The 144,179-nt window shown below is 42.9% G+C and overlaps 3 protein-coding genes across 3 annotated transcripts; 2 read left to right on the forward strand and 1 right to left on the reverse strand.

The window, feature by feature from the left end:
• The first annotated feature begins 633 nt into the window (after nt 1-633).
• On the forward strand, nt 634-82,310 carry mtor (mechanistic target of rapamycin kinase). Its single transcript, XM_070911039.1, has 58 exons — nt 634-765; nt 1,224-1,366; nt 1,629-1,737; nt 1,887-2,119; nt 2,993-3,193; nt 3,322-3,456; nt 3,536-3,811; nt 4,520-4,628; nt 4,938-5,121; nt 5,428-5,556; nt 5,708-5,952; nt 7,367-7,576; nt 7,818-8,023; nt 8,428-8,550; nt 9,159-9,242; nt 10,125-10,217; nt 10,658-10,792; nt 11,837-11,966; nt 16,270-16,520; nt 16,676-16,762; nt 18,347-18,514; nt 22,907-23,019; nt 23,343-23,505; nt 23,985-24,077; nt 24,495-24,641; nt 25,225-25,367; nt 25,665-25,827; nt 27,242-27,387; nt 46,275-46,350; nt 48,856-48,995; nt 54,473-54,573; nt 55,180-55,295; nt 58,084-58,161; nt 58,777-58,884; nt 61,687-61,812; nt 62,595-62,726; nt 64,930-65,045; nt 68,256-68,373; nt 68,927-69,124; nt 69,622-69,722; nt 69,906-70,002; nt 70,265-70,363; nt 70,496-70,618; nt 70,839-71,021; nt 71,410-71,544; nt 73,108-73,282; nt 74,762-74,897; nt 75,040-75,187; nt 77,158-77,280; nt 77,809-77,891; nt 77,999-78,071; nt 78,158-78,232; nt 79,220-79,355; nt 80,333-80,398; nt 80,497-80,577; nt 80,797-80,877; nt 81,360-81,465; nt 81,748-82,310. The coding sequence occupies exons 2-58, from the start codon at nt 1,238-1,240 to the stop codon at nt 81,761-81,763; spliced, it is 7,551 nt and encodes a 2,516-aa protein (XP_070767140.1). The 5' UTR covers nt 634-765; nt 1,224-1,237; the 3' UTR covers nt 81,764-82,310.
• Nucleotides 30,994-33,759, reverse strand: angptl7 (angiopoietin-like 7). Its single transcript, XM_070911121.1, has 5 exons — nt 33,399-33,759; nt 32,039-32,139; nt 31,736-31,930; nt 31,269-31,464; nt 30,994-31,163 (listed from the first exon to the last, which is right to left on the reverse strand). The coding sequence occupies exons 1-5, from the start codon at nt 33,757-33,759 to the stop codon at nt 30,994-30,996; spliced, it is 1,023 nt and encodes a 340-aa protein (XP_070767222.1).
• Nucleotides 82,311-118,501: 36,191 nt separating the features above from the next.
• Nucleotides 118,502-143,785, forward strand: tafa5l (TAFA chemokine like family member 5, like). The gene is made up of 5 exons (XM_070909727.1): nt 118,502-118,598; nt 130,642-130,791; nt 142,309-142,436; nt 142,484-142,574; nt 143,724-143,785. Exons 1-5 carry the CDS (start codon nt 118,502-118,504, stop codon nt 143,783-143,785), a joined length of 528 nt encoding a protein of 175 aa, XP_070765828.1.
• The last annotated feature ends 394 nt before the right edge of the window (nt 143,786-144,179 follow it).

Genomic DNA, 144,179 nt, shown 5'->3' on the forward strand with positions numbered 1-144,179 from the left:
TACATGGTATGGTAGTTTATTTAATATGCAACATAATGACGACAAAATTAAAATTATGAAGGTTTTAAAACTAGATGACGTAATAAAACAGGACCCACTTATGCCCCTTATCGTGCCAGTTGTTATAGTGCTATAATAGTACATATACGTTATACACATAACAACATTTAGATTTAATGAGCAGAAACCAGTTATCACATGGTAGGCCTTGGCTTCGAGGGTCCCCGGAGCTCTGGCACCCTGGGGCAAATTGCCAAATGTTCCATCCAGACCTGATTGTAGACCCTTTTCACTTCTTAGCCATGTCAGCAACATTGGAATGGAGTGCAGCTATCTTTAATGCTAACACCTGTGCTCTACATAAAATGTCCAGTCTGTCTGCAGGGAAAAGGTTCTATTAGCAATGGCACTTTTTAATTAAAGTAAAGTAAAACGTATGGAAGTGGAAATGTTGTTCTTGCATCCCTCTCTGGGATGTAAAGGGGGAAAGTACACATTCTTACAAACACAAATGTTAAAAAGTGTCTCAAACGAGGACATCTGCGCTGCATGCGCACACCTCTGCGCACACGGCTGCGCAGGCTGCTCAGCGCAACTCAACGCTTGTGAAGTCTGCTGAATGTACCCTGCTGGAGACGGTCCAACTCAACATAGCGACACCGTAGCTAGCTAACATTACCCTATGCTAGCCAGGCAGTCGTACGATGAGAGATACTCTGCAAGAGACGAATAGCAATTAAGTGGCCGACACATTAAGAAAAACACGTAAGTGATACAAAGCGACTTTGTTATCTTGCTAACGGTTTGCTACATTAACTAGATAGCTTAACGATAGCACTGACCTAGCTAACGTTAGCTAAACAAAATCAGCATGATACGCTCATGAGGCTCTGTATTAGTCTGTGCCTGCCCTATACTACATGGACGTGTCAGTTGTGTATTAGTGGCGTAGAGGAGGCTATCTCTCCAGCTTACTGTAATGTCTTTGTCTGGCACGTTGCTATTTAGCAAGGTTGACAATTTGTTTCACTGGCTAACCAGACACGTTAGCTAGCTATAATGTCAACTACAACAACATTGACGTGTGTAAACAACTCGAGACAACTATTACTTATTTTCAAGTACTGTATTTATACTTGTTATTCCTTCTCTTTGTTTCATTTGTTTTGATAACCCGGAACTTCTTAGTTGTATGCATGCCAATTTTGTCTGTCTACTTGCAGATAAGGCCATCCAAATGGTGATCATGTCAGGCACAGCCACTGTGCTGCAACAGTTTGTCAGTGGGCTGAAGAGTCGAAATGAAGACACCAGAGCAAAATCTGCCAAAGACCTGCAGCACTATGTGACTACAGAGCTCCGAGAGGTAACGGCTAAAATAAAATGGGTGTAATAGAAATATATGAATACACTGTATGGATTGATCAGTTGTTTACACTCTTTGAGGAGTGGATATGAATCCACACTTCAGTTTAGTTATGGATATTACTTAGCACGTGCAGGGATCATAAGAAGTGTTTTCCCTTCCCAGAGACTCTTTAGGCACCTTTTTTTTTTTTTTTTTTGCTGTTAACAATTTTTGCTTTTCCTACCTGGTTGTTGTTATACTGGTTTTATGTCTTCCACAGTTAAGCCAAGATGAAGCCACTACGTTCTATGATGAGTTGAACCACCACATATTTGAGCTGGTGTCCAGCTCTGATGTGAATGAGAAGAAAGGAGGGATTCTCGCCATTGGTAAGCCTTAATCAAGTCAAGTCAGTTTTTTTTATATACCCCAATATCACAAATCACAATTTGCCTCAGGAGGCTTTACAGTCTGTACAGCATACAACACCCTCTATGTGTGAAACAGTCCATAACTGTTACTCAATCATTTATTCCAGTGAGTCTGATCGGAGTCGAAGGAGGCAATGCCACCCGGATCAGCCGCTTTGCCAACTACCTGCGCAACTTGCTTCCATCCAGCGACCCAGTGGTGATGGAGATGGCCTCTAAAGCCATGGGCCACCTGTCTATGGCAGGGGACACCTTTACTGCAGAGTATGTTGAGTTTGAGGTGAAGAGAGCCCTGGAGTGGCTGGGAGCAGACAGAAATGAAGGCAGACGCCATGCTGCAGTAAGTGACTAGCTGACAGCTGGGACTGGTGTTTGTTGTTGAAACATTATGTGTTGTGGAGATGAGGGCAAAGGACACTTTGACTGAGGTTTTTCTTTTTTTGCTTCATGAAGCAGCACTAGGTACATTCCTCTCTGGTCTAGCTGGACAGTGTTGAATTTTGCTAGTAAAGGAAAATGCCAGTGTGTTTTGGGGTATGGCACTATAACCACTCAACTTGGTTTTTGTTTCTGTCAAAATACAAACCTAGCTTAAAATGACTGCTGTCCCACCTTACACACTCACTGCAGATATAATACACAGATATTGATGTGCTTGAGAGTTGCTGAATAGTAGGTATAAGTGATTAGTAAAAGTTTCTGTGACGCACCTGCCCTCTGGCCTTGTTTATCTTATCTTATCTCCTCTGATACACCGAGGAGTCTGTTATGAAAACATTAAACACTGAAAATAATAGAAAACAGAAAATAGAAACACTAATCATCAAATTAAATGTATGCTTTTTTTGTGATGAATTTTTTAGCCTGGGCAATATGTGGAATTAGTTTTCAGATGACACTAGAGGATCTGGCTCCCTCTATAGGAAAGTGATCTGTGATATTTTTGCGGACAGCTATCCATGACTCTGTGCAGAAGGAAGCAGGAAGAATGAAAACCATTGAGGCCACCAAAATAATTGGCATGAATGCTATTATGAACCTTTTAAAGTTTTGATTTGTCTGTTCGAGTTTGATTGTTTGATTTCCTGACAACAAGTGTACAAGTGTAATTTTATACACGTATATATACACACATATATATTTGCACTGTAAAGAATTGACCCAAGAAAGGCAATTAATGACCAGCCATAAAACGATTTTCTGTCTTTTCCAGGTGTTGGTGTTGAGGGAGCTGGCTGTGAGCGCACCCACCTTCTTCTTTCAGCAAGTGCAGCCCTTCTTTGACAACATCTTTTACGCAGTATGGGACCCCAAGCAGGCAATTCGAGAAGGTGCTGTATCTGCACTGCGAGCCTGTCTCATCCTCACCACACAGAGGGAAACCAAGGAAATGCAGAAACCACAGTGGTACAAAGTAAGACATTCTACTGTATCGTGGCAAATCACATTTTTTGTTCTTAAAGACGCATCTTTCCTCAGTACATTTAATATTTGCCAGGGGAAAACCTATGTCTGTGTAATAGGCCACATTTTCTGTCACAGCAAACCTTTGAGGAGGCAGAGAAAGGCTTCGATGAGACTTTGGCCAAAGAGAAAGGGATGAATCGTGACGACAGGGTCCACGGTGCTCTTCTGATCCTGAATGAGCTGGTTCGCATCAGCAGCATGGAGGGAGAGGTAAGGGCTGAATTCACTGTGGTAACACTCTCACATCCACAAGCAAAACATTCCTCTCACTGTCTTGTCTCTATGGCAGCGCATGCGTGAGGAGATGGAAGAGATCACGCAGCAGCAGCTGGTCCATGATAAGTACTGCAAGGAGCTGATGGGATTTGGAACCAAGCCCCGCCACATCACGCCCTTCACTAGTTTCCAGTCGGTGCAGCCACAGCAGTCCAATGCCCTCCTGGGCCTTCTGGGCTACAGCACGCCGCAGGGCTTCCTCACCTTCGGAGCCGCGCCGGTACCTGCCAAGAGCTCGCTGGTGGAGAGTCGATACTGCCGTGAGCTGATGGAGGAGCGATTCGACCAGGTAGATTTTACAAGAACATTGTTAAACTGTATGTACATAATGTGTATTCACTTTTATTTATTTATCAAAAACATGATTATGAATGAATGGACATCAAACTCTGCAGCTCTACGCATTTACTTGCGCCTCAGCTTAGTGTTTTTGTTTTGTGGCTCGCACACAGATTGTATGTATGTGCTATCTCAATGGAAAAAAAAGTGTACCCCAGGGTGGTAGAATCTTTTTACCACTCTGCTCCAGCCACTCATCTCCACCTTGTGTCACTAGCTTGTGTTTCACTAAGGTTCAGACAAATTGAGTTTCAGTTTTCAGGGCTAGGGCAAGTTGGTTTTGGGTGTAGCCCTGCAATCAGTTATGCTCTTGAAATGTAGTGTTCAGTTTTTGTTTGGACTGCCAGAGAGATGTTTATTGAGCTATAGTGTGTTTTAGATCATAGTATATTGTGTTTTACATTGGAATGCATCACATTATAAAGTATTAGTGTTATTTTGGGGATGATATGATTGTTTATCAATATCTGACTGCTTCAAGCGTAGTTAAGCTGTTGAAACTCACTCTCTGGCCCTTGCTTTAGTCTTGGAACCAGCACTCTGTTTTGGTCTTAGATTACCTACTTCATGCAAATATGATCTATGAGTGTGAAAAAACATCAGAGGACCAGTGCTGTTTTCATAGTTGACACAAGCGTTGATTATGTGCTTTGTCCAGGTGTGTCGGTGGGTGCTGAAATACAAGACCAGTAAAAACCCTCTGATCCAGATGACCATCCTCAACCTGCTTCCACGCCTGGCTGCCTTCCAGCCACATATCTTTACAGGTGGGACCAGTTAATGTTTGAATATAAACCAGGGTCCTGTTGAATCCATCTTTCATACCGTAACATGCACCAATGCATTCTTTCCCAGCACTATATCACTGGGCTTTTTGGTTGTTATGAACAAGAAATGTAAAGAGATCATGACCAGTACTTGTTGGTCTCTTCTCTTCTGTATTCAGTGGGCTTTGTTGTAATAAAGTGCTTGTAGTTTCTCCCAGTCAGTTGATTTATGTGTTTGAGCCTATACAAAGCCCTACAGTACATCTGAGTTCAACCATTTGCTCTGTGGTTGATCTATCCACTGTGCAGACCAGTACCTGTCAGACACAATGGGCTACCTGTTGGGCTGTCTGAAGAAGGAGAAGGAGAGGACTGCAGCTTTCCAGGCTCTGGGACTGCTGGTAGTGGCTGTCAGGGCGGAAATCCAGCCATACCTTTCGAAGGTCCTTGAAATAATCAAGGCTGCCCTGCCACCCAAGGACTTTGCACACAAGTCAGTAAATAAAAACATGAAAATGTAGTTTGTAGTCTCTGTATACCGTAAATTATATTTGTTCATGTTCAGATATATCTTGTCTCATTATGTTCTAATATTGTTGCTTCACATATTTTAAGAATCATTCTAGTTTTGTAGTTTTTGGTAGTCCTATATTGGATGAGACTCTTCTCATTCTCCAAAGGCTAGTTTAAGTTTGACTCTATTAATAGAAAAATGAAATCTAAATCTAGTCTAAAAGTTATATATTGGGTTGTATCTCCTCTGTGGTAGACTGTTTAAAAACAACAATTTTGTGTGCAGGAGGCAGAAGACCATGCAGGTGGATGCCACAGTGTTCACCTGTATCAGCATGCTCTCCAGAGCCATGGGTCCCAGCATCCAACCAGACATCAAGGAGCTGCTGGAGCCTATGCTGGCTGTGGGCCTCAGGTGGGACAGAATGGCTTCACCTCTATGCTAAATAATTCAGCTAGCAAGGTTTTAGCATGGCCTGGATTGGATTTTGGGGCTGGGTTTGCAGAAGTAGCAGGGTTTAAATCCAGACTTTGATAAACACATCCATTGTGTCCTGTTTATCTAGTCCTGCACTGACGGCGGTGCTGTATGACCTGAGCCGTCAAATCCCCCAGTTGAAGAAGGACATCCAGGACGGTCTGTTGAAGATGCTTTCCCTGGTATTGATGCACAAGCCGCTGCGTCACCCCGGCATGCCCAAAGGCCTGGCTCACCAGCTGGCCTCGCCAAGCCTCACAAACATCCCCGAGGCCAGTGACGTAGGCAGCATCACACTGGCCCTACGCACACTGGGAAGCTTTGAATTTGAAGGCAAGAACCTTGCACACGACACAGCTTTAAACCAGGACTATCATATATTATTTTTAAGTTTACTTCTTAAGAAACAAAGGGAAACACAGAATGAAAAACACGCACAGACTCCCAGTTCTGTTCTAATGCACCAAACTCCATTGATCTTTAATTTGGTTCTGTCAGTAGAGACAAATTATGACTTTAAAGTGTGGGTAGTACACCCCTAAAAAAAAATCATAAAGCATGAAAATAAATAACTGATGTCTCGGTGCCTGCACACTGCACATTCAGTAAAATTGGAAAAAATGTAGTAGTTTTCAGTTGAAAGCATAAACCATCAGGTATAAGATTGGAGCCATAAGAGGCGGGGGGGGGGGGGGCATGTGGTCTGTAAGACATGATTAAGTGAACTGCAGAAATGGCTCGAGCGTTTGTGTTGATGGGTGTGTCCAGCTGTTATCTGGACTGGACCCATAGAGCTTTAGACCACATACCACTGAATCAAAATACTAGATAGTTCTAAACACTTTTTTTTGAACTAATTTCCCTTTCAAGTTGAGTTACTGCCTTATGTTTTTAGGTGAGGATTGTTGAAGTTTTAGCTAAAGGAAACTGAAGCAAATGCGTAAACAGAATCTCGGATGCACAAGGTTAATATTTTATATGTAATATATTTACAAGGCAAGGAGTTTGGCATTGCAAATTGGAAAAACTTGAAACTGAATAAAATAGCAAAATGTGTTAAAATAATCCATGTTTTACTCTGCAAATGTATTTGGCTCCTCTGAGCCATACTAATTACACAACTCTATGTATTTTCAAAGTAAATAGTATATTTTAAAAGCTACTTTTACATTTAAGGGCTACTGAGACTCTTGCACAGAACACAAACAAGATTTGGGTTTATTACAAGTGTTGTTGAATGTGAATCGTGATAAGCTGCTTCGATGCTTTGACGAGGACGTTTTGAAGGGAAATTCAGTTCAGGTTAGGATGAAAATAAGTTGTCTTGCTTTATATATCCTGCTCTATGGTGTATGGAGGAGCCAGTCCTCCTGTAGTGGAGAGGGGGGAAAGTTTGCCTTTCAGGGCAAAAACAAGTTGGGCTCACACTGCACAACTGAAAAGGCGTTGTTATGGGTAATGGAATATGTCTGGCGCTTCTTTTGGCGGCCAACTCGCACCACCACCAGACGCCTTCAGAGTTTAGTTTTGTAATCTCAAACCGTTTGAAATAAGCCAATAAGTCTGTTAAAAGAGGAAAGGCTCCTCAAGCTAATGGTGTGTTCACAAAAGAAAAAAAAAAAATGCAAAAAAACACCTAACATGCTCTGTGATTATCCGTATTACTGCCTTACAGCTATCTAAAAAGTAGTTGTCATGCCAAATCTCCCAGTTCAGGGATAATTCTAACTCTTTGCTCTTTCACCAGGACACTCCCTCACCCAGTTTGTGCGCCACTGTGCTGACCACTTCCTGAACAGTGAACACAAGGAAATCCGGATGGAGGCAGCTCGGACCTGCTCACGCCTCCTTACCCCCTCCATCCACCTGATCAGCGGCCATGTTGTCAGCCAGACCGCCGTGCAGGTTGTTGCAGATGTGCTCAGCAAGCTTCTAGTTGTTGGCATCACTGACCCAGGTAACACATAACAGAATAAAACAGGGGGAGGAAAGGGGTAGTAGTGGATTTATTGAGTATTGTTTTTTTTAAATTGATGATAATGTATGAAAGTCTCTGAACGTGCTCAGCTCAATTTGCAAGAATCAGCATTTGATTATAAGGAATGTTGCATTTGAATTCCACAGCTGTAATGACCCATGAGGATAATGGTAATAAGAGTCAACATGTCTGACTTTTTCTTGTCCCTGTTCTCCTGCAGATCCAGACATTCGATACTGTGTGCTGGCATCTCTTGATGAGCGTTTTGACGCTCACCTCGCCCAGGCTGAGAACCTGCAGGCGCTGTTTGTTGCACTGAACGATGAGGTGTTTGAGATCCGAGAGCTGGCCATCTGCACAATCGGACGCCTCAGCAGCATGAACCCCGCCTTTGTCATGCCCTTCCTACGCAAGATGCTGATCCAGGTAGGAGAGGCACAACAGAGTAGTTGAAATCATAAAACCATTCTGTCCTTTTTTTTTTTTTTGATTAATTGATTAACATTGTTTCCACTTTGATTATCCCTGTTCCTATCCCTGAGTATGTTAAATGAAAATACAATATTTAGATTTTTACCATGATGCAAATGTATGAAGACCACTTGTTGTCTGTTGTTTCAGTTGGATACCTTTAGAGGGCAGCAAAAGCCATGTTATTATGCACAGCTTAAAAATTCAATGTATTCCTCTATAAGGCCTAGTAAAGTTTTTATTAAGACCCTGCTCCCATAACACCATTATGTACACTATGAATTAACCACATTAAGATTTATTCCAGATAGAGAAGAGTGGGTGCATTTTACCTCACTCTGTTTTTAATTTTGTTTCAGATCTTAACAGAGTTGGAGCACAGTGGTGTCGGCAGGAACAAAGAGCAGAGTGCCCGCATGCTTGGTCACCTAGTCTCCAACGCCCCCCGCCTCATACGGCCATATATGGAGCCCATCCTCAAGGTACAACTCTTGCTATTTCTCCATTGTGAAGGCGTATGATTGTGTGAATGTAAACCAGGCTGTTATTTGAGAGGAGCATGTGTACTTGCTCTGAATACGTAAAACGCTTAAAGGGGAACTCCACTGATTTTACTCATCGGTCAAGTCTGTTTACAGGTCTTGGAGTACTACTGCGTATGTGAAAAAAGTTGGATAAAGCCTTTTGTTGCTTCAGAGGGAGCTGTGCATAATCTTATAAATTGCCTCAAGTAATGTCACTTGAGTCCGCGTCGGGTTGGACTGAAGACTGCAAGTTTGAAAAATGAAAAATAGCTTCGGGTGTGGTGTTAGAAAGAAGTTACCAGCCCTCTATAGCCCGCTCGTCATCTCTTCTTGAGGCTACATTAGCTGCTAGCATAACACACCCGCATCTTCGACTGAACTATTGCCAGTTGTGTTGCATTGTGGGTAATGTAGGTGCCAGGTTTTGACGAAGAAGTGATCTTCTGGTTCATTACAATCTAATTTCCTGAAACTCTTCAAAGAATGTTTTTTTTTTTATTATGAAATTTAAGGGGAGCACTGGGGTTCAGTGGGTTAAGTGACCTCATTATCTTTTACTTCTGCAGGCTCTCATCCTGAAGCTGAAAGACCCAGACCCCAACCCTGGAGTGGTTATTAGTGTCCTTGCAACCATTGGGGAGTTGGCTCAGGTAAGGTTGAATTTAATGTTTCAGTTCCTTGAAGTTTTATGAGGACAGTATAAGCCTGTGTATCATATTGATTCTCTAGTTGCTGCTGATTGAAACACAATAAATCTGAGTAGAATCGTTTGCCGTGTGTGCATTATTACATTTTTTGAGTCTCTCACTTTGATAGTTTTAATGCCAGCAATCTGAGCTTGTCCCTTTCTGAGGCGGAAAGTACAGGGTAGAGCCCCCACCATGGATGTGTGCCTTGCTCCACCTTGTCCAGGTGGTTCGATGGTCCCCACAGAGGAGTCAGGAAAGCACAGTTAAAGGCAGGCAAACTCGGCAGGTCAGGCAGAGTGCAGGAGATGCTCAGGTACACCAAGTGTTCATGGTCAGAGCCCAGCTGCCCAGGAGCCAGCACAGGAAGACACAAGAAAATGTAGGGGATACAGATGAGGGCCATTAATTGCCATGTCAACTCGCATGCTTTGTAATAGGAAATGTATACAAGCTTAAAGCCCCTGTGTGTAGAATTAGGTAAATATCTGATTGTAGCAAGTCATAGTGTTAGTATCAAAAAAGACACTGTAGTAAATGTTGCAGCAAAGCGCCCCCCCCCCATCCTAGCGAATCCGACCCAGGGACACAGAGTTGAATGGACTGAAAGCAACACATAGCACCAGCACAAATTTTCACAAACAAACAAAAGCTTGCCATCAGAATAGTTTGACAAATGCTTTATCAAATTTCTCAACATAAGACGGGATCACTAGTCATTTTAATGTAAAAAGTAATCATTCAATCCCTTTTAGATTTTAGAAGATCTTAGTGACCACTAATTGTTATGTTATGATTATGAGATTTCCTCAGTTTTGATTGGTTTTCCTGTGTCTACCCTGTCAGGTGAGTGGCCTGGAGATGAGGAAGTGGATGGACGAGCTTTTTCCAATCATTATGGACATGCTGCAGGACTCCTCTTCATTGGCCAAACGACAGGTATGTAAAAAGAATGAGTATCTGCTTCATCTGGTTCTAATTTTTTTTTCATTCTCTACTCTATCTGTCAGCACTACAAGTTCTGAAGAAAACATATTTCTTGGGCACAGTAAATACATGTCTACTTTAGTAAACATAACAATAGAGGTACTTTCTGGAAACGTTTAAAGTCATTCAGAAAGCATTTTGAGAGCATTGTGCTTCTCTTTTTTCCTGTTGGGATTGTGTGCCAGGAGTTAACATAGGCAGGGATCATTCAAAAGTATTAACCAATGGCTTATCAATAAGAGACTGAGAAGTCGTTAGAATTGATGTCAGGGACAGGAAAACAGGATTAATGGTTGGAATTTTTATTTACACCTGTTCTTACAGAATAACAAACAATAACAACACAACAAACCCGAAATAAAGTAACTTTTGTGGCATTGACTTCCCACCAGGTGGCACTGTGGACTCTGGGCCAGCAGGTGGCAAGTACAGGTTATGTGGTGGAGCCCTACCGCAAGTACCCCTCCCTTCTGGAGGTGCTGCTCAACTTCCTCAAGACGGAACAAAACCAGGGCATCAGGAGAGAGGTATGCAGGGGTGCCTCCATCTTGGCTCCTAATCCTTCGTTTTCCCCACAGTTTTCTTTGTAGCAATGTGAACCCAACTCTGTCATTCAGTGACTCATTGTGAGGCCAGAGAACCTACCTGTCAACATATACTAAACAAATGAAGGTATGTTTAGATGTATTGACTTTGACTGGTGAGTTATAATCACACGGATACATACAATGTGAGGCTATGCACATTTTCCATCGTTACATGGAACTTTTTCCCCAAGTCTTGAGCTGTGATGTAAGTGATAATTGTTTCTTCCCTCGCCTATTACATTACGTGGGTCTCAGAGAGTGCATTGTCACTGTGTATGGTGTGTGGCGCATGGACATTGGCTCTGGCACCTCTCGCCCTGGGATCCACTATCTAAAACATTTGAAATCCTGTTGGGCTAATTATCCAATGGTAGTTGTTCCTAGTTTAGGTTAAATATGTACTCTGTGCCATAACCTCCACACTCCTTCGTTGAGTGTTCGGTACCATATATTGATTTTGGGTAGAGTGTCACAACCAATTTTAGTAGCTTACTTTTGTGTCATTTTTTTATTAAAGGAATATCCCACCAATAATCTAGTTGGCCTGAAAGATGGCTCTGCTTAACTCCTTTGAAGGACAGCAGCTGTGGCCAGCTTGGATTCATAGTTTAAGTCACAGAAAGAAAGTATCATAACATCCATAGAGGCTTCTTAAACCACTCATGCAATATACTCCACATCTCTGTTGTTTATGCACATTTTCATTATGTTCCAAAGAGTCCTCACTTTGCCAATAAGTGGCTAAATAAGCTCCTTCAATAGAGCTTCTGAGCTAGAAGGAGGCGATAACGACTTTGTAACTGTTTTGAAAAAATTTAATGCACAGACCATGATCTTAGAAATATTTCTAAACGTTGTTAGTCAAACAAAAGTCAAGTCCAAAAGTCTTGATGAAGATTTCTCTACTGTTAGACTTCCAGTGGAGGGCAAACATAATTCAGTGGAAGATTGCTAACTATGTGTGTGCTGTGTGTCTCCCAACAGGCTATCCGTGTACTGGGTCTTCTCGGAGCTCTGGACCCCTACAAGCACAAGGTGAACATTGGCATGATTGACCAGTCACGAGACGCCTCCGCCGTCAGTCTCTCTGAGTCCAAGTCCAGTCAGGACTCAGGTAGGCCTGCGATCACTATTACGAATCAGTTTTGGGAACATTTTTGGTATTTGATGTTATACTTTTTCACCGAGAGTCAGAATGTGCATTGGCTTAACTTTTTATTTGTGTTCTTCAAAGTTACGGCAGTATTACATTCTCAGTGCAACAGCTGGAAAGTCTCTAAATCAACAAGAGCCTCTTTTAAATCGCACCATGGGTCTATCCATTGGGGACATTGGGGTTGTTGCTGTTATTTTAGTGTGTCTGATTGAGCCTGATGGGGATAGTATTGTATGGCGTGTCTATTTAAAGGACTTGGTGATATTGTGGCCTTGGACTTCTTACAATCATCATAATGGAATTTGTGATGATTCGTAAGTCAGCCAGACTTTAAGGGACAAGTAAAGTACAAGGCAGAGGTTATATAAGTTGTATAATATAATATAATATAATATAATAATAATAATAATAATAATAATATAGTAGAAAAGATGTTTCCACTAAGGCATGGAGGATATAATGTGTTAGCCCGTCTGACACCCTTTCAGCTCTCCCAAACCACCAATTGAGTTGATCAGATGTTAAGAACATATATAGGATGTCTCTACATAGGTACAAACAATCAGATCCAACCAGGAAGTGCACAAATCTAGCAGCAGGCCGTCTAGACAGTAACATACTTCTCAAAGATGGACTGTGAGGTAACTTATTGGAACAAACAACCAGTTTTAAAGGTCACAAAACTTATGAAGTGGCCGTTTGTGTTATAGAAGATGTATGTAAATGTAATTCAGAAAAGGCATCGGAGATGTAAAACAAGGCATTTGCAGTTGGTCATAATTTTTCTTTATCAGTTCTTCTGCAACGTTTGGATTGATAAAATGCCAGCTAAAAATTGGATTGCATCCATTTTTGTCATACTCATGAATAATTTAGTGATGTGAAACCGCTGGTGTGAATAGGAAAAAGGGTCATAGATTATACACTTGATTAAGCAGCTGTTCATAGTGATATGAGACGCTTCACTGAATTGAACAAAATTTAATGTGGAAAATCAAAGTGAGACACTAAACCATTTGTGCAGGTGTGATCTTTACACATGGTTTCATGTTTAAACATGAATGCACACGCAGAATTGTCTCCGTTAGTTACAAGTAAGTGCTGAGGAAAGAGCTGGGACAAAAACACCATTGCAATCTCGCAGCCCTTATCTTTCTCCTCTCCTGCTGCGCTGAGTTTCACCCACTAGAGTAAGACACTGATGGCTGATTTTGCCTTACCAGTAGTGGGGTAAAAACTGCAGAGTTTATCCTGAGAATGTAACGTATAGATTCATCCTCAGTTGACTGCGATTAAGCACAGAAACTCTCACGATAATTCAGGAGGTTTTGACATTCCTTATAATGGATGGAAAGTTTTGACCTGATGGTGAAAGACCACGCTGTCACTTAAAGGCCGGCATCCTCTGGAGATCTTGAAAATTCATAACAATGACTAAAACGTCTCATCTGTCTTTCGTCGTGTGCATTGTGTATGGAGAATGCAGGTCTCCACTTGTCTGATCCAGTCATGTGTCTCAGAATGTGACCTTGGACAGTATGATAATAGTTTTACCAGATTGTTCTCCAACTAAATAGACTGTGACCAGAATTGGAGTCTGTATATCTGTTGGCAGATTTGTCAGGGTCAGCGTCTGGAGCACGAGAAATATTTTCACAGCATGTATTTCTTATGTGGGAGGTCATTGGCTAGTGCCCATCTCCTCACCTGACGTCAAACAAGACCAATCGCGTCACTACAGAACGTCAGGGCCATAAAACTGATGAAATGGTGCGTATTCCGTCTTAGTAAGTTGTTGTATTTACATCTGTTATAATGGCTCGGAAACGCTTCCGACGACTTTTCACTACACAGCTGAAGCCTGAATTACTACAGTACTGCTGCCTCACTTAGCGACCCCGATGCCTGTTTGTGGGCTGTAAAGATACAGATGTGTAGCCATCTATCATCGTCATTAATCTAGACTTGGTGAAGGCCGGAATGATAAAAGATCCAACAGCAAAGCTTGCGAGCTCTGTGCCAATCTGTTATGTCTACAGTCAGTTTTAAGGGAGACAACTGGAGCAGCTGAAACTGTACTCCTGCAGAAGGCCAGTGAAATGCTGAATACCAGACATCTGTATTCTCAGATGCCTTGTAAAATTCTATAGCTCTGCATAGATAACTGGACAGACTGACCTCATTTGCATTGCCTGTCACAAAACAAGATCAATAAAACTACTTATTTAAAAAAAAAGAAAAAAAAAAGCATTGTAAATGTTTCAAAGACGCTTTTGCTTGGATTATGTGAAGAAATATAAAAAAGTGTGCTCTCTAATTCTGGGCATGACTGCCGAAACCCTCATGTGGCTCCTCAGATTCTCCTTGACTTGAAGGTGATTCTGAAATGGCTTATTGCAGATGGCAGCAATCACATGAATATCCTAAATTACAGGGTAAAAGTGAGAATTACTGGTCCTGTTTAGAAAAAAAAAGAAAGGGGCTGCATTTCTGTGGGTGTGTTGCTTAAATTACTCATGGGAAGATGAAATACGATCCAGGAAGGCTGGTTTGAGTTGTACACGTCCATGACTTTGAAGGTTTATCAGACACCAGAATGCTCCACAGCTTTTTAAAATACTAAAATAAACGGACAGGATTTTTACAGCTCTGTCATCTCCTCTTCCCTTTTTGATGATTGCAAGGCAAACAGTGTTACTCTCCATGTTCTGCTCATCAGAAATGTGAGCTTGCCCGTATTTGATTGGCCAAGGCGATGCAAATGACGTTGTATAGTGTCGTGTCAAACGTCGACCCAGCTTCAACACTTTTAGCTGGATGACCTGCGTCAGGTTCCCCACTGTGCCAATGCAGCGGTCTCATTTAAAGCAACATTATGCAAAAATTGGTGTTTTATGTGACTTGGTGCCCCTACAGTTTTCGGAGTGCAATTCACCCTCATGGACAGCTGTGCACGTGCATTTGTTGACAAGCTGAAGGATTTGGATTTGGTGGGCTGACTTGGTTTATGATCAAAAACTAGCGAGTCGACAACTTTGCTAACGCAGCTAAACATCAAGCAAATGCAACAACACAAGACAAACAAAAACCAGCTAATTTTACTTACTAGTCCAGCAGCAAGAAGGCCAGTTCGGCATCTGTCTTGCAGCCTTTTGCATTTGCGAACGACTACAAGCCAGTCCGAGATTTACTCTTTCCCAGCCTCTTGCTCGGTCACTCTCTTTTTCTCTTGCCGTGCTAATCTGAACTCAGCCTTCGTCCTGCATTTAAAGTAAATTTTGTGTAACGTAGAACATGTTTGACCATGCATTCCTCTGTTACCTTATTTGTAGTGTTAATGCATATGCTGTGCTTAGTGCAATTAGATTTGTACTCAGGCACGTGTCTGACCAAAACTTATATAACCATGTGCACCCATATCGTCAGGCATTACCTCATAATGCCAAAACAAGAATGAAAATAGCCCAAAAGAGAAACAGCATTGTTTATGTTGGCAAACAAAGTTATTTTTACACAGTGGTTCTTGGGGTTTCAACAAGACTAAACACACAGGGAATAGTCATCAACTACTGTAATCAAGCTTCATCTCATAAAAAAAAGAAAGAAAAATCCTGATTTTTTTTTTTTTGTCCAATGCTTTAATACAGGTCGGGGCCAGAACTGACAAGCTGCCAGCAGCAACAAGCCAACAATATCAGCTCTCCTCTCCCATCAGTCTATTATTGTTGTCAAACTTTACAACCAGTCCCAGAAGCACTTTCAGCTGTATTTAATGTGAAGGAGGGGGTGTTTTAGATGGTGAGGGGGTGTCTGGGATGTCATGAATCACCGTTGATATACTCAAACTTTTTAAGAATTATTGCCTGCCTAATTGTTTTTGAGTGTCATGACTGCATAGCCTTCTGTCCTACATAGTCACAAGGGTTGGGCTGATGAAGTTATAGTTGGAATTGGATTTATAGTCGTAAAAAAAACTCCAATACTCATGATGTTATGATCACATTTGGAAAAGTCAGAAGTAGTTTATATAGACAACTTTTATTCTTAAGACTCGAGCTGAAAGTGTTCTTTTACTGTCTGACTAAAGAAAAGGCTTGGTTGCTGCTGACCGACGCCAGTGGCGTTTCCTGTGCTGTAATTACCAACATTACAGTATCTTACATTCCTGTGTTTTAAAGTTTTTATTTAAAAGGTAAACACAGTGCATGCAGTGGCACCATACAAATGTAATATAAAGCCCTCTTTTTTCTCTTCCTTACAGCTGACTACAGCACCAGTGAGATGTTGGTGAACATGGGCAACCTGCCCCTGGATGAGTTTTACCCTGCTGTGGCAATTGTCACTCTGATGCGCATCCTGAGAGACCCTTCTCTCTCTAACCACCATACTATGGTGGTCCAGGCCGTCACCTTCATCTTTAAGTCTCTGGGCCTCAAGTGTGTCCAATTCCTGCCTCAGGTCATGCCCACGTTCCTCAATGTCATCCGTGTCTGTGATGCCAGTATCCGAGAGGTAGGTATCCACAGAATAGGAAGAGGAAAGAGGCTGTCTGGTTGATTTGTTGTGTGTTGACCTCTAGCTGATAATGTCACCAATGTCAATAATTTGTTATTCTCAAAACAGGTCTCTTACTCTTTTTTCCCGTCCGTGCTCTTTTTGTTCTCCAGTTCCTCTTCCAGCAGATGGGAATGGTGGTGTGCTTTGTGAAGATCCACATCCGCCCCTACATGGACGACATCTTCACCCTCATCAGAGTGAGTAACTGTGTCAGTAGTTACTCTCACATGAGTCAGGCAAACAGCTGCAAACTCTTAATTGTGCTTAGTTGTGCTCTCCACTTTCCTCATTAGGAGTAATGTGTTCAGGGCCCCTGGATGAAGTCTGGCCCCATGTCACACAGCAGAAACACATCATATGTGGCGTGGTACTTGACTAACAAGTTTAATGCTGCGAGACCGGGAGAATGAGAAAATCATGTTATTTGTATTTGAATAATATTCTTTTTACCCTCCTCTTTAGTTTGTCTCATTGATTAGAATGACTTTCTAATGGCAGCACAGCTCTGAAACTAGTGAGGAGTCCGGACATTCACCCTTATCACATGATGTGGAACAACTGCTAAAGCCATAGCCCTTGCACTTGCACAAACACACTTGTCTAGCACATAATCATATACCAAGGCACAAAATATCATATGACTGTCCTGTATCGGAATCTTGGTAACACTGTTACCGACACTGTTGCAATGACGGTAACTCCTCCTGGAGAAAAGTAATTGAGAGAACTGAACCACTGCGCCTCAAGTCCCTCTGAGTTAATAAATGGCGAGTGAAACAAAGAATCTATTCATTTTTGCTTCAGCTCAGCTCCTGCATCCAGATGAGGGGGCTGGAATAGCCATTCAGGATGTACACTCACTTGCTCTCTAGTCAGCTGCCACAGGCAGGGAAAGCAGGAAGTTGGGGGCTGCTTGAGACCTCTGGTCACTGACAAAACACCTCCGCCAGATCTCACAGCTGAAGTCCATTGACTGATTGACGTATTGCGTGACTCCAAGTCTTGCACCTTAACTCCAATTACTATTATCTCTAATGAACACAGTGGCCATGCCTAGATTTTCCAAAATGGTGTCATGTGCCACACAGAGACGCGATGTCAGTCCCAGTTGACAGGAAATTGTCTCCATTCCTCGCCATCTAGTATCGTGATGCTCCAGCTCTGCCTCTGTCATGTGAAAGCTTTGTATTTCCAGAGGGAGATCTATCCAAATATCTCTCTCACACTCAGCTTATTGGTGGAAACACATTTTGACCCAGTTCCTCAGACCCACACAAATCCTCAGCCCTATACAAGAGCATGGTGGATGAGGTAGTGCTTTGTATTAAGTGCTTTGGATGTACCCTTTGAATACTGTAAAAATTTATATTCATAAATTGGACTTGCATTAATGTAGGTCACTCTTATTTAGGACAAACGTATAACTTGCCACAACAGTCACATCTGTCCGTTAGCTTAGGTATTATTAGTTTTGTGCATTTTTTTTAGCTCACACTGTACATCTTGGGATCATTTTGCCCAATGGATTCTCTTCAACCTGTTAACATTATTTAACTGTTGTTGTTTAGTAAGGTGGTAAACTCCTCATAATCTGAAATTCTGCTGTGTACATTTGCCTTTATAGTGTTGCGGTCCTTTTTAGAGCCGTATAGTAGCAGAATGTGTTTTGCTTGTGTGCTATACAAAGCAAGGACAGTATTCCTCAGTTTATGAGTTTTTGAAGAAATACTCCATATGATGTTATACTAATTCATGCCAACATATTGTGTTCTGTCCTGTAGGAGTACTGGACGCCAAACAACCCCATGCAGAACACCATCATCCTTCTGATCGAGCAGATTGTGGTGGCACTGGGCGGAGAGTTCAAGCTCTACCTGCCTCAGCTTATCCCACACATGTTGCGTGTCTTCATGCACGACAACAGCACCGGGCGCAGTGTTACCATCAAGGTGAGTGCAACGTGATGCAGTTCAGATGATAAAATCACCAATCCTGCTGTGCGATTATAGGCCTACACTTGGCTAAAGTAGTGTAATCTCATTATTTTCCATGTATTCAAAGTGTACACCGAAGGCTGTTGAAACTTGCTGAAGAGAGAGCTGCTGAGCAAAAGCTGTCGTCACTCCCAAATTGATTCACACGGCTTTTACTGCACAAAATGTTACCAGATAACAACTAATTCTAAGCTATTATTATTTTCCAATGCTGCTAAATGTTTGTTTAGCAGTAAAACTGTGTTCGTAAGATGAGCCTTGACCTGTGAACACATGAAAGTTTAACATGTCAGAATTACAGATGAGGTTAAGTTATGATAATGAGCTTTGCTGAAATGTATAAAATTATTGGAAATGATGAACAAAAACAAATAAATCAAACAATACAGATTTGACAAATTGAGAGGTTACAGAAATGAATCCAGTAAGGCTGTAAATGAAATTGTGGTCACAGAGCTGGAACAGCTTTCAGAACCCTCCGCAGAGGCTTAACAAATAAAAAAGTATTGCTTGGAAGCAGGTTAATGCTGCCATGAGTGCTTACTCAGCAGAGTGCAGAGAAGTCACTGAAATAAAAAAGAAATTGAGTCATTTGAAAATACTAGCAATAAAAACAGACCAAACTTGCCTGCTGTGTCCCGGTGCATAGGCAGTATCATCAGAGAGACCTCAGTGCGTATACTTTTTAATGACACACTCCCTGCATGTTGCATCATGTTCCAAGTCCCCGAACAATCCAACGTTTTCCATTTCGTCACTGTCAATTTCTTAGTGTTGGCTTTTACATAATTTAACTGGTGGTAGTTCTTTTCTTTTTTTTAATTCAAATGTTTATTTATTTTGCAGCAGTGCAGCATATCATATACCTTAACGTAAAATAAAATCATGGACACGAAAGATGTACGGTCATGAATTAACATATCTACATTCTATTGTTAAGTTCAGTTTAACATGCAACCAAAATGTATCCCATGCGTCTGTGGTTTTGCCCCACTATTAATTCCTCCCTGACATCTAGGGTTCTTCTAATTTGCAGTATAAGTATAAGCCTTTGTTATATTAGGTTTTGTTGCCATGTCAGAGTGGGGGACAGAGTGGAACCCGACCTCAAACCTCATTTCTAACTCTCGCTTTCCAATTGACATGGATGGTGATTATGATGATAATGAATATAATGCTCTGAGAGAACCAATTGTGGCCTATATTATAAATAAGAACAGAGGCTGTCAGTGTCTTGTCATGTCATATCAATTCTTCCTCTATTTGGTGGATCATATTTTTGATATACAGCTGTCCTTGTTGACCACAAAGTGCTGGATGAAGTACAAAATTAATAAATCCCACACTTTGCCTAGAAAAAGAGTGGATGTTCCACATGTCCCATGTGTACATCAGTACATCAGATGGCAGCAGGCTTTTGACTCCTGAGGAAGAGGTTTGAGAACTATTGATGTAGAACAGGTAAACAGCCCGATGAATCACAGAAGTCAGATGAAGGTAAAAAGGTCTTAATCCTGTTCTTCTGAGCGTGTCCCCGTATGAACACAACCACTGTCATGTCAACAAGACTGCTAGCTAGCGAACATAGATATAAACAATGCTTGATTCTAAAATATGCACAAAACCATTTTTTTGTGAGGAAGGAAACTCATCACACGTGTTAGGCCTCAAGGATACACACAATGTGAATTTAAACATAATATTTTTTTTGTTTTGTTTGCAAGAAAACATGACACAGTCAGACCAAAATTCACTTGCTGTTCACTTCTATGTGGATTTCTAAATTCAATCTGATTGAACTTTGACACAAAATTGTTAAGACTCTCCAATGTTCATTTAGTTTGAGAGATGAGATGGATTTGAACTCTCGTTCAGGAAATATTGCTTGATTATATTCTTGTTTTGTAACTGAAGTAACAGAGAAGATGCGATGGTGTTGGACAGTGGCTGAGGTTAATGACTAATGAATGTAAAATTTTTGATGAAAACGCTGTATAAGTAACACATTTTCTTGCTCCAACAGTTTATATTTATAGCCTGACCGAATTTCTGCTGGCGGATTTCAGTCTAACCCTGCCAAAAGAATTCTCCAAGCAGTAGCTGCTTGTAGTTGTTATCTACAGTCGGGCCGAGTATGCTGAGTCCTGACTAAAATATGGATAATTAAACGCGAAATATGCGCTATATAGTTTCACACAGAAATATAAGGTAGCTGTAATAGAGAACAGTTAGAAGTTTAGTGCCCATAATTAATAATGGCAGTGAAACCATAATACGCATGTCCCAGTATAGCATGACCCTGAGTAATGTGTTATGTAACTGATTATCTTTTGTTTCGGTCACATTTGACCACTCAGCTTACGTAGACATTTGACAGCTGTACTGATTCATGGAGAAAAAGTGACATGTTGTGTGTCATGAATCTGGTGGAGAAAGCGTACTAACTAGATTGAAAAGATCATATGTCTGATTTGCCAAGAGGAGTGTGTGTTTGAAATATACTCCCATCACTCCACACTCTTTCGGAAAGCAAAGGAGCTCAGCCCACAGTTGACTTATTGGGGTGCTGTTTTCTGTTCGCGGTTTCCGTCGATATCCATCAAGACCATTCAGGTCTAAGACATTCACTTGTAATACAGCAGTTCAAAGACGGCATAGACCTGTAGCTAACACACTCTCCTGTTTCAGCAGCGGCTGCCAGTAGTTGTCGGGGTTTTCCCTCAAACCCTAAATCATGGTTTGGGCACAGACCACAAAGACAGAATCATAAGCTGCACGGCCATCTAGCGCTCTCTCCTCTGGTGCTGTTTTGTCTCAGAGTCTGCGGTATTCGATAACCCAGCAGCCCACAGTCTGGATAGTCTTTAACTCAGGCCCGGGTCTGGAGCCTAATCTTTAGCACAGGATGGGGGAACTGGGAATCGGGTTACCCTGTAGTCCAATAGGAGAAGAAAAGAATAACATACTTCCATCATTTCAAGGAGCTGTTCTGTCCAGCCACCGGCGCACACACGCACACTTGTACACCTCCACCTCGGCTTCCTGCCGTCTCGTCATGCGCAATTTAGACATGGGGTGGAGGTGTGGGGAAAGAGTAGAAGTGGTCATGGAGTGTGTAGGGGGCTGGGCTGGTGTTTGTTGGCTGCAACATACGTCGTCCTTTAAGACCACAAGCTATCTATGCACACTGCATGACGTGACTATTAGACCAAACTACAGAAACCTTTCTCAAAAAACAACCACACAGCTAATGTTCCATTTTTATTTAAGATGTGTTGTGGACTGCTGGCTGGCTGGAAGCTGCACTCATAACACAGAGTGAGCCCGGCAGCCGTAGTGATATGTTTATGAACTTTTAGACGGTTGTGTCATGACAACTTCGAAGCGCCTGTGACACATTCAGGTTAGGTGTCGACTTATTAGACATTGAAACAAGGCGATATATGAATAGCAGTTGATAGATGTGTCTGTCTCTATAACAATGAAATCATTGATTTATGAACCATTAACCTCAAGGGTAGACGGTAAAGAATGTCTTTATGCAGAACTGGTGCTTACCATAGATACCATGACCAAATCAGATGACAAATCAGGGACATCGTGGTCACATGTACGTCTTACAGTAAAGTATATGACTGGTGGCCTGCCAGCATGCCCCATGTTGCCTGTTTCTGTGTGGTGTTGAAATATGCCATATTTGTAGCTGTACGGCCATCATCTGGCTCTTGGGCCATGACAAATATGGGAGACACACCATTTCAAAGATTAAACAAAGTAATTTATTTAACAAAAGTAACTGAAATGGAAGCATAACAAAATATCACAAAGCATGGGATGTGTACATCAGTAGTGTTGGGTGTGCGTGAGAGAATTGTGTGTGAATGTAGCAAGATGCATGAAATAAACACCATGGAGAAACTACGGCTGCCACAACCAGAGAGAGAGAGAGAGAGACACTAGATTTTATAGGCTGGTAACACAAGGCCCAGGTCTCACCAGAAGGCACTGATGACCATAACATCCAACAAATAACTAGCAGGCATGGTAACACACAGACACTGCTGAATAACAGCAGGGGGTGTCACATGTACTTTGCATTGTATTTTATGGTCTGTGTGCTGTGAAGTGACATACAAATAACATATTCACTCATTCATCCACTTATAGCGACGTAGAATTTTCCTGGAAGGCTAGCATGTGTGCCAGTATCTGAAATAAAACACCATCCGGCTTTTCTTTAAGGACTCCTGAAAAAGACCATTTAGCCATAACAAGCTCGTTAAAATGAACTGCTCGTGTTAAGTGTTGTGGTATGTGGGACTGAGGAGTGTGTGCTCTCCTTTGCAGCTGCTCAACGCCATCCAGTTGTTTGGTGCCAACCTAGACGACTACCTGCACTTGCTGCTGCCTCCCATTGTCAAGCTGTTTGACGCCCCAGATGTGCCCCTGCAGGCCCGCAAGTCAGTACTACACATGGCGGTCCCTGTCCCCATGTAGTCGTAGTTTGGGATCTAGTGAGAAGTTAAAATCCATTCTCACTGGACTCCGCCGTGGATGTTATTGATTTAACTTTGCTGTATTATCTCCTAAATCAGATGTTAATTGTTGATTCACTGGCTACTATTTACACTGGTAGAATTCTTTCCATTTTATGTGCACTTTCTTTGATAGAGAAGAATGTAGCAGGCAAACACTTTGGAGCAGGCCTTGTCTCTCTTTCGTACCAATATCTAAGTGAAGCTGAGTGTTTTGTGTTGATCTGTTTTTTCTCTGTGTGGCTTAGGGTTGCCTTGGAGACACTGGACCGGCTGACAGAGTCCCTGGACTTCACCGACTACGCTTCACGCATTATTCACCCGATTGTTCGGACACTTGACAGTACGCCCGAGCTGCGCTCCACCTCCATGGACACCCTGTCCTCACTAGTGTTCCAGTTGGGCAAGAAGGTAGCTATAACTGTCTACGGGGCTCTCTTTAGATGTAGCTATTATCCAGAAGACTAATTCTAGCCTCCCCACTGCTGGCTTCACATGAACAGCATTTCAGTAACCCCCACCCCCAAGTCTTTATTACTTCCTGCCAGACTACTGATGTCATTGACCATTTGGCAGCAGGGGGTGGTGTTTACGAGAGTGGATGAGGTCACGTTTACCCCTCCCTCTTCTCCCGAGCTTTCCCCTCCCTTATCCCTCGACCCTCCCCATGGTTTTCAGGCCTAACCTCAGAACCACCAGCCCACGTGCAGCCACGTCTGGTAGCAAACGTGCAAGGGAAGCTTTTGATCTGAGACTCACGGTGGTTAGATACAAGTGCAAGATGAAAGTTATTTGGCTTGTGGCGAGGGGAAAGAGGTAGCAAGACTAAACCTCATAAAACACACATGCACCCTTTTATTTACTCTCCTTCCCTTCCCTCTTATTTTCAGTACCAGATCTTCATCCCCATGGTGAACAAAGTGATGCTGAAGCACAGGATCAACCACCAGCGTTATGACATACTCATATGTCGCATTGTTAAGGTAAGTCTCTCCCCCCCCCCCGCCCAATATATCCAGGTTTTCTCAAAAACATATTAAACCAATTGATAGTACGCACCTATTCAACATGTCTCCTGAATTCATGAGCATATTCTCATTGTTCTTCTTGCCCAGTCAGGCCCAAACATTATGGACCTCACAACACAGAGTAACTGCACATGGTCAAGCCCTCAATTACATAATTATAAAAAAACTAAACGTTTTATGTACACTGCAGCATAAGCAAGTCATTACCACATTCTGTTTATCATTATTGCACGTCTCTGAGTCTGAGTCTGTGTGTGGGCTGTGTGTGTGTGTGTGTGTGTGTGTGTGTGTGTGTGTGTGTGTGTGTGTGTGTGTGTGTGTGCATGTGTGTGTGGCCTGTGTGTGTTTGTGTGTGTTTTGTGGCCATAATAGGGCTATACTCTGGCAGAGGAGGAAGAGAACCCTCTAATCTTCCAACATCGCCAGCTTCGTGGTAACCACGGTGATGCTCTGGTCAGTGGGCCAGTGGAGGCGGGGCCTATGAAGAAGCTTCATGTCAGCACTACTGCGCTTCAGAAGGTCAGAAGGGATAATTGACATTTTTGACTTTTAAAACTGGCTTCTGATTTATACTCCCATACTGAAAGGTAACACACACACAAGGCTTGTGTACAAGCCCACAGTTTACTTGTGGTGATGACATGCGGACAAACAGACCGGTGATAAGTTAATGGAAAAACCTGAACAAATGAGCGGAGGAACACAATGGACGCAGATGCTTCCGTGCAGGGCACAAGGGCTCATTGAATGGTCCGAAGAGTATGAAAATGATGTGAATCATGTGCTATGGCCTCCAAAGTCACTAGATCTATACTCAATTGACTACCCATTGCAGATTGATGCCTGGACTGAGTCGTTACACAGAGCTCTCCACATCCATCATCAAAACAGTAAATGAGGCAATCTTTTGGAAGAATGCTGTTCCCGTCTTTGTAACAGTTGATGACCGGTAGCAAAAAGTTAATGTGTGTAGCTCAGCCACATCGTCCCACACACATTACCTGTGTCACTCAGGTCTGGAGAAGCTGTGTTGCTCCCACGTAGTTCTGTGTAGTAGACGTCACAGGGACTTTTCAGGTGGATGATTTCTGTCTATTCACAGGCTTGGGGTGCTGCCAGGAAGGTGTCCAAAGATGACTGGCTGGAGTGGCTGAGGCGCTTGAGTGTTGTCCTGCTCAAGGAGTCATCCTCCCCAGCCCTGCGATCGTGCTGGTCACTGGCCCAAACCTACATCCCTCTCGCCAGGTACACCACTTCTGTTTCTTTCTACTCCATCTATTTCTCCTTTTCTATTTTTTTGTCTCAGTTCTTTTATGCTCCACATTCATAAACCAACAGCTAAAAACATTCACATATTTGCCCATTTTAAGAGTTCTTACTGAAAAATACTATAAATGCTCAGTGATCCTTTTTACTAGCTGTAGAATAACCTTGCTGCTGACTGATTTGCTGGTCTCCTAAATTCAGTTCAAGCCTGCTTTTGCAAAATACACACTTTGTATCTTTAATTTAATGTGTAAATGCTGTTTCTGTGGTCGACAGGGACCTGTTCAACGCAGCCTTTCTGTCTTGTTGGTCTGAGCTGAGTGAGGACCAGCAGGATGAGCTCATCCGCAGCATTGAGTTAGCTCTCACCTCCCAGGACATCGCTGAGGTCACACAGACCCTGCTCAACCTGGCAGAGTTCATGGAGCACAGTGACAAGGTTAGCATTGAACTGCAGCAGAACTGCAGCACTACGATACATTTGAGACTGAGGGACATGCACACGTCATGTTTTATTTGGGTGCTTGCAGGTCCGTATCTTAAGTTGCATTTCCTAAATTCAAGTCCTTCTAAATACAAGGTTTTGGTATTAGGTAGTGCATTTAATTTTTCCTGACGGAATATAATCTCATAAAGCTACAAAGTTTTGATATTATTCATTACTACCAATGACTCAACTATAACTTGTGAGCTTTTTATACACACTGTCCAGTGTCTTTGTGGAACAAAAAGTACATACCCATATAATCTGCATGACATTACATGCACTACATGATGTCGAAATACCATTTAAAAAGAGGTACATTTACTTACATTGGTCTCTAGTTGGCAAAGCAGCAACATTCAATCCTCATCTGTTTTAATGTTGTCTTTGTGGAAACAATGACGATGGTTCGCTTGGCTCAGTCAACTGTATGTCTTCCTTTGTCGTCAGTGTATCTTCAGGTGTGCATGAAAGCATTCAGTGTTTTGAATTTATGCATCTGCCAGAAAGGTCAAATGGTGAACCAGATGCAAAGCAGAGTTTTTGACAGCGAATACCTACACCTACACATGCACCTACATCGAGGCGCTCACTAAATCTATCCATGCAAAAACAAAAGAAACCAGCCAAGTCTCCCAATTTGGCCTCACATCACCAATGCCACAGTTCACAACACTTGCCATGAGCAACTGTGATGTGAGCACAGTGCAAGTGGTTTTCAGTGCAATTGAAACAGCATAGTAAGATGTGTTTAAATGGATGTTCTGTTGTCGGTTTGAAGTTTGTCCAAACTGCAATATATTATACCTAAGGGAATAAGAGAGCTGATCAGAAAACATTCTGGCTGCTATCACTGTGATAAAAAAATGAACAGGAACCTGGGAGATAACACTTAAAACCACAGCAATACTGGCCCTTTCTCTCTAGTCCACGGTTTGACCACACATGTTGAGCTAATCAGTAACGATACTGTTACGTTTAGGGCAGAGACCGTCATGGTCGGGTCATAATATAGCAGGGTTACCCCCCTGCTGTAAAGCTGCAGTAGAAACACATATAAAGTGTCCCATTCCAAGCCAGTGGAAAGAAGGGCATAAGAAGGCTACCAGACGTCCTATTGCACATTAACTCAATTTCAAAGATGCGTTTTGAATGCTACATTAAACAACGTTATTCCTGTCATTAACAGTAATTGAGTTACAGTGTACATTAAATACAGTCAGTGAGACAGAATAATAAGTTCTTTTGATGGTGCAAACCCGACTAATTGCTGATAGAGGACACTAGGGGTCACAGACAGCTGTTCTTTCCAGTTTCATTTTATTTAGGAAAGAACTGGTAATTGTATGCACTTTGTTTCCTTTTCCAGGGCCCTCTGCCCCTCAGAGATGATAATGGCATTGTGCTGCTCGGCGAAAGAGCTGCCAAGTGTCGTGCCTACGCCAAGGCTCTGCATTACAAAGAGCTGGAGTTTCAGAAAGGTCCCTCTCCTCTCATCCTGGAGTCTCTTATCAGGTAGGGGATCTGAAAACGTCAGAAACAAATTGTTTTTTGAAATGAAAAACAACCACGGCTTATATAATCTGTGAGAAGGTGAACTCCGTCTTTCTTAATCACAGTATTGGACTGAAAGCAGCAAGCACACATTTTTCTTTACATGAATGGGGCAAATAAGAAATGACTTTATTTAATCGTTCACTTAACTTATTGTTTGATTGTGCAAGTTCTCCTTTGGTCCAAGTAACAATAACAGTTTTTTAATTTAAATTGTTGTAGCAGAGTCAAAGGAATATGAAGCTACATACATGGCTGTATGTAGCTTCTTCAGAGTTAGGACTTGATTATGACAAATCATTTATTGGTAACTTTGAGATCATAACATAATTCAGTTTCAGTGGAAGGTGAGTAATTGCATATTTCTTATCCCTTCCTGTTGGTGTAGATTCATCCTCGTCACAAAAACTAGGTTTGACAGGTGCCTCTGTGATTCACAGTTATTGCATTAGAAGTTATTGCTGAAAGACAAACAGACTATTCTCTCAAAGTCAATTTTTAATCAAATAGATACACAAAGAAATGATATTACACATATCCTCCTTTCCCATAACCCCTTGATATCTTCTGTCATCTTTTCCATTCTCTTTTTTCATCCTCCTTTATTTCTTTGCCTTTGGCATGGCACGGAGAAATCTGTTTTCCAGGCATCTAATTGGACGCTTGCCTCCTTTTCATCTATGAGTGTCTGGACTAGTGTTTCTCAGGGGCCTGTTTTCAATTTCTCAGGAGCCTTGATGATGATGAATGATGGGAGCCGGCACTCTGGTGTTTTCAATATCCCCATCTGGTTCTCACCTCTCCAGGATTTCCCATAAAAGATCTAGAGGCTGGTGTGCAAAAAGCACTACATAAACCTGGCTTTACTGAGTCATCGTCGTATTTAAAAACAAACAAACAAACAAAAAATATCTGATGCACACTTTTTGATGACAAGGAGGCATTGTCAATGCTATTCTAGTACCTGATGAGTTATGGTGTTTGTAGATGCATTTGCGATTATTTCAGGAATTGTTCTTCGTATTCTCTCATATGGCTCTTCAGTTAACATTTAGGGTATTCAATCTGAATAAGTGACATACTCATAATAGTACAAATGTGTAGGTTGTAATTTGTAACTGGTATGAATAATGTCTGAGGGATTATAAGAAAATCATGTATTTTCAGGCCCCATAGCTTTGGATAGAGCCAGGAAATTGGTAACATTTTCCGCATTATTCCCAACAACAGAGGAACACTGTTAATTGAGCATTCCTGTGGTGTTATTGGGACATCGTGTAGTGATTTCAATTGGACTTGGACTGGTCATTTGTTTCTGTTTTATTAAATCTTGTTGAATTTGACAGTATTTGGTAGAATGTAATGATGGGAGTGAAAGCTGTGTGATAGGTAGGCCTATTATGAAGGTCTGTAAAAGTGAAGTGCTCCTTCATTCACAGAGTAAATATGAATTTAGTGGTTCCATCACCACTGTAGCGACTGGAGCCGGGCATAGTTGCATCTGGACCATGTGTTAATAAAAAGTGTGCAGCCATAATGTTCCCGGGCACCATGGAAATGCTTGGAAATGGAATTTTGAATAAAGTTTAGTATGTTCAGATGTATAGAGGGCTGCAACCTGTTAAGCAAAATCTCATCTTATGCTAGCCATCCAGAGTGGCTTTTGTGCATTATTTTATTTTACTTCTTAACTGCTCAATATACATGTGTGTATATATACACATATATATATATATATACATATGTATATGCACAATACATTTTACTGTATTAGGCGATATAATGGGAGATATATATATATTCCATTATATTGTTTTATATTGTTTTAAACAATATAATGGAATTCAGTTCAACAACATCACAAAATGTAGCCAAAGTTAAATCCACAACTCTCACACAGTCCCAAGAAAATTTAAACCATATAAACTTCCAAAAGGTATTTATTGCAGAGCTGTTGTAGTGGATTGCATTACACTTTACTATTAACACAGGGTCAGGATGCTTAGGATTCTCGTTTTACATAAAATCTGCATCAAGGTGAAAATTAGGTGAACATAAGATACTGTAATCACAAGGGCCAATGTATAAATGCACACTATAAATACAATGCTTTTGCTCAGGCTGAACTAACTTTCCTTACCATAGTTTCCATGTTTCTTTGGGTTTGATACCTGCTGAAGAAGCCCAGAGGTCAAGTCACATTGACCTTTACACATTATCTTCATCAGATAATAACTAATAACTCCTTTTCCTTTTGCAGCATGTGGGTTTCCTAAATGAAGCATGCTAGTCAATAGAACACAGTTCTAATGGATACATAAAGGTCTATTGTAACTGACTCCTTCGAGTCCATCAATCACGGTTCAAGGTCTGCTTGTGGTGACATAATTTTAAACCTGAGAATAGAGAGACCCCTGGGTGTCTGTCACCATCCAAAGGTCTTTTTTTAAGTGCCCTTTATTCCAATGTCGTCATTTCCTCTAAAGGGAAGGGATACATGTCCAGCTTTAATTAGATGTTTACCCTGACTGAATGTGTCACCTTGTAAAGAGGATCCGACTAAGCCTACCACTGAGCCTGTATAGGCAGTGCTCCCTGTCTGTAGGTATTTGAACGTCTAAGGAATTCTTTGTTGGTTCAAAACGTAGCAAAATGGTGTCATTGTTTTCAAGGCAGTAAACCTAGTGGCATTAAGCTCAGAATAGAGTGTGGGTGTGTGTGGTCTCCATTCCTGCATTTGGCTTAGGTGCCGTGGGATCTTTGGCCAGAATGTCAGGAGATGACCCAGGAGTCAGAGGTTGGTGGCTTAAGGCAAATATGTTGCCATTATTGGACATGAATGGACACAAGACCTTGATTTGCTTTTAGACCTTCAGTGAGTTGTCACATTTCAACTGTGCTGTTTAGCCGGTGAAGTGAAGAGAATAATGTAGAATCAGTTAGAGACGTGTTATGCACCTTGTTTCTTTTAAAAAATATGTTTATTTTCTATCACACAAAACAACATAATTACAGAGCTGTACACATTTTACAAATGACACATTTCCATAAACAATGGTTATGGTTTTACAATAAAATGCAGCGTAATTTATAGAAAATACCTTCGGTGGTTGGTCCCATTCCAGCAACTCACAAAGATCCTTTTTAATTAGTTAGCAGTCCTTGATGATTTATACCTGAACCAGACCAGTCTGGACTGATTCTTTCTACTACCCATATACCCAATGGCTTGTGTTAGCTAAAAATACATCCTAGTGCTTTCAAGACAAATGAGAGAAAGAATCAAAATGCAGTAACCCATATCGGAGAGTGGTAAAAGAGCATCTATCAAAGCTTTTAAAAAATAAAATATTTTACTGATAAATACACAAAATGAACTACAATTTACAATCAAACACGGCAAAAACATTACACATTCATCCGACTGAAATTTAACCAGACCATCACAAATAACATTTTCATTCCTTGTGCAGTCAAGGGAAAGCCACAATTTGGTTGAACAGGTATTAGTGAGATCTGTCAGCATTCATGCGTATGATCTTGATCCAGGACACGCAGCTGAAGCAGTTACGGTTGAAAACCCACTGGCCGGACCTTCATCTCCACTTTCTTGAGGGAGTAGTTGGACCCGTGCCAGCCGTACCAAGTGATCCCATCTGAGTGCTTTGTGTGCTCATCGTAGCGGTAAAAAACGCCATTCAAGTTTGAGTCAGTGCAGCAGTTGTACCAGTAAGCACCTGGAAGGGAGTGAGGGAAGAGAATTAGACTTAAATATGTTTATGTAACATCTACTGTAAATGACAACATGGATCGTCTTGAGTGGATTTGCTCCCACAATTTACCTTTGCGCCGGAAAGCACAGTCATCAAGACATTTGTCATTGTCCTTGTCAATGGTGCTGAAGTTGGTGTTGTTGTGGTAGCGCAGGGAGTCTCCAGCGTTCCCACTGTAGTTGGCAATTAAGAGCTTGTAGCTGTTGAGCTCATTACCCACAGTGAAAAAGCCATACTCAGCATAGCGCGTCTTTCCTTCCCAGTCCTGCATTGGACAACACACATACCATGATTTAGAGAGGAACAGTCATAGAACCTGAGAATGTTGGCTCTTGTGATCTGCCTAACGTCTTAAATTTAAAGTTAGTTTGATTTATTAATAATTTTCTTATGCTCAGTACCCGTAGGAATAAATTGGTTCTGTGTTTATGCCCTCTTACTTTTGGCTATGAAATAGTTTAAGCATGGTTTATGTATTCTTGCTCTTTAGTGTCTCAGCCTAAGCTTAAATGAGTGCCATGTTTCCCAACACGTACCTCCATCTCAATCCTGAGCATACTGGGCTGCCTTGTTAGACGGAAGATGTGTTCATTGCCGAGCCAGAAGTCTCCACGGATGGATCCAAATCCAGTTTTGTAGTGCTTCCAGTCACGATTGAATGATGTCAGGCCGACCTTGCGCCTTTGGATCACAGTCCAACCACCTCCATTTGTGTCCATATCGCAAAAGACCTGAAAGTATTCAGTAGTAGTACCAAAATGTAATATAAGGCAGTGAGAAGAGGGGGGGTGAAGTACACAATGACGACATGCTATACACAAGACTCAAGTATAACTTACATTCAGCTCAGGTGTACCCAGAAACTCATCTTTAGGCAGTTTGTACTCGCCAGAGATCTTGTAGTTCTTGCTGTAGAGGGATGCGCAGTCATATATGGCATCTGGAAAAAAATAATCTCTTCGGTTATACCAAAACCATATGCAGTTTCATGAGTTTTTAAAAATGTGAATGTCATAAATTCTAACAGCTTTATGGATATGGAGTGATTGAACAGACCTTTACCCCCACCAAAAGCAAAATAGATCAAAAAAGAAAAGGGGGAATATACACAGCGTGGCTCAGATTTTTACATGGTTCCCCTCTTTTTCTCCTGTCACAGTATGGTGATGCCATTAAAAGGGCTATGAGATCACAATAGAGCAGTGAGCCCGATACTTTAAAAAGTCTGTGTAAAAGAAAAAAGAAATGGAAAGCTTGCACTTCGTCTAATCTTTGCACCCCTTCCTGTTCTGCGCTCCTGTCTCTAATTCACTCAAGTTTTAAAAAGGCCTCTGTGTTCCCTTTGCCAGCGACATAAATGTGGCCCTGTCGGACCACACAGTTAAGGTATTGAAATAATAAACCACGTCATGCCTGGTTAACCTCTCTGTAGCAGCCAATGCTGATTAGTGGTGTGTTAAAGTTGAGATGAATGTCGGAGATGTTTTGGCTTTGATGGAGCTCTTTATTGACAGCCCTGCAGATGGAACTCTACAGCTCCAAATTAATGTTTTTGACTGCTGTCTGGCAGGTCAGATACCTGTACCTGCGCTGTAATCTATCTCACAACCAATTTACAGCAGTTGCCTGAGACCCATGGAGCCATCGCCAAGGATGATTATAGTTTTTCACAGCTAAAATAAATATATAGTGTCGTGTGTTCAAAATAGTTATTTGAGGACTGTTTTGGAAAATGTAGGTACCCACAATCCAGTGAAATGATGGCTTGTGATTTTCTCAGCTTGTAATTTACTAGGTTATCTTATCAATTCAAAATTGAGTACTCTTCCCAATGAAAAAGCCCTTGTGATGTACTGAAACTGAACTTCAGCAGAAACTCAGCAGTTTTTCATTCAAAACAAAATTGGGGCTGAAAAGGTTGGTAGACAAAAAGGGTACAATCTAAAATCCATGTTAACACCAGTAGTGTAAATTTGGCAGCAACTGCTCAATAGGCTAAAGATAGAAAGAGGCAGGAAGCTCAAATATGCTCTTGAGTCTATTTCGTTTATGCAAATTGCTTTCACATTAAATTTAGCAAAAATAATTATTGAGCCAAAACTTATTCATTCCTGCATTTCTTTTAGATGTTATGACACCCACCAACGGCACACAAAACTTTGGCCAGTATGTCATTTAATTCATTTAGTTGATGCTCACCTGATGAAGTCTGAGTAGCAGACTGTAGGGTTTGTAGCTGCATGATCTCCACACGGTTGTTGATCTCTGAGTACTTGCTCTCTGCCTCTGTGACCCGGGCTTCTTGCTGCCGGTTCTGCTTGTCCAGCTCCATTATTTGCCGCACAACCTTCATCAAGTCTGTCTCCTGCTTGCGGTTCAGCTCCTCAAGGAGACTGGTCAGATTGGCCACCTGGACCTTGAGAGAGCGCACCTCATCGCAGCACTGAGCCTTGACGGGCTTTGGCGGTGCCAGTCTCTTCCTGGGATTCTGGGCCCATGTCTCTGCCAACAGGAGCAGTGTGACCCCTAAGGCCACTATGCTCAAATTAACTTTTGCCATTTTCTATACAAAAGCTCTAGATTTTCACACAGTCGGGTGTTTTTGATTGCAGTCTGTCCCTGTAGTAGGTCTTTGCTGGAAATATGAAACGGACCAAAGCTTTGGCTGACCAGTTGAGTTGGAGCTCCTCTTTGACCAACGGCTCACCCAGGCTATGTCTTATTTCCTCAGTGAAGCCCTCCTCTGCCTGAACATCTTAAATATTTTGCATGTGGGTCCTCCCCCTCTCTCCCGGTGCACACCACTCACTGTGCTGACCCTCTCCAACCCTCTGGGTGGAGGACCTTTCCCATACCTCCTCCCCCTTCCCTCCCCCCCCTCCACCTCTCCCCTCATCTTACTTTCACTCATTCCATAGAGGTTTTGCCCACGTTTCTCCACTTTTTGTCAGGTGTTGAAGGTTTCTGGGCAGTAATGTTTTTTTGATTTTTTTACCTCTGCCTGGAAGAGCAACATAAGGAGCTGAGGAAACAAAACAAAGGCTACTGTCTGAACCCGTTGCACTTCCAGTTACGTGCCACTTGTTACAGTGTGTATTTCATTTAAAATGATTTAGCTACACAGAAACATTGTTAAAACATGTGAATACTTGTGTTAGGCTTTAAAGCATTTGTATGTAATTTCCTTCCATGTCTTCACTTAAATTGCCCTGTTAATGACAGATTTTACTATATCCTTGGGGCCGACCATTTCTTCAGAAAATTCGGTCTCCACATGCCAAGAGATGTGTGAAGTCACTAAGTACTCTTAATTGTAGGTTAAGCGTTCTATTGATGCTACCCTTTTTGGCAGATGTTGAAGCAGTCGTGTTTTCCACAGAGCCTTTCAGCGTCAAATTTCAAAAGGGTGTTGATACAAGGAGAAAGGCTTAGTGAAACCTTCAGGATAAAATTAGACCAAAATACAGTTAGCATTAAGCGGAAAGAATTTGTTCAGTAGAAGGCAGGCAAAGTCTGAATATGCTGTGTACATGTGTTAAGGCTTAACATTTTGCCATCACACATGCCCTGCGTGTTTTTAAAGTAGCTAAAATGGTTTACTGTTACCCACGAGAGAACCACAGAGCAACAAAATGAAATGATATTCATGTGGCTTTCATGAATAGCAGAAGGAATCGGCTGCTTGTATTTTCTCTTCTGTGTTAAAGCACAGACAACGCTGACATGTGTTTCCATGTTGTGTTACCGCTGCAAATTGTACAATTTGAAAGTATATAGAAACACAATGTAAGCATTGGAAAGCACAGGAAGAACTATAATATACTCATTAATATTCCAGTTTCTTTTTTCGAGGGGATTCTATCAGAGCTGAAAAGATTAGTCAATTAACAGAAAATGAATCAATGATAGTTTTTTAACCTTCAGTTTGTTCTGGGAACCTTTACTGAGAAATTGCCAGTTCACTGAAAAAAAAACGTAGAAGATCCAAAATGAATCACTAGAATCCATCTAGCGGTAAATACTGCTGCTTTTAGTTTTTGTTGTGTGTATATATACAGTGCTTATCGAGTTCAAGACTCATACAGTGTCATACGGTGTGTTTTTGGGGACACGTGGGTGAATGCAGACACATACATGCATTGTAAACAAGCTGACCCGTGCTGACCCATTGAAATAGTCCCCAAACGGTGGGTTTGACTTGGGTCACTGTGTTTGTCTGAATTGGGTATAAAGGAGCTCTGTACAATGGTTAGTAGCAGGTTACATGGACTAATTCACTCAATGATTTTTGTATAACTGCTCAATGCTTTGTAGGGGAAACACTGTTGGAGTTGCAGCCACATTTCTAACAACTACTATTGTAGAAGAGACAAAGCAGCTTTGTTACAGGGAAGGTGGTGACCTTGTAATGTTTGCGGGTGTTTTGATCTACCATTTACAAGCTGCTGCAGAATGTGGTATGTTTGTGTGGCTTCATGACAATATTTGCAAAATTCTTTCTTTTGGGTCGTCTTCTCTTTTAAAATTTTGAACATGCCAATCACTGGCTGGGGGTGAAAATAATACTTTTGCAATGTCAGACATCAGAGAGGCTTTCTTGAATCTCCCTTCTGTGGAATTTCTATCTCACCCAAACTTCACAGAGGAGCTGCCAGCCCTGCCAACTTAGAGAGGATGCCTTTGGAGATTAGGGCAAAGGGATTGTTATGGGTTTTTTGGGGGGTGTTGGGGTATTCCTTGGGCATTAAGGCAGCAAATAATGCATGACTTCTCTGATACTCAGCTATGTGTGATCATTGCCGTGCAAAATAGATGAAGTGCCATGATGAAGTGCCAGTGAAAGCTGTAAATACAGGGAGTTGGGCATAACAGTGCTTACTGAGACATGGCGGAACCAGGACATTCCTTTCAGTTTTTACTTGAACTTTATGGGTTTTCCCTTCTCCACATGGACAAGAATGAACTCTCTGGTAAATGCAGCGAGGCTTTGGCACGTTCAAAGATGAAAAAAAAAAATGTTGACAATACACAGTGAATTACAGTAGATGTATTAAACCATAACATTGAAGCATCCTGTTTACGTTCTATATATTTGCCTTAAAGATAGCCAGAGTTTCTGACCACTTGTTGTGCTGTGGAGCAATGTTTTTATGAGTGGGTCCGGATCTCGAGTATGTGCACATGGATCATGCGATACACATTCCTGCTGGGACTAAAACAAAAAATAGTAGTGTGAATATTTCAGCCTCAGCTACACACATTTTGACTGTTGACCACTGATTGTTCTCTTTAACTGCTTTTAATCTGCCTCGTGCAATTCCCCCAACTTTATGAAAGTGCAGTACTAAATCACTGGAGTAACCCTTTAAACACTATTTGCAATTTGAGGCACATGATAATTCCCAAACATTTGTCCATATTTATGCCATATAAATATATACTACTGCATAATATCATGGGTGCATTGACTTGCAAATCCTGAATCAGTAATATAATTCGGTTCTATGAATTCATGTAACCCATGGAAGCACAAAGCTGAGGGGCAGATAGGTTTGACGGAATATCACAACTCTGTAGTGAAAAATAAAATGTGACACTTTTACCCTCGTCTGCCACCTTACTAATAATAATAATCACCTTGCATCATCAGGGAGGCCTTGTTCTTTTGAAAACCTCAGGCTTTCTGTCCCTCCTGTCAAATATTTGGCAGGCATCCCTCACTTTTCCTCACTTTTCCTCACTTGGTCAGGCAAACAAATAAGGAAACAGTTTAGATTGTTCTGCTCTGCATCATCTTTGTGACATGTGAACTGCGGTTTGGAGCACATATAAAAGTATGACTCGGACTCCTCAATTTCCAAAATATTACATAATTATGAAGTGGTCTGTTGTTGCTTTGATGTGTCACAGTGTAAAAGTGAAATGTTGAGATGTTTATAGCTCTTCCTCTTCCTGGGCAAAATGCTCCCTGAATGTGCTTTGCAATTTCCCCTTTATTCATTGCGTGTTTTTGCTATTGTTGACATGTGCTTTTAGTTTCCTGGATTTTTTTTTTTTTTTTTTAGCTGATGCATATGAGAGTAATAAGCCATTTGTCGTCCTTACAAAAACATAATAGGCAGTCTTCATGTTCATGCTGCAGAGTTTTAATTGCCAGACAAATTCTTAACACTGATTAGATGCTAAACATGATCCTCCTCATCCTTCCCCCATTTTTCAGCCCCCTCACTGGTCTTTTTATTTAAAAGAATCTGAATGTGTGCTCTATTTTTATCATTTTCTGTTTCTACAGTTGGCAGATGTTTCTAACTGTTAGATAATGTAATGTTTGATGGTGAGTAGTGCCTTTTGACCTCCCTGTAAATCTTAATCTTAGTCATTGATGTGCGTCAGTCTCTCTTTTGGAAAAATGTGGATAATTTGCCTTCCTGGATTTTCTCATTGCCCTAACTGCTGTGAGTCACATCTCACTCTCCAGCAATGCATCCCAGCGGCATCACTTTCCTCTGGCCCTGGACTCTGTCATTCAGTGCTAGTACAGGAAAGTCCAGCTGGATGCTGTTTTATACGTTTAGCATCACGCTGTTTTTCCTTTCAAAACAGCTTCTTTAAACACCGTTTACCCTCTAACCATGTCTCACCACGCTCTGTGTGAAGAATGCATGGCTCCTCCAGCAACGTTAGAGGTATTCACTCAACTTTAACTAAAGCCCCCTTCTTTATATGACTTCCTCGGGAAGCCACATTTCATTGAACAGATTTTTTCCTTTGCTCTTTAAGACAAGTTTGACACCCTGCTGTGCTAATTGCAGCAGTCATCTATCTTTGATAAGTGCAAGCTGACAAAACGAAGTGTTCGTAGTCAGAATATGCTCACAGATGGCTTTTGTATCCCTAAATACACTGGGAAAACGTTTAATAATCAAACAGTGACCACTGGGGCCAAGCTGTCAGCAGAGCACTCATGGGTTCAATTACAGGAAAGGCTGGAGGTAAAAGCAGGAACCAGCAGATTCCAGGGCTTCTATCTCAAAACTTTGAATTACATAATCTTTATTAACAGTAACCTCTCCCACCTGTTCACACTGAAGATCCTCAGTTTGAATTGTACACATTTTGGTATCAGTTTGGCTTATTTTAAGGCATTATATTTCCTTGAGGTGCTTACACAAGATTCATTAATATATATATGTTATTAGATTAACATGACATATCAGAGCTAAAGGTAACATTTCCCTTTTTTCATCTTGGATTATCATAAAAGCAATATGGTTTTGATTGTTCTTTGAAGTTGAAATAATATAACACAGACCTTTGGCATCTAAATGAGCCAATAGATATGTAAAGTAGTGTTGATATTGACTGTAGGACAGCGATTTTCTATTGTCAAGACAAGGTCCTACATCACTGCTCATTATTTACTGCACAGCCCATTTACCATATCAATCCTAAGTACAAGCCAGTATTGCAAAGCAAATTGCAAAGGACGCAATGGATTCACTTACTGACTATTATGTAGTTTGAACTGAAGTAGAAGACAACTTAAGTACCATTTTGTTTTTTAATGTAAGAAAACAACCAGGTTTGCTGGATTTATTTCACATTATAAAATAGATACTTGTGGTCCACAGCTCTGCAGTTATTTACTCACAGTCTAGCTTAATTGTTAGAAAAGTTTGAAAATAGACAGGAATAGAAATGACATGTCGGACGATGCCTCTAAGCTTTTGTAAAGATTTTACCTTAATTTTAGACACCCAAGACAAGCAGCGAGTTACCGTGGACGTACATATCAACATAATACAATGGATAATAATCATGCAACTCAGTTAAACCTGGTCACGTATAGGGGTAAAATAAACTCTTCCATATTTTCCAAAATAAAATAACATTATGCACCGGGGCATCCTCCAGTTCTGAGAGTGGCAGACTTCATGCCTTGGCAGACCATCAAGTGGTCTGGTGGCTGAAGCTGGTGATGACTACCAGGTGGCCTCTGTTGTTGTACAGCGGATGCGGGCCGTCTGCTCACCACTCTACAAACCAGTAGCTGGGACAAACGGTACTGAGGGGAAGACGGGGGATTAGCCACTATCCCTTAATAATAGTTCCCCCTTCGTTGTGTAAGCACAGTTGGCCATGTGGCACAGCTTCAGAGAGACATTCGTGACACTGGGATGTAAAAACAGTTGTGTCACGGGACATAAAACAAAAACCACTTGTGTCAACATTTAGGGATTCCATTGCTTTTTGCCAATCATTAAGTGTTTTTAGCTTAATGAGAGTTCAGGCATTTAAGTGGGCCTTATCATAAAGTCAGTGCAAAAATTCAAAAACTGTCACTTTGTCATAAAGCTGTATTGGCTTTAACTACTTCTGTATCTATCTCCATACATTTAGAATGAATTACTCAATGAATTTGAATACAGCGTTTAACCAATATAAGTATAAAAGATACCATGAATAGAAATCCTTTTGTCTCTTTAAGCAATAGCTGGCGTTTTGCTGCTTTGTGACTCAGGGGTAATCCTTTTGTTTAAATGAGACAACTGCATCCAGTGTTTGTTTCCGTTGTTTAGGGAAAAAAATCAAGTATAGCATGAGTCAATTTAAGTTGAACAAAGCAAAATAAATGAATCAAAGAACTGGCATCTTTCATTGGAAATATTTAATGGATAATTTTGCTGAAAACGTAGTCAAAATGTAGCCCGCAGAAACTCAAGTCTTTCCAAAAGCATTGTATACAGATCTCTTTGTCCACATAGCAACAGCAGCATTCCAATGGGGTAACGGTCAGGATTTTTTTTCTTGGGCCACCGGAGACGCTTTGTTCTGTTGGCCTCTTGACCTGAAGGTGAGGAACCCAGGAGACACATTCTGCAGTGTTGTCCCAATGTGGTGATACTGCGGTGTAAACATGGGTTGAATGGTTTCTCCGGCTGATGTCTCAATGGCCCCCTAACACGCCCAACTTACTTGAGGAAAAAGAAAAACAGAAACATGTTGTGTAGAATTATGCAATGGAGAATGGACCCTGTTTTCTTTATGTATCCCATTTCAACAGGGGCCATTTTGTTCATTTGACATTATTTGCAATAGCCCTTTTCACAATGCCACATTCCAAAGTACTAAGCTTTATGATAAGCTTCACTGAGAGAGCTGATTTTGGTCATTTCGTAGAAATTGTCAAGTCAAGGGATACTAAGTGTTTCCCCATGCTGCGGCATCTGCTGTGTGACGAAACAACTACCTTTTTGTCTTCATGTTTTTAGAGAAATGAGAGACAAAGGGCTAGTGAGATGGTGTCAGAGATGAGTTCAACCCTCCTTTAGCCGCAAACATCCCAGGACAATATGGAAGGGAGTGGGTGACTGAGGTAACCACTTCCTATGCCTCCATGCTTATCTCATGCAGTGATGCATGTGATGCTGCTGTATCTTAAGAGGCCAAGATCTGTATTCGATAATGACAACATGTCGCTCATTATCTCCATAGAAGATGTGCACATGCCAGGCTTAAAGATTTATATTGTCGTCACGTATTACAAGTTCAAGATCTGGGTCATTTTAAATGGTGTTGACTGACACTGTTCAGATATGGTATTGTTTGTTAAAATATTATCTGAATGAAGGAGAGAGCGTCAGTTTTGTCACAACATTTATCAAAGTATTGTGTCTCTGGCCTTCAAACGGTTTGAGATAATTCCGTTGTTTGGCTTTTAAAGTCATGTCTATTCACTTTTAGACTCTTAAAGCAAGCAGGCATATTATTTAGATAGCTCATTTGTACAAACATGTGTACGCTGGCTGGATATTTGAATAAGCTTTTGTCTCTTTCTACTTCATTTCATTTATTTAATTTTTATTATTACATTTTTTTTCTTACATTTTGATGCCTTATGTAAAGCATTGTTGTTTGTCTCTGTTTGTAAGGGGTTATACAAATAAACCCACCTTGCCTTGCCATTCATCTCCTGATTCACATGTCGACAGTCAGTAGTACAGTATAATTTTCTTTCAAAGCTCAGTCATGCTGCTGAAAAAAATATCCAGCTGACAAAATAGGAATGTTTTTGGGCCATTAATGTCAATCATTTTCTAATTGCCCATGACTGATGCTTGAATGGTTGTTTCAGTACAACTTTTTCTGGACAGAGAAGGAAAACAAAGCTAGTCCATGCTACATTGGTCACTGTGATACAATAAACAAAAGAGGATAATTTGACCCTTCAAAAGAAGAGTTTTAGGAAAAAGAAAAATGGGTACTAGGGCCACCTGAATATTTTTAATTTTTTTTGGAAGACCATCAATCTGTCAGTGCTTTCACGAGCTGCTGTTATTTAATGTAAGGCCTAATCAGTTAAACATTGCAGGTGTTGCTTTAGTTCCATCACTTCATAAGCAGTGTTGCTTAAACATTTTACAGAAGTTTGCGTTCTTGAATTCTAAGAAGATGTCTCCACCTCAAAGAAAGCAGCAATTACTCAAATCTTTGCCATTTTGGGATTTGCCATTTGCAGGATTAAAGTGTTTCAGTTTTTTCCCTTTCTTTATACCTACTGTTTTTATGTGTTTAGGTTTTTGAGGATTTACTTTTCACAATGTGCCACCTGTTAGGCAGAATACAATAATTGTTGTGTTGTTTGAGGGGGGCTCCATCACAGACTCTATGCAGTCCTACTGCTTGACATATCTTCTCGTAAGCATGAGGTCATCTTGGTTGGAATGTTTATTTCCTTTGAATTACTCAAAATTGCCTTCTCATGCCCTGTTGTCTTGGGAAACGTTAGTTTCAGAGGCAATGGTGGGTTGAAGCAGTGTAGTGAGTGTTTTAACTCCACCCGTTTCTCATCTGTAGTCTTCTAGGACAAGGTCGGTGTAATGGAAAGAACTCCCCCAAGGTGCTAGATAGTTGGGTTCATTCTGCTTGGAAATATTGTTGATTGCATTTTGGCTTCCCCACAAATGAACAGCTCTTTAGGCACAAAGGCCAGAGAAGTGTCAGGCAGCTAGTGTCACTTTTCCACTTTTACTGTAGCGGAGCAAATGTAAGGCTCAGTGGTATGAAAGATCTGCTACTGTAAAGGACCAGCTAAGCAGTTGCTGTTTTGCTCCGTACCCAACTCCACTAGTGGATCAGCTTCAACTCCAAGCTTCCTTCATGGCTATTTCAACTTTGTCATATTTAACCTCCACGTATGGTTAAACTCTAGTACATGTTTTTTTGTGCGTTCCTTGACTCGCACCTAACTGAGAGACCTGCAGGAGAGGCGTCGGTACACCATCACCTGAGTGATGAATCAATGAACTTCCGTTGTAGGCCTATAGATAACCTTTGCCAATATTCTATAAGATGTTTTTAAGAAATATCCAAACTTAAAAATATGTTTACAGCATTAGAAGTAAAACAAAAACCACAGTGAATCCATTCAATAGACCTTGATCCAGCCTTTCCTTGAATAGTGTTTAGATAGCCATTCCCATTTTGTTATTATGTTCCACATTAAGGAATGGCGTCAGCACTTGGCAAACAAAGGGCCCAAAAATCAGTAAGAATCAAGTAGGTATCTTCCTAATTAGATTAGATTAGCTCCAGTAGTGAGGCCCGATTTTTCCACTTTGTGAGATTTACATACATCTTACCCTTTGTGGGGGGAAATATCTGCAATTTCCTCAGAGATCATGCTCTCTCCTCTCAAGCCACTTTAGAATAGCTGAGATGGGGTTTGTGGATTATTTTATTAGTGTGGATTGGATTTTCTTTCTGCAGTTTAACATTTTAAAAGAAAATATAAATTTCTACTCCCTCTTAGCGCTTTCTCACTCAAGGTAAATGTATTTTATTAATCTAAATCTAATATTATACATGGTAGTTTAGAATTTGCAGTGTGATAAATCATTTGTGTTACACTCTTGTGACACGTGAACAGGCAGTGATTTGTTTCTTTTTATGTGTTGAAAATGTAACAGCTTGCCTCTACCTAGGCCCCAGCTTAAAAACTCAATCAACATTTCTGATTTAAAATATTTCATAAATATATGGCACTGCCAATATTTTGATAGTTAAAGGCCAAATACAAGGTATGAGTCTTTTTAAGGTGATTGTTTTTCTTTCCCGTCAGGTCAGACATATTTGAATAGCAATGGTGCAGTGGTCTGTTTTTGTAATAGAAGGGGCAATAAAAATTCCCAGTCATGAAGTAACCTGAAAGACAAAACTGTTCGTTCTGTATTTAGCCAAGAATATTGCCAAATGTAGGTGTAGAGTTTGCATTTTTCCTGTAAAATATGTTACTTAATTCACTCTCAGGCTGGTTTGTTTACATTATATAGGTTACAGACTGGCCTTGTGCATTTGAAAAGTGGTATCAAGGACCTTCCCATCTGAACTTCTGTGGAAAAGAACCGCATGTTAACCTCATTCAGGATTTACAATTAAAGCTCAAAGAAATCTGATTCAGGATACACAGCACATTGCCTAAATTTCACGGCAAGATGTAATAAATCATGATGGTTTTACGGTTGATAGAACTTAAGCTCAAGCTCTCTTCAGTGACTTGTCCATGTCTCATAGAAGCAAATCAGAGAAAGGTTCCAGTTAGGAAGTGAGACTTGTGGCCCTGCACAAGAGAGAGGCTTGACAGTGGTTTCAAGAAGTTTTCTGCTTGCTAATAGTTTGATGGAGTTTTTACTTCGGGAGAACGTGAGACTTGTCATCTGGATGTGTTTAGACTGTGCGCGCTTGGAGCTGGCAGCCAGATGGCTTCAGCTGAGGGACAATGAAATCTCCAGGGTCTGCAGGAGAGAAAGCCCTTATTCTGATTTGTCTCCTCAGATGAAACCACATCTGGGCAGCTTTAGCATACCTCTGCAGCTTGTCTGCGGTGAGACATTGAGGCCTTGCAGCTCTTTGTTCATTTGGTGCTTGTAAGTTGATTATTTGACAACAAGTAGTAAATTATAGGTCCAATTTAATTTACCGAGTATATACAACATATCCGTGTGATATCGTCATTGTTAGTCGGAGTATTGGATGGTAGTTGTGAAGACTGTGGGATAGTTATTTAATTGCTTACTGAAACAGTGCATGGCCCTCCATCAAGCCCCAAGAGAGTCACAGACAAATGCTTATTTACTAAAATGAGCTCACTTTTTCATGTTATGCAATCGCATTCTGTCTAGTTTGATTTCCTTCAGGTCCCTAAGTCTTGCACCCTCCATCATCTGTTTACACCAGCATCTTTTGAAAAACCACTTCAAATGTTGGAGTGCGTCGAGGGACAGTATTCATTGTCACGCAAAATCAAAACACATGAAGGATATCTTGCTTCACTGTTTGGTTTAGTTTGTGATGGATCTTAGAATTTGTATATCAATTCTGAAGGTCCTGTTAGATCCTGTTTCCTTTTAAGAAGGCTTCAGCACTTCAGCACCCCTGCAACCTTTGAAAGGATAAGCAGGTATAGCTGATGGATAGGTGGATGGATGGATGCATATTCATTCCCTGTAGTATACACATACAATGTTCTCTCACTTTTTAAAAATGGCTCAGTCAGTCAATCAATACTCTGAATTTGGGTAATGGAATCAGTGTCAGGAGAGAATAAAGGCTACATTAAACACGTAACGCATGCGGAGCGGCTGCTGCAACTCTAACCACTAAGTGGTGCGTATGCGCCAAGGAGGTGAAAATAGGTCAGTCTTGTATTTATATTTTTAAGCAAAATTAATATTTATAAGTAGCCCTACTGTAGATCCGCTACTTTGTATCAAACAGGGCTTTCACTTTGGGGTCATGATCGCCCTATCTGCATTTATTTTGCCAGTACCAGCTGGCGGTTGCTTAGTAACTTTATCCCTTACATAGCCTACTGTAGTCTGCAGGCTAACTAAGTTAATATCTAGCCAGAAGTTTCACAGCGCTGTACTGGTTCCAAAAACTGAAGACACAATCCCAAAACGAAAGTTCACCATCTTGTTTTTCCTGTGACTCACACATCCCTACTTCGCATGTGCGCTGCTGGTGGTCAATGTAGCCAAAGCGTAACAGGGATCGATGCATCCTCAGTTGCATTAAGCCTTTCTTGGGACGCATATTGGCACACGATTAACAACTCAGAGCATTTGGTCCCTGAAGTAAGCGAGTGTGTTTTGAAAGTGTCCTTTGTTTCCAACAGTGTACAAGATAGCTCCTGTTGAGATTTTTTTTGTTATTTTACCTGTCATCATGCAAGTCTGCACCAGCAGCTCCCTAAGCTTTGGCATGACCACTTGCTGTGCCATTTCATCACAGTTTTTGGCCTTTAACCTGTGGCAAACCAGGTTTCTGACATATATGCTCAAGTATCCTTCATCAACTTTCGCCTGCTGTCCTCAGGAACTCCACTGCATACCAGCACTCTTCAAACGCTACATTTTACAGATGTATTGGCCGTGGCTGCACACAGGTTTTGCAGTTGAGGAAATATAATAGACTTGCGGTTCATATGAGTGTTTCCAGATGTGGTGGCGGTGCGAGTGTGTCGAGGGTGTACAAACATGAATTGTGGTGTCTTGACAGATAACGCATCATTTGTCAAACAAGCATGACAAATGTCAATAGGTGCATTTACACCTATTGTTGGCAATGGTAAGACAGCCTCATTGTAGGGTAAATTACTGCACGCGGATGGCACAGGGGCACAATTCTCACTCACCACTGGAGAAGTCAATGTCAGGTCGTGGTTCCACGCGCTTAATTTTGCATTCTCATAATCTCAGTTAGCAGTGTTTGTGAGTGGGAAGCAGACGAAGGATCACAACCTTGTCTCTGCACCACTGACTCTTAGTGGTTGGTTGGCGCCTGCATGGAGAGGGGTAGGATCTGGGAAGGAAAGCCTAAACCTCCTGGTGCTGGCTGGTGAAGTGCCTGGTGTCTACACCCTCCCCAGGTCAACCATGGAGTTAGCAGCTACACAGACTTCAGTTGAAGGGAATTACGGTATAAGTTGGGGAGAAAAAGGGAAAGTCTAGCTTTCCAAGTTTTGTGTTCAATTTGGTCTAACAGCTTTTATTTGTTTTTGTCATATCTTAACAGCATCAACAATAAACTGCAGCAGCCAGAAGCTGCATCTGGGGTGCTGGAGTACGCCATGAAACATTTTGGTGAACTGGTGAGTGCTTTTCTTTTTTCTTGTGTCATTTTTCAACCACAAAAGGAAATCTTACCCTAGGTTGCATTCATACAGACACCTGGACAAAAAACTAGGCCTCCTTTTTCCTTTCAGTCTTACCTCTATGTTGGCACAGCAGGAGTGCTGCTGCTGAGGGCTCTTTTCATCAAAAATGTTTAAACTGACTCAACTTTTGCCACAGCTCAGTCCCGCATCATCTGGGAACACATTACGTGGGTAAATCAAATACATGCAAGCACACATTGCAGGTAGAATACCTTGTTGTATAGATGTGAAACATTGTGCAGTGAATTCTGCAGGACACAGGAGAAAATTATTTCTCCAATGATCTTTCTAGAGTTGTAAAATCCTGTCTCATACAAGTATAAACTACATTGCAGTGCAAATTTGCATCTGATAAGGACTTTTAAACAGTGCGGTCTGGTTTGTATTTCATTTTGTCAATAGTACCCAACAGCCCACACCAACTCAGACCTTTGCATTTCTAGATGGATTTTTGGTCAAAAATTCTTAGTGGGCTGTATTATATGTTGTCTCTTGTCCGCTTACATTTCTTACCAGGGTATCCTTTCCCCACACACAGTTTAACAAGGGGATGAGGGTCATTTGAGACACATACCCCCAGAACACCCTGTTCCTAATGTTCAGCACATGGAAAAACCATCTGCTACGCTGATCAGTAGTCAAGGGCAAGGAGCAGAATTATGGACTTTTTCTTCCAATTGACAGGATGTTTGGATTTTCTTACATATTTGCACACCTTTTATGTGTCTCTGCTGTGTATTTTTCAAAAAGTACTTGTGACTACTTTGCAGTTTTTTCCAGTGGTAAAAAGATGTAATGTTTCATACCAAAAAATACAAACAGTTATTATTACTTAATGGCAAGTGGTATTTAAGGTCCCTAAATAGCTAAATAAATATTTTACTTTAACTCCCTATGTGGATTTTGATGGGCCAAGTTGAAAGCCACAGAATGTTTTGGTATTTATATTGAGCTAATGCTTGACTGTCTGTATTAGTTATATTGGCATTGAACTCTAAATCTTTTGTATTTTCTGTCAATAATTATTGAGCTATATTTTTATGTTCATGTACTCCTCCCTAATATTACTGAAACTCCACCGTGTTTCATGTTCTCTGTAGATGGACCTGGTCCAGATATGAAATAACTGTCAAACAGTGGACATGCATTGGACACCATTACACAGATTTTCCACATCAATTACATAAGAGGAAAATAGCTTTTCTTGCTCTGTCTCCCTCCCTGTTCCCAGCATTGCATCATTTAGTAACTGTTTTTGTTTGCTTCTTGTATGGATGTACCGGACAGGGCACTACTTAATAATATAACAGACTACACCAGTATACCAAAGCCAATAATTAACGTGTCCTATTAAGAAGTATTAGGTGTTTAGCCAAAACCTGATATAGCTTATTCTAGTAATTATTAAAAACATGTAAAATAGCCATTCTTTTGCATTTGGGTATTTGGTATTACATCATTACAATGAACATCGTGAGTGTATTTTTACTTTTTTAGTACCTGGAAACAATACTAATACTAATAACAGCCATGGAGATCATCTTATGGGAAATTGAACACAGAATGCAGCGACGGACTCAAAATATAACTCTGGTGTAAATGAGAGATTATAACCTTTTGTGGCCAGTGAAAAAAATCAACAATCTATTACCAAGCATTTACTAATATGCAATGGTTGCCACACAACCCGAATTCAAGAGCTTAGCTGGTGTTGATGATATAATTTATGTGTGCGGCCAGTGATGGGTTATTGTTAAACTGCTAAACAACATAGTATTTTCTAATAGAATGAATTCAGTTGATTTTATGAAGTGATTATTTTTAGCCCAAAGTCAAGTCAAATGTGTTTTCCCAACCATCAGCACTCCTATGGAAAAGGTATTTCCTTCTGCCTTTGTGAACTGCATTTATTTTTCTCTGCAAAAGCATGGTAAAGTAGATTGCAGACTAAGTAAGAACAGTTTCACTGTGCACTTCCAGGAACCTTCTTTATGAGGTGACTATTTGGAAAGCTTTACTGTGGGAGGATGTAAGGTTTCCCTGTTTAGTATACTAGTCAGGAATTATCAGTAAAGCCAAGGTTGAAAGAGGTCTATGTACTTAATCATTGGTTGATGTTTACCAAAAGAAATGAATGCCTGGAAGTCATTTTTACAAGAAATCAACGCTTAGGTCCGGGATTGATTGGTTCATTGGGGAATCTCCAATCAGCCACGCAATATTAAAATGAAAGTTTGATGTGGAAGTCTTTGCCTTATTGTAAATGGACAAGGAGAGTAGTTCCAAACTCTACATGAATAAACTATTTGTTAAATTGTCAAACAGTCAAGATAACAAACACATTTTCGCAGAGAAGTAGTTTAGATTGTGTGGATTCTTATAGTTACATGGTTCCAGTTTCATTTTTCTTGCGTGTGTTTGTCTTTTTTTTTCTATTAGGAAATCCAAGCCACCTGGTATGAGAAGCTACATGAGTGGGAGGATGCCCTGGTAGCATACGACAAGAAGATTGACATGAACAAAGAGGATCCAGAGCTCATCCTGGGCAGAATGCGTTGCTTAGAGGCCCTGGGAGAATGGTATGTCAGTAGTAATATCTGTTTGTGAGTTCAGGAGGACTGCAACAATTCATTCAAATCAGTGTTCCAGTCTTCTGGGGAACGATGCGATGCAAGTACTGCACTTACAGGCTTGTCTGGGTCCAGACTTTTGAATCCGCCCACTCCACCAAGTTGACTGCCTCTGGTCTGGCATCATGACATGAAACAGCATTTTCTCATTGAAAAGCGTTCAATCAAATGAGCATTGCAGGGGGACTAATGATTAGCCAATCAGTACCATGGGCAGAACTAACATCATTATTAAACTGTTGTCAGGAGTCAGGCAGATACGTTGATCCCTAGTGATTGGTTAAGGAAATTCCCCTCCCCCTAGGAAATGTGTTAGAGTGGAGGCAATGTCAGACTGCAGATGGAAATAGAGTGCAACAAGTTGACAATTCTGTCTGATATCGGGCAACCTACAGGGTAACTTGGAGAGAATCTGTGTCTGATCCTTGTAGCCTCACTACTGGGGTCCCTCAGGGTTCTGTTCTAGGTCCCCTCCTCTTCTCTCTTCAAACCAAGTCACTTGGCTCTATTATTCACTCACATTCCTACCACACCTTTGCAGATGACCCTCACTAATTTTTTAGTGAGGGTCTTTTCCGCAGTCTGAAACCCAGGTGGCAGCATGAATCTCTTGCTGCGATATCTCAGTGGATGTTTGCACACCACCTGAAGCTCAACCTCAAGACTGATCTCGTCTTCCTTCCAGGGACAGCACGTTCCGGCCATGACCTCTCCATTACCATTGAGAACTCAATGTCTCTAGCTCGTACTGCAAGGAACCTGGGTATGACACTGGATGACCATGTGTTTCGCTCCCAACATTGGTGCGGCAACGCACTCCTGATTCTCTACAACATCAGGAGGGTACTCCATCCAGGCTCTTGTCATCTCATGAGGATTGGAACGTAGATCGATTGGTAAATCAAAAAGCTTTACCTTCCGTGTCAGCTCCCTCTTTGCCATAACGGTCCAGTACACATTACTGTTGACGCCATACCAATCCGCATGTCGATCTCATGCATGCTCCATTTAACCCTCACTTATGAACAAGAGCCTGAGATACTTGAACTCCTTCGCTTGGCACAGCAACTCGCTCCAACAGATGCCAACAGAACCATGTCATATGAAAAGAGCTAAGAGGCAATTCTGAGGTCCCCAAACTGGACACTCTTCTCCCCCTGGCTGCGCCTTGTGATCCTAGCCATGAAAATCACAAACAGAATCGATGACAACCCTAGAAGAGCCCAACACTCCAGTTATATAAGGACCAGATGGCTCATAGCAACGGCCGGGTACCCCATTCTCCCACAGGACTCCCTGGGAGATACAGTTTTCTCCAAGTCACAAAACACATGTAGAATGGATGAGTAAACTCCCATGACCCCCAATAAACCTGAAAGTGTAAAGAGCTGGTCTACTGTTCCATGACCAGGACATCCTCCTTCAGCTTGACAGCCTCCTTAGGTTGCCATCACGACAGATACTGACGAACTTCTGACCACAACTTCTAGCAGCCACCTCCGTAGAGGCTTTGAACATGGCCCACTCGGATTTCACATCCCAACTTCTGCCTGGATGCATGAGAGATTTTTCCGGAGGTGGGAGTTAAAGACCTTGCAGAGGTCTTAGTCAGACATTCCCAGTTCATTTCACCCTCTCTACACATTTGGGTTTACCAGGTCTGTCTTGCAGCCCTCCCCCGCCATCTAATCTAACCAGCAGGTGGTGATCAGTTGATAGCTCTGTTCCTCTATTCAGTGTCCAAGACATACGGCCGCAAATCTGAATTCGACCACAAAGTTCATCATCGATCTTTGGCCTAAGGTACTCTGGTACACACTCTATACTCGAACGTGGCATTTGTTATGACCAATCCATGACTAGCACAGAAGTCCAATAACAAAGCACCACTCAGGTTTAGATTGGGAAGGCCATTTCTCCCAATCACCCCCCTTAAGGTTTCTCCATTGTTGCCCATGTGAAGTCCCCCAGCAGAACTAGAGTCCCTAGGCGGTATCCTTTCCAGGACCCCACCTAGAGACTCCAAAGGGCCAGATACGCCGAACTGCTGAGAGCCTTCCACTCAGCAACTTGTAGTTACATAGAGGTGACCCTCTTGTTCTCTGGGGAGAATGCAGTGGCCTTCAGCCTGGGGCTCGTGAGTATCCCCACCCGACGCCTCTCACCCCCTGCAACTCGGGAAAAGGAGAGTGTCCTGTACCATCTCTAGTTCCTTCCCTACCAGAGAGGTGATGTTCAACATCCCTAGAAACTGTCTGTGATGTCAGGGGTCAGAACGCTTAGGTCCTCGCCTTTCCCTGCCACCTTGCTGGCAATGCACCCGACCCCAATGCCTATCCCTGCGGGTGGTGGGCCCACGGGGTCATGTCAGGAGTGGCCCCCTATTTTCATATAGTATTTGTAACGTTTGCTTACTGTATTCAGTTTACTATAAGTTTGTTTTTTTCTTTTAGGTATAGATGTGATTCACTGAAATGATAAAATAGGGAACACATTGACTTCTTCAGTTTTTAACCGTGGCTCTAATGCATAAAGACAGCGTCTACTTGATGTGAGCTTTTCCATCTCCCACTTTTTATTTGCTCGTTGTGTGTAGGCAGCCTATTCGTAACGACTTCTGACATTTGATGACTTGCTGAAAAGAGAGAGAGAAAATGGTTCATCTCAGTTGACTGAAGTAATTTTACCGGAAAATGCATGAACAGACAGCCAATGCTAGTAAGAGGCCACCACAGCTGAGGCTCAACTCAACGCCCACTTTAGGGAAAAAGAAAGTCACAAGATGTCCAGAGGAGCCAAATATGTGGATCATCATAGAGCTCATGACGCTAAGCAGATGTTAATTTGCTTATGTAACCTGCTGTCCAAGTGCCATTGTTGTATACACTATGATTCTTTTCACAAGAAAATTATTTAATCATTTTACAAGAAAATGATTCAGCTGAAGAGAGATTTTGTGTTTATGTTTGTGTGTGGATTGGTAAGGCTTGGAGATGATATAACAGTTGACCAGGTCATAAGTCCAAGGAAATCCGACTTAAGGGAACACATTGTTTTCTGTTAAGGTAAAGGGATATTGTACCAGTCTTCTCTGTGCTAATCCAAAACTGGTGAGAGAGATTGTTAAAAGTGCAATTCATGTTTTTGACAGTCCAGCGTACTGTGTACAATACATGTTGGTTAGTTTCAAATTGTGACCACTAATTTTCGGAGTTTATCAGTGTTTGGGTGGGAAATGTTGTCATTATTTTGAGACAACCCCCTTGACATAATAAGCAACTGCGTTGTTTTATTTTAAATGTTTGGCATGTGCATTTGTGGTCCAGGTGATTTGACCTCTTGATTCTGTTCAAACTGACATATCAAGCTGCCTATCATCAAGAGCTGTTTTATGCCTGACAAATATTGCTATTTGGCACTCAAACTCAAGCATGCAGCTATTTTGGCATGTTGTGCTCTTGGGAGTCCTGTGTGTCTCATAAAGCCACTTATTGACGCCCCTGCATTGCTTTCATTTACAGATTTTGCAGTCTGTTTCCCTCATAATTATTTTGAGACACAGCTGATCTGTAAGCAGCCAATAAGCATGAAAAGTAATATTACCAAAATAACAGCATTTCAAGGTTGGATTTGGCGAGTGCTTTTTTGTTTCAGTACATATAATAGTCTTCAGTATGTAAACACATGGATGCTAAAAATTGAGGGATCCTGTAGACGTTTTTTCCTTGGATGAGAGAGAAGATTTTGGCATTTACTGCAAAATAGCAGGGTGTCAATTCCCAGTATTCAGCACTAGTTGTATTCTGTTATAGTATGATGCTAGTATGCTACTTTAAATGCCCTGCACACCCACACAGGTGTTTCCACTTATTCTGGTTGATTCGGCTTCTTTTCAGGTTGAAGTTGAGTGGAGATATACGTGATGACAGCGAAACGCATATGCCAATAAAAATAGTGGTGTAATAGACCTTTTTCATTTTGGCATGTCATAGCAGGAAAAGCGCAGGTGTGATTGATAACATTAAAAATGACTGCATTCCATTTAGGTTAGCTACTTCCAGGGTCCTGGTATTCTGCATGCTGGCTCACTGGCATGGCTTACCTGAACACTTTATGGAACTGAGCCATCGTTAACGAAATTAGTTTCACCTGTGCTTTTCCTGCTAAAATAAAACGTCTGTCGTGAAAACAGTTTTTCATGATTTGTCTCGTCCAAACAGGTACAAGGAAACTAACAAGAGAGTGAGGGAGATGTCAATCAAGCACAGTTGAGGCATGCCCACACAGTTCTGAGGAGAGGCCTGTCGCTTTTTAAAAACTATTTACATTGCTTAATGTCTCCTTTTAGAGGTTTTTTAGCAACTTTTCAATAGAAATTCCAAAGATGTGAATGATGGTCTGCTGAGTCAAATTATAACTCGAGCTCTTCCTTCCGCTGGACTCTCTGTGTTTGTCTGCTGTAGACACACATACGCCCAGTGTACCGGAGCTTTTTGTACTTATTGCTTTTATGTTATACGATAGCCAGGCAGCTGGAGAACGGCTTCACTTCACTGACCCCCATCCAAACCTTCCTCCCTCTTTCTCCCTCATCTGAGTTCGCTCCAGCATCTTGCCTGCAAAACACATGCGGTGGGTTTGATCTCCTCCTGGACAATGCCGCACTGATTGTTGTTAATGAGGAATTAGTCTTGGTTAGATGCACCTGACCCCAACAGGAACATCCATCTGTTTGCTGGAATACTTGATTTTGTCAGACTGTTGTGGGACGGTACACTGATTGAAGATGTTCATCTTTTAAGAACAAATGAAGGATTAAATGATGGCAGATGTAATCGAAACCAAGCCTTATCTCCTTCTCATCCTTGGCCAGAAATGCTTGGCTATTCTGGTGAATTATTTCTTCAATGGTTGTTTGGTGCAGAAAAAGTAAATTTTGTGTATTTATTATCATTAAGACCTTTTTATCTGTTGAAGATACCAGGAGACCAGTACAGTATAGCATTGGTTTAGACATGTTGTAAAAGCTGCAGTTAAAGCTATTTTTTAATCAACAAACTGTCACTATGGTTGTCAAATTCATGTCAGTGTGTCAAGAGTGAGTGCTTCACTCTTTATATGTAGCTATAGTCACTTCACTATGTTCTACAGAAGAATATTTACGATTTACTGTAGGTATGTTGCACATTTAGCTGTAAAATTCCAACAATTTTTCACTTTTTTTGCACTCCTTGATTGAATGTCTTGGTAGCAGTCCATGTAGTCATACTGCAGTGTATAGAATAATATTCTGCACCTGATTACCTGATCAACTAGGGAACCTGATGATAGCTGAGATGAACTGATGTCATCACTGTGAACGTGGGACTGAACAAATCTGGATTTGCTTCTTCAACCATCTGAAGCCTGTGGTTAATGTTTTCCAGGGGCCAGTTGCACCAGCAGTGCTGTGAGGAGTGGACGCTGGTGAGCGAGGAAACCCAGGCCAAAATGGCTCGTATGGCTGCTGCAGCCGCCTGGGGCCTAGGTAACCACTCCTATACTTCATATCAGATATGAATTTACAAATAACCAAAACAAATATTTGGAAGAAACAATATTGTAGCAGTCTTAGCAGTTTTAAGAGAAGACTTGTGCATGGAGCATTTAGCTCATCCTCTGTGCAACAGTGCAATCAAACCAAGTAGCAATGAAAACAGTAACAACTCTTGCCAAGTCCCCCTCACATAACCAGATGGGAATGGTATCCAGTCATAACATTGACATATCGTAACGTGCAATGGTGGAGAAAAGCAGGGACCACACTGCAGAAGCAACCTCCTGAGGTTTGCGGTCTATAGCTTTGACTTTCCAAATCAAACCCCGAGATGATACCCATCCGCCAGTCCCATCTATCTGAAGACTCAGACCTTCTTTTATTGTTGCCTTTGGGAAGCAAAATGTGTGCAGTCATTTATATTATAGCAAACTGAGGTAGAGTGTGGTTCAAAGTAGTGACGGGATGCTAAACTTCAATCTGCATCAGTCTGGCAAACTCACGTCTCAAGACATCCAGCAATTAGACGTATCAGTCATTATTAAAAGCTTAAGTGTGTCTTTGTGCTCTTTCTTAACTTGATTGTTGTTCCTCCAGGGCACTGGGACAGCATGGAGGAGTACACCTGTATGATCCCAAGAGATACACATGATGGTGCTTTTTATAGAGCAGTGCTGGCACTGCATCAGGACCTCTTCTCATTGGCCCAGCAGGTGGGTTACATCTCCACTCACAAATACACCCAATGGATATGATTTCCCCATATTTAATATACATTAAATGTCTATATTTTTAGAAAACATCTCATAAAGACATGCCACATGGGAATTCGCCTAGTCTCAGGCTTTCTGGAATTTTCATTAATCTTTATAGCATGGTATGAAAAGTTAAAATCATTGGAAACCTACGCTGTAAAGACACATAAAAATGGCTTTACAGCTATTCCAGGCAGGATTGAATTCCCCCATCAGCTCACTCTTTTCATTAAAAGGAATAAAATGCACAAGGTTTGTTTGCTTTTTTTTTTTCTTTTACAATGTGGTACCTCCTTGGTGTGGAAATGTTATGTAACTCTTGTAGAAATTGTAAATCATCACGGCATTCAGCCTCAAACAAACAAAGAGCCTATTAACCATCCTGTCTGCCTGTCAACAAGGTCTGGTGGAGGTCAGGGTGGTGTTTTCCTCATTTGATGAAGGTTGGGATATTAGATGAGCTCATGGTCCCTGGAGATGGATTTTTTCAAGCTGGATGCCAGCACGTCTAACGAACACAAGCTCCAGCACTGACACCAGTAAACACCTGCTCCTCCAGTTTCCCTGGACTCATCCTCCAAGTCCCCTTTTCACCACAAAGCCCTGGAGACCTGCTCTCTGTGCCCCCCCCCCACAACCACCCTCCTTCCTCTAATTTGGAGATTAGATCCAGGTGTGGCCTATAGGATTCTACATCAGCTGAATAGGGAAAGCAGACTTTTGACTCTTGGCGAGAATGAGGCCACTCACAATGAATGACGAGGAATGAAAAGCAGATGGAGCTAGGGTGAAAGCTTAAATGTCAACATGAGCTCAGCCTAGTCTTCCGGATGTGGTTGGTAATCCTCGCACTTAAGTCCTTTTGATTCCATAGGGTTGTTCCTTTCCTCCCTCTATACCCCCAACAACCAGACATGTGCTCCAGGAGTCTTGTCGTGAGTCTTTGTTGTGAAAGGTTTCAGATTACTTTGCCGTATAAATCTCAGTGTTTGGCCTGTTCCCGCGATGATGTGTAGACACGGCAGTCTTGCTCCCCCCAGTAAAGCGGTCTGCTCTGCCAAGATTCATGATAAATCCAGTCCTCCTGTGTGCTTTTGATTTGTAAATTGTCTCATGGTTTTTACAAACCAGAGCCCTCCCTTTGGCTTCACAGTCATGTTCGCGCTTTGTTTTGAGTCTCCTCTAGCGGTTGATTTGGCCCTAATCATTCACATAGAGGCCTTCATACCACGCTGTAATGATGAAGTAATATCACTGGACTTAAACCTATGTAAGTACATAAGTGCAACCTTTACGTAAGAGAATGGAAGATTGGGTCACGGTTTGTTTGTGCTGCCAAAAGCCAGACACTGCATTTATCAGGAGTCGTCTGGACTGCACATTTCCATTGAGGCCCCAGCGCAGTAATTCGGGAGTAAACAGGACCATAACTGAGTGGGGGCTATAAAGAAGCAGCCTTATTGTCACCTCACCCCAACCACCCTCCCATAACCCCTCCTCTTGTTGTGCATGCCTGAAGAGGTGTTTAGGCACGCCATTCCTCCTTTCCCTCCCCGCAAAAACAATAATTGGTGGGAGTCAGTCTGAAACAGCTGTGTGTCCTGGCCTCAGAGAACTTCCTCAGTCACCCTCCCTCATTTTACCTTCCCGCTAATAACAGTTCCCAAAAACATTGGCAGTAGAAGCACAAGAAATCAGCACACAGCCACAATACTTTTGTCCTTGTTTGTCCCTTTTGCTGCTCAGGATCAGGTCTGTCTTTCAGTTACTGTTTTTCCAGCCCTCAGGGTTCTCACTGGTGATGCAACGTCTGCACTATCCTTGAATTTCGAGAAGTGCAGTCTTGTTAGGAAAGGTCAGGGAACTGACAAATGAGTCAGTAATATACCCAAAAAACAGGAAGGTAGGAAAAACATTTTTAGGGCATGAGTGTGCTCTGACAGTTGGTTGAACATTTGTCATGAAACATGACTAATGACATTTTGAATTGTCCTTCATCACCCTCCAATTCCACTCACTTTCTCTGAATGTGCATGCAAAGGCAGTTTTTTTAAAGATACATTTGACATCCACAACCATTGTTACATAACTTGGACACTGTTGCTCTCAACAGTTCATTTACTTCTCCTCATAAAACTCTTGGCACTCAGCAGTGCATGAAATCATTTTGCTATACAAGCAGGCGTTCGAGTCCTAGTTGCACTAATGTGTCGCTGTTGGCCGCACTTAAGTGAAAAGGGTGTGAGCAGCAAGCAACAACATGCCTTCGTTCATTTGTACAAAGTGTTTTTATTCCCCTGGTTTAGTCCAATCCCGGCTGGTCCTGATGCAAGCAGTTTGTAGGAGAGGGTGACATTTTATCACGGTACATTCTGGGGTCATGCTATCGTAGGAAATGCCCTTCGTGCTATCTGTTAGCTTTACTGAAGAGTTGGAGGATCTTGGGGAGGCAACTAAGTCAAGTCATGAATTATACTAGTATTTCTCGTGTTGAGGATTTACAGTGACTTCAGAAGCTAACTAACAATCAGTGCACCCTTCAGACAGAGGGGAAAATGAAAAAATATAAATACAAAAAGAAAACAATGTTTGGGGGCAAATGTGCAGTATTTGGGTGAGTGAATGAACTATCATTGTTAAATTCATCATTGTTTCTTCATTGTTTATGTGTGATTAAGAAGCAACAGATTTAATTGAAATTTAAGATCTCACTAAAAATGTGTTTTGTTTTTTTTGTTTTATGTAGTGTATTGACAAAGCAAGAGACCTCCTGGATGCTGAGCTGACAGCCATGGCTGGAGAAAGCTACAGTCGAGCCTACGGGGTAAGTGTTCCTCTGAGACAGCCAAAATATTCAACGCCTGGCTTCATCCTGCATTCATGTGCAGGAGGATTATGCCACAGCAACAACATTTTCAAAAGTGATGATTTATAGAAATGTAAGTCTCTGATCTAGCTTTAGAAGTCGAAAGCATAAATATTTACAGTTTCTCCACTGCTCTGTGCTCCTATTTTATCATCCATATATGTGGAATCATCCAACATTTAGAGTCAGAAGCTGTAACTTGAAAACAGCTGCGTTCCTATCATACACATGTTGTAACATTATCTCGAAAGCCATTTGATCCTAGTTGATTTTGATGTATATACTGTAGCTGTTCACCATGAAGATCTATAGCAGACACACACAGCAGGCTTCGAGATTCTGGATGTTGTTACAAATGGCAGGCATAAACAGACAGATGCCACACAAGAAAGTCCAGTGGGATACTGAATGCATTCTGTTTCAGATTCTGATTCATTTACGAGCTTTAATGATCCTTTTGTATTGCCCAGATGGGGCAAAAGCCCCTTATTGACAATATACATTTTGCAACTGTAATAATGAATGTGTGGACAAGAATCGATGTGTGTGTGTGTGTGTGTGTTTGTTTCCCAGGCCATGGTGTCTTGCCAGATGCTGTCAGAGCTAGAGGAGGTGATCCAGTACAAGCTGGTGCCAGAGAGGAGGGACATCATTAGGGAAACTTGGTGGGAGAGGCTTCAGGTAACTTCAGCGCGTGATATATGGACACACACACTCAGCTTACTCACGTGTGCAACTACAAATGTAAAACAGATGTTGGAAGGGCTACTGTTACTAATGGGAAACATTACAAACCATGCACCATACATGCATGCAAACACGCACACTAATACCTCAGTGAGTAACGGTTCACAGTCTTGTATTTTTCTTGCTTATTGCCGTTATGACTGTCTTTAATTTATGTCGCCTCCCACATGAGGTGAAGCTGGGGGAAACTGAAACTTTGAATTTGATCACAGTGGTAAAAGTTGAGTGATATCAGATTTGAACCACGCTGCTAAAGAAGCCACTTGTTCCTGTGTTTGGATCATTTTGGTCATTAACTGAAGGCTCGTGACCGTAAGTGAGAGTTGGAACATACCGTAAATGGACTTTTAAATCATGAGCTTAAGTTTCTCCTACTCAGTAAATAGAACTGACCTTCCCAAAAACAGCCTACACCTTTAGAAATGAGATAAAATGCTGCCCTTGCTTGCTGGCCTGCGTGACCCTTGTAGGAATATTCAGGAAAAGAAGCATGGCTCATTTTGTGTAATCCTATCCAAACTCTCTCTACTTCCTGAGACTGATTATGATTACTACTATTATCATTATTAATTGTGAATTACAGTGTTGGACACGCTGGTAAATGAGACAAGAGAATGTGTGGAAGAACCACAAATCCACAAGCAGTTGGGAAAGATTTCGCTGCCTCTCAGTCTTTGGAATCTGAGACAAATGCCATCTGATCTAAAGATAATACTGTTCAAGTTCATCTTTTCCATATTGACCTCATGGAAGACATGGAAAGGCAACAAGACCTCAGCCTTGTATGTGCATGTTGGGGAAGAATTTAAGTCAGGCAGATAAACGGATAAGTCTTTGATCTGTGATGCACCATTCCTGACTTTCGATACCATGGCATCCAAGCTTCTCAGTTTAATACAGCATGTATAATGCTGCTTACTCTCAGGCTTGATATTAGTCAGCACCAAGAACTTGTGCAAGACAAAAAAACATACTGTTTCATCCAACTTGGCTGTTAGAAATGCACCTAACTCTTAACTAATTCTAATTCATCTTCGTGACAAAGTTTCTATAAAATTAGCTTGTCCGTTGAATAGAAACCGTTACATACACTCAAATCCCTGTGCAGTAAAATGAAGATACTCTTGATCATCTTGAGTTTTTCCATTCATAACAGATGGAGGTTGGTTGGAGGAGGTATTTAGGATCAAGAGGGGTCTTCCTGAGCAAACAGACAGGGCCCATAATGGCAGCACCAGAGCTAGGGCTGCAGTGCCTGACAGGTTTCTTCTCTCTATAGTGATTTATTGAGGCTGACCTCACACAGCTGTCAGGGAGTAACTGTCCCGCTCCTTTACACTTTCTTTCTTTCTATAACAGTCTCTCCCTCATCAAAGGATTAGAGCTATGGTAAAGAGCGTATGAAAACACTGCACCCCACCACGTGAGGGTAAATGTATCTCAGAGAGTTATTGCACTTCTGCACTGTGAGAACCTGTTTGAATCTTGAGCTGTAGGTTGCTGTTCAAAACGATTGATCTTTTGTTCCCTGCTTTTGCTGGTGTCTTAGCTTCCGCAAATGTAGATCACGAGACATTCCTCTTAGAAAAAAGTTGTTTAAGATTGTTTAGTTGAAAAAATTTAAAACAACTTACCTCACAATTTTATTGGGCCTATTCCATAGAATAACCCATCCTCCATCCCCTTTGACAATATAACAGTCAAAATCCTTTTGGCTGATTTAGACAGGTTACATCATGCTTTTTAATAAAACCAAGAGGCAGCTAGCTCATCCTCCTTTGAAATTGTGAAAAAAAGAATGTGGTATTTACCCTCAAAAATCTGTGGAAATATGGTGTCAAAGCAACTGGTATTTCATCTCATGATGTTAAGCCTACTTCAAAATTTATTGTATTTAATTCCAACCTCAGCTTTCAACAGCTTCATTTCGTGTGATATATTTATTTATTAGGACAACACACATTAATTAACATTTCTGAAAATGTGCCAGTGTTAGCCAGCTGGCTTATTTTCACCTGCAGTCCTTTGATGAGGTTTTTTTAAACCGAAGAACCAATAAACGTTTGACCGCTTACTAAAAGGCTTGTCCCAACATACTTTTGCCATGTAAGGAATACAGCAAAACATTTACAGTTAAGGTCAACACTTGACTTAAACTTAGACTTCAGACACAAAGATGGCTTGTATTATCTTTGAAACTCTTACGTTGCTTTAAAAATGTTTGTCTAGCAATGTTTGTAGTTATAATCAAGTTATGTCATTTTTCATGAAATGTTTATATTCTTTTGTCTACTCCATGTTGAGATATCTTAAATTCAAGTCATACAGAGAGGATTATACAGCACATATTTCTTTTTCCATCAGAGCTGGATTACTCCAGGGTCTTGTCTGTGTTGCCTGCCTCTGCAGCACTGTGTTATATCACAATGATGAGGTCAAGGTTGGGGTTTAGAGAATATTTAATAGAGTAAGTCAGCTAATGGTACTTACAAATATATGAATATAGACCCGTGTTTGGTTTTTTTTGTGGCACAGGAACCTGTACTCACATGTGGACATGTTTAAGACAGGCACCATTGGTTGTAATATTAGCCCCTGAGGGTTTCAACCATACCCCTCTCACGTGTGTTCATTCTCTTGAGTTTAACGAGTAGGTTCCTCTCTTTGAAGGGAGTAACAAAAGAGTAATGCGTTTAACTCGTCTGTCCCTTGTTATTTTTGTCTTTTCTCCTCTAGGGTTGTCAGCGTATTGTAGAGGACTGGCAAAGGATCCTGATGGTCAGATCGCTTGTCATCAGCCCCCACGAGGACATGAGGACTTGGCTGAAGTATGCCAGCCTCTGTGGCAAGAGTGGGCGTCTGGTCAGTACATTGACATATTTGTGCAAAGCCCCACAGTATTCTCTGATCTGACTCCTGATCATGCATAATTAATTATGATCCCATAACATTCAGGAGGAATAAATCAGAGTTAATTAAGTCAGTCTTGTCAAACGGAAAAAGGAAGTCAATCTCTGAAGGAGTTAAGTGCAGCCATGAACTCCAGCCATGAAACTCAACTTCATTTCAACCTGTTTTAAGTTGGCGCTGATGAAAGTAGCACAGCACCCTCAATCACACTGTTTAGAAACCTGAGCCTGCCTATCTGCACAATTAAAGTGATGCAATTTTCCACCCTTTACCTCACTGTTGTTCTAATTGATTGCAAGGGATGGCAGACAATCGGCCAGTTTTTCAATCTACACACACTCACGTTGCATTGAAGCACACACACACACACACACACACACACACAGAACGCCCAGAATCCCCAAATATGATGTAACTGAAAAATGTAATGTGATTGGCCAATGTCAAACATGGCAGGAAACGTGATTAGGAGTTGGAAAAAATTACCCCACTAGGACTTTCTGTCTCTCTATGTCTTTTATAAATGTTCTTTATACACTTAGATTTAAGTACTTAATCGTGCTCAGACCTATTTGTTTTTGTTATTTTTTACTCTGTCATTACTCATGCCTAAAGTTGAATCAAGCTGTTGTTGTTTTGGGGTCCCTAAAAACCCTCTGGGTTCTTATTAAACTGTAAGCCCTCTGGCGATTCATTTGCCCCTTTTGTCTCTGTTGCCCTCTTCATCCCTCCAGGCACTGGCCCATAAGACCCTGGTGCTCCTTCTGGGCGTCGACCCCTCCAAGCAACTTGATCACCCACTGCCCACAGCCCACCCGCATGTCACCTACGCTTATATGAAGTACATGTGGAAGAGTGCCCGCAAGGTAGGAGCAAACAAACTTGTTGATGGTTTACAATTTACATTTTGTGCAGTTTTGTTTGTTGCATTTGTGTCAGTCATCATAAGTACAGGGAGTTCTTTTTAATAGAACTAATTAATAGTAAAGGGCAAGAGTTCTGATGGTTATTACTTTTATGTACAAGTTTTTACAATCAAGTTTCAAATAGTTAGAGCTTAAATTATTGGCACGTTAGTGACATAAACAACTAATTCATTTAACGTTGTGAGGGAAATAGCCTGAGAAACATTAACACCAACAAACTACATCTGTGAAAAGGAACTGAAATTGCAGCCTGCTTAAAAGGATGACTATATGATATCAGCGTAGTGACAGTATAGTCAAGCTTGATTAATCAGTCCCAACAGGATCCTGAAGCGTTTTTCATGATTATTAAAAATGAATGAACTTGAAAAGAATTGGGGCTGTTCAAGAACAAACAGGTAATCGTAATAAAATAATAGCTCCAAGAACAAAAAATAACTCTGAAGGCTCTGAAAAACAACATAAATAATAAAACAACATAGAATTGGAGCTACAAATAGCATAAGCACATTTAAAAGAAACGTTTGAAATTTGTATGTATGAAATTCACAGTAAACTTTAAGCATAGAATTAAGCCAGCCTTCATTTAACAACGTAGTGAACCCTGTTTTATTAGTTGGTTAATTCTTAACATATTGAGTAAATTGTTGTATATGCAAGTAGCTTACCAGAAATGTATGTTGTGTAATTTTGCTTTTGGCAAATTGGCCTTTCAGATAGATTTACCTGTTTGAGATAGCTATTATGTTGTTGTTACTGAAGCTTAAGTCAACATTAAAAAGATTTGAATTGACGGAGCTTGTTGGGAATTATTTATATTCAGCTTGAAAGCCACAGCTGCCTGACAAAAATCATATTCACTTATAAAAGTTAGTAGTTAGTAGTAGATAAGTAAACTCAACTGTTACATTTCGATGAATGTTGTTGTTATTAATCTTTCATATCCATGGAAACAGTGGATGAAGTAAGCCTCACTTAATAGATTACTAATAAGTGTTAGAAAATTTGTGCTTTCTCTGGCTTAGCATCCAGCACAAGAGCACTTGCCAAACTTCCAGCTATCAGCAGTGGTGACCGGACATCATACTGTATGTTTCAAACTACATGCCACCAGAGCAGCATGGGATTGAACTACTCTGCCCTGTGCCATTTGTCTCCCACGCACACACATACAGTATCTACCCCCCCCCCCCCCCCCCCCCCCCAAACAGACATAAACACTCCCACATTTATTGCCAGGTGTTGAATAGTGTTTGTGGCTCCAGAATGCGGGTCTCATTAGGGGACTTAGGTAAGTGTGAGCGTAAGCGTTGCTGTTGCTGGGGCAAGCTGTGCTGCTCACTAGATGAATCAGAATATAAAAAGACATACACACACACACACACACACAGAGCTGGACAGGACACATCTGCTGTTTCCAGTGTTTTGGAACTGTAGGGAATGTCGGCTCAGTATGTCAATCTCCACACTTGTCATGACTGGGGGTCTTACTGAGTGAAAACCATGCATGTGGGTCATCTATCAGGGATAATTCTTTAGAAATAAGACTTATGAATCAGAGCCTGAACAGTTTCTGATACAGACAAATTCTTCAGTTTTCAAATCATCATTTTAAAGGTCGTCATACATGCGAACTTCATGCGAGAAGTTCATGTGAAAAAGATACAAATGCTGGCCATAGCAAATATGCTGTCTGGATCTTGTCTCAGTATAGCCGTCCCTGATTTTCTCCACTGTGGACAACATGCCAAGTTTGTGCAAATCTGTACAGACAACACCATGTCACAGTCGTCCTAACTGTAATAAAAGTTCAAGTAACAAAAACAGTGTAACCATGACAGCAGTGGATTTTTCCCGGTGAGCCACTGGTGAATCCAGCAACACTGATATGAGCAGAAAAGAATGTCAATTGCTGTCCTGCATTAGGCAGTCGGCTCTGTAGGAGCAATAAGATGACGACAGAATACATACCAGTCTGTGTCAATTCACTGCTGCCCCTTTTGCCTCTGTTGTCTATTCACTGTTTATCACAAATCACATGTTGGTATTTCATTCAAAATGATTTCAGAAAGGTCCAAACGCCCCACAGAAACGTATCTCTCAATGACACAGAGTCTTTACCTGCCGTTTTGTATCTCTCCAGATCGATGCCTTCCAGCACATGCAGCACTTTGTGCAAGGGATGCAGCAGCAAGCCCAGCACGCCATCGCAGCTGAGGACCAACAGCATAAGCTGGAGCTCCACAAACTGATGGCCAGGTTTGTCCTTTTCTGGAAGCGCAGTAGCAGCAGCTCACCACCGAATGAGCCTTTTACCCAGAAAACATTTCTATATGCCACAGTAGGAAAAGGTGTTTACAGGTGTAAAGAGTAAAATGAATGATGGCTGAATTCCATTTAACTGCAAAACGGTGTTTTGCATGCTGTCACAGGGACACAGCCATCGTTAATGTGATTATAGTATAGTAGGAAAAGGTTTTAATGAGTGATGGCCTGAAATGCCGATATCATTCCAGAAATATTTCCGTATCATTTGATTGAAATACCTTGCAAAATGCAAGTAAACATTAATGTGCATCACTATTGTTAAACAAATGATAGTCTGGTGTAATAGCTGTGATCTATCAAAAAAAATAAAGCACTCTTTTTTTTTTTATAGATATCCGATCTGCATCAAAGGCTCACTGATGCCAAAACTGATTCAAGTGCTGTGTTGAGTAGAATGGCATGGAAAGAGATAATTGACTCAATCTAAAATCGTGACGCTCTTAGTTTTACGTTACTGCAAAATAGTTTTGACAAAACAATGTATTCATTCTTTTAAGTTATACTTATCCAGGCAACCCAGGACAACCTGCACATCAGAACAGAAGTTCTATCTATAAGCTATGCTGCCATAAAGTTCAGAAGCCTACATGGAGTAAGTGAATGTAGAAAAATAATGAAGAACTTCTCTTTAGAGTTGTATGACACAGTGAACAATGCTTAGCAGCTGCTGCTTTCAATTTCTAACCTCACATAGAAATGTCACCAGTGGAGGGAAGGTTATGATAGTTGTATTACAATCAGTGAGCAGTTTGAGCAGTTTGCAGATGGATAGGAAGAGGGGAGCAAAAATCAAGTGCTGAAGTAGCTTTACATATAAAGTCAACCTATCATTACATGTAACCGTTTACAGAGGTACACATGATTCATAAGACTGAATGCTTTAAAGAACATTACATTTTTATCTCTTCAGATGGATGTACAGATGATATACAGTTGACTACATGGCTTTTGTTTCTTGGTATATTTCACTAGTGAAGCTCCAGAGGGAAAGGAAAAAAAAAGAAAAAAATCTCGAAAAGTAATGCCAAAGTTACATTACACATTTAGATGTGATTGAGTAGTATTAAATCTCAGAAGTACCTTCACACCAGCCTCCATACACCCACTCCAGCACAATGGAGAAAACACAAAGGAACATGCTGAAATAAGGAAAAAGTAACCTCATGTATTTTCCGCCCTCATGTTGTAAACACACAGGGTCATGTACAGTGTGTTCTGCTTCTTTCCATGAGCATGACCCAATCTGGCATAACACCTTTTACTAGTCCACTGGCGTCCTGTGGTCTTTTTCAAAGCTGGCCAGATTCTCTGAATGTCTCACCTCAAACTTCTCAATAAAATGATCCCCTTTGGCAGTTTGTCCCACACAGCTACTTATCACAAACCAAACTTAGCACAGTGCCTACAGGTATCACAGACCAGGTGTGTCTCCTCCACAGTGCTGGTGGTTTGCACTTCTCCCACTGGGTGTTGTGCTCTTCAGCTAACAGCCCTGGCACAGCCTCGGCACCTTTCCACTATCATCACCTCACCTCACTGTGGGAAAAGATGCAGTATGGAGTCCGTTTCAGTTACTTGTCGACACAACACCAGAAACCTTGACATTCAATTAACTATCATGTGTTTTCAGACGCTGATTTAGGGAATTCGAAAATGGAAAGTTTCGTGTTCCCTAAATTGACTGGGAATGACTTAAACGTTTTAAAGAAGTTGCCTGCATGCTCTTGTGGGCTCATGGAAATATTTTGAGGTCTCCCCTTTAGGTTTGAATGTTGGCGACAGTCTAGTACAGGAGAGATGATGATAGTTTTTGGAGAGTTTGACTGCACTCCATTATATGTCGTGTTGGTCAAACAACTCAAAACAAGCAAGAGGTGCGACCTGAGAGCAGACAGGTATAATCCTATGTACAGTAAATCATACAGTAGACTCTTTTGGCCTTGTGCACAAACACACAGCACTCATGTGCACCCTCCCATCTCTTAAATCATACATGACAACAAACAAGTGTGACACCAGGCAGAAGGGGCTTTTTTTCATTTTTGCATATTCCAGACAGTGACTGTGGCTCTCTGAGGAATGCACGTTAGAGAAAACACCTGTATACCGTCAGCCGGGACGGGTTCTCTCCAGACATGCTGACACACTTTCATGACTACAGGTCGGCTGTGTGGTATGGAGCACACCTGGACCGCTCAGTCAGACACTCCACACAATCACATCTCTCTCTCCCCCCAAAGAATCCAGTGTAACTTCACTGCAATTTTACGTAAAATCAATAACCCTGCCATCTACTGTCTAAATAAACATGTTCAAACGTCCCCAAACACCCCATCCTCCTCCTGCTTCCTCCCCAAAAGTTCAACCTGTTAGCAGTTTACGGAAACAGTTTGGCATAGACGCGCTGAACCTAACCTCTACGCTTGCATGAAAAAAAGCACTCAGAAGAAATTACGTAATCCTGAAAGACAATTTATTGGAGACGCTCTGCAAACAGTAACCGACTGCTGGCGGATGGGTCGACAATACAGTGCTTGTTAATAGCTCAGTTTAGTGTAGTTGTACGTGAATTATATGTCTTGGCTCCCCCAAACACAAGTAGTTTGACTATTTGCCTGTAACCGTCTGTGTTTGTGAGGGTGATGGATAGAGCTAGCACCTCTTCAGCGATGCCACAGAGCTCGCTGTCGGGTTGAATAAAAGGAAAAGTGGTTTGGGTAATTGAAAATCTCCAGATGTAATCCCAGAACCTTTTCAGCGGATAAATGCACTTCTGCCTTAAGTAGTGATATTTTTGATAAATGCCGGCATGATGTCCTAGTCCTGTATCATGAGGTCACTCCTCTTTAATGGACTGCCCTTGGGTGTACAGCTTTTTTATAAGCAATGACAACATAAGCGTGGTTATAATCTCATGATGATGTTTCTGTCCCCAACAGTGCCTTTGCTTCCTCATTGCTAATGTTCTCATGTAGTCGTTTCATTATTTGTCACTGCAGAGCTTTTTATTAACAACATTGACCTCGGACCTACATTAGGAATGTAAACAAGATTTTGATCGGAAGAAAAGCAGTTATTTTAGTAATAATCGTAGATGAAATGTCCCTTCTGTCTTTTTGTCACTCCATTTCTTCCGTGTAGATGTTTCTTGAAGCTGGGGGAGTGGCAGCTCAGTCTGCAGGGCATCAACGAGAGCACCATCCCCAAGGTTCTGCAGTATTACAGCCATTCCACTGAGCATGACCGCAACTGGTACAAGGTCAGTCCCTCCCTTTCAACTCTAACCTTTCACTTTTGACTTCTCTCTGGCCGCAGTAAAATCCCAGCTGTGTCTGCAGGAGGTTGCTCCAACACTGACATGTCACCAGGAAAACCCTGAACCCCATTTTATTGCCCTTTAACCAAACGTGTCATAACATAGTTGTTTGTTTCGTCTTTGCGCGACTCACTTATTGTGCTCATTAGATTGATATACATGGTGGTGCCTCTTCTGATACATCAAAGATATGAGGTGATGGAAGAGCTGAGAGCATCTCTGCTTTTTCTTGCCCATGCCTGTGCTGCAGGCTACAAAGATGTCACTATACCCCACTCCCCATCCATCCTCACCAACTCCCCTCAGCTTTCAACCTTTAATAGCTGGTAGCTAAGCACAGAACTACATCAGACTCACATGTTTGGATCAGAAACATTGCAGCCCCCTGGGAGATATCTATCCCTCAGTAAACTGGAAAATGACATCATAAACAAACGTGGAAGTAATTTTCCAGTTACCACTCCAGTGTCACTCAGTTTGTACCATCTGTCAACAGGCCTGGCATGCCTGGGCGGTGATGAATTTTGAGGCAGTGCTGCACTACAAACACCAGAACCAAGGACGTGACGAGAAGAAGAAGCTGCGACATGCCAGCGGTGCCAGCGCTAATAGTGAAGCCAGCAACAGCGACAGCGAGGTCGACAGCACTGACCACAGTCCTGTGCCCTCACCGGGCCAGAAAAAGGTCAATGAGGTGAGAGTCACAGAGAATAAAACCATCTTCACACCCATCCACATCGGTAACTCAGTGTTCTCCTCTTCTTCCAGCACTCCCAGTCCAACAAGGTAGAAATCTTTAGTTAAGATACATATACTGTACCACTGAAGAACATACCTCCTCCAGTGAGCTAGTGTGTGAGCTCGCATACTCACGTTTCTGCAGCACATTCGAAAGCTACTGACCAACTACAGATCCCAATCTGCACATTCTGACTCCTGAGCCTAATTTTAATGATATGACAAAGTCCCTGCACCTTGCACAATTAGGAAACACAGCTTCCAAACAGACAGATATCTGGGGACAAGTGGAGCATTGTCTTGGCCTGACAAGACATTATTATGGCCATGATCTTGTCACTGTTTGTAGACAGAGCTTCTAAAAGTTCATTTAATTTTTTCTTAATCTTTACTGTCATCTTTAATCTTTGCCATCCCCACCTACAGTATCTGTTGTGTGCTGTCCCTCCTCAGGACCTCTCGAAGACATTGCTCCTGTACACAGTTCCTGCTGTTCAAGGTTTCTTCCGCTCTATTTCCCTGTCCAGAGGCAACAACCTGCAGGACACACTCAGGTGAGTTAAAAGGCTGTAACACACACTGGGCTACCTGTATTCATGGACACCCAACAGATGTGGTGTGTGGGGATAGGAGGACCTCTAGTGGTTGATTGTGATTGCACTATGCCATTATCCTTAATAATTAGGCAAGAAATGATTCAGATTTAAGTTTTGTGTTTCATTTCTGTTACTGTTCAGGGTTCTGACGTTGTGGTTTGACTACGGTCATTGGCCTGAAGTGAACGAAGCCCTGGTGGAGGGCATCAAGACCATTCAAATAGACACCTGGCTACAGGTAATGCATGCATACATACACAAACACACATTTGAAGAGGAGTTTGCCTTGAGATAAAGAAGCAGAAATGCCCCCAAAATAACGAAGTGAGAAGGTTTGGGCATGTTGAAAGAGTAAACATGAATTTAAAAAAAAAAAGATTAAACACTATAATGTCAGTTCCTGCTGATTTGAGCACTTATTGTGTCAGTGCTTTATTTTATATTTCACAGGTAAAAGCAAGTCACTGAGTTTTTATTCCTTTATCTCTCTGTCTGTGCAGGTAATCCCTCAACTCATAGCTCGAATTGACACTCCTCGGGCCCTGGTGGGTCGCCTCATCCACCAGCTGCTAACAGACATTGGACGGTATCATCCCCAAGTGAGTCCGCTAACACTGCTGCTGATGTTGTTTCACAATATTAAACAGAACCAAGAACGCATTTCATATAGTAACTTAAAGCAGGATTGTCACTGATGAGCGATTGTTGGATTGTTCTCCGTTCACCTCCAGGCTTTGATCTACCCGCTGACTGTGGCCTCTAAGTCCACCACCACAGCCCGCCACAATGCCGCTAACAAGATCCTGAAGAACATGTGTGAACACTGCAACACTCTGGTTCAGCAGGCCATCATGGTACAAAGATTTAATCTTTTATATTTATCATTACTCATTAATCATCTTCATTCATTACATAGAAAAGTGATTCAGATTTGCTTGTTGTGAAAACTTAAAGTAATCTAAAATGTTGATATCATCCATGAAGACCAAATACTTGTATATGTTATACCGCTGGGTTTGAGGGGCAACATCAGAGGACAGTGTGACCTTTTCATCCTTGTTTTTCTTCATCCAGGTGAGCGAGGAGCTTATCCGAGTGGCCATCTTGTGGCACGAGATGTGGCACGAGGGCCTTGAAGAGGCGTCACGTCTTTACTTTGGGGAGCGCAACGTCAAGGGCATGTTTGCTGTCCTGGAGCCTCTCCATGCCATGATGGAGAGGGGACCACAGACCCTCAAAGAGACCTCTTTTAACCAGGTGCGTGTCATCTCAGATTGGGGTTGAATATAGAGTTTAGTCTTGTTTAGTCAACAACACAACATTGTTTAAACAATGCAACATTAAAAAGTTGAAGAAGGGGTCAATATTTTTGTAGGCATTGTAAAATTTATGTGTTTTATACACTTTTATAGCCATACAAGAGACCCTAGCTCTCTGCACAAGCGGTATCAGATGTTTCCATTCAGGCTGCCTTTGCAGAGTGCACCAGTAAAAACAAAATACTCATTGAAATCCTGGAGTAATCAAGCTGGAACATTGATGTTTAATGCCTTGACATTCATTTTTATAGTCCTGCTTTGGCCAACCATTTGCATTTAATTGAAAGTCATTGTACGGAGTGTGTTTGTCTTACTTCATGCTACAGGCTTACGGCAGGGACTTGATGGAGGCTCAGGACTGGTGCAGGAAGTACATGCGCTCTGGAAATGTAAAAGACCTGACCCAGGCTTGGGACCTCTACTACCATGTATTCAGACGCATCTCCAAACAGCTGCCACAGGTGAGTGAAGCTATGGAGTCACTGCATTGAATCGGTTGAATCTGTACTAGTTTTTCTTAAAAACCGCATTCTAATAACCGTCTGCCTCAGGTGGCATTACTGTATGTACATGGATGTAAATGTACAGTATATATATGTAAGCCTTTTGGTAAGTATAGGAATATGTAAGCATGCTTCGGTATGTTCACCAAAGGAACAAAAAGGCATCAACCCCTACCAGTGAACCTCAGCTACACAAACCAACATAAATCAGACAAATATGGCTGATTTGTCTGAGTCCGCTGAAACAGCTACTCTAAGGCTTCTGGGAAAATTAGAGCTGACATCCCACCAGTTCTGCATTCCTATGTCCATTCCAGTCTCTTATCAGATGTGATGAGAAATATTTTGCCTTTCATGTCCCGAATCGGCCTTTGATCTCATGACAGGTAAATCTGTACATACTGTCTCTTGTCATGTTAACTGGTATAAAGAAGGAGCAAGATTCAGCAGTAATTGGAAGATACTGATGGAGAAACAAGGGACTTCTTTCATTCTTCCCTCTCTGGGTGAAGCCATTGAACAAGATGCCAAAATTAGTGTTGAAAGGTGTTGAAAGATGGCAGGATGTTGAAAGAGACAGAGGGATGATGGAAGTCAAAGAGGAATGGCAGAACATCGTGGGATATCATCACTCCCTTTTACATCATACACTCAGTAGCCAGTTTATCAACTAAACTTAATGATGTCAGGTCAAATCGATCATTGATGAAATTATTTGTTTTGTGACAAAGATTCTACAAGTTGCAGCACAACTAACTGTCTATTCTGTTGAACTTTCTCAGCATCTCCCAAAACACAATTAAACAGCCAAAACACAGAAGGACAGCTGTTTTGTTGATAATTAAACCACTTTTGCACAGGCCTTAGTAAGCCAGTTAGCCAGTTGCTTTGGTGGCCTTCTCTAAGTGATTTGGCAAACTTTACTTACACCGGGTCTCGTTGCTTCTAGAGTTAAGATATCGTAAAATTGAACTGATAGATGTCATTCCTCACAGCGAGCATTTCGTTGTTGAAGAGCGACCTGAAAAAAAAGCTCTCACTTCACATAGCAAATGGAGACGGCAATGCTATTTGACATTGTGGCGCGGTCCTATTCTCAGGGACGCTTCCTGCTGTGACATTACAGTAAGCAGCATGAAATACACAGCAACATAATAACATGCTGGGAGCATTGCAAATGTCCCCCCTCAGAGTATTAACATAGAAATAAACCCCTCCAGGATGCATCAGCAGATCCACAGCGGTTGCGGCTGTGAAGTAACCCTGCATTAGCATTCAGAATTTAACAGACAAGCAGAGTATTTGTAAATGGACACTTAGAAAGAGAAATGTTCCGGAGTGATTTATTAAAGGTTGTTGTGTAAATGTTTTTTTCCCAGATAAGACCTTAACTTGGAGATAAGCCAGTGTCTGTAACACACATTGGTTTAGGCACTGTTGGCCAGGAGATGTTTTGCCAGTGCAGTTTTTTTTTAACTCACTAAAAACTAATTGTCTCTTCCTGTGCTACTTTCCATGCAGCTGACCTCCCTGGAGCTACAATATGTGTCTCCAAAGCTGCTGATGTGCCGGGACCTGGAGCTGGCTGTACCAGGCACTTACGACCCCAACCAGCCTATCATCCGCATCCAATCCATCGCCCCCTCCCTGCAGGTCATCACCTCTAAGCAGCGCCCACGCAAACTCACCATCATGGGTAAGATTAAGAGGAAATTGCACAGGCCTTGTGGCTCTGAACCCATTATATTAAGAAAATAGATAAAGTATATCTGTAGTCAGAGTCATATGTTTTCAGCGGGCGTGGGCCGACGCATTACAGAAAATTCAATATTAATAGAATCTTCACCCAAACAACAAACAGCTCCAAGGTCACGACTTAGTTTGAATTCAACAGTCATGGCAAACTTCTGTCTGTGGATAATACACCATCTTCTTTACAAACAGAAACAAGACCAAACTGGCGATGAACTTGGGCCATATATATTATATTCAATACCAAAATGAATCCCAATCACCACAGAAAAACTCAGCGGCCAGGGAGCTCCTGTCGTGAGTTTTGAGTCATTTTCTATCCCAAGAGAAATGGTGCATGCAGGCTCAGATCGATTTGTCAGGAAGCCTCCCAACACCGTCCATTGGCATTAATTTGAATACAGAAATAAATAATTCTGACACCTCCTCCCCTACTCTGCTTTGTGATTTGAAATACGACACTGAAGTGCTTCTAAAATGGCACGGCACAATAAAGTCACCTTGTCTTGAAGCCAAATCCTCAGATTATCAATCACAAATGGTTCACTCGACTTCACTCTCTTTTCACTGCCCAATGTGATACATTGTTCTGATGTATCCCATCAGTGTTACACAACGTACTCTGTAAAAGATGATGGCTGATAAATCAACTGACCTCTGGAGCAAGACTTCAGATTAAGACCTGTCACCCGCTACAGGCCACTTAGATTTACTGTCAGCGCTCTGTCCCCCCAGTGACACACAATACATTGCTTACTGAGATTGTCATTAGGAGCCAGAGTGGGGATAGAACAGGGACGGGAAGTATCAGTTAGCTCCATTAAAGGTAGTGTGATAATTACAGTGTTGGTGAAAGCATTGTAACGTGGTCTGTTTAGAATACCGAGGACAGTTTAAGGTAGTGGAACAATTAGACAAGTGACATCATCAGTACTCAGTACCTCTCTGTCGTGCTGAAAACATGAATCTGCTGAAGAGAATTGAGTTGATGTCACAGTTCATCCAGTGCGTAGATCTATATTTTCCACTGCCCTGGCCACAATCAACAGATAGAGCTTCACAAAGTATTTTCAGTATGGTACTTGTAAACCTCTGGGTTCGTTCTGCTGCACAAATCACCAGTGGGGTTCCTTTCCATAGCAGAGCTTTCGAGTGCCGTTCCAAACTGAGGGTGACCATGAAGTGAGGGATTATTGGAACAAAGTCCACTATAGGAGCGATGTGGTTTATATGAAATCATTTGTCGCCTGCTCAGGCTCACTCAGACATTGCTTCAGGCAAAGGTAATGGAGATGCAGCTGCAGAGCCCCCCCTGGAGAAAGCAGCCAGGACTGCCAAATCCAACCATATAATGATTCTCACAGAGTGCCTTAACCCTTTTTGAGCAGTGTGTCAATGTTGTGTTTTGTGGCGCCCTCTGCAGGCAGTAACGGCCACGAGTTCATGTTCCTGTTGAAGGGCCATGAGGACCTGAGGCAGGATGAGAGAGTCATGCAGCTGTTTGGTCTGGTCAACACACTGCTGGCCAACGACCCTGCGTCCTTGCGCAAGAACCTCAGGTAGACACACAGTCATGTTCACACACACACACACACAGGAGCATCACACACACTGACAGACTCTTAAGCACTATAGTAACTATTAAAAATGAATTGTGCGTTTGTTTGTTTGTTTGTCTTGGCTGTGTGTTGCACTCATCAGCATTCAGCGCTACGCAGTGATCCCCCTGTCCACCAACTCAGGCCTGATTGGCTGGGTGCCCCACTGTGACACCCTGCATGCCCTCATCAGAGACTACAGAGAGAAGAAAAAGATTTTGCTCAACATTGAACATCGCATCATGCTCAGGGTGAGGAACTACTATCATCCATTAAGTTTCTGCTTCCTGCATTTTAATTACTGAAAACAGACTGAAAATGCATTTCCTGCCTACATATGTGTTTGTTTACTAGTTTGAGTACTAGTTTTCAGTCACCTAGCAACATTAAGGTTATAGAAACAATTACATTCCCAGGATGGATTTTAATTATGCTAGCCTGTGTTATTAAATACATATTTATACATAAATGACGTACCTGCTTGCATGTTTTGTGCCAGCAGTTGGTCTCAATTATGAAATGTTTAAATTTGTAATTTTCATATAAAACATCCATACTAAATAGATTCATCAAAACCGAGGAAGCATCTGTTTTCAGTGACTATACTGATGAATACCAATCACTCTTTAATGAAAACATATTCACGGGTCCTTAATTATCACAAATTAACTACATATCTCTGCCCCAGAATGCCCAATTAGTCAAAGGAGAACACACACACACACACACACACACACACACACTCATAGAGGCAGCAGGTTAAGCCCCTGACATTGGCTGTGCAAAACGCTTACAGAGAGTGGTTTGATTGAAAACAGCATCACAGTCAAAGAAACATCAAGGCTACAGGAGGAGGGCAGGGCCGAAGTCCGGGTCTCATTGGTCCACAATAGGACAACCATGATTCACTGTTCAACAGGATGAAAAATAACAGACCTTGTGAGACTGTGAGTAGACAAGCAGGGCATGTCACTCCCAACCCCTCTGTTAGTTGTCCTCAAATCTCCTGAATAGAATAACAGGAATCAGCCATTAACTGACAAAACAGTTGTTTTGCTTTATAAAAACTGGGCACATTTTCAAAGAAGCCTGCTACATAGCTAGTTCCATCAGTAATAATGAAAATGCACTTTGTACACACAGGGTCTAATTCCACAAACAAAATGAATGGAAATTGCCCCGTGCACAGATTTTCTTCAGTTGGCATGTTTTAAATAAGACTTTTATTTTGAATGCACTAATGGTGTTTGAGTTATTAATGATGTGTTACATTCAGTTTAATCCGTCTAAATGGAAAGATATTAAGTTGACCAGTCAATCAGTCAGGCCATTAATCAGTTTTTAGATAAAAGACGAGGAAGATGGGAGAGTGAGACAATGATAGATTGCAGTATTTTGCAGTGTGTGTCACTGTGTTTCAGTCTAAAACCAAAACTACTTTACAGTTCAATTCTGGTTATTTTCAGCTCTCCCTCTCTCAAGTTCGCAGGGAGCTCTGCCGTCCAATACACACCTGCGGTGCAAACACTGTTTTGTAGTTGTAATTACAATACAACATAGAATGTTTTTGGGCCAATATATATCTACCACTTGAATTCACTTTATTTCACTGTAGTAGGTATCATCACAGAGTAAGCATTCAGCATAAAGAGTCCATCAACAGAACTGATAATAATATGTTAACCTTCAAAAAGCACATCATACAGTAGCTGTGATATACATACGGTAGTTAATTAAAGGCAGAAACTCAGCAGCCACCGAAATAATTGCAGACATGTGAACAGTGTTAAAGTATTTTAATCTCCTTTTGGAAATTGCGTTTGCCCTGTGGGTGTTTATTGCACAACCGTCCTCCTGGTAACTGAAATTACATCAGACTCTGCTGTGAAGTAAGTGATGACATTTCAACACAATCAGTCGTCACGGTGGTGGAGACCCCCGTTGAAGATAAGGATCATTATCCTTTTTAATGCATTCCTGGAGCTCCTCCATTCACTTTCTTTAAATGTTGCTGTTTCACGAAATAAACTTGCTTCTCCACCGTAAAGTTGTAGTTGGGGTTTCTTGGGTTTTTTTTAATGCAAAATTCAGTATCATTCACTTGAAACTGGCATTTAAAAAGTTTAAAGAGCCTTGAATTAAACTTGTTTAAACTGGCAGCATGATATTTTTGTTCACGTTTAAAGTGTGTTTTTGTAAATGTGGGCTTCGTGTATTTCAGATGGCCCCAGACTACGACCACCTGACGTTGATGGAGAAGGTGGAGGTGTTTGAGCACGCCGTCAACAACACGGCCGGAGACGACCTCGCTAAGCTCCTGTGGCTCAAGAGCCCCAGCTCTGAGGTGAGATGCTCTGCCTCTTCACTCTGTCAGCACAGGGAAGGAGGATTGAGTGCACTTTATCTTTTCTGCATCCGTCCTCACTTTTCAGTGGATCTGGGGGGGAAATGTCAAGAGTGGTCAGTCAGAGAAAAGATAACATACAGATCTATAAAGTAACATTTTAGAAAGGTTTTCATTTGATACAGAAGAAACACACTGAGGAGAGAGAAAGGGTGTGTATCCAGTCTCTCACTTGTCTAATTATTGAGGGAAATAAAGTGGTAGTGAAATAAAACTGTTGTTCCCTGAAGAATCCGTTTTCTGGGTTGTGTGTCCTAGTTTCAAACCATTGACTTAACAAACAGACCTTCAAATTGAATCAGTTTTTAGGAGCGTTGGCACCTTGTGTACCTGATGTTCTGCATGTTCAAGTGTCTGGAAGATGTAGCAAACAGCTTGCCAGAGATTTCTGTGCCATTTCCACACTGTTCTGCTCTCATGTGGTGAACCTGAAGAGCTCTCATAATGCAGATGTTATTTCTCCTCCAGGTGTGGTTCGACAGGAGGACCAATTACACCCGCTCCCTGGCTGTGATGTCCATGGTGGGCTACATCCTCGGACTGGGTGACAGGTGAGTTTCTCAGCATTTCTCAACATTATTTCGAGCAGGTTGTTAAAATATTGATGATGACAGTTATCGTAGAACATCAATACGGAGACGGTGTTTCTGTTCTCTAGGCATCCATCCAACTTGATGTTAGACCGGTTAAGTGGCAAGATCCTCCACATTGACTTTGGAGACTGTTTTGAGGTAAGAGGAGGTTTTCTTTCTACACATCATCCACGGATCATTTTGGTAATATATCCGAGACTGACCCTCACTACGACTTTCAACAGGTCGCCATGACCAGAGAGAAGTTCCCTGAAAAGATCCCATTCAGACTGACGAGGATGCTGACTAACGCCATGGAGGTATGCAATTAGTGCCTGTGGCTTAAAGCAAGGAAGTCAAACACTCTGTAGCAGAAAAATCTTCTTAATAAGTTCTTATTTTTCCAGAGTTATCCAAGTATTTAATCCCCCCCACATTATAGCTATAAATACTCCTCTGCTGGACTTAAACTGAATCCTGTCTGAGCTTCTTCTCCTGTGTCTTCTGTATTTTAGTCAAGTCAAGTCAATTTTATTTGTATAGCCCAGTATCTCTGGGCTATACAAATATTCGATTCGATTCTAATGAGGAAAAACTCAGCAGCAGAGGAGGGATCCCTCTCACAGGACGGACTGACAGGAAATAGATGTTGGGTGTACAGAATAGATTCACAACAGAAAATAGTATGTACAATTATGATGAAATGTAGATAGTAAAACACAAGTGAGGAGGATGGATCCAGGAGGACGGTTGAGCAGCTTCAGGTGTCGCCCACTAAGTGGGATCTGAGCCCCACCCCCCTCTCCCCTCTCCACCGGAGACCTGGAAAGAGGACGGGCCCCACAAACAGAGACACAGGAGAGGACAACAGCATTCACACAGAGGGAGAGAGAGCCATGATAACATGCAAAGTAGGGAGAGAAGGAGAGAGGCTGAATTCTGTGTTTTAGCCAAAATAATAATTAATCTTTTTTCCCAGTATGCAGTGTTTTTATCAGAAGCCAGGCCTCACTGTGCCTCCTATTTAATGAGAAAAGAAGAAAAGTAATTACAAATGAAAAGTATTAAGACATAAAATTCAATATTGTAAGACGTTTAAGTTGTATCCTCTCACATAGCTGGAAAAGTTTTTAAAGTTAGAAATATATTTTAAAAAAGCACGATTCTAAATATAGACAAAAGGGCTGCACCACCACCAAACCTGCGAACAACAGCTAGGATCCTGCTCTCAACCGAATACGCTCACCTCTCGTTAATGTGCGAACACAAGTCACGTTCAGTAAAGCCTGTGTTTGATTGTGTCCCAGGTGACGGGCTTGGACGGTAACTACCGGATCACTTGCCACACGGTGATGGAGGTGCTGAGGGAGCACCGGGACAGCGTCATGGCTGTGCTGGAGGCCTTCGTCTACGACCCGCTGCTCAACTGGAGGCTCATGGACAGTAAGAGACCATCAGCTGTTTAGCACATTCAGCATGGCCTCACAAAGTTTCAGTAAAGAGAACACGGGACGACAGACAAATTAGGGGTTGCAGACTGAAAGAACCACGGCAGCTTAAATGACAATAACAATGAAGTGGATGTGAACGAGTTCTGCCCAGAGAAATACGATTGTGAGGGTCAGCGCAAATGACTCCACTTACTGTAGAGTAGAAACTCCTTTATTTTGAGGTAGTTGAGAGTGTGGAGCATTAAATTTAATCCAAGCTGGCTAAAAACCTTAAGTGTTGCCCCAGTAGTGAAAGGGAAATCTATTTGGCTCGTATTTGGGAGAGAAATTGACCAAATGCTTAGAGAAGTGGTGTAGACGTCTAAAGGTCGTTGGTTAAGTCCAAGTGAACAAAGTGAATGAATGTCTCTGGCACACTCTCAACTAATACTGCCAAGGTCGCCTTAAGCAAGACATTTTATCCACAACAGTAGAATATAGCAGTTTTATTGTAAACGAGGGTCATTATTTTATTATTTTTTGAAGAAATGATAATCAAGGAACAGTTGAAACCATAAAATTGTTTTTGAAAAATGATACAAAAATATGCATGAGCATTAGTTAGAAGCCCATTAGTGTTTTCTCTCTATTCTTCTACTGTAACCATCTTTAATTATGAATTGTCAATGCCACAGGAGAACCTTCTGGAATGTAAAGTGTGTTGAACATTTTCTTCTTTCAGCAGGAAATATAACCTTTGGTTTCATAGATCTGTAAGAGTTGAGTTTAAACTATTTTCCATTGAATAGCAGAGCCTCAACTACTTGTAAAGGTTAAAAAAAGAACTTTTACAAAGGTCAGAACAATGCCGCTGCTTCCTGTGCGATGGATGAAAAATAGAACATAGAGTACAATAAACTAGAAAAATAAGTAGTGATTGTCATGTCAAGGAGTACTTGTCCTCACACACTTTACCTGTTCCACCCACAGCCAACACAAAAGGCAACAAGCGCTCCCGCACCAGGACCGACTCGTACACTGCCGGACAGTCAGTGGGTGAGTCTACTGTACAAATTGTGGCCATAACTGCTTCCTGATTTTTCCACTTAATAATCTATAAGTTTAAACCTCTGACTGGGTGGTGTCCTCTGCAGAGGCTCTCGAGGGAATAGACCTTGGAGAGACCACACACAAGAAACCAGGGACCACAGTGCCTGAATCCATTCACTCCTTCAGTGAGTTACCGGCTCATTCTGTCATCCCATGGATTATTCCTTACAACAATACCAAGCTCTCTTGCTTTCACAAATGATTGGTGCGACTGCTGTGCGATTGTAAGGCAGCACTTAAGTCCGCTTTGATTTCCCTCAGCTGCGAAGAGACTTTAGATCAGTTGAATTTGCTTTTTCTTAAGTTGCTTGAAGTTGATGCCATCCTGTTCGTGTTGCTTTTAGTTGGAGACGGCTTGGTACAACCCGAGGCACTCAACAAGAAAGCCATTCAGATTATCAACAGAGTGAGAGACAAACTTACAGGTAAGTTCTGCAGCACTCGACAAGCACTGCTCCTATTTTATTTCTCCCCCAACCTTTTTCTGCAGAAAATACAGATATCTTGTTAGCATTGTTATGAATGAAAGGTCTATACTGTTTCACTTTCCCCCGCTCGTGAATGACCGTGTCAACAAAGCTGAAATTCTTTATCGTGAAATAACTACATGATTTATTCAGTTTTTTCCCCCAGTTGCTCAAAAAAGCGCAATGCTTTAGCGCCGAAATGCTGTAAAACATGGTCAGACGTTTGATTCACACTTTACTCTTCTGTCACATTGTTATATCGTAGGCTAACCCACAGCATTTTTTCTGTAGAGGAAAGTCTTGCCAGATCTGAAACAATCCCAAAAAGAGCACTTTGGTGTCGCTGATTGAAGTCCGTGAGATCAGAAGAATTCAAGCCTCGTCAGGTTGAATTTTCTGGTTAAGCTCTAAGTGTTCTGATGAGTGTTTGTTCCCTGCAGGTCGAGACTTCTCTCATGATGAGACGCTGGATGTGCCAACACAAGTGGAGCTCCTCATCAAGCAAGCCACATCGCATGAAAACCTGTGCCAGTGCTACATTGGATGGTCAGTACTGCTTTCTTCTTGTTTTTACGTGCGGTTTGCGTTTGACGTTTTCCGCTGTAGAAATCTATTTAGTGATGTAGAAAGCAGAAGTCCACCTAAAAACAGTTTTGATTATAGTAACGTAAGTCGTAGTAAGATTGCATACGTCATTATCAAGCCAGGTTTTGTTCTTTTGAAAATGCATTTGGTTGTTGTTTGAGGCAGTTCCCCACATGTTTAATGTATTACCACATCACTGGTGTACTGTAGACTTACGTGAAGCGTTACCTTTTCTGGCTTCAGGTGTCCGTTTTGGTGAAGAACCGTCTTCGACAGCCGAGGTTACACTTGACATCTTTTCTCACTGGCGAACCCAGAAGAAGCACTGGACTCAAATATCCACTGAAAAACGTATTTAAGCCACAGTGCAGAGCCTTCGAGGAAGACTGCTTTTTTTGTTATTGTTGTAGGATGAACTGATTTTCCAGTGGCATGTTTTAAGTTTATGAAAAAGTATCTTAAGAGCTCTGTTTTTACCTGATGATCGTAATTTAACTCAAAATGTCATCATTGCTCAAAACGCCTTTCCTCACTATTAACACCATAATCACTTGCTAAAAGCTTTCTACAGTGGCCATATTGTAATAAGTTATGACATTTCTTACCTCACACACTGTTCGCTTCTTAGAAACCCACCAGTCTGTTGTATAATTGTGTAATAATGTGACAGTTTTCAATAACATGGTCTCCCTTTTACTAACATTCTTTAAAGTTGAATTCCTGTCAAGATGCGAGTGAAATCTGATTTGAGACGATCATAACGTACTGTATGGGCATTTGTGTGCCATTAAACCCTGTACAGATACCACTGTGACTGCGCTGTGTTTATTTCACGGGTCGCTCATTTGGCTGAGCTTGTCATCATCTACAGTAGTTAAAAATAGAAAGGGTATGTGTAGAAGTATGGTGTGAAGATTGAAAAATACTTTTGGCATCAGGCAGGTTTTCTATTAAAAGGCAAGGGTGCACCTCTGCCCATGTTTTTCTTCTAGTGCCCACAGAGGGCACTCTGACTCCTAATAAGATCCTTCTCCTCCATCTTCTCAGGAAACACTTTGGGAGAGGATGCACTCATCAGGCCAGAAATGATAAGACCAGATTAGATTCTGCCCTGAAACCAGAACGAAAAACAGACGTACTTTGGATTTTGAACATTTGCCCCCAAATTGAGATAAGATTGCTTGTTCTAACAGCAGCTCCTCTATATTTATCCTCATCTTCAGACCAGTGGCAGTCATTTGCAGCGCATGCAGTCCCTGACGGAAAAGAAACCGAATCAGATGTAGCAAATTGCAGAGGCAGCAGTGGAGACAACTATTAATTTAGTTTCCTGTGCTGTTATCTGGTCGATGCAAGGTAGCTTCTGTTTTACTTGTGCTCATTGCTATTCTCCCTCTCCTTTCTCCATTTATTTCTCCCCTGCATTCTCCTCTGAAGGTTAATTACTTATAGATAGTTAAGGATCACGGATCAACAAAAAGCAGCCCATTGATCTCTTCCCTGCCGTGCCTACCTCTGCAATGTCACACTCTTTACACATTGGGACAGAGGCCTGGTGATTATCTGTTCCTATCGATTGATTCCTACTGTGTTTTCCCTCGCTCCCCCCCCCCCCCCCTTCCTTCGCTTCCTTTACCTCCACTCTGTCACTTGCTTCCCTCCTGCCGCCAAAAGCTCATTATTGAAAATGTGACTTTTCATAGCCTGCACCACCATTTCTGTTGTTCTTTCTCAGCCGTCTAATTTGTTTGTATTTTTTCAGCCTCTCGAGTCTGTTGAGGGGCAGGCGAGTCAATAGCTCAAGTTAAATAGGCTGCATTGATTGGGAGAGGGATTTAGCTGTTTACCGACTGTGGAAATGGGCTAGGGCCACAGAAAAAAAACGTCACGGGTGTCTGCATGGAGCAAGTCAATGGTGACAAATGATACTCATTGTGAGACAATGCTCCCAAACGAGGGAAGGTGAGGGGCTTGGCGGCGGAGGCTGGGAATGCAGCAGGCCACGCTCCATCAGCCTTTAAGGTTGTCACATGAAGCCGTCCAGGCCTTGCACCTTGAGCCAAGACATGAGGAATGATGGGATACAGCAACACATTCACAAGTATATGCTGCCACCCCCGCCCCCCCGCTGGGACCCAAGCCTGCATCTCTTGTCTGTTAGTGTTTCCTCCATCCTTGAGCTTGTATTCCTCCACAAGAGCTCCCGTCTGGATGTTATTCCACTTCCTTGCACCCTCTTTAACTTCACATGACCTCGAGAGATTTCTCAAAGTGCATGTCTGGAGTGTAGTCACACACACAAATTAACACAAACCGGAGCTCCCTCCGAGGCTGTAGACGATTCAGATTTTCTCGTAAAATCATGTCATTACCTTAGATTTCAACATCACTCATGAATAAAGAACATTGCGAGTCCATCAGTTAACAACTTTAGATCCTTGGTGACTTTTTATTGTCCTACAGTCTCTACAAGAGAAAGGTAGCCTACACCTGTGTTCCTCACCCGCTATGGCCTGAAGTCCGCTTGATTCCAACAGCTCCGCAGTGATGTTCACTTAAACTTGCACTTCATAAAATGGGGGAATTAAAAAAAAAAAAAGTCTGACATATCCTCGATATCCTTTCAGTGCCTGGTCACACCAGAAAGTACATCCATCCACTTTCGGTCGGCTTGCAGTGTAAGTAAGGCAGTTCAGATGTCCCTCTCCCCAGCAAGGTCTTCTAGCTCCGCCAAGAGGATCCAGTGTGTTCTGGGTTTACCCTGGGGTCTCTCACCGGTCGGACGTGACTGGAAAACATCCCAGGGAAGGCACCCAGGAGCCATCCTGATGCTCAGATGCCCGAGCGCCCTCAACCGGCTCCTGTCAATGTGTAGGAGTAGTACTCCGAGCTCCCTGCGGATGTCTGAGCTACTTACCCGGTCTCTAAGGGGTGAGCCCAGCCACCCTACTGGAGGAAACTCATTTCCATGACCATAGGTGGGGGTTGGAACGTGGACTGACAGGCTTCACCTTCAGGCTGAGCTCCCCTTTCACTACGCGGTGCGGTACAACGCCCACGTCGACTGCTGAAGCCGCACCGATCTGCCCGTCGATCTCATGCTCCATTTCACCCTTACTTATCAACAAGACCTCGAGACACTTGAACTCTTTCACTCGATGCAGCAGCTCACTCCCAACCCGGGGAGAGCAACCCGCCGTTTCCCAGCAGAACAACGTGTGATGTGGTGGCTACTTGTGATCTCAGTTGCTAACCAGACAAGAAGTTAATGCAGTGAGATAAAGGGACCACTTGCCATCTCTTTTATATAACGAAGGCAGAGCAGGGTTATATAAAACTGTATGATGTGACAGAGCTAACATCATTTCGGACTCTCTCGTTCTCTCATTTCTCTTAAGACAGTTTTGCAATAGAGCCCGAAGTGAAACCAGAACTGTCATTCAAAATCATATCAACATCTGTAATAACATGAATTACTATAAATCCAGACCACATCATGACCTTTCTCCACAGTACGTAGCGTAATTCACTCTTCATGTCTAGACAAGGAGGGTAATCCTATGAAAACCACGGAATATCATTTTATTTGATATTTAGGTTTTTTCGCTGTCTTTAATGAACACCATTTCCCATGAGTCCTAGACCAGCACGAGTAAAACCAGGGAGAGGACTGAAGCAGAAACACACGAGTTCACTGACCACTGTGATTTCTGTCGCGAAGAATTGATGCCAGTTAGAAATCTCTCTGTTATAAATGCTGTTTGTGTCCTTCGTGTTACATTATGGGTTAAGCTAAAATAATGCTGGAATCTTCACTTCCTACGATGCAACTTGATCGCGTCTTTTCATTAGCGTCTCCTTGCCTGGTGAACACCAATGGCCCCCTCTCTGGAACGCAGACATTTCCATTAAATGTTTTTAGTCTCCAAACTCAATCCCAGCTTGAAGACGTTATAAGACGGGTTTCACTTGCTGAGGAGTACTCAAAAAGGGTAAAGTGATCATGATCTGTAAACTCAGTGGAGTTCCCTTCTAAGGCCCAAGGGTTTGAGGAAATTCAAAGAAACGGGAGGATTGAAGTGCGAACAGCGAAGGCCGAACCACTGAATGAGGCGGCGCGATTCATTTCCTCTCGATGTGGGACGGAGCACAGGTGCTTCAGCTTGACGGCCGGTCACTGGGTCTGATGGAGGTGCCGTGAAAACGTATCGCTCTTGCGAAAGTGTGCAGGTCAGGTGAGGAGGAGTCGAGCTGGAGGAGAAAGCTTTTAGGACTCGAGTTGAGTCAGAAAGAGTTCAGCACAAGTGAAGTCCACGTGCAGAGAGCAGGCTGGATGCTCCCTCCTTCCTGACTTATTCACCAAGAAATTCTCCTAGACAAAACACTCCTCTGCACCCCCCCCCCACCCCCACCCCCACCCCATGGTTATGAGAACACTTTGTCTCTCATACTACACAACCTCCCTCCAACTCTTTCTCTCTGGCAGGGATAACAGCTGTGAAGAGGAGGACGGAGACGGAGGCGATATTGACGGCCAACCAGAGGAGTTCGATAGCAGGCTCTGGAGTCGTTGAAAGCGGGAGCCTGCAGCCAGGACTCGGGCTGTCTTTGTGCACTGTGGTGTAAAGCCGGTATCGATGAACTTGACAGCAGTTTAGCCCGCCCGAGATCTGCTGCTCTCCAGGGACTCTTCAACACGTTCTCCTGCCAGCTTTAGCTTTGTTTACCCTGCCAGTTAATGTTCCCCAGAGCTGGCACGTCAGAAATGTGCGTGGAGAGATTTTCTGTTTGTGTTGTCGTCTGTTTGTCAAATGCCAGCGGCAAACAGTGGGACAACGTAAGTAACGTGGCGAGTTAAAGCTGCAGCGCAAACACAGAATCAGTAGTTCATTATGAGTGAGTGGGGGAAAAAAAAAAAGTTTGTGTTGTAGTTCCAGTAACCGTGCCGCAAACAAGGAGGGGCCAGATGAAAGACTGGGCCAGTTCTAACTGAACGCATTTTACATGTTTGCGGCATGAATTAGTTTTGAAAATGTACAAGTTTAATACCCAGCGACATCAGCAAATGGCACTCACGTATTCGTGTTGACCAACTGTGATGTTTTCCTCCAGAAGATACAGAGGGACAAGACAAGAGGCAGCTCACCACTTTCTGTTTCAGTTCACCGTTTACAATGGAACATACCCCACAACATAATGTGACTCAAGAGCAGATATGTTTATGTGAAGTATTGTCGGTAGTTCAGCTTTTAATCGTATTTTTTGTAATTCCCTGTAACTACAATGAAATAAACTGTGATGTAATGTGATTTTGAAAGAGTGTGACAGCAGAGAAAGGTTAACCATCATTTTTCATTTATCTCTAGTATCGTGCAGATAGTTTTTTTTTTTGTTTTTTTTTACCCAGATTTTGGGATAATTTGGCCTCCATCCCAATACAATACAATACAATACAATACAATGGAGGTGAATGGAATATTGTTTGTGGTGCTCTCAGCATTAAAAACATTTGATTAGTGGTACTGGAACTGTGGTAGCGTCTCTTTTCAGGAACAATATGTTACCGTGGATAATTCACAAACCTCACTGTCAACAGTTTTAATTGGGAGTTGCAGTGGAGTCTGCTGGCCACTTTGTGTCTTTCATTCTTTCTCAACGCTCTTTCAAAATCACCAATAGTGATTTTGTTTTTCATAACCTTGACACAGTTATTATTATTATACCTTTTATCATTTCTGTAATTCCCCTGGCTATGAAATACATACGTGTGTGCATGTGTGTATCTTTAACCACACTGTGTAATGTGGTCAAAGCCCCCCATGAATTTGAAAATGTCTGATTTTGGCAACTCCTAGTAGTAGCATCAAAAACATACACTGGCGGACAGCAACGGACGCCGCTCCAGAGATGGACAAAACAAAGCCATGACAGTGAAGGTATATGTTGTGTACAAGTATTTCTAATACTGGCAATGGAGTTCAAGCTGCAAAGACTTGCATTAGAAGAAATGAAACTGTTGGTTGAGACCAAACTGTCTTGTGAAAAGAGTCTATTGCCGCTTGACAGAAGCAGTACTTTCCGAATGGGTTTCTTGGATCCACAGATATTTTTTTGGACAAACAAAAAAGCCTTTTTCTTGAAGGTACCTCTGCATTGGTGTTCGGTGGCTTGTGTCGCCACCGTCTGTAGCCCCGGTGATGTGAGGCAGGTCACGGGGAGGTAAAGGTCTCCGTTAGCCGTGAGCCTGGACAGCTGAGTCATCCGCGTACTCAACACTGCAGCAACGCGGCGTAGGGCAGGAGGAAAAAGGACAGCGCTGTGAGGCCGATAACATTATTTCAGACTTCAGATGCAGTTATTGGACTGCCTGACCAAGAGTGACCTTAGCATTGTATTTGCCTCAACAGTACAGTGCGACACCTGTCTGCAGTCGTGTGTGACAGCTCCCAGGTGTGGAGCGTATGGGAGGCTGGAAGGCTGCGCGCTCAGCAGAGTCCTTCCCCTGGATAAATAAAGATCGTTAAAACGTTGTTTGTCTCTGTACTTACTGTGGATGCCGTTGCGGCGCCGGTGGCAGCGACTGCAACTATTCAATTTGACGTTTCTATTGCATTTCGGCTTTATTGGATTGCAGGGAGAGATGGGAGACAGATGCCTCGGCTGACACTTCTCAAACACATTTTCGCACACAGTCTAAAAAGTAAAAATCAGCAGCTCCGACTCCCATCAGACAGCTCTGTGACAATATTTCAGCCATACAGTGAGTGCACATTCACAGCTCAACTGATGTATATTAGTGTGTGTGTGTGTGTGTGTGTGTGTGTGTGTGTGTGTGTGTGTGCGGGACGGTTCTAACCTCCTCATCTCTCTTAATTTTCAGGTACAATGAACAGAATCATCGAGCAGAGACGGAACTACTGTACATGAGCTGCAATTCACACCAAGTTAGTCTCTGGGGGGGAAAAAAAAGAAGACCTTGACAGTGTCCGTTAACTGAAGCATGAATCCTGTATCCCTTCAATACGCTTAAATCCTTCATTTTCAGTATGGTTGGTGTGGTCAGTGGAGTGCTCCCTGACTTGGTTGTGGTTGCACCCGGTCGGCAGCGAAACTCAAAGTACACCGTGGCATTCCAGTGATGCTGTTAATGGGCACCACGTGTGCCAAGAAAGCGCTGCCCACACCAGTACGCTCCGTCTGCCAGCCTGAACCTCCGACACAGAGCCGGCAGCCTGCAGCAACACAAACTGAGATTTGTTGACATTTTCATTCGTCTGTAATCTAGTTTTTGTTTTGTTTGTTGTTTTTGTAACCAGGTTAGTTTCTCTGAGAGTCGCTGAGGCTCTTCTTTCCGTTGAGCAGCTCTGGAGCGGCTGGGGCTTGACCGTAACTTTCAGTTAGCTGCTTATTCTATTTTTGATTACCTTGTACCTCTTACCAATATCTGTCCGGCGAGTCGGAGACGATCCTGTCCATGTTCCGAAAACCACTCCTAGTCCGCTCTCCCTTAGTTTCTCCTCGTCCTCTCTTTTCCCTCTGCCTTCCTGGGACCTCTCTGGCCCTGTTTATACCTGGTATTGCAGCAGTCCTCTTGTGATCGGATCACCCGGGGCGGATTTTAACACCAGGTGCAAACAGGGCCAGAGGCTCTCTCTGCCTCGGTGCCTCATTCCAGATGCTTTGATTTGTCCTCCAGGCGATTCGGCCTCTCTTCTTCTATCTCTCCCTCTCTCCGTGTATATATATATACACACACACACACACATATATATACATATATATATACATATATATATACATCTATATACATACATACATACATACAAAAGTATTTGCCCCCTTTCTCATTTCTTATTATTTTGCATATTTGTCACGCTTAAAATGTTTCAGATCATCAAACAAATGTTAATATTAGACCAGAGTAAATACAAAATGCAGTTTTTAAATGATGATTTCATTTTATTAAGCGAAAAAAAATCTATCCAAACCTACCTGGCCCTATGTGGAAAAGTAATTGCCCCCTAGACCTAATAACTGGTTGTGCCACCCTCGGCGGCAACAACTGCAATCAAGCGTTTGTGATAACTGGCAATGAGTCTTTTACATCGCTGTGGAGGAATTTTGGCCCGCTCTTCTTTGCAGAATTGTTTTAATTCAGCCACATTGGAGGGTTTTCGAGCATGAACGGCCTGTTTAAGGTCGTGCCACAGCATCTCAATTGGATTTAAATCCAGACTTTGACTAGGCCACTCAAAAACCTTCATTTTGTTATTTTTAAGCCATTCAGAGGTGGACTTGCTGGTGTGTTTCGGATCATTGTCCTGCTGCATAACCCAAGTGCGCTTGAGCTCGAGGTCTCGAACTGATGGCCGGACATTCTCCTTCAGGATTTTCTGGTAGAGAGCAGAATTCATGGTTCCATCAGTTACGGCAAGTTGTCCAGGTCCTGAAGCAGCAAAGCAGCCCCAGACCATCACACTACCACCACCACCACGTTTGACTGTTGGTATGATGCTGTGTTAGTTTTACGCCAGATGTAACGGGACGCACACCTTCCAAAAAGTTCAACTTTTCTCTCAGTATTATATTCTCAGTCCACAGAATATTTTCCCAAAAGCCTCGGGGATCATCAAGATGTTTTTTGGCAAATGTGAGACGAGCCTTTGTGTTCTTTTTGGTCAGCAGTGGTTTTCGCCTCGGAACTCTCCCATGGACGCCATTTTTGCCTCTTGTCTCTTTCTTATCGTTGAATCATGGACACTGACCTTAACTGAGGCCAGTGAGTCCTGCAGTTCTTTAGATGTTGTTCTTGGTTCTTTTGTGACCTCCTGGATGAGCCGTCGATGCGCTCTTGGAGTCATTTTGGTAGGCCGGCCCCCCCTGGGAAGGTTCACCACTGTTCCAAGTTTTCTCCATTTGTGGATAATAGCTCTCACCGTGGTTCACTGGAGTCCCAAAGCCTTAGAAATGGCTTTTTAACCCTTTCCAGACTGATAGATGTCAATGACTTTGTTTCTCATCTGTTCTTGAAAATGTGCAAAAATATAAGAAATCAGGAAGGGGGGCAAATACTTTTTCACAGCACTGTATATCATGTTGTCCTTGACTCTCTCTCTCTCTCTCCGTCTCTGGGTGTATCTTTCCTCCTCTCTGGTGTGAATGTTGTGTTTGAGCCCTGCCTCTTGTGACTCTGTGCAGTCTGTCCTCTTCCAGGTCTCCAGTGCTGGAGAGGAGGTCGCGTGGCTCAGGTCCATTCTGTTTGGTGACACCTGAAGTTGCTCAATGTCCTCCAGCATCCACATTCTTCATGTATGTTTACAATCTATCTGTAATTTTGTCACCCTGATTGTCCACACTGTAATTTTACCATGTTGGTCTATTCTGCACGCACGACATCTGTTTTTCTTGTCTGTCCGTCCTGGTGTGAAGGATCCCTCTGTTGCTCTTTCTGAGGTTTCTTTCATTTTTCCCCCGTTAAAGGGCACTTTTTTCCCTGTCCGTATCAAAGGTCTAAGGACAGTGGGTGTCGTGTGCTGTACACATTGTAACACCCCTCGAGGCAAATGTGTGATTTATGATATTCGGCGATAAAACTCAAATTGACTTGACTTGACTTAAGGAGGGAGGGGCAAGCTCTGCTCTTTCATTCTCCCCTCACAGATTTATCCTGCCTGTTTTAGTGGATTTTAACAAGTGACACCCGAAAGTGGCGCGTTTAAACTCAACGGGTGTGACCAGGCTCTAACCGTCAGATGCTCATGGTGAAACCACGTCAGTTTTATTATTTACACATCCCTCTACACGCCAGCATTGCACAGAGCTGTTACTGGAGTAAGTAAGTAAGTAAGTTCCTGCTGACTGGAGTCACTGGTCGTCCTCGGACCTGTCTCACAGACAAGGCGTTTTTGTCTCACAGAGCTGCCGGTGTACGCGGGCTCTTTTTTTGTTCACACCATTTTTACTGAGGATGTGTGAAAAGGTCAGGAAGCCCACGTCACATGTGCAGCCAAATAGCAACTGAACTTCCTGGAAGTGTCTGCATGCTCTTCTGTATGTATCGAGCTGCAGTCTAACGTGATTGGCTGAGGTGTACCCGATAAAGTGGCGCCTGAGCGTAGATTAGCAGATGGCCACTCTGCGGTATTAAAGCGGCGGACATTGTTGTCACCTTAAGAACTGAGGGCTCAGATTGGATGCGATCTCAGAAACAGCCTTCACGTCTGGTTGCTGAATTGCACCGAGCCCTTCACGTCCATGTACCCAATCATTCAGCCTAAGTAACTTGTTGACGTGGGACTGTCCTCCAGCTGTCTGGGCGGGCCATCCTCTTGTCTCCCTGCTCAGATTTACTCACCAGGGGGGAACAGCTATTACATCTCCTGTTATTATTTGCCATAAAAATGCACTGAATGGCGACCAACTCGGAGGTGCTATAAAAAGCAGCGGGGTGTGAGATGGCGTCTGCACGTCATCAATCAGACACAGTGGTGAAACATTGGGCCTCTCCACCGGGTAGTGGAAATTGATTTTTCTGTAAGTCTCAACGATTAGGGTGTGAAAGAGGGAGCGATGGGGGTGGGGATGGGAGGAGGGAGGAGAGGAGCTGGGGGGGCAGTGGGATGAGATGGGGATGAGGGTGCTGTCAGAGAATAGAGGTAAAGCTAATCTTTTCGAGTGTGTTCATAACTGTTGGACTGCCCTTTGCTTTGTTTCTCTTAAATCTTGCTCCACTGGGTCTCTGCAGTCTGTTCCAATCAGCGCCTCTCAAAAGCAGGACTTCAGGGCTCAGCCCGACATGCGGGCTAAAACATTCAATACCCGAGATCGAAGTGAATGAACAGGCCTTTTTCACAGCAGACATTTTTACGTCCTACAGGAAACGCACAGGTGCAATTAATAACCTGAATAAAGGCCGCATTCCAGGTAGGTGCAGCAATTTCCGAGGTCCTGGTACGGTGCATGCCGGATCACCGGGATTGACTTACTGGAACACAAAGTCACACCTGCGCTTTTCCTGCTGTCACAAGTCAAGAGTGTCTTGTGCTTGCAGAAAATGAACTACAACAATAGATGAGATTCTATATTTTTCTGTGAAACAAACCTATGAAAAGATCAAAACAATGCGCTGGCCCCGTTTACACTGTACCGTCTGTGTAGCCAACGCCTCATATAGCTTATTCCTCTGTGCACGTAGTTGTCCGGCCACACTGTTTTAACTGTTTCATTTCCTGAAACAGCGTGGTGCGTTTTTTTGACATCCTCAGTGGGACCCAGACAGGGTTCGGTTTTCGGCCGTGTCCGGATTCACGCCCTTGTTCAACACTCAGTAGTTTCATCTGTAGTGAGCAGGGAATTGAGATTTCAGACACTTTCAGACACTCGCTTGGCCTGTCTGGTGTAGTCACAACTGTAATTTTCACATCTTCCAAATGCGTCGAATGGCATTGAGGGATTGTTGGAAAAAGGTACGTTCTTTCATTGCACTGTGGGAGTTTCTGACGGCATATAAGTATATAGTTGATAAATTCCACGCTCTGAATTCAAACACTTAAATAAAAGACTACAAAGTCAACATATAACTATTATATAAAGCAAATAGTGCGTGATTCTGGATTTGTTGAAAAGTGCAGTATGCCACCGGCCTTTAATCTTTAAAATCATGTATGAACCTGAAGCAGCTTCTCATGTGTGAGAAATGCTGCTTTTCTGTTTTACATCAGTGTAACGTGAAAAGCTTTGGGTTTAGGACTCATGGTTGGACAAAACAAAACAATTTGAAGATGCCATCTTGAGCTCTGGTAATACGCTATATCGACCAAACAGTGCATTTCGTTGTAGCATTAGCTTCTCTTTGCCTCCCGCAGCCCTATTCGGCCACATTTAACCAGAAAGCTTTGGACAACATTTTTGACTGTCCGCCATTTCCCCCCCCCCCCAGGAGACATAGTCTCGAACAGGAGAAATGAGGAGAGGGAGCAAATAAAGGAAACTTAAATCCCTCTTACGTGTAATTCAGCCTTCCAAGGATCCCTGAGCCTTGAAAATTGTGATTCACAAGCCAACTGAATCTGCAGACACACACACTCACACACACACACACACACACACACTCACACACACACACTCACACACACACCCTGCGTCGAGGAGAAGTGTAGCTGTGTCCAGCACATCCAGTTCCCTGGTCTTATCTTCAATTCATTCACCATGCATCATCCATACACATAACTGCACTGTAAGCTATGATTCAGTGCACTATTCTTATCATAGCCCAGGCGCGGTGATGTTCTGAGGCATGCTGGTGCAGTGACCCCCCTCGCCTGTGTCTCCAATAAGCATAACCATATCTGACAAGGCCAGAGCTATTGAAGGAGGGGAGATTCTCGCCTCCTTTAGATGGCTTTCCACCCTTCTGTTCTCTTGGCTTGTTTCCAACGGTGCTCCGTGGCCTAAATCTCCTCCTCCTCCTCCTCCTCCTCCTCCTCCTCGAAATGTCGCTGATTTATTTTCCCATATTGTTTGCTCGACCGTTTGGTTTTGCCCCGTCTCATTTGCATCCCAGGGCATTTAGCATCAACAGGCAGATGAGCAAACAATAACTCCTCCCGTTGCGTCAGACAAAGAGGGGCTGGATCCGGCGGAGATGAGTCAAGATATGGAGTCGTACTGTGCGGCGGTTGGATGCATGTTACAGGATATAAGCCCACCAATCATTCTCTACATTCCTGTGAGAATACAAAGGAATGCTTGGAGGGTTGGCTACAGGAGCCACACACACACACACTTGAATGAATTTCATTTACTACCCACACACTGCTTTTTCTTTTGAGTCGATCTTGTGTCTACAGAAATAATGTGCATGCGGCCATTATCTCAAGAAGGGGCCGCCAGAGCGTGAGGGGCATCTTTCGCCTGACTGACTTTCATTTACAAAGTGGCGATGTTACTTTTGTGCGGGGAAATGAGATAGCACTGCAGCAGACAGTAGGCTACATTATCCCGAGCCGGGCGCACATCCTGCTCTCTTTCTTTTTTCCCCTTTATCAGCGGCTTTTTCCTCACATTGTTCATCAGCCCCCGAGACACGAAAAAAAAAGGCCCGTCTCCCAGGATCAATTAGTCACTTCCAGGGAGTCGTGGAGCGGAGAGGGAGCTGAGGAGACAAAAGCCACGGCCATGTTGCCGTCGCGGCGAGGTGATAAAGTGACATGGTCTTCCTTCCAGGCCATTAACGTGACAAGCAGTCCTTGTCCGAGGAAGGTGGACCTGACAGCAGAGTGGTGCCCCGCCAGGACATGTAGAGAGCTCTCAAAAGAGCAGTCGCTTCCTTTGACCACCCCCCCCCCCCCTGCATCTTTACTCCTCTCTCTCTCTCTCTCTCCAGCTGTTTTCATTCAGTCGGCCCTCTCTCTCTCTCTCTCTCTCTCTTTCGGTCTTTTTTTAAAACTCCATCTCTGTCCTCTCCCCGGAGCTTTTTCCCCACTCAATCTCTCCCTCCATCCCCCCCTCACTTTCTTAAAAGCTGTCTCTTTCTAAAGCTCCAAAGTCCCCCCCCCCCCCCCCCCCCGCCCTTCCAAAATTCTCTTCTTTCATCTTTGACTCTGCTGCAGCCTCGTCTCCCTCCCTCTAGTCTTCCCTTTATTTATTTATTTTTTTTTTTTACATCTTTCTATCTTTGAATATCACCTATCTCAAGTCTTTGTTTCGTGTCCACCTTTTCCTCTCCAGCAACAACTCATCTGCTCACTCTCTACTGAAGGCAATGGAAGGTGACACTGGCAATGCAGAAACAGTGAGCCGGCACAGGGAGTCACAGCAGGACACAGGCCCAACAAAGCACAGGAGGGTAAACACGGACTATTTTTAGGAAGCTGTCGTCTGTCCTTAAGAAGGCAAAATCAGCGCGTTTTCCCCGAGTGTGACAGTAAAATCAAGTTATCAGAGGACCAGGATTCCTTACGCTGGGGTTGTTATTTTCATCATGTATACTTCAATGCCAGGTGGTTGGTTACGACTGGATTCATGCTTCTTCAGGTTTGCACGTAGGCGAACAAATAAGGGTGCGTTTGATCGCGTTTGCTCGCGTGTTTTGTTTTACACTTGAGGTCCGGTATGGAACAGCGGCGCGTTTAACAAACCACAACGCAAAGAAAATGTAGAAGAAATCGGGAAACATCAAGTCAGTCAGTTTCACCCCGGTAGCTGAGTGTAAACAAACCACCACATCCAGAATTTGATGGAAATATGCACCCAAACTCAGGGGCCCCGCCAGGGATTTGTGGGCCGCTACCACAGGCCACGCCAACCCTGAGCAACTGCTGTGACCACACCTCCAGAGCCCAGTCGAGCTTTCAACAACTCTTTTTTGTAGTCCAATACTTACTGTATATTTGCTGACAGTGAGCTGTGAAAATAAAACACTGTGCAGACACGCATGCAACATTGTGCATACAGTGGAATTGACTATTTGACGCAAGACTGATACCCTTTATAAGAAATGTGCTAAAGGCCATTTTTTACAGTCTACATGTACTAATGTGATTTTAGACTGGTGTCTAATGGTGACACTTCTACACCAGACACTGAATGGTTAAAAACACATTAATGAATAAGAATAATAATAATACATATAACTTAAATATACATTAACCTCTTCAATTAGAATAAATTAACATTAACATGGAGAATGATCTGTTTCCTATAACGATCGTTGTGGAAAAATAATTACAGTGTTTGAATTCTTATCATTGAAAAGGATTGATGTTTATTTTTTTCAGAACTATAAAAAGCAAATTCCCACAAATGGCAGGTCATTCAACACAATGCTGCTCACCTCCTTCCGTCAGTTGGGTGTAGGGCTGGTTCTCCCAAATATTGATGTAATGGAGCATTACTAGGACGCCAGAGACACTACTTGTTACTGAAAATCACAGTAACGCATTACATAACGGTCCAACACTGTTTACGTAACAACTAGCCTGACTCACCGGATGCAGGCTGTTGGGATAAATCTGCCTTTGGCCGACGATTTCGGTCGACATTCTCCTCCCCTTCCCGCCGTCTGCGTGTTGCGGTTTTGCAAGGGCACCGTCGCTGCACCCTGGCCTTGGCGCCGCCCCAGGACGATTGTGATTGGTTTAAAGAAATACAAACAAGCCAGAGTGTTTTTTTTTCCCCCCCCCTGTCCCGGAATGATAATGTGTTGAGCCAGCCTTTCACTGAAGGGCGGAGGTAGGTCTGGCTATGCGAGAGTACATAACAACTGACATCACGTCTGCGTTCATTTTTGACCAATTTTGGCCAATTTTCATTGTTACGTAATATAGTTCGACTTCTCCAATCAATCTGTGCTTAAGCTACATTACCACGCTATTGTAACGTAACAACTCGTAGACACGCTGACATCGTTCTTTAAGCATTTCAGTGACCCTCTCCTCGTAATTCGTTCGACATCAGTCTGCCTTACGAATGATGTCATAAGGCTGCAAGATGTATTCAGATCACACCCACACTAGCATACCAAGAACACCATTCAAACGGTGGTTTTTGGACTCACAATCGTTAGTTTTGCCCACTGAGTTGTGTTGTGTTTGAGCTGCCACGAGGGTGTTTATCCATCACCACTGAGTCATCTTTTAGATTTTCTGCTTGGCAGTCGTTTGCCGCCCCAGAGTTAAACAAAAACCGTATCTTCCTTTTTAAACGCTTTACTGTATGTGTATTGCATGAATCAGTGTGAAACGTCTATGGATGTGAAGTATGCCTGTATGCATGGACAGGCTTTATTTGCGATGGCCCATCACACACTTATTCCCAATTGGGGAAATTGGTTTAACAGAGAACAAATCTTGCAACTTGTTAATTCTTGCTCGGCGTGTTCACCTCGCTGAATAAAAACTCTGTTATTTCTGCTTTTATGGGATTTATTTGGCGCGTAACTATTCAACGCCCGCGGGCATTGGTCCTCACAACGTGTGAAGTGAAGGGAAGGAAGAAGGAGTGACACGCAAAACGCTGCCCCCCACCCTCTCTGTCTCCTCCTGTCAGCGTCCCCTCCTGGACGAGTCCACTGCTGAGTTTGACCCTGCCACACTTCGTCCCCCCCAAAAGAGGCCCGTGGCATGACCTGCTAAAGGTACAGTACATCACTATTACTGTGACCTCTTTCTGGGAATATCGAGGTTTGCAGTGTTTCGGGGGTTTTTTTTTTTTGGTTTATTTTGTCACGTGCTGAGGTTGAGTCCCCCTGGGGTCAGCTGAGAAAAAAATGTGTATAGGCATAAATCTGCATCTCGGTTTATAAACCGTGCTCTCAGATTCATAATCCATGCCCACGGATTTGCAATCAACTTCTTTCATCAGAGAACAAGGGGAATGGAGCATTTCGACGGCAACCGCATACGGCAAGTGGGCTAAGTCGAATTTATCCAGATTTAAGGGTAGATTTGAAGCTGTTTTGTGTTTTGTATCGGAGGTTTCACAGCTTTCATTGTCTAACATTGTATTTATTGTGCATTTCACTCTGACACCAACCTCCGTGGGCACGGATTATAAATTCTAGAGCTACGGTTTGTAAACCGAGAAAATAGATTTACACATCATAGTTGAGAGATAGCCTCAGGTGTGAACAAGGTGAGAAGCTTTAAGAGGCTCCCCAAAAACATCTCCAAACCCAAACCAAGGCCCGGGATGAGGACTTTGTTGAGCCTAACCAGTTTTTTTAAACATTTCGACTCAAAGTGGCCCATTTCAGGGGTTTGTACAACCAAATTACAAAAGAACACTTTACACTTACTACAAGAGATCAGTGAGCAAATCACTGTCAGGAGTTTTCAGTGAAACCACATTTTACCAAAAATGAATAAGCAGAAACATCACATTACTTTTAATCTAGCGCCGACAGCACGTTGACATTTGTGGTTCAGTGAGAAATGTCCCAACAACTTTAGGATGGATTCCAGAGAAATTTGGCACCAACTTTGTGAATTTGTAATATCTTTGGCGATCTCCTGACTCTTCAGTAGTGGTCCATGACCAAATACCTGCCAAATTAATGAGATTCCCATTACTGTAGCTTCAGCGGCACTTTGTTGTGCTAACTGGCATGGTAACACTAAACCGAGGTGACCATGGTCAACTGCTAAACATCACCGTGTTAGCATTCTGACGTTAGCATTTAGCTCAGAGCACAGGTGTGCCTTAACACCCGCCTCAAGTTCTGAACTCAGCCCGTACCTGCCTTTCAGACCCACCCAACTGAACCCGCCTGGTGCTGCCTAATTTGAGACCCGAACCCAACCAAGGCCATATTTGTGTTATTTCTTCTTCAAAGACAAAGTTGTATGCTTGCTTTGGAAAGGCTTTCTCAAACAGAAAATAAACTGAACTGACAAAGGCAATGGACCAGCACAGAATATGGCTCGGTGGCCCACCAGCACAAAACATACAGAGCTTTCATTATCCAATAAGCCGTAGGTATAGTATAATAAATGACCTGCCTTACAGGTTAGTACATCCACTTTGCCTTTTCCCCAATATCAGCCAGATGAACGTTGCTGGTAAACTCAAAACGTATTTCCCAGCTGATGGCGTTGATTCTGGCTTTTTCCGCCAGACAACCCTGCGTTGGCCCCCGCGATGAACGAGGCCTTAGCCTTGTTTAAATCTAATATTTCAGTGCTGTGAGCAATCCCTTTAACCTCCAATAAGTAAGGCAGACATTTCACAGACATCTGAAAACCTGGGTGAATAAAACTGAAACTATCTGTATGGCTAGATCTACCACACGGGGTAAGTGAGAAAATGTTTATTTTTTGCCGTTTGGATGAACTGACCATTTAATGAGCGATTTAGCTCGGCCTTCGCCATATAAAGCTTTGGGTCTGGAGGCACTGACGTCAAGCTGTTCAGCTGCAGAAGAAATGAACACAAACAGTAGATGCCGACACTTTCTGACACTTTTCCTCCGAACTAGTCCACGGGGCACCCCCGAGCCTGTGTAAGCTGCTTACATTTCTGGCTGTTCATCGGCTGCCGTGAAGAAAAAAAAAACATTTTTATTGTCGGTATTATGAATCTCCTGAGAACTGCATGGCTTTTACAGCAGATTCACAGCTAAAGGTGGCCACCACACCGGCACAATGCCGCATACAACACGACAAATTCCTCTGCCAACTCACCATTACCCAGTACAGTACATACATACACACACACACACACATGCATACATATACACTCTGTCTCCTCCGCCCCCTTTACGCTGCCGTGACAGCTTTGTCACAAAGATGAATTCATCGTCAGCACTGCAGCCAAAACAAGTAATTTGATTGCCCCGACCACAAATTAAGTTAGTGTGATTCAATTTTCGATTTGGGCTTCTCCTGCAGCCATACATCAAGGGAGACATATTTCATTACACAGCGAAAACCACAGGCGAGCAGGCAGCGGTGGCCCACCCCCTCCATAGGAAGACATCATGGGAGCATTATGGCATTTACTCGATACTGCTGCGGGTCCAGTGGGTCGGTGGCGCCGTTGGTGCCATCGGTGGGCTTGTTATCCACAGGGCAACAAAGCCGCGCGCTGTACAGCCAACGCATTTAAGTTGTTTAGGTTAGCTGCAAGCCAAGCTGTGACAATGTCCTGGCAGCACAGGACGCCACACAGGACCGGTGCAGAGCTCTCGGTTTTCATTTCACCTGAAGACGGTGCCAAACTGATGTCTCCTTTAGCAGAAGTGCTAATCAGTGGAATCACCCGGATGACAGGAATCATCTCCTTCCCTGTTAGGATTCTGATACAATCGCAGCATCTCCTACTCTCTCACCCTCCTGTCCCTTTCTTCCTCCTCCTCCTCCTCCTTTAAGGTTTCTTCTTGTGTTCTTGTCTACTAAATGGGTTTGAAGACAGAGTGCTCAATCAGTGACTGCTACCACCTCCTCCTCCTCCTCCTCCTCCCCCCTCACAATGGAGCCAAGAGCTTTCTAATTAAACTGCAGGCTGTTCTTCTGGGTAACCAGAGTTTGAAAGCTGTGAAGTGAATATGCACCACTTGGCCATTAATTCAAATGAATATCACTGATTGATGCTGAAATGCGCCCCCAGTTTAGCTTTTTTTTTTAAACATTATCGACAGCGGTCTTTGTCCCAGTGTAGATTCTTGTTGTACTTTTACAAATTACCTTGGTGTTACGTTCATGGAGTACAAGAGGAAAATGTCTTTGAAGTAATGGGCCGTGATCAAACACCCGCAGATTAGAACTGAAAGCATCTGATGATCGTCGTATTGTACAATACAAAACTCTGCTCGGTGAGAAATGATGTTGGTGTAAGGGTGCAAGGGAACATTTCTTGGCACATAACTTTGCCTTGTGCAGCTCAGCCTCCTCTAATTTCATTTGCGACTTGCAGCTGTAAAAGGAAAAGAACAGTGAGTGGTTTTTCTGTTTTTCTGTTCTGTGGCAGCGATGTGACTGGCATGTCAACCTGACCCACAACAAAACAGTGTGTTATGCTTTAAATGCAAATGATTGTCACTGACGTTTTGGGGGTGCATCTCAGCCGTATCTGTCTGCAGATGTAGTGCGGTGAGGCCGTGTTTACATGTGCACTTTGGATAAATCGGTAAACTTGAGGTTCTCTTTTGTCCCACTGTACAGTAGCTTTAGACCGTCATTGTCCATATGTGAGTAATGTGCGTCCCAGTCCATCGCGATAGTTTAAGTTTATAGATAGAATTGAATTGCTTTTTGCTGATGGTGGAGTTCTTCAACTCCAGACCAGGAGAACGGAGTAACGACTGCAGTCAGAGGTATTTCCCTTGATTATCAAGGTGGAGAAGCAGCTGAACCTGAATCTTTACCAGCCAAGCAACATTCCAAATTTCTCCTATGTTCACGAGCTTCTGGTAGTGACCACAATTCAATATTGCAGCTTTAGGCATTTCAAATGAGTGTCCTTTGCAGGATGGCCGTCAGGACTCTTACAGGCTGTACATATAGGCCATGTTTCAGCCTCACCACAACAGATAGGCTTCAGTTTCACTCTATACAGCTATCACCAGCTGCACAACAGTTAGTGTTTCACTCGTATTTTACACGAGCAGTTACGACCCGAAGGTTATACACAGCAGTACTGCGGCTGAGCCCATCCAATGTAGACATCTACGGAGGACTGAAGCTGCTTCCTTCTCCTGTAGCCGCGAAGCCAGTGTTGGCGGGAGTCCTGCATTAAAACACGGCAAGGGCCTACATTTGTGGGGGCGTGTCGCTTCAGGTGCCGACGAGCCAGGAAGTTCAGTTTGAAAAAACAGAATTTGAATGCTTCGGATCAGATGAAAAGATGCCGAAACATTGCACAGAGGGTTATGATACTCAGGATGTTTGGTGCAGTGATCACAGCAGCAATTATTTTATCTTTTTTTTGGGGGTTTTTTGCGACACATGCAGGGTAAACAGTAGAAATTTAGCATTCACATTGCAAAGCACTCTGTCAGGAATGTGTGCTTGCATGTATTTGATCGGCCAGCAGTGACGCTTTTCCAGATGGCGTTTTGCATTGCGGTTCGGCAAAAGTTGAGCTTAGTTCTGCTTTTTTGCTGGACCCCTCCCATCCGTTTTTTCCACACAGGACTAGGCACAGGCTGGTCTGAACGAGGCCTTAGGGACGTGGTGTTAGGGACAAGCCGAGAAGCTGGAAAGAAGAAGTGGGATCTCAGAGCGGAGTTGCTGCTCCTTCATGTTTAAAGGAGCTGGCTGAGGCGGTTCAGGATCTGAAGGTTGGCTCCATGGGATTCCTCCCTTTGTAGGTATTCTGGGAATGTCCACCTGGAAGGAGAGCCCAGGTGCAAGCAGAACTCACTGGAGGAATCCTTATTTCCCATCTGACCTGGAAACCCTTCAGGATGTCTTGGGAGGACCTGCTTAGACCCGTGCAAGTGCCTGAGAATGTATGAATGGATCATTTTGATGGAGTGCAGGTAAATGCCATTGACTAAGTGAGTTCATTAGCCAATTAAATTTGTAAATAAATGTACAGGACTTCTCTTTTATTTCTTTTCTGCATGCAGTGCCCTTCTGGGAAATGAAATAGGACCCTAAATGACCACTGTGGTCCCTGCCGCTCTCTGGCTTGTGGTCTCTCCCTACGGGGACGCTGCTAGTAAATCTGGGCCCCATGGAAACTGCTCTCTAGCGGCCCTGAAATAGTGCATATCTATAATCCCTGGCAACCACATCCACATGCAGGGCCCCTGGAAATGGGAAAGAATATTCCCAGGAGAACATTTGCATGTTGGGTGGATACAAAGATGTCACAAATTGTTGCCTTCAAGAAAACTCCAAAATGTTTGGAAAGGGCTTCACATGAAAAACAAAAGCGTCCTTCTCTCTGTCTGCTGAGTCTATCAATTCACATTTTACCTTTTTGCCCTCCACAATTGGAATGATCCCTCACAGCGTTGAGTCTTCAAGGCTGGCTGCTCAGGTATAGTGGAGATACGCTGCCTGCCTTGTGACGCAGGTTTCATTTGTGCACCGTGCAGGATGGAGAACCACTCCAGAGACAGAGAGAGGGAGGAGGGGGGAGGAGGGGGGGAGAGGGAAGCAGTGACGGACACGCCCACCAAGCATGGACTGTTTCTGGCAAATGAGAATCTCCCTCTTCGTCCAGATGCCAGGGCTGGCTGTGGGGTTCCAAATTACGGCTGTAAATTTTGCACAGCTGCCTCACGCTTGATTATCCCTGATCGGAGTTTTTGCTCTCCCTTTTTCATTGCTGCTCTTTGTGCCTCCTCTCATTTAGTCTAGTTTTACTTTCCGTCTCTCTTTCACCTCTGGCTGCTCTTGCTCATTCTTTCTCATGCGCATTTATGTCTGTCTTTTCAGCCTCTTTCTCATTTCCTATCCACTTTTATTTGTGTGGTCTTGATGTCTTTCACTCAAGAAATGTCAAACGCGATTGTCAGTTGAATTACATTGATCACTCTTACTTAGGATGTAATTATCCTTTAAATGCACGTGCACCCTCAACATGCACCCTATACCATGTCTTTTGGACAATCAACCCTGCCTGCGTTTCTGCCGTAGCATCTTGCTTCCATCAGAATGGATTGTCCACTTTCTGGAGTTTGTTCATTGCCTCCGAGGGGGCGATGAAGGCCCGGCATTTCTCACAATGTCACCAACTTGAAATTCTCATCCTCTCATCTGTGTCTAGACACTGGAGAGATCTTGTGGCTTACTTCCTCATCTGGCCTTAATGCTTTAATATTTCATGCAGTTCAAGGCCTTCTTTGTAATCTGCAGGCGCAGCACTTTTCTGGACAGTATTTGAATCATGTGCCTGCTGGCTATTCTCTGATTCAAGCAGGAAGCAGTCGTTTCCGTGAAAAGAAATAGGGGTCACTTGTCATAATGGTGGAACTCGTCTTTGCTAAATGGATGCTAAAATTAGCTCTTCTGTAAGAGGATGAGTCACTATAATCGCTATGTAAAGTAAAGGCAGCGGCCATTTGACATTTAAGTGGACAGTGCTGTGATTCCAGCAACAATATAGCCGGAGCTCCCGAGGGAGGTGAAATAAACATGAATGGCCAACGTCAGGGTGGTGAAATTTTCCACCGCAAAAATTCCAATTACATTTTTTTTTTTTTTTTTAAGGGTAGACGCGTCGACTGCTCTTCCATAAAATGTTAATGTGCGCTGCTGAGAGCAAGACAACATGAGGGGAAGCTGCAGAGACAAGACTGCTGTTCCAGGACCGCGGAGTCACTTTGCCTCCGACTGCTTGACAAGCGAACACAAACTTCCTGCTGCGGCTGTGTGCCTGGCTGGCTGCCACGTTACAGTTTCACTCCGCGGCTGAAAATAAACAAAATAATTACAGTGGGCTGAAGGTGTACTTTTGTCGACAGATGTTTTAAAAACATAACCCTCACATGCCTGATATGTGAAGGCATATCGATATAACGTTCACCATGTTAGTTTGCTAATTATTAAGTGACTTATGGGAATGTTCTGTAGGTATTTGGCTATAAACCAATACTGGAAAAAAAATAAAATATTTTACCAGCTAGTGGCACGAGATGAGAAAAGTCTTGGAATCACAGAAGTTAGAGCAGACATGCTCCCTCGTGTTTTTCCAATTGTAGATACAGTTCTGTGCGCAGTAGTCTCTGGTGTGATAGTCTTAGGACAGTGGCCTACCGCTTTCAATCAGCACCTGGAGTACAGCAGCACCAGCCACTAGACTCACTCACTGTGCTACAGAGATGTTATAGAGCAAAGGTATCAGGATGAAGGGGGGGGGGGGGGGGGGTTGATTTTTTTTTTAATGATTTTACACTTACACGTTCAACTACTTTCACTTTTTCTCTCTCCACTGTTTTGAGCGACAGGTACTGAATTCAGTGCGACAGGGCGTTGAACAGTAAAGTGCAGATCTCTTCACTTCCTCGTTTCATGACACTAATATTTGACTACAACAAAATAGAGTGGCGGGTTAGCAGCTTTGATTCAACTCATGTCAACCCAAAAAGATGGCCCGTGAGACACCTCGCTCCATACTTCTCCCCCCCCCCCCACCGTCTCTCTCTCAAAGTGCAATTTCAGGAGCGCAGATTAAATTACTGCCTATCATTTCAGCAGCTCTTACACAGACAGATAGCTTTTAAATTGCTGTGGAGAATCAGAAAGATCATCAAAAGCGTTCCTTGTAATTCACACTTTTACTGGAGAAATGATTCAGTGTGGCCAATAAATTGAACTTGTTACAAGAAGTCTGAAGGAGTGAGAGCTTACCTGCTGGCTACCCCCGCTGCGGAGGAAATATGGTCTTGTCTTTGGCTGAAGGATATTAAAATTGAATTTCTGTGTGACGGAGGCAACTTAAGCATACTGAGTGACTCGTGGGGCAGCGGTGACACAAGCATTGCGACGGTGACATTTTTGCTCAGGATGATTCTGGTTGGTTACACCTCGGCTCTTGAGCGTGAAAGTTCATGTTTGACCTCGAAATAGTCAACTCAAGGTCCACCTACTGGCTTTTGCCGAGCTTTCCACCACCACCACCACCACCAACCATCTTCACGACAACCGAATGAACTCCATCATGAGAAATGTTTGAGAGCTTCGTCAGTTCATCGTACAGGTCTCACACAAACCACCAGGTTAGCCAAACTTACTGGCGGAGCCGTAAAAAATATCACCTCGCCTGTCCGTTGTAAACATCCACCACAGTTTATTGTACCATTCTTGCCGTACCAAACCCTCATTTCATAGTTTTCCTGCTGACATTCAGGTGCGCTCACTTTCAGTTTTACCTCCAAAGAAGGGGATTCAGACCACCCGTCTCATTGTCTCACTACTTGTGTTTCTTGCCCAACTGAACTGAACGTTGCAGCGATGCCACCGTGCTCCCACATCTCAGCAGTTACTTTGGCGAGCACAGTGTATGTGCAGTAACCGATAGGAAGGTTGGCCAAAGCTCCAAAAAATAAGACCCAAGTCGTAATAACCCGGATTTATCCTTTAATAGTCTGACACTTGACAATAAGTTCACAGTCGTGCAAATATCTCCCCGGTTAAAGACGTCACAACTTCTAAATCCTCTGCAGAGAAAGTTCGCTGATAGCTTTTGCAACAGCCGTGCAAGCCTCTTTTCTTGCCTGCCCTACATTCTGCAGCCATATTGTTTGCATTCAAAGGCAGTGCCCACACAGCTGGAGGATAAGCCAAGTCTCTCAGCAGATAAAGTACGGCGCCATTGGCTGCTGCACCCTCTTTTCATTTCCCTCTGTCTGCCGGGGTGTCAGAGGCTCCTGGCCACAGCTGGAAGATGAATAGTGCCGCACCACTCCACTTTGTCATGGTGTCCAAGAAGGCTCTAAATGGCATTGAGAGACTCGCGGGCTCTTACAAATGGGATCTCTGCAGCTCTGTGTAACCTTGTATGTACGGAACAGCCTAAATCTTTAAAGTTGTCTCGATGCAAACATTCCCAAGAGATTTTAAATCTCTTGTGGCCGCTGTTGCTTAGAATATAGGCGTGATCGAGCCATGTTTGCATGTAACATGCCAGTTCAATTCACTTTCATTTCATATGACTTTTAAAATCATTTAGAGAAGGACATAATAATGGAGGGCACATAATCTACATCGTTACTACCCGGAGCCTTGCCTTGATATACATTATCATGAGTGTGTATGTGCGTGATGGAATAGGTGTATGCTGTCTTTATCCGTTTGTACGTGCAAGCCCACATGTGTGAACAAATAAAGCCTTGCCTTGAATTGCCTGGCAGTGCTTGGGCTGGGAGAGACACAGATAACAAAAATCTTCCAGCACTGCTTCCTCTCTGTTCAGTTTGGTTGTTCCTACACCAGGGGCAACAACACCTACCTGCTCTGTCTCGCTGTTCTCATGGAAACGCATCAAAGGAACTGAAAGATAGACAGAAACTGAGAGAGAGAGGGGGGGAAAAAACAAGGCTGAGATACTTTGTTACTATACTGTTGCACTCTTGATTGTCCCTGTTGCTTTTCTCGGCTGTGACAGTAAGCCCTGTCATACCTTCCCCTTCTGTTGGAGGTGAAGACCAAAGTGGAACACAATGTGGAGGTGCTGTTGCGCTGCGTTGAAATTCAAGGAACCCAAGTCACACACTCAACCAGCACAAGCTGCGCACTTTAGTCGGTTTCAGGGTACGGCCTTTACATATTTCAGCAGTTTGAAGGTATTCCTCCATGTTGAGTTTCCCCCCCCATGTGATGAAAGCAGGGCTGACACATAAGAGAGCCTGGGGCTTGGGGAGTTTGGAACCAAGATTAAACCAGAGACGCCCGTAGGACTACAGGCGGTGATTGCAACAGCTCCCATTAAAAGCAGCCTTGACGGAAATCCAAAGCGGCGTGTCTCGATGGGAAGAGACAGGCAGAGGATGCGTTCACGGCCACCTTGCAGACATAAGGCAGTAAATGTTCTAGGGTTGAGCGTCAGTGATAGTGGGGCATGTGCTGTAGCAGCTACTGCTGACTGTCACAACAGCTCCAGATCCATGCAGTAACTTACCCAGATGGTTTTGGTGACTTTTAGTTTGTTTCTGTCGCGTTTGAATTCAGAACGCATGCAGTTGTATTTTTATGTTTAATGGGGAAAGTGGGTGTAAATACATTTAAGCTGACATTTTGTGAGTCTATTAGACAAAAAAAAAAGAGAGAGCTTGTGGAGGCTCGCGCGCATCTAGCCAGCTTTACCTCCCGTGCGACAGGTTACATGGATCACGGATCTGACGTTGGTTGCACTGTAAACATTTGCTGATGACGTAAACGTGCAAACTGTAAGCTAGTTTGTATCACAGAGCAAATGGTCCAAATGAAATACAGGAACATTACAGACAGTAAGGTTACTCTAAATATGATTGTAGTTTGTGTCACGTCACTGTTCTGGCATCGCTCGTGCCTACAGGCCGCAGGCACGAACAACAGGATGCCACTCCACATGGCACCTTTTAAAGTGAGGCGATGTCATGTTTGAAAGATGAAATAACACAATCTTCCTGTTACAGATGAAAGGTTAATTTGCTGCTACAGCTTTACTTGGTCTGGTATGACCAGTGGCTTATGGTGGCAAATGTTAGCAAACTTTTCTTGACCCACCTCAAGTATTTTTCTGCAGCTATTAAGGTGCGAGATAAGTTCAAGGTGCGCTGCTATACATTTTTTTTTAACCTTTATTAAACCAGGACGCCCCTGGAGACGGAAATCTCTTTACCGATGTAGACCTGACCAAGACAGCCACACCAGTTACAGTTTAAATAGAAATAAAACACAACAGACAGGAAATATAGACTGAATACAGCGTTGTTTAACAGAGATAGATAACACTGCAATAACACTGCTAATAATTAGCACGTATATATTCATTGTTGGATGATGTATATTCTATATATTATATTCGATAATCCCAGTTTTGAACTCAGAGACTTTGACGTGTGCTTCTGTTTGGTCGGCCCAGCATCCCAAGGAATTGTGTCCACATTGGATGATTCTGCACCTCTAGATTTTTGTCGTGCCCTACATATAGTGAGTAAGAATTTGAAAAATGTTGGCATTGGATGTGAGAAAAAAACTTGCCATTGAACATAACCTGTGTGTGATGGGTAGCGCTTTTCCCTCCCCTTCCCGGTTTAGCCACACCTTTCAATCACCCTGATGCGCAACAACCAGGTGCGACTAATTGCCGGCTCCCTTTTTAAATGCGAGCGCGAGGAACCTGCAGCAGGCTTGCCTCGCTCCCCCGTCCTCATGGTTGTCTGGAGGATTGGTGCTCAATAAGGTGTGGGTTTCTGTGTGTATATGTATGTATACATGCAACCCTATACTCTTTAATGACATGTACCTCGTGTACTAGGAACAGGAAAAAGATGTCTGCCCCTGCCTGACCTAGATGCTGTGTGTGCAAAGGAGGAGTTTGGGGGCAATTGCTGTTTTTGTCCCTTGTTAATTTTCTTTGGATATTCTCAGTTGCCTGATTTTGTTTCTTTTAATATGAATTTGATCTGTGGTTTTCTTTAGTTTGCTTCCTGGATTTATTGATTTTTTTTTCGCCCTACATTTACGTTAAGCAGGGGTTGTATGGTGCGAGGAGGTATTTGTTGTTTTCTCGTTTTTTTTTTTTAATTTTTTTTATAGAAACCCTTATCTGTGAGCTGTCTTGGTTGGGAATTTGTAACATTTTGGGGGTTGTTAGTTTCCAGTACAGGTTGGCTGTTTTGTGCCTACAGGTGGTGAGTCACTAGGTGGAGGGTTCCCCCTCTCTGGTTTCTTTTGGTTGCATGCCATCTCAAATTCCTGTGCCATTTCTTTTAATACATAGTGTAGATATTTATTGCATGATTAATTTGCTGTGTATTCTAACGTGTCCTTTTTGTTGCTTTACAGTGTGTGTGTGTGTGTGATCCTCTCCCCTTCCCCTCACTCCTGTAGGTTTCCCTGACACCCCTGCCTGTACTGGTAACGACTCTTAGTATGGTGGTATGTTTTAGAGGATTTTAAAATATCTTTTCTTTTGTAATAAACTGTCTTTTAACTGACCACACTTTTGGACCTGATTATTAACGCCCCAACTAAATTTTGTCTAAATAAAGGACCATCAATTTTAAACTGGAAACTCTTGTCTCTGCTTATCTTATTATAAGAATCTGTAAAGTGACTGATTATTCTCTGGGTGAAATTCCCAGGGTGGCGTTGTCCCATGTGGTTTTGCAGAATCGTCTAATATTGTTCTCGTCTGGTGTTGGGGTTTAAGTCTACGAAATCTCAGGGTAGCCTGACATTGCCAGGCCAATTGTGCCAAACCGTAAGTCTGCAACCCTGCAGACTTTCCTCAAGGGAGTAACCCACAATGCAGCGGACAACACTCCAATTTATTAAACTACATACAGTTACAGTATACCTCGCACTTCAACTATCCACAAAAAAAAAAGCCTCTGTCTGGGTAACATGTCTTTGCAAAGTGCTGTCCCAGCAGCGTTTAGAGCCCTCACACCCTCCTGCACTCAGACGCTAACAGCGATGTCACCGGTGACGTCAATTAAAGTCTGTGAGGATTCAGGAGAGTCTTGGGGAAATTAAGGGAAATTCAATGTGCCATTATACTGTAATTACCACTTGTGGAAACGGTGGTATGGCTGTTTTTGTTTTACTTGATTATTATTTATTCAATTTGCTCCTGTTTATTGGTTTTCATTTACCTTTAGCTCTAATTGTTGCCTTATGTGAAGCTCTTGGTTTTTGAAAAGCGTTCTACACATGAACTGTGCCTATTGTGAATATTTAGCAACAGCAATTTTGATAGAAAAACAGAACGTTCAGCATCCTTTAGACACCTAGCCACATGTTTCAATGGACAGAGGAGCTTCGACTGTGGGAAATGAAGGAGACAAAATGAGCGAGCACAGAAAAATGAGGAGGCGGTCCAAGGGGGATGGAAAATGACCGAGGGAAAATTCCTTTTATTGCTTGCCATAGTTGATGCTGCTGGCGTGTTATGCCAGCAAAGCAAATTGAGGTTGGGAGCCACTGGGTGCAAAAGAAATATCCCTGTTCATTGCTGACATTTCCAGTCGAATTAATTCTGACACAAAAACTTTGCACCTGTGTGAATCCTCCCAGTGCTGGAGGGAGAGCCTAGACCAAGAGGCCCAGCACAGGAACAATGCGCCGTGGGCAGTGAGCCTAGTTCAGCCCTTGAAAGTCTTTAACTGAGCCGATTTCTCAGCGCTGATGATGTGCTGCGTGAGCATGTGAAGGCTATCATTTGATCCAGACTATAGAGGAAAGTGCTCCATCAAGAAGAGGTCCTTCAGTCGGTTTGGCAGCGAGTTCATTAATTCCACTTAGTGTGAAGAGGGAGAGGAAGAAGCTGCACACCCTTGAATGCGAAAATACAATTCTGGCATTTATTACTACGTGTTGTGCTCGACAAAACGAAACGCAAGCAGACAAAAGGGTTTTGACATGGCGACGGTATCCATCAGAGACGGCTCTCCCCTTTTGCTCCACAGGGCTACAATTTTGAGCCACGTTCCTTGATAGAAAGTTTTGTCAGCAGTGGGAAAGGTGTATAGAAGTCCTTTGTACCTGCTACGATGACGTTTTTTTTAATGAACATTGTCGCTGACTGTCACTGTTCATGATGATCTGACGTTGATGACTAAAGTATCTTGTATCGTATCTTGAGGTAGATTAGATGCGTGCAGCCGAATGATACACAGAAATCCAAGGCCGTAACGTGACTTTTCAGCACCATCATTAGCAGCAGCACAAAGAAGTACTGAGACAGCGAGGCGATGTATTTTTTTTTTTTTTTCTTTTTTTTTTTACACGACCACTGTTATTTTTAGGCATACTATCACTATAAGTGGTACTTAGTAAAATGTTGGCAAAGTTTCTAGTGGAATTGAAAGTCCCACCTAGGAGGATTTAATTAGCGCTTTGAATGAATAACATTTCAGCCATTTCTCTCTCTGTCCTTGGTAATCAGTTCTGGGCCATTAATGTGAGGATGACTATCGACTGGCGGAGCAGGCTGCTGATAATTGAATGTGTAGAGGCCATTAAACCTTCCTAATCAAAAACAAACACTCCAAAGCCACAGCTCCTGCAGAACAATAAGATGCAACAATAATGGAAGCCTGTTTGTTGGAAACTTAAAAAAAAAAGGGCTTTGTATCTGTCCTCGTCTGTAAGGTTGGTCTTTGTTTTTTTTTTTTTATTGGGCCATCAGTGCCAGCATTTCAGAGTTTGACAGGGCAGAAAATACGCTGAATTTCTCGGGGCATGGCGCCGTATTGAATTTCCCAAGTTAGTGTTTTGATCCAAACAGCTGAGAGGGGACAGGCAGGAAAAACACTTTTCTAATTGAAACGTTCTCAGAGGCTCCATCCCACATGCAAACAGGTCAGTAAATCACTAATAGTGACTATGGTGTGGTGTTGGAAATCACTGCCCTTCTATTGACTTGGCGCTATTGATCTGACTTCAGCATCACCACAATTCACATGGAGTTGGTAGGTCAATATTACTAGTTAACAAACCCAGCCCTGTATGGCCTCTGCTTGAGCCTTGTAGACTGATGCGTGTTATAACACAGATTATGTCGAGTTGAAATGGAATCTGTGGAATTAATTGTCCTAATTCTTGTGATTTTGATATCTTGAAGTGTTCTTTCCTGCCGTGTTTATGCACCCAGAGGTCACCTGTTAACTATGTGGATATGTCAATTAAAGAGTTTGGGTACTGTGACATGAGTTTATGTTGTTGTTGTTAACCATCATATCCGATTGATTCATTACATGAGCATGTATAATAGATGATCCGTTGTGCATTATTCTTACTCCCACATTACTCACGCAACAATAAATATTTTAATGCATGCAAATGTTATTATATGCAAATCTATGGAGACCTATTAGGCTTTTTATGTCGTGCTGAAAAGATTATTGGCCTTGGGTGTTTGGAACAGGAAATGTAAACGCCCTCACAAACTGGCTACGCTGAATCATTCTGTTATATCTCTCAGCATGTGAAACTAGCTAAGCAGACATGTATTTATGGGGAAATGCCGTTGTTAATTTAACCTCGTCATTGTCTCATTAGGCATGTAGAGAGTGCTCCTGCAGATTGGGCGTTTTCCTGAAGCCAACCAGTGATGATCCATAGAAAGAAGCTATCGAGAAGGAAAAGTCTTCAGTCTGAATCATTATGAGGAGCACGTTGCATCTTCAGTAATTACGTGAGGGACCTTGCTGTTGCACTCCGATTTGTTTGTGTTGTTCTTTCAAGGTCCGCTGCGCCTCAAAAGGACAGACGCTGCTTTGCCTTTCTGCAGCGGCTTGTCAACATGACTCTCTGTCCAGCAGAGCAGAAAAAGGGGTCCAGTCCACGTCCCGTCTGACTGGCATGTCGCTCACGTTGTCCGGATGGAAGGAGCGAGAAGGGGGGGGGGGGGTTATGCTTGTAAAAGAACGAGCAGAGATCCGTGTGGAACATGGGGAGTTATTTCAAAAGGCAGAGCTGACGGCTGCTGCTACCATCCGCAGGTCAAGCCTGTGTAATACTGCCAGGGCCCTGAGGGCTCACCTGCTTCGCAAATTGTGATTATTTTGAGATATGGAAACCACAGCCTAGCTCTAGCTCTATCTATACTCTGGGGCTACACTATGAGCGCTGCAAAAAGACGACAGGCACGACATGACACGATGATTTATTATATAATATGTCGAAGGTTGGTTAACAGCTGTTGCTGAGTCTTACCGTGTTTAGAGATCTAAATCCCATTCATTTCTCAAAGTACATTCAGTTGTGTGAATGTTTGCTCGGCACTTTCCAAATACTCCGACTTAAATAAAATGTGAAAGCCTTAGTTTGTCTCAAGTGGGGTTAGATTACATTTGTTACCTCACAGCACACTGGTTGAGAATGACAAGGAAAAGAGCTGACCGTGCTCCAACAAATGGAAGCCGTGTATTCAGCCAGCCTGGTGAGCGTACAGAAGCGCAGCGGAGAAGTATATAATGCAGGAGTGGGTTGAGATGTTTTATGACATTATGATATTTCTTTTCGCTATAGAGCTGGTTCAACATTGGAAATGGAAGCCGCTGTGAATCCAAGCAGAAAACCGCTGACATCCTCCGCAAATGAGTGCTCCAAACTTTTCAGAGCCTCCTTTCAAGCGTGCTGGTGGCGAGTGCTTATTACTCAAAAGATAGATAACTTTGGTGTAAAAACTAAATCGCAGCTGTAAAATGTTAAGTTTTGGATTGTGCTGATGACTACAGTATGTACAGCGGTTGCAGCATCCGCCCACTGTTTCAATGTTTTGCAGGAGAAAGGTCCATTTTAATAGATTAATCGTTTGAGGTACCATATGCTCCTCCACGGCATGGAAGCAAAGCCTGTGAACTGCCGGTGGCTGGAACACCGGGATTGGAGCGCATGGCTGTGGCCTGTCTTGGCTTTACATGAGATAACAAATCACATTCCTGAGATGTATGCGAATCCTAATGCTCATGCTCATAAATTCGGGGTATCCTAAATTGTTTTGTTTTGTTTTGACCCCCCAGTGATTTGACAAATGTAACAGATTCTTCACCTGTTCCGGTAAAACCGTGTTTATGTGAAAACTTGTGTAATGAGGCGTATGGCAGAATTAACAAAACCAAAAATTAGCTGCAACATGCAAAGTTAGCTTGTACTTTGAGTTTGATTTCTAAGTTCCAAACCACAGTGTCCCTGCTGACGTGTCCTTGACCCCCCCCCCAGATCTGTGGCTGCTGTTTTGGAGTTGACCCGGGCCTCTGACCTGTGACGTCCCTCTCTGGGGTCCTCGTAGCTGAACTTGAGCTACAAACACACATATCAGCTCTGCCTACAACAGCAAATGCTTCCTGCTTACCCGTCAAATGCGGAAGGCAGTTCATGTTCAGCTGATTCTTTTTTGTGTGGTTGAGAAATGTCACAGTGAACATCATCATTTAACTTGTAGAGCTGTTCTAGCTGCAATTAGCATCCACATACAGTATAACCAAAACAACTAATAAGGTATACATATTCTGGTTATATGCAAACATGTAGCATCAGGTCTTCAAAAGTCGCTAGAAGATCCACATCTTCCAAGAGTACTTACAGTACTCACCTGATATGCTGTCTCTCTCTCTTTATGAGTAAAGGTAAATGTAATTAAGGTTAGTGAAACATTCGTCCTGTTAATATTTGCTTTTTTAATTCATCTTTGAGGGCTTTCTGTCACACGAGAACTCCCTCTGAATGGATGTCAGCAAACACTCACTCTTTATTGTTCCAGCTGAAAGTGCCGCTGCCTGAGCCTCTGCCTCACTTTGTGGTATTTCCTCAGCAGTTGATTCATGCAATTTGTTTTATGAAATCTCTCTTATGATGTCAGCATATGTACATCCTGTATACTGGGACATATCATTTTGTTCACCACACACATCATTTCCCCAAGTAGGCCTTTTGCATGGAGCCCCTATGGAGCGTTTTTTTTTTATAGTATAGTATAGCACATCCACAAGGCCTAATATTTTTTTAAATATTTTTTAAGTGAATTATCTCGTAGGAAGAAGTTATTATCTTGTGTGCACGTTTGTAACTTGTGCGCACAAGATGCAGGGCTTCAAAGGCTCTGTACTTTTGACTTTTCATGGTAGGAAATGCACAGGTGTTACTAATAATAAACAAGGAGACTGACAAAACGGCATGACGTGAGTTAATGAGCAACGTCACGGCTGAGTCAATATGTAATATGTGCAACTGTCCAGGCAGCCAATCGTGCACGTGATCGGTATAGCGCGCAAACAGTACAAGAAGTTGGTTCTGGTTCGGTCTCCACCACATCCTAAGAAGAAAATCTGTTATTTTATCTGCTAAATGCTCCACTATGTTCACCAGCTAGATGCTAACTTTGTATGTCTGCTATTTGCTGCTAGGCAGTTAGCTCAGGTAGGAAAGATGCTAAAAGGCTCCATCCTGTGATAATTCTCTGTGGGTAAATATTGATTATAGCCACTCAACGTAGAAGTGCACAGACGTAAGCAGCTAAAAGTAGTCGAAGTATCAAAAATAAAAGTACTCATTATGCAGCAGAATTGCCCTGTTAAAGTGATATTGTGGCCAGTCAGATGGAGCAAGTTTTAATACTTCATACTAATATGCCATTCATGTTTCATAAGCTGAACGTGTGTTTGTTATGTAAAAACTTGATACTGTATGAACTCAAACTGTCAGGGAAATGAAGTACAGTAGTAGTGTAAAGTTGCATATAATGGAAGTACCTTGAGCAAATGGACTCGCCAAATAACACAGTAGCATTAATAGCCACCTTTAGTAAAGGATAATGACATGTAGTAGACAGTTATAGAGTGTGTGCATGAATAAATCTGAATAAATCACCATATTTCTTTTTTTTTTTAATGTTTTGTTGAGCGCAGCCCTTTTAAAGTGCATATTGTGCCACTGACATTACTATTATTACAATCCACACATCCCCAGATGCAATTAAAAAATACGTCCGTATGTTATTGGTAAGCATGAAAATAAATATAACGGGTAAAAATGAACTGGCAGAATTGTTACAACCCTGTCAGTCACCGTGATTTATTGTGATTAATTACACCGCGACCCCTGCTGGGACGTCACTCTGACAGACTGACACGTGTTTCTTAACTCTGGCTGAGCCGAGCTGTAGATGAGACGAGAAAAACAGACCTCCTCTCAGGCAGCCGAACTCTCCCTGCAGTTCCTTCCACCGTCAGGCCAAGTCAAGTCAAGCTGCCGCTGCAGCTGGTTACGGTGAGGCAGAAAACATCAGCACCTTTAAAGCCGAGGCGCCCTGATGTGGAAAAGTGGCGCTCTCCCTTTAATACGCCACAAATACATAGTCTTTGTAGTGTGAGGCCCAGTCGTTTTTTAATATATCGCCAGTGATGGTGTGACAGGCCTTGGCCCGGGCCAATACGTCATCATAAAAGCCATTCAGTGAAAGGCTGATAGCACAGCAGCACGCAGGGGGGAACTTCTCCATCTGCTAATAAAGTGCACATTCACTGATCATGGAATTTGGTGTGTGTATGTGTGTGTGTGTGTGTGAGTGTGAGCGGGATGAGTTATTGTAATGGTCCCCGAGTGGCAAGGGAGTCTTAAATGGTGCTCTTTCAGAAGACGGACTGGCATCTACAGGGCTTTAGCTCTCTCACACACACACACACACACACACACACACACTCGGGGGACGCATGTGCCCCTATGTGTGCACACTTGAGACTCGATGCGATACTAGGCAGTATATAATAATGTAACTTCTGCTTTAAAGAGCTCTGAGAGCACTGCAAGAGCTGCACCGCCAGCCCTCTGAAGGAACATACAGTCTGGCAAAGTGTACTAAATGGGTACTGTAGTCTTCAGACCATGCAGCCCTCAAGGGCGTCTTCCACCTATGAAAGACATGGAGAAAAGCACCATGTCACAATGTGTGTGTGTGGGGGGGGGGGGGGGGCTGGTGCTGGTTTGTGTGTCCTTGTGGGCTGAGATGGGACATCTTGCTGTGTATAAATAAGTATCACCATCATCATCATCATCATCATCTACAGTTTGGGATTCATAGCCTGGGAGCTGGGAAGTTTTTTTCTTCTTCTGACTTTGCAGGAGGAATTAGGGCACTGTGTGTTTGTGTGTGAGGGGGGGGGGAGGAGAGCGAGAGAGAGAGAGAGAGAGAGAGCAGATGGAAACATTGTAACTCAAGGCAACTCAGGGTGCAGCAGCATCAGCAGCGGCGGCAGCAGCAGCAGCAGCAGCGTTTCCCTCCGTGGACAGAAGCGGGGGAAATCCTTCTCTCCGGCGTCGCCTGCATGCAAATGGAGCCGAGCGGGACAGAATAAGGCTGGGCTAAACGCGCTCATCTGTAAGCAACACTTGACTTGGCGTGGGAGGGGGCCGCTTTTGCCTCGAGCCCGGGGTGCGGGGCAACATCACTGGCACATTTTCCGGAGCCTCCACAAAGGCTCACACAGGTGACAAGTGCGTCCAACTCCGCCGCAGCGCCCGCGCTGCCGCGCTCAGAGCGCGTCCTGTCCAGCGCCGCTCCTCTTTTGACGTGACATTTCGCGCGCGTTGCTGTGTGCATATGTGGCCATATATGACGCATTCGCGCCTTTAGCTGTCCCCCCCCCCCCTTTTTTTTTTTCTCTCCCCCAAAAGCCGGGTTTGGACGCCGGAGTGTTGCGTTTGATTGGCACGGTCGTCATGTCCGCCTGGGCCAACTTGCGCGTTTCTCTGTAGAGTCGCGCAGAGCCGGGCTCGGTGCAGAAGTTGCTTGGGAATAATAACAACAACAACAACAACAACAGGGAAAGAAGAGGTGGCAGCATCGTTGAGGGGATGTTGAGCGGCGAAGTTACCACCAGCATCATCATCAGCATCTCCGTGTGAGGATCAAAACTGCGGAGGGGGGGGGCCCGCTGCTTCTCACTCCTCTTCCTCTGCATACTTCCAGTTTTTTCTTTTTCTTTTTTCGTTGCAGAAGCCAGCCGCTGAATATCAGCCTCTGACTCCACAGCTGCGTAAACCTGGCCAGATCTGGTGACATTGTGTGTGTGTGAGTGCGTGTGTGTGTGTGTGCGTGTGTGTGTGCGTGCGTGTGTGTGTGTGTGTGTGCGCTGAGCAAGCCTGGATGGATATGCGGCTCACTGAGGGAATTTGAAAAGCAAGGAGGGGGGGGGGGGGGATTACTATCAGTCCCTCTCCTATTATAACCTCAAAATGGATGCCGACGACAGGCTGCGGAGACGCCACCGGATCAGCCACTCTTCTGCTGGTCTGCTTGACGTCTGAGCGGCACGAGCGTTCAAAGTTTGGATAATCACAAAAGAAAAAAAAGAAAAAGAGAAAAAAAAAAAAAACAACCAACAGGCTGAAGGTGTAGGATGCAGTCTGGAGTGAAGACGCTCTCCGCAGGTGGAGGTGCGTCACTCTGCTGCCTGCTGCTCCTGTGGCTCATCTACTCCCACCTGCTCAGAGAGGGTAAGGACACTTGCGGCTATTTATTACTTTGTCAGCTGCACATGGTGTGGTCAGACAGCCTGTGATCCCGATGAGGAATAATGTCCAGTAAAATGCTGCTCATCACTTGTCTTGTTTATGGTGACCTTGCTGCGCCTCATGGTGTTTTAGTAACCTGTTTATCTCTGTGATAGTCTTCCTATAGTGAGAGTGTGATGCTGAACATCTCATGCACATTTTTATTTGGTATGGTGGCACCATGATGTCACTGGGAGCTTGTAATATACTGCGGTGTCCATATTTTTCCACAATAATAATGTGAAAGGGCGTTTGAAGTTGACCCTCACACTTTTCCTCTGCGCTTCCTTGTGGAGCCACGAATGAGCATCAGGTGAAAAGGTTTTGGTCCCTGGAGCAGACAGCAGAAGGCCCCGACTTCTGCCTTCAAAGCTTTATAATTTCACCCGGGTTGAGGCTACATCCATCCACGCCGCGCTTTCTCCTTGAATAATACATCCGCCGGTGCGATTACACCTTCACCCTGACACAGAATAGAAAGCAAAAGGATGTTTCCCTGCGCTCCGCTGGCTGCCGTCCATGACAAAACATTTCGGATTCCAGTGCCGTCAAAGACACAAGAGCGCAGGCTTAAAGCACTGGAACTTGTTGGGAGATGTTGAACACTAAGTTTGCAAATTAGATCTTTTAATCAAGCGTTGGCCAGCAGCATAATTACCGCTGTGGAGGAGGGATAGTGCCTACATCAATGTCTCTGGCAGCTTGCCGGGAACAAAAGTAGACACTGATGTGAAAAATGAACTGCCTGTGCGAAATGAGGGAGCTGAAATGTGCTCCCTTTGCCTGTAATTTGGAGTGTTTTCTCCCAGAATGCTGCTGTCACTGGCCTCTTGTTGCCGCCTCTGAACCGTCTCTCAAGCCTCTGCATATTATCTGAGGAGCCACAGCAACCCTCCCCTTCCCCTCAGCCATTTATTATCGACTCATTTTCATCTGAAAATGATCTCATTAGCGCTTTATTGTTCGAAATCGTTCAATCAATCTCTTGTGAACTTTACTCCCCCTCGATATTAAAATAGTAAATAGATTCTCGTGGGTCTGGCCTGACAGTTAAAACCTCTGGATGTGATCTGAGCTTTTGACATTTTCTGTATGTGGCTCTTTCCAGCTCTGAGCTGAATTTCAAGAATGAAGCGTGTCGTATTTTTTAATCCGTACTTGTAATCTTCAAATCCTACTAAATTCCTCCTTTGAAACTGGCTGCTTTGACCAGTCAGTGCTGTTGGAAAAGTAGTTCTGACCACTGCTTTTTTTTTTATCATTTCATCAGCTAGTATAATACTCAGCTTACAGTGTGTGTAGCGATGGAGTCAAAGCACCCATCGCTTGCCACCACCAGCTGTCTACCACCTCTACCTCGGGCCCTGGAAGCTGCAAGGAGTGTGGTTGAACTGGTGGGCAGAAAGGTGAAGCCTTGCGGTGGTGAGAGACTGTGTCGCCTCCACCCCTCTCCGTAGCTCATCTGTCATGGCGGCCAGGACAGGAAATCAAAGCGCAGCAGACCCTGTTCGCGCACGCCATTGGGCCAGCACCCGCCACGATGAATGGCCTGTCAGCTGCTCTCAACGTTGCCAGTTTATTCAACGATAAATTTAGAAATGTCTGGATTTCCTCACTGGACCCGATTCCGCTTCAGTGGTGCAGTCAGAGAGTAGTGGCAACTCCTCCCTGCTTTGTCAACCACAAACCTTTGAGTTGGGGGGGGGGGGGGGGGGGGGGTGAAGAGGAGGGGCAGTGGAGTATTTTTACCCACATTTGTAAGTTGGAGGTGGAAGGACAGTTGGCCTTTGCTCTAACTCAGCTCAAGGAATTCAAATGCCGAGAATACATTTCGACTTAAAGTGGGAACAAAAAAAATAACATGATGAGGCCATTGTGCATCTTAGAAGTGGCAATCCTCAACATCTTTGAGCATCTTTGATGCCAAGCAAAGCGCTCACTGCTGTGGTGTTTCTGCACTTTCCAACAATCATCTGTCAATCAAACCGTTTGTGCGGTACAACATCTTTTGTTCTGATTTCCTGTTGAAGAAGGTTAAAGCCCCACTTAGAGAAATATTATAATAATTGGATCATCAGTGACTGCGTGAAAGGCTTGTTTTGATGAACCCACAGTGAATTATCCCAACGATCGAGTCTCAGTTTCACTTTTGGTTTTGGTTCTCAAGCCCACTCTTCTCTCACGGATCTAAATTCAAGCAGCAACAGGCAGCTGTTTTCAGCAGAAACTGCTCAGATAAAACCAGTTGAACATTTGGTGGAGAAAGAGCCAGGCGTTTTCCTCCGAATGAATGCTTATGTTAATCCAAGTCTGACGAATGTCTAAATAGGCAATTGTTGGCTAACATGTGCGTCACAACAAGTTTCCGACTGGATAGTACGTCAGTTATGTTTTCAGCTCGTTCTGCTGCCTCCAAGTGGCCAAAAAAACAAACACTTAATGCACCTTTAAGCTGCTATTTTGTTTGTCTGCTCAGCTGTCACTTCTCGTGCCAACTACCCAGCCACTTTCTCTGCCTTTTCAAATAATCTAGAAATGTTGAACATCACTTCCTGTTCGGCAAAACAGACTTTTTTTTTTTTTTTTTTTACAAGTTGGGGGATGGTAAATATCATTAATATACCAAGATAAGTTGGATGAACCAAATGACTTGACTCGACCGACGGAGCTATATCGTAAGCATGATGTCACATTAGTGCGGCAGACAACAACGCTCCCTATCTGCAGCACATGTCGCATGTCATAATCAGTCACTTTGGTTTGTTTGAATAATTCAATCAATGCCTCTGAACGCAAATAACAGTGTCCCGCAGCCGAGAGGCGGAATCAACAATGCGACCCCGTCATCCTGCTCCGCAGCACAAGCTGTCGAGGGGAGTGACAGCACACATTTCATGAGCTACGTCGACAGGCTGTGTCACTACATTTTGAAGTGACTCACTGTGGCTTTACAATCAGCACAGAGCTCCATTGATGACGGACTCACACAGTCAGTGCACTCTGTGCGTCGTGGGCTGATACAAATGTCATTCACAGAGCAGACTGATTTTATCCCGGTAAAATTATTCCAGATGCTATCGTGGTTACTTTCTCAGCTCCGTGGGTGGCGTGGGTCTTCACGGGACATCAGAATGATGATCTTCAGTGGGAGAGTTCTCTTTTTATCGCAGGGAGCAGGACCTATCCGTCCAAGCATTAGACTAATCAGAGTAGCCGGAGAGAATTACCGACTTTTTTGAAGTGAAAAGGATGATTTCTATTCCGGTCGTCTTCAAGGCGGCATTAAGCATGCAAAGGGAGGACCCGCTTTGATTATGACCTTGGTAGTAAATTCTAAGCAAATCATCGAGGCCTGCTTCCATAGGCGGCGGAGCTGTAAAAGTATGAGCATCTTTATGGAACAAAATGAAAAGAATTTTTACAGCTAAATCAATTTGGCAGCGCACAAAGCTCATATTTCATAGCTCCCTGAATATGAATTCTTTCAAGCCGTAAGCTTTGACCTCCCTTGTGGTTGAGTGTAGTGCACCGCTCAGTGTATTTCTGCATTGTTATTTTCTCTGCGGAAAGCTCTGGGCTTGAAACTGCTCCATCATTGGCAGAGTGGTGTAAATGATTTGAGTTATGTCCCTTCAATCTTATGTCCCGTTCTATTTTCTGCCCGATGCCATGATCATACTTTCTGAGAGGGCCGAGCTTGAATATTAAAGCCCCGGTTCACGCAGTCATGCACTACTGTACAGTACTTATGGGGTCATAACAGTCTTCTGACGCTCACCATTTTCTCTGTGTTTGCATTGAAGAAGGAGGGCATCCTGGAGGGCTATCTGAGTCAAATTTGAAGTGAGTCACCGTGGCTTTACTGTCCTCTCTGCATTACATTCAGCAGAGCTGCTGTTTGCTTTTGCGAGGCATATTGCACATTCAGTCTTGATGCCTCGAGCCTGTATTCATCCACAACCAATTGTCTGAGTGTACTCTACATTGTAATATCTCTGGAGCCCAGACTGTGCTGCATCACTGCAACAGAATTTTATCAGAAGCCACCTCCATCATGTGTAGTGTACAAGGCATGTCGCAGGCTAGACCTAAATTACAGTGTCAGTCCTAGCAGGGGATGCATGTGAGGGGAATATTTTCTATTTTAAAGCAGCCCTCGGCAATGTCACACAGTGGCAGCACAGTGAGTGTTAGAGAGTGGTAACTACAAATATTGAACTGCAAAGATCTAGAAGTCCTGTAAAGTGGCGTTAGGAAACTATGCGGCCTCTCCTGCTCTCGAGTGAGAAAGGAAACAATATAACGGTGTTGAGCCCGGCCGCCTCCCGAGGGGGAGCGCCATCCTGCCGCGGCTACAAGAAGTTTCAATTTGTCAGTCCCTGTGGGTGGAGTAGTGCCCACACCCTGACACGAGAAGGAAATGTGGTCAAATAGAGCCCATCTCTGGCGTCTCAGTCAGTGCGGTTGAAGTGCTTTTCCCTCTTGTCTCTGCAGCCCCGCTACGTGCGCGCGATTGCATGAAAATCATGCAGCTTAAACATTTGAACATTTGAAAACAATGCAGGTACACATTTGTGAATATGAAGAGCTTTTTAAAGGAGGGACTCCGAGCTGCATTGTCGCCAGGAACGCGAGAACTGGAACAATAAACGGCAGACTGACTGTGGGCCAGCGCGGTGCTTATTTTACTGCTTGCAGATCAATGAGCTTCATCCTGTAAAAGCATAACACACCCCCTGATCTCCAGAAGTCGCCCCAGCTGCTCCCACACTTCCCTTTGCCATCGTTCCTGATTCATTTCTGTCAGCTTCAGATTAAATTGCATACTTGGGTGCCATTACAGGTCCTCCGACTTCAGCAGAGAGTTGTTCACTTGCATAAATATTGATTGGACTGCTGTAGAGTATTCAAATATCATGTGAAATCAAGCGGCGGTATTCCCTTTAAACCAAGCACATTAATATAAAGCGCATGTTTCGCTCCACTGCTCCGCTGCCCTACTTGTTTAGCTGCAGAAGATCACAACGGTGTCAGGAAGCGTATAGCATGGGGTCAGTCAAACATCTGCCTCTCTCACCTGGTGTCCTATTACATGCTACCTACTGCGCGGCACGCGTCAAATGGTGTTAAGGTAATGAGCTGCACTTGGCCATGACTAGCATATGCTCAGTTGAATAAGATGGCTGTTTGATGTCGTCCTGAGTTGTTGAAAACAGATAGAGCTCTGAGATCAGAACGGGCATGAAGGGAACGTTCTTTTTATACTGCATTCAAAATCAGAGCAGCAGAGGAGGGGGAATCCAGATAGATTACCTTTTTATTTGCAGGATTGAATTGATTAGCCTCCTTTTTTTAGCTAATGGAAGACTAAATAGATAAAAGTAAAAGCATTATGCCACAGTTTACTGTGACTAACCTAGGTGAACTAATATATGTCGTAATGGGACTGCAGTACTTTTAATGAATTAGTGAATCGTTGGAACATGAATGGTGACTCATTTTGAAAATCGATTAACTGTTGGAGTTGTCAAGCGAAAAATCCAAACAATGGGCCTGATGCAAGAAGCCCTTGGTATTCTTATCAGGACTGAAACAGTTAGTCGATTCCTGTTCTGATAGTTGATTAATCGTTGAAGTAGTTTTTCCAGCAAAAATGCCAAACGTTCCCTACTTGTAGCTTCTTAATTATGAATATTTGCTGCTTTTCTTTTCTTCTCATATGTGCTTGTAAACTGAATATACTGGCGGTTTGGAGCGTTGGTGGCGCAAAACAAGCAATTTGATATCGTCGCCTTAGGCTTAAGGAAATGTTGATGGACCCTTTTAACTGCACAAACCTTTCTCGTTTCAACTTGATACATACGACCTGTTCATGAGTGGGTGCGCATTTGTACCATATTTAAATTCCAAATTCATTCAGATTAAGGACCCCCCCCCCCCCCCCCCGTGGATAAAGGAGGACTATCTGTACAACCACTCAGGAATTTTGTTTGTACCAAAGAGAAAAAGGTTTTTTTGCAAAGCCCTTTGTCCTGCTCAGGTTGGGAAGCACTATATAAAAGCATTCCGTTTGAATACCGGTAGTTCAGTTACTCCAGAATCGATAATGATAACAATCATTAGTCGCGGCCCTGAGCGTAAGGCCTCCAAAGAGAAAAGCATAAATCTAAGCAGTATGAGGCAGCTGTATGGATTTAAGATTTGTGGTGTATGGGGGTTTTAGTGAGTGTTCATTACATTTTAAAATTTGATAACTGCAGCCACTACAAATTAATTTTGACTGATTACCTGCGCCATTAATATTTATAACATCTCACACAATGTTTTAAACCTTCCACAAAAGATCAGTTGAATTCGTATCTGATTTGATGCACGTTAATACGATTGTCATGCTCTCTAAACTGGCGCTTTGTTGGCAGCCCCATTTTCATCCTTGAGAACGGCACTTCTATCAAGACAGGAACATACAATGGAATGAAGATAATCACTGAGACTTATTATTGTATGGCAGTGTAGTGATTGTTGTCTGATTGGCTCTCTCAGGGAAACCCGGTTAAATTCAGTGCCAGGAAGTTTAAGCCAAGATAGCACGGAACGGTTCTGCGCTATAGCTGTGCCTTTATGGGGAATAATACTAAATACAATACATATTGTCATGAATAATTAACTGCACTAGCTTTACAAGGAGTGGAATTTTTGATAAATATGGTTCGGAACTGCAGTTTGAAGAGTCAGTCTTTGCAATAAAACATTGTAAAACCTCACTTCCATCTTTAGCAGCCTGCAAGTAATTACAATCTATAAAGGAAGATTGTTTTAATATGGAAATGGAAGCCTTGTCATAGTTCATTCAGTGCAGCCTGTCATATAATTTAATGGCAAATTCCCCGAGGAGAAGCAGAGCCTTTCTCGCAGCTCCCAATCTGGTTTCAGTTGTATGGGAGCAGTGCGGAGCTGTGTCTGATGTGTTTGTCTGTTGAATCTGATAAAGGAACGTTATCAGTTAGGACTAACTACGTATGTATCTGCACAGTCTTAATTAAAGAGACAAACAAGAGAAAAGATAAGCTAGAATGGAGAGAAGGCTTCGTTGATAAGTGCAACTGTCTAAATAAAGAACATCAAATAGTTGGAATAGAGTGCAATGTTGCAATGATAATTGGAGGTTTTCTATCTTTACTGTACGTTGCCAGGGTCAACCTGTGTATAATGTTTCTGGAGTTTAATAACCTCATCATGCCCACCAGTTCTCAATCCTGCAATGACGCACATTGAATCAGGGGCGCATTGTGAAAGCAAGTGTGGACTTGTGGCAGCCTATTTCAGGCAGAGATATTAAGATATTTGTGCTCCTGTATTTTAGTGATCAGCAGTCTCACGTCTTTGAACCCCTGTGCGTATATATATATACATATATATATATATATATGTGCTGCCACTTTGCACTTGTATAGTCTTGTGATTCAGTGATAAGGTCATCTGGCTGCCAGTCAGCGCTGAGAGCCAATCTCTGTGCTCTGTGTCGGCTTCCTGTAGCCCTCTAGATGTCGTTTCTGACAGGATCCAGAGCCTAGACAGCAACGTGGCGGCATCCTTCATCCGGCATGGTTCTCGCCGCCGCCGTATGCGTATTTCACCATATGAAATAGAGACGAGGCCAAGTGTCTTTGCGCTACTGAGTGACAGAAACCCCCTGTCAAATGAATTAACTCCTGTATGTATGATGGAGCGCTGGCCATGGCTTAGGGCACTCTACAAGGCACCCCCCACACACCCACACACTAGACAACTCCCCACTTCAACTCCCCCCCCCTACGCCTTACTATTCTCCTCCTTCAGGCTTATTGCATGAAGCCCATTCATCTGTTCAGTGTTGAAACATGGCAGAGAGCACTGATATCTGATGGCAGCTCTGTCCTCCAAGCAGCCACCAACTATACAGGGACTCGCCTCAGCAAAAAGAGAGTGGAGGGTGGGCTGAGTGGTGGTGGTGGGTAGTGGGTGGGGGAAGTTGGACGGCGCGGCTGATGCTATAAAATGGAATGTGCATAGCAGTTCTTCGTAGAGGTGATTGTGTTTTGTGACTCCCAAGACTGGACTAAGTAATAATTCTATGTAAAAATACACCAATCTTATCAGCCTAAATCACAAAGTGCCATTGAGACCAGCAACCCATCCACCAATCCATTAACTGAGATGCAGATTTATCCTCTTAGCTTTGCAAAAGTTATGTGTTGAGTATAGTTACTGGCAGGGTAAAATACTAGCAGGCCCTAGAGGCTGCCATGTTGAGGCAGTGGAACTGGAGGAAAGCTCATGGAGTGTTGAAAATCAAAAAGGTTCATCTTCTGGAGAACGTGATGGTCGTCAACAAATTTCATGCCAATCTGATCACTTGTGCGCAAACTTAAAATTTGACCTGATTGTGGTGCTAGAGGAAACACTAAGATCCATCCTCTGGGGATCATGAAGTTCAGGCAAACTCAGCCATTAGTCCTCGTGTTACAGGCCAAAGTGGTGGCCAAGGGGGAATTTGACACTAAAGATCCATTCTCTGGAGACCATGAATTTAGACAGCAAAGTTTGTGGAAATTCAGCCGTTTTATAGCTTGACATAGGTCAGGAACAAGGCTGGATTACTAACTAGGCAAGGCAGGCAACAGGGCCCAAAAGGGTGTCCCTTGATTTAAGGTCATTTAATTCAGTGATTTGTTAAGGACACATCCACATCTAAAATACACTATCAGCTAAAATGATAAGAGTGTTCAAGGAATAGTTTTACATTTTTGGAAATACACATATTCTCTTTGTTAGAGGAGAAAACTGACACCACTCTATTCAGTACATTTCTTGGCCGGGTTCTGCTCAGAGCCAAAGAAATTGTCCAGCACATAACGAACAGTGAATTGTCAGTTTTACAATTCTGCTTTTGTATGGATTAAACAAACGGGATATAACTCGTTAATGAGTGATCTTTAGAGGTGCTGGTGGGTGGATTTATATGTACATGCAATAGATCTGGGTTTATCCTGCACTGCAGTTGATGGGCTCTTAAAGGTTATGTTACATTGTCTGTGCACAGAGAGTTGGAATAATCAGTTGGGTGGTCATTGGGGCCCAAAATTCATTTGCCCCGGGTCCCCCTAGTGGGTTAATCCAGCCATGGCCATGATACGTTTTGACCTTTATGATGTTGCTTAAATAAAGGTCACAGGGTCACTGTGATCAGTAGGAATCATCATCTGGAATATTTCCAAGATGTCTTGCTCTGAAACCTAGTAGCTCCTGAAATCTGAAAGTCTCAGCACCTGCTGAGGTAATTGTATGAGTCATTTGTGTTGATCAACAACCCTTTCAACCTTTGTCATTATTACGGTCATTTCATGCTATAGAGCAGTTAGCGTCTCACTTAATGAACCTTGGAGGGTGTTGGGAAGCTCCAGTGTAAAGGAGTGATGGTTGGTGAATGCCAGAGATTGACCTTACAGGAACTGCAGCACAGACTCTTCTCTAATCTACCTCTGCTGAGCCGATTTTATTTCAGTGTCAGCCTGAATGGTTTTCACTGGCACCTTTCCATTCAATAAAGAAAAGCAGGAAGAAACTATGCAACTTTTTCCAGATCATTACAAAGGGGATGTAAGTTTCCACAACTTTTTCTAAGCTTTACTGTTCGACCTAGAGCACATAAGTTGCAATATAGTTCTTTAACTTCGCATGCATTTATATTACACTTATTAAGAAATGTGCTGAGTTCAAGCTGAGTCAGATTTGATGTACTCACATATTAGTATTGTTCAGCTGCAGTTCAGCAGGTTATTGATTCGTTTTTTTAGTTCTCATTTGAGGCTGCAACAAACCCCCCTTTGATTTTGAATGACAAAGGTGACAATCATCCACATATATTGAAACATTTGTTCCAAATGTGCTTTTGAAAGCAGCAAGACACCCGCAAGCGATTTCCTTTGATTAAAGCTTGTTTATCTATAATACACAAAACTATTCACAGTTAACAATTCCCCTCAAACACATCAGAAAGGCTGGAATAAAAGACAATTAAATATGTTTCCCTGGGGGTTTCCAAAGAATTTATCCAAACATAACTGTTGCCTCAACATTAAGTATCAATCAAACTGTCAGCTACAAAAGGCCACGCAGAGGGTTCATTTAATAAATCTAAACATTGAAAGCATAATAGTTACAGCTTTTCCCATGGCTGTTGGAAAGTTTTCAGTGTGACTCATCAGAGCCATGCATGACAGCTGCAATTCTGGGCACAAAGCTCTTCATCTTGACAATAGTTTGACACAGGTATACTGTATGTTTAATGCTGAGCGTCTGCTAGAAATTCACCTCTTGCTGTTACAGGTTTTTAAATAAATTCATCCAAACTCACTCAATATTCAAATTGGAAAAATAAGAAGTTGAAAAAGTGTTTTATCTACTCTTTTAACTCCCCTGACATGAAAAAGTCAAGATGATGAACATTTACTCAATAACCCCCAATTCAAGAACTCAATTTGCAGCTGAGACACCCTTGTGAATTGTAAGTTTCTCCAGTTTATCTAATTAATTCAGAGATCACATTCTGACAAACCTGAAACTCAAAAAACCTGCTTAACCGCAGGTCCCTGGCCAGGGACTCATCCATCAATTTGTAATGGCTGGAGAGCTCTGAAGTCATTCTCTGTGCTTGGATAGAAGTGTAAGAATGGCACACACACACACACACACACACACACCACGATGATTTCTGAGTGAGGTAATCATCACTTTAAGACATTCTGTCCATTTGCCGTTTCAGAAGAGCTCAACTTGGCTTGAAAATTGGTCTGTTGTAGGAGCAGAGTGCCCAGCAGCCACTGCCATTGTTTGACCGAGTCGCACATTATTTCAGCCAGTGGTCCATGTTTCATCAACTAGTTCAATAGTCAAATAAAAAATCCAAAAGCGTAACTTATATTTCAAAATGTAATTTTATTGCCCCTCGGAGCAAATGTAAAATTGCACTTATTCTTGCACACTGGCAGTAATCAGCACTAAACACGAAATACAGCTGAGGCTGATGGGAATGTCTAGTTTTGCAAGTTTTTGTCATAAACCAAAGTATTGGAAAATTTAGACCTGGTGATGGCACTAAATGAAAGGTCACCAAAAAGATAACAATTCATCCTGGGGGGGGAGGGGGACATGAATATCTGTACCTAATTTCATGGCAATCCATTCAATAGCTGGGGCGGCTGAGAGCGGGTCGCCCACAAATTAATGTCCTTGGGCAAAAAAACCCCAAAATATGTCCTGATGGGTGGCCAGCACCCTGCGTCCATCTGCGTGTGAATGGGTGAATGTTGATTTAAAGTAGATATGTTGATATAAATGTAGCCAAAACTCATGGACCACTCATTATATTCATCGTCTGGGCACCATGAATGTCAACCATCCAGCCAGCCTCCACTCTAGGAAGTTTTGCCGTGCTATGTCAGACAATGCCACCTATGTCAGTAATGGTCTGATTAAGATGACATTTGCTGAGCACATTCATGTTCCCAGTCAGAAGAACCCTTCTGATTTTATTCCCAACGCTCTAAGAAAAGCAAAACAGTCATTATGTTGTTTTTTCCTTTTAGCACTTTCACATCATAGAGCTTGTTAACCTGCAGGTATGACTAGCAAAGTAGAAAATGTCCTTTTAAAAGATTCTTAAATAAGACACTTTTATCAACAGAGCAGCCAGCCGTACTGTATTAACACCGAGGAAGCATTCTAGCCTGCTGCTTTTAAAGCATTGAAATCAGTTTCTCATTTTTCTATTAAATGAGAGTATTAAAGTGTTCAGTACTACACAGACCAATAAAGGGGGCCCTGCGTCCAGGCTGCCTGTTATTTGTACCTTCAAACACCAGTTGCTGCTCTCTAATATGTTCATTACAGTCTCATTATGCTAATGTGATGTACTCTGATGTTCCTCGCTGCTGTGTATTGGCAGGCCAGTTGGCAGTGGGAACCTGCGAGATAGTGATGCTCAACAGAGACAGCAGCGTTCCCAGAAGGACCATCGCCAGGCAGACGGCCCGCTGCGCCTGCCGGAGAGGCCAGATCGCCGGAACCACCAGGGCGAGGCCGGCATGTGTAGACGGTGAGTTGAATGACCTTTCTAGCCCACGGGAGGACAAGTGTGCCATGGAGGGCAGATCCTAGCTGGAGTGAGTCAAAACAACAGGCCAAATGGTTAGAGAAGCTAATGAAAGAATGTGTCTTGGACGAATGTTTCCCCCCACTCTTCACGACCGCTGTTGTCCCATTGAACAAGTGTATGAATGTGAAGCAGGGCGGTGCTGGAAAAGAGCAACATTCTGTGGATAAATGAATGTTGAATTAATGAAAACTGGTCCTTAGTAACATTAGGAACTGTTTAAATTTACTGTAATTGAATTCACTCGATTTATTGCAAGTGCAACCATTACTATTCCCCTTATAGGCACCTCTGTTTAACTGTAGTAACCATCATTTATTACTAAATGAACATTCTGGCAGTCGGTCAGAACTCTCTAATTTGACTGTATGGGGTCCATTGCATGAATCCCTGCCTTAGACCACTTTGTTATTGGCACAACAGTGTTGTGTTTAAACTAGAATGACTCTGAGCATTTATTATGTTTGAAACTTAGATTTGACTTTAATGTGCACCGAGTGAACACTGAATGAATGCTTGACAGATTTTTGAAAATAGACTCATTTGCTTCCTCCAATACCACTCTCATGTCTGTGCTGTAAATATGAAGCTACCACGAGCCAGTGGTCAGCTTAGCTTAGCATAAATAATGGACAATATTCAAGGTAGCGGTTTCATTTGGTCGCCTGTCAACCTGTAGTTGCTATAGTATCTGGGGAAACACCAGATGATACGTCAGACAGTGAGGAAGGAAGGAATTATACTCAGTAACATTAATACAGCATTTTTTTTTCTGCCGCACAACCTATGTTTTTCATTAATTGCCATTTTGCAATCCAGTAGAGACCTAATTTATTGATATATGCTAACGTGCATGGCAACATTACAACAACGATAAACACAGATAACAGCACTGGTGTTGTTGTTGGCGACTGTTTAACAATGAAGACAACAACTCCCATGATCCCACGCTGCTTCGCGACATCAAACTACGTCTTTTGTTATTGTTTGAGATTATTGATTGAGAGACCCCTAGCGGCAGAAATGACACCCTGTGCATTTAACATGTGACATATTCAAAATCACATTTTTCCAAACTCAAAGAAACTCACTGAGCTACTTTAACAGATCTTATCACAGATCAGCCACCGGTGGGAAACTGATATGATACATTATAAACAAGATGAACAAAAATAGTAAACAGCATTAGAGCAAAATACAGCAGTGACTAAAATACATGAAATGAAACAGTGATTAGGGCGAGTAACGGCACGTGGAATCACTAACTCCGCTACAGCAGCATCCGTAGACCTTTTTCATGGCAGACATTTTGACATAACAGGAACATCATGAAAAATCATAACAGGAAACGCACAGGTGTAGCATTAATGATAAATCCATTCCATTACGTGCCCCATTCCAGTGTGCCAGCATGCACAACACCAGGGGCCTACATCTAGCACACCTGAATGCTGTGTAGTCATTATTAATGTTATTTCAGTCAGAGACACTTAGTCAAAGAATCGACCATTTATAGTCCCCTAATCCCCCTTAATTAATTAATTTTGAACACATGCATGAGCGTGAAGTGAAGGAGGATGCTGGGGTGGCGGAGGGAGCAGTGTTGCCGTGGATGCCCGTGCAGGTACACCTGCACGAATATGGTTGGATGTTACTAGCTACACAGCTGTGAATGAGCCAATCACTGTAAAGCATACTGCAAACAGCTGGTGCCATTCAGCCAACACAAGCGCAACAGTGCTGAGCTGAACTAACGCAGTGGTTCGTTGATTATACCTGTGCTTTTCCTGCTGTGACATATTAAAATGTCACAATATCATGAAAACGGTTGTTGTAACAGGACCTCTTTTCTTTTCTTTTTTGTCTCTTTTTATCTCTCTAGCATAACAGTGTGGTTGGGACACCAGTAATATGGTGCCATGTCATTGTTCCGATGGCCCATTATTCTGCAACCCCAATAGTACCAAAAATGTCCCATCGGACTGAAAGCCCATTTGTCCGACCGCCTGTCAACCACACTCTCCTTGTGGTTGTTAGTTCAGTGACTGCCAGGCCGGTTATCTAACTATGAGGCCCAGTAAACGTACATCAGTAAGAGGAACTTCAAGCTTAGTGTTTTAATGAAAAGAGAGCTGGAGAAAAAAAGTACAAAATACATCGTGTGGTATTTTTATGAAACGCAGACGCACTCCTATAGGTCTGATCTGTGGATATAAGCCCATGCTTTTGTATTTCGTTTGATAAAGAGAAGAAGAATCGTTGTCTTTAATATTGGTCTCCGGTCCAGAGCCTTACTATTATTATTATTCTAATTATTAATAGAGGGCTCTGGTCTGGTCTGGTCTGGTCACACTACAAAACAGAAAAAGATTAGTTGGACTCAACAAATGAAGAAGTTATCAGAAAATGGAAATTCAAGGAAAAAGGCCATTACGGATTTACGTGCTACGATCAGAAAATGTTTGGGCCGTGATACAGGTCCACAGGCAGGGAGCAGTACCCACATTTAGTCTGTAGGCACAGTCTTTTGAAAAATTAGATGATTAAACGACATCAGACAAGAACTCATTTTTGGTTTCACTTGCTTTTATACCCATTAGTTTTTGATTGATCATCCAGTCAGTTCATTTCATTGAGTGTTGATACTGTAGGGTTGTAAATCATCCCTTTGCACCTCACGCATCGCGTGAGCCGAGACTTTAAACTCCCAAATAATTAATATCAAACATGTTTGATTTTGTCGGAACAGCCAAGACGACAAAAAGACTGTAGGCTATTAAGACGGCTCCAGCCGAGCTTTTGATCAGCCTACATCTAACAGCTCGGGTGCGCACCAAGTGAGGTAAAACTCTCGGGATTTTATTCCGTAAAAAAAGTATTAAGGGCAAAACCCATCAGCGCCACGGACTGGGCCGGCAGTCACTGAACTAACAACGGCAGGAGAGGTCGTGTTATATTTGTTCACGGGATAACGGTTTGGTTACAAAATGTTAGACAAACCAATGTAATATGTACAGTACGCACATCAGAAGGGTTCCTCTGACTGGGAACATGAATGTGCATTATAAAATATCAGAAAAACAACAGGATTGGTCATTTTTCAAATAATTATTGGTAAGAATAACATGGTATAAATAATAAAACTAGTAATGAAGTTTTTGTCAAAACGTATCATATGGTCGTGAATGTTGTTATAGACACAAATACCCGTATTTAAGGCCATACCACCCTAGACATCGTATAAAAGTCGGCAACAGAGTGCAAGCAAAAAAAAAAAAAAAAAGAAAGAAAGAAGCTCCACTAGAACAAAATGTGTGGGCTTCCTGCTTTCTCCATTAAAAGCAACTGCCGATGTAAATTGGTTGTTTAACCAGCCAATCGATAATCACTTTGCCTGTCTCCCTTTTTTGACTGTTTGACTCCTAAGTGTGTGATTGGTTGTCTGCATTAGACCGTCTCCAATCAAGCGGTGTGACATCATCACATTGTGCCTCTTCTCGCTGTCTTCAGCCTGCATCACTCTGAGCTCCTCTGGCCTTTTCAATATACTCCACCTGGAGAGAGAGAGCGCTCTCTTGTAATGGAGAATGTGTGGCGTTTCATCCACTTTGAAGATAAGATTTTACACTTTAGAGGCTTTAGAGGTCTCTGTGTTATTAGACAGTATCTAAAGGAGGGTGATAAGACAGATGGGGGCGGGGGGGGGGGGGGGGGGGGGGGGTGACACAGTCCATCTGTGATGCGGATTGGATCTCACAATATCCCAATCACATGCATCAGATGCACCATTAGTTCCATCATGCAGTGACTCATGTTAGCCTTAATCTAATAGCCCTGACACGAGAGCGCAGTCCCACAGCCTGTGTCACGCTCCCCGCACTGCCTTTAAGCACCTCTCCCTCTCTGCAGACGCCTTTCCAGAACACTCAACAGATGCTAATTAACTTACAGAGAACTATGATTACAGCAGCAGGAAATTGATTATTATTGGCTTCCTGCCGCACCACACCCTACACTCCATTAATAGCCAGTGCATTAAAGATGGAACCTGTTGCTCGCGGGCTCATTTAAAGCCTTTCTGCTGACTAGCTGAGATAGTGGCCGTCATCACGAGGCTTCAAAGTGGAATGTCTGCATATTGCATGAGAATGCAATGGGTCTGCTCAGACATCCTCGCTGACCTTTAGTTGAGAGTATATCGAGTTACACGCGCGTTTGATGTGAATTCCCATAAATGCCCCTTTGCCCTTCAAAGCGCGCAAACTAATTTACTGACTTATAAACTTGTGTATTCATTTGTATCTCTCACTGAGGCTTTAGCATACTTTCCACTGAGCTGTTATTAACACAGCAAGGGCTCACTGTCCTCTGGGTCAATTTAATATAACTCCGTCACAGCAGCAGCAGCAGCAGCAGCAGCAGCAGGAGTGGATCGCTGCCTTTCTTGAGATGTGATGTGTGAATAGTGACCTTTAATGAAATCACTGACTGACTGCAGTGAGTAAACAAAGGCTAGAAACATACATGTAGACGCAAAAACCTGGTTTGATGTTCAGGTTGAAGAGTATCTCCAGTCACTAAATTATACTATCAACTTATTATGGCCCTAAAGCTTATAGCTGTCTTTGCAGTGGCAGCGTTTTTTTGCTTTTCCAGAGAAAAGCAAGTATTTTTGTCCTTTCTGTCCTCTAGACCAAAAAAAATAAATAAATGCCTTGTACACACCCCAAAAGTACAAAGCAATGTAAGTTCACTCTGATGTGGGCGATGCCTTCAACGATGTGTCAGAGCTATGAGGCAGCTGTCAGCCTTCTTTTTAGGAGTCTACGATTGCATGAAAACGACCCAGAGACAGTGTTTTTCTAAAGTTGTGGCTCACAGGTGTTTGCAGTAGCGCGATAAAGGCCGATTGAGACGTCAGGTCTGTTTTTTGGATGTGGAATCAGTGGGAGATGCTGTAACTGTAACACTGCTAAATAGGACGTAAGTGCAGAGAAGTAGAAGCAGACACAGAAGCAACGGGCTCCTGCCGGAATAGGCATAAATAAATAAGTAAACCTTCCGCAGATATTAGGCAACCAAACGTACACTAACTAAATCACTTTCCTCAGAGCGACAGGACTGACTGGAACAAAGGCCGCCTGGTGTGGTGTCTCTGAGTCTCAGCAACCAGCATCCGGATCAATAAGATAGATATTGTGAGCTTACCAGGTGAGGCAATGTGATGATGCTGATCAGTCTAGGCAACCTGTTGGCCATCCCTCCCCGCTAGTGGGATTGCTGCCTGCCAGCACAAATATTGAAGAACACCCAAGACAGCTCCAGAATCAGCACCATGGACAGCGGTCATGACAGATTTATTGAATAAATTAACTTTCTTGGAAAGACTTTAGACGTGACCCAGTTCCATACTAGATTCTCCTACATGCATGTAATTCTAACTGGGCTTGAGTGTGTAGAGTGGTTAGTGTGAAAGTTAGTGCGTAGTGTATACTTAATGATATTAGCGATGTGAATTGGAACATTTGCTTTGCCCTCAGCTGCTGCCCCTGCTTGACCTTTCTGAATTCCACATTTCATGAGTGGGCAGTAATGGATCTGCCTGTTCATGCGTTTGTTTGTTTGTTTGTTTGTTCATTGGTCACGTGCAACATCTCAGGTGCCCCTGCCTGGGCTTCTAATGAAACTCACAGAAACGACACATCACGGTAACACGGTGTTCAAGCATTTCCACTGCCAGTTATAGTGATTGGCATGTTGATGGTGGAGGAGGAGGGGGGGGGGGGGGGGGGGGGGATTACATGTCAGAGCTGAAACTTTAATAAACATCCTCTCCTACCCTGCAGCTTTGACTGATGTGGAATTTAGTGCGCAGCGATTCTTGCATTACAAACTTCATTCAAAGACACCAGTAGCCCCAGTGGCGAGGTGGTACACTGATCTTGTACTATACGCTGTTTGATGTTTGCAGTTGACCTTTCGGGGGTGTATCCAGGCAACTTTATGCAGTGAGTTAAGTTAAGTTAAGAAACTCATCTGCAATTGTAATCACCAGCGAAAGCTCATGGATTTGGGTCTCTTTGTTGTTTCCTTGTACTGAATAGAAATTAAAACCCAAGGCTTGCGATGTAGCCTTTGGGACATTTTCACATTTTCAAACAGTCTGCAGCTGGTGGCTTAAAGGAGAGGATTGGACAAATATGTTTTTATCTCCCTTGCCATCCACCTCCATAATGACATACCAACAAGCCTACCTAAGCCCTGCAGTGAATAAAGTTTGTTATATGTGAGTTACCGAAGAATTTACTGTCTGATTGGCCCAGATGGCGGCTGCATCGTTCGTGCATTAGGACACGTTTACACTGTTGTTCCTTGTTTGTTTTAATCCACTGAATAATTTCTCGCTATGCGACAAGTGCTGTGTATTTTCCTACAAAATAACTTCTCTTGTAAGTCTTTTTCAGGACATATTTCAAGCTTTATTGCCCTCTTTTTGTGCTGTTGTGTGTCACTGTTGTGCAGGTTTAGTCTGCACACTGTACACAGGAGGATTATGTGCTTTTCCTTGCTTGTCTCCTGCTCTCACTCTAATCTGCTCCCCGACTCTCTCCCGCTCCCCCTGCCTTCCTCTGCTTGGCCCGTTGTTGCCATGCCACCACATCACACTGTAATCGCATGAAGCTTGATGGTCACCATGATAAGAGTCTGCAGGGAGGCTGTTTATTTATGGTGGCTGCCAGCTTCTGCTTTCACATTCAGTGAAATGATTATTGACACCAAATGAGCAAAAAAAAAAAAAAAGGTGATGTTGAAAGGGGACTAAGCAAAGGAAAGCTTTGTTAATGTATAAATACTGCAGACACACAGTTGAGAAGAATGTGTTACTCTTTATTTAAAATGCAGAGAGAACCAAGGCAACCAACCGCATTCATTACTTGAAACAAGTTTATCTTAGAGGCCTTTTTTAAAAAATAAAAAGAAAGTATATGTTGCCATATATCTTTTTTTCTGCTCTGCTCCCATTCTGCTTTGCTGTTGATGATGTTTGCTGGTAGTGCAAACTCAACACTCCCTCCACGTTTCACTGTGATCGCACCTTATATGGATACAAACGTATACTGTATACATTTCACAACACTAATCATGTGCAACAACACAGTCATGTCATACTCACTCATTTGTTCCCCTGATCTAACACAAATACACTCATTATTATTATTATTATTTCCACTTTTCCTTTTTTTTCGATTCATACAGTCGAGTTTCACTGACAGCAGTTTAACAGCGATGACAGAACAGTGGAAGGGAAACGCTATTGGAATAAATGAATGATCAGCCATTATTTGAACACCAGCTTTTATTTGAGAATTTACAGTTTGCATCTTTTTTCTTTCCTCGGTGAACTATATTGATGAATTCCCTGCAATCGTTTGCGTCCTAACGTCCTAACTCAAACATTACCAGCCAGAAATACAAAAATACATTTTTAGCGGAACAAAACACGGCTCATTACGAAATATAGAGTCATTTGGAGCTTGGCTGCTGGCTGCGTTATAAATGTGTTTAACGTTGGATTTTTCTGTTGTCATAATTAGAACTGAAGCCGTCAGGCCTCTGGTAGCAGGTTGCGCTGCGCAGAGGACAGAGAGCAGAAGATCTGGCCGCTACAAATTGATCCGCAATTGAAGCTTAATCAACATCAGGCCTGTAAAACCTGTTACAGTGCTTCTGGTGCCCAGCTAAGCTAGTTAGCTAATCTTGTTGGATACTTAAGCAAAAGAAGCATCGGTATCAGTACGGGTTATTAAATTACCAGAAGAGACACAATTTATTGTTACGGCGATTCATGCTTCCCTTTGCGTCGTCTTTTCAGTGCCACGAACCTCTTGGTGTTTTTCCTCTTAGCATTTGAGAAACTGTCAGTTGCCTCTTTTTGTTGCTTGTACCTAATCTAAATACATTTTAAATGAGCTGCCTGCGGCTTTGGTAAAAATTTGATGTTATTTTACTTCTGCAGAGGCAGAATTTCATCAGACTAACAGTGCGTCTGGTTCAGGACTCGCTGTTGTGCCTCCTGCCCTGCGCCGAGTCTCGTCTGGCAGTGCCGTGTTGTGCTGAGCAGGGCAGGGCTTGGCACTGTGCAGGGAGGGACAGATGGTCTTACATGTGATCTAGTTGGCGGTCCAGAGCCGTACCCCAGCAGGGGACCCTGGCAGCTGACGAGCCTGGCCCAACGTCCGCGGCCCCTGGGTGGGACTCAGACAGTGACGGCAACAGGACGGGCCACCCAGGTGTCAGCCAGACAGACAGACAGACACTCTCTCCCTCTTCCAACCACCGCAGCCAGCTGTTTCATCTCTGCTGCTGCACGCTGTCACCACCACAAACAGGGAAACATTGCACAACAGGCCTGAAATCATGTTCAAACATAGCACAAAACAGATACCTATCACAATAAAGCCATAATGCCAGAATAGCCACAATAATTCTCAGCCATTTGCACCAGTTGAGTGATCCAACAAGCCGGGCTCATGACAATAGCAGCATGCAAAAGGCAGTTTAAGATGAAATATAACGGCAGACAGATATTTTCAGGCAGCTTCAGCTCACAAGCTTAAAGTGTGCTCAGGATGCTGTCGATGTATGTGTGTGTGTGTGTGTGTGTGTGTGTGTGTGTGGGTGGTTGCACCATTTAAGCTTTTTAATGTGTCTACAATTGCGTGTGCCAGCATATTGGACGGATAGGTATGATGGATAGAGACAGGCTGAAGCCAAACTGCAGCGATGCCATTTTGTTGCCGCTTGTGTTATACATGATGATGATGATGATGATGATGATGATGAAGAAGTCGTCACAGCGACGCTCTAATCCCGGCCCGGCGCTGCGTGTTACCGCTCCACGGCTTACGGCACCAGGAAATTCACCGAGTCATCATAGATCAAGTCGCACTGTCATGGGTGGCATTGAAAAAGTAACAAGGGCAAGCTATCGAGTGCCTGGATACTGTTGCAGCAGCTGAAAAATGCGTTTATTTTAGCCAACCTCCGCGACTCTGGGCCGGCTGGGCTGATGCACTCCACGGTTAGTCAGCACTCCCACCGCTTTGCCAGCTCAGCTCTTATTCCGTGCCCTGGAAATTGAGTTTTGCTGGCCCTGTAATGTACTCAAAACTACATCTGCAACTGACTGATAAATCTACGCTTTGTTGCGCCTGACGGATGGCTGTGAAAATGAAAATTCACCACGGCATGTTGCTGTGTCAGGAGGAAGGTCACTTTAGATTTCCCCCCCCCCCCCTGCTTACTGAGGACTCTCTGCCGGGTGAAGCCGAAATGACCATTTTGTCTCAGATTCGACTTGCGAGGCTTTAATATTTTCTTAAGCTTGTTCGGTTCAATGAGGTGACGGGTTTCTGGGTTGTTTTTGTTCCACTGCTGTGTCTCCTGGCTGCCCGGCTACACTGTGAGGGCAAACAAAAAAAAAAAAAACAGCTCTTCTTCCGTTATGTCTATATGTGTATGTATTATTTGCTGAGGGGGAGGATGGCTTTATATCTGCAGAGCGGTAATTGCGTATGTGTGTGTGTGTGGTTACATACATATGGGTGCTGTTCGGCCGGCTTGATAAATACCACAAGATGACAGATCTTTATTGCAGAGCGGCAGTCGAGCTCTGACACTCCAAAGACCAATTTCAGACTGGACCAGGAAGACCTCACAGCAAAATGTCACAAGGCCTCCCTTCCCACACCTCCTTACTCTCCCGCTCCCCCTCTGATCCGCCCCCAGCTCTCCTGTGGACATTCAAAGAATTGTAGTTCCTCTCTTTCAATTTGCCGGCCGTGTTACCTCGTTCCACAATGTGCTGCCTGGGGGGGCAGGGTGGGGGGGGTGGGGGTAGGCCGCCCCGGCCAGGTCCGCAGAGAGCTGATAACCTTTCAGTGTTGCTTTAGCACGCTGTGTAAAGAACAATCAGTGCTTATCAGCATCGACTACAGGCGAATGCTAATTCAGTGTCACGCAGACAGACTGCAGAGGAAGAATGAGAGCTTTCACTCTGACAGCCTGACGTCTCCACAGACACATAACTTTCAGAGGCTTGTTGGTGTTGTTGTTGTTGTTGTTACATTTCCAATCTGTAATCCACTCCCTCTAATCTGTGTATTGAAACTTTACTAACTCCTGCTATTGTACTAATAATGTGTGCGCATGAATTAACAAAACACAAGATGAAACTAAATGTTTAATCATGTTTACGGTATATCATATGTAACATATCCACCTCCAGTGTCCATGGCCTGACAACTTTCACAGCTTATTTTGCATCGGACTACATCGGGATATATCGTGCAGCTCGCTGATATTGGAGCCAATCCCAGCTCCTGTGGCGCTCCGCACAGGTTCAACTCTAAACCTGGAATACAAATATTAAAAAAAAAAAAAAAAATCAGCATTGGGGCGGGCTGAACTGCATCCGATCACTGACCTTTGTTGCATTTTGTTCCCCATCTCTGTCGTTCTTCCTGTCATCCCTCTCCTGTCGCCATTTGATTTTTTAAAAAGCAAGTAAAGTGCATGAATAAAAACTGGGCACTGACTCCCCACAGAGATTAAAAGTTTGAGATTTTCTTCTTAAAATGGACAGCACCACACAGAATTACAGTTGACTGAAGTCTTTCCAAAAGGCATCGTCTAATTTATCACACTGCAATATTTTGAGTCACTTTTTTTTAGATGAGAGTGCAAGAGATGACAGAGATGAAAATATGCAAACATGATCATCTTAGATTTGAGGGGAAAAAAATGGACCATTTCATGCCATCATTATATAACAAATTCAGTGCATTCTGAATTACAGTACTGCTTTTTCTTGCAACGGTTTTTCGTTTTCCTTGTTTACTTTGCAAACTTCTGCAAACCAACAATGAGCCTGCTGTCTTGCTATTCCTGCTATGTTGCTCTTCTTCTGAGAGCATGGCATATTGTGTATTGTCCATTGACTGCAAGTTTGGGAAAACATTGTACAGTGTAGCTTCAAGAAAAGAAATCCAACAATAATGTGTTGCAGAACGGTACAAATGACTTTTTACCTCAAGCCTTTTACCAGGAATTACCTAGAAAAAACCTTGCTGTTTGTTATGTTAAGTGTAATAAATGTCAAAAGGAAAAAGCAATGTTTATCTGCAGCTGCAGTGAAGGCTAGCATTAGCAGCAGAGACTGGTCTGTAAAGGTTACTACCACAGGCAATTCAGACATGGTAGTACAACAAGAAGCTAATTCAAGTGTTACAGGCTTGTAGACGCGTCCTCATGTGAAGACGCTTTCATGTCTGATGAGCATAAAAAGGACAGTTTTGATGTTTGCTCCAGAAAAAGCTGACATGGTGAATGCCTCTCTCTTGGTCTGTGAATCTGTCTGTCTAATTTGCCGCTTTGCCCTCTTGTCTTTCGCCCTCCCAGCGCGAATCGTGCGGAGCCGTCAGTGGTGTGAGATGGCTCCCTGCCTGGAGGGGGAGGTCTGCAGCCTCCTGTTCAACCGATCCGGCTGGACCTGCACCAGGGGCAGCGGTCGTATCAAGACCGTCACGGTAATTTACAAGACGTGACATTAATGTACGCCATATGCACCTAACAGCATCACGCCTGCTTTTTCAGCATGGGTAACCCCGGGCAGCTGAATGTGTTATGTGGAAACCACAGCCAGGGCGAGAGGCAGCGAACAGCAGGTCAGATCCCGGGTCTCAAAGACTGCATCACATCTGAATCACAAAGGGTGGAAAAGTAACGCTGAACTGCTCTCTGTGGGCTGAAACTTCTCTCTGTTACCATGGTACCACGGTTTAATTACAATCCACAGTTTAACCTGTCATTGTAGGACGTGCTATTGGAACAAATCAGAGAGACCAGACTGCTGGGTATCACTTCTTCATATTGCTTCATCTCTCTTGGACTCAGCATATTAATAATGTAGTAAAGGAAATTGTGAGAGGCGTAACCGTCCTGGGAGAGGGATCCCTGCTCTGTTGCTCTTACTGAGGTTTCTTCCATTTCTTTCTCCATTTTTTGGGGAGTTTTTCCTCTTTCGAATTGAGGGTCCAAGGACAGAGGGTGTCATATGCTGTGCAGATTGTAAAGCCCCATGAGGCAAACTTTTTTTTGTGATTTGTGATATTGGGCTGTATAAATCAAACTGACTTGACTTAAGCATTAGTACAAAGTGTTCTGAAGATGTTTATGAACATGGTCGTATCATCATCGGCACCTCGAATATTGCTGTTTGGTCGGCAGCCAGTAAGAAAGACAGACCTGAATTATTCTTGGACCAACCAGAAACACCAGCATCTTACTAGGAAACCAAATACAGAATCTCCTCCCAAACCTAAAATAACCCCCTTTCAGATTTGAGCCTGTTACTAACTCACATCTGATAGATTGCTCATAGAAAAAGCTTGAAATTGCAACTGTATCTAATGCTACTGTAATGGGGATCATGCAAACAATAAACAGCTGAGAGATAACATCTGCTCATTGGGGGGGAAACATTCTTGACATTTTTAACCAATATCAAGCAGTCCAGCAGCAGATTTCTGTCCCTTTTGATTCCACGTTGATTCACCTACAGTGACAATTCAAACAAGGCCGTGTGGGCAGTTGTCACAGGTTTTACCTGACTGAAACCCGACGAATGCTGACAAAATGTGAGCATGAGCAGCGCTCAAACAAGAGACCAGATATTTTAGATGTTGAGCTGAGGAAAAGAATAATAGCTGACTACAGTCAATGACCTCTCCCTGACTTTGAGAGAGATATAAATGAATACAAAACATGTTTAATTTTTGAAAACCCTCAATATGGTGTCATCTGGTCCTCTGTAGGCTCCTCGCAGTGCGACATGCATCCAATGCCTCAGAGCTGCCGATGCTGCAGTGCCGACTGAGGCTTTGCTCTGTGATTAACTCTCATTTAATTCAGCAGTGAAACAATACTCAGACACCACGAAGCCATCATACTGTTGTCAGACTAAGTGTGTGTTGACTTGGTCTTTTATTTTTTTTTTGTTTGTGTCATTAAAAAGGAAGTGTCATTACAAATGTGTTTGGAAGCCGTGAGTGAAAAAGACTCTCAAGGCGCCTACAGGCTGGCCAACAATAGTCGCTCTCCAAACGCTACTGGTGCCTGGTCAACGGCTGAGTCGCCATGGATACGGGTCTCACTGTGGCTCCGTGGTTCACACTATACCGCATTGCAATTTCACACAACGCAACTTCATGCTCAATGGAAATCAAAGGAGTTCTCAGTTCTTTTTATACCATGCGGGCTAGTTTTCTCAT

Source organism: Enoplosus armatus, chromosome 8 (assembly GCF_043641665.1).
Source record: "Enoplosus armatus isolate fEnoArm2 chromosome 8, fEnoArm2.hap1, whole genome shotgun sequence".
In the NCBI taxonomy this organism is placed as follows: Eukaryota; Metazoa; Chordata; class Actinopteri; order Centrarchiformes; family Enoplosidae; genus Enoplosus; species Enoplosus armatus.

Excerpts from the sequence above, each read along its gene's own strand:
- angptl7 (XM_070911121.1), bottom strand. The coding sequence starts at position 33,759 with ATGGCAAAAGTTAATTTGAGCATAGTGGCCTTAGGGGTCACACTGCTC. Across the intron at positions 31,931-32,038 it reads TGGGTACACCTGAGCTGAAT|GTCTTTTGCGATATGGACAC; the intron begins GTAAGTTATACT and ends GAATACTTTCAG. Across the intron at positions 31,465-31,735 it reads TGCTCAGGATTGAGATGGAG|GACTGGGAAGGAAAGACGCG; the intron begins GTACGTGTTGGG and ends TGTCCAATGCAG.
- mtor (XM_070911039.1), top strand. The coding sequence starts at position 1,238 with ATGGTGATCATGTCAGGCACAGCCACTGTGCTGCAACAGTTTGTCAGT. Across the intron at positions 10,218-10,657 it reads CTTCATTGGCCAAACGACAG|GTGGCACTGTGGACTCTGGG; the intron begins GTATGTAAAAAG and ends ACTTCCCACCAG. Across the intron at positions 48,996-54,472 it reads TTAGAGGCCCTGGGAGAATG|GGGCCAGTTGCACCAGCAGT; the intron begins GTATGTCAGTAG and ends AATGTTTTCCAG.
- tafa5l (XM_070909727.1), top strand. The coding sequence starts at position 118,502 with ATGCAGTCTGGAGTGAAGACGCTCTCCGCAGGTGGAGGTGCGTCACTC. Across the intron at positions 118,599-130,641 it reads CTCCCACCTGCTCAGAGAGG|GCCAGTTGGCAGTGGGAACC; the intron begins GTAAGGACACTT and ends GTGTATTGGCAG. Across the intron at positions 142,575-143,723 it reads CGAGAGGCAGCGAACAGCAG|GCTCCTCGCAGTGCGACATG; the intron begins GTCAGATCCCGG and ends GGTCCTCTGTAG.